Source organism: Camelus bactrianus, chromosome 18, assembly GCF_048773025.1.
Source record: "Camelus bactrianus isolate YW-2024 breed Bactrian camel chromosome 18, ASM4877302v1, whole genome shotgun sequence".
NCBI lineage: Eukaryota > Metazoa > Chordata > Mammalia > Artiodactyla > Camelidae > Camelus > Camelus bactrianus.
Genome location: NC_133556.1, coordinates 7,494,836 through 7,630,955, shown reverse-complemented (window position 1 = coordinate 7,630,955; position 136,120 = coordinate 7,494,836). Strand labels below are relative to the sequence as shown.

Sequence of the window (136,120 nt, the reverse complement as noted above, 5' to 3'; positions counted from 1 at the left end):
AAAGATGTGGAGAATTGGAACCCTTGTGCAGTGCAGGTGGGAATGTAATGGCCCAACCACTGTGGAAAACAGTTTGGTGGTCCCTCAAAATATTAAACATAGAATTACCATATGACCTAGCAATTCCACTCCTGGGTGTATTACCCAAGAGAACTGAAAACAGGTTCCCAAACGGATACTTGTATAGGAATGTTTATAGCAGCATTCTTCACAATACGCAAAAGGTGGAAACAGCCCAAGTGTCCATCAACAGACGAACAGATAAACATAATTTGGTAAGTCCATACAAAGGAATATTATTTCACCATAAAAAGGAATGAAGTACTGATACATGCTACAATGCAAATGAACCTTGAAACAATTATGTTAAGAGAGAGAAATCAGTCACAAATGGCTACCTATTGCCCGATTCCACGTATATACGACATGCCTAGAACAGGCAAATCTATGGAGACAGAAAGTAGATTAGTTGTTGCCAGGGGCTGGGGGCTGGGAAAAATGGGGTGTAACTACTAATGGGTATGAGGGTTTTTTGGTGAGGTGATGAATCTTTCTAGAATTAGTGGTGATGGTTGCATAACCCTGCAAATAACTAACAACCACTGAATTGTACATTTTAAAAGGATGAATTTTATGGTATGTGAATCATATCTCAATAAACCTGTTATTTAAGAAAAGACTATGAGCAAAAAGGTGGAAGCCAGAGGGCTTGCAAACTCGGAAGGAGGTGGTAGGAGAGAGGGTCTCAGCATTTGGGGTAGGTCATTAGGGCTAGAGTAGAGAAAATCAGTAAAAATTATGTGGCCATGTGTATGTGTGTGTAGTGGTGTGATGCTGGCGATGGGTGTGTATGTAAATATACAAGGGCTTTTTTAAAAACAGGGTATCTTATTCTCAATTTTCAGCTGTTTATTGAATGCTTGGTCCAAATCATCAGCCAAGTGTGCTACATGCAGAGCCTGGAATTGGTGGAATTTCGGGAGTGAAGGGCTTAGCTAGTGAACAGGGAAAAGGACAGTCACAAAGGAGACAAAGCAGATGGGAGACCCAGAAATCAGCAAAAGTCAAGAGTACAAAGCAGAATCTAAGCTCCCTAAGAATTCCTGAGTTTTTTTGTAGGGATCCTGTGTGTCTTACTTTAACAGGTCCTTTTAATTAAATCTTAAGAGGCAAGGTGCACTCAGCAAGTCCAAAGATGTGGGAGATATTTAAGAGGCTGACACCTGGGCCGCCTGCATCACTCATTTTCCAGTGGATTCTCATTGCCCTTAGAATAAAACTCCTCCCTGTGGCCTAGAAAGCCCTGAGTGGTCTGGCCCTTACCAGCTTTCCTGACTCATCTCTTAGCATGTTTCTCTTTGCTCCAATGACAATGCTCTTCTTGTTGGTCCTTCTGTAGGCCAGGCTAAATTCCCAGTGAAGGACCTGTAATGGTCCACCCCAAACCTTTTTTTGTGGCCAAAAGTTTCAGGGCTAGTTCCCCCTCGCTACTCAGGTCCAGCTCAAGTCTCACCTCCTCAGAGGCCTTCCCTGACCACCCAGTCCCTCCCATAACGCCCTGCTTCATGCTTTAAAAAAAATTTTTTTTCTTTTGTCGGGGAGGTAATTAGGTTTACATATTTATTTTTTTAGGGGAGGTACTGGGGATTGAACCCAGGATCATCTTACATGATAAGCATGCACTCTACCACTTAAGCTATACCCTCCCCTCTGCTTCGTGTTCTTCATAGCATTAATCACTAGCTCAAACTCTCTTGCATACTGATTTGTTCAATGGCTTATCATGAGTTCTTTCTGAAGGTAATCTCTGGGTCATGCAAACAGAAACTGGTCTAGATCTCTTCTTGCTCTGCAGCCCTGGAGTCCAGCACGGTGCTTGGACTAGCAAACAGGTGTCCCAGAAATATTTGCTGATGTCCTCCATTCACTGGACAAATATTATTTGAGCACCTGCTGTGTGTGAGGTTCTGTGTGCAAAGTTGGGCCCAAGAGACCCAGCCCCAGTCTTCAAAGGCCCCCTGGGCTGGTGGAGGACACAGCCAAGGCCAAGTCATGGTCTGCTGAGGTGCGAGGGTGAGTCCTGTCACTGGGGAAGTACAGGGTGTGATGGGGGCTCCTAATCCAGACTGTGGAGGGGAGGGGGTATCCGTGAAGGCCTTCTGGAGAAAATGAAAGCAGAGACATGAGGCTAAAAGAGTCGACTAAGGGGAAGGAGGGGAAAGGGTGACGTGTATTCCAGGCAGAGAACAGCATGTGCAGAGGCTTGGTGGGAAGAAAGCCCAGACATTAGAGGAATCGAAAGTGGTTCAGCCTGGCAAGATCCTAGCAGCAAATGGTAAAGGATGATGTTGAAAACACAAGCAGAGCCGGGCTGTGCAGGACCTTGCAAACTGAGCTAAGGAGTTGAGGAAAGCGCTGGGGAGGGGTTTGAGCAGGGGAGTGGCACCATCAGATCTGTCAGCAGTAGCTAGCTCACTGTTCTTGTGGTATGAGGACTGGGTTGGAGACAACTAGACAGTGAAGAGGCCATGAAAGAAATGTAAGAGAAGAAATGGTAAGAGAAACGAACAGATTCCAGCAGTGTTTGGGAGACAGAATTAGTTTTTGGGGGGTGGGGATTGTTGGATAACGCCCAGATTTCTAGCTTAAGCTGGTGGTTGGTAGTGGTACTTACTAAACAGGGAAACCCAGGTTTAGGGTAGGTGACAAAGTTCTGAGTGCAACAGGTTGAGTTTCAGGAAAGCACAGGGCACTCAAGTCAGCATTTGGATTATTCTGTTTCTCAAGGGCAAAAGCCCTGACTTACTTATCTGTGTGCTCCCAGTCTCATTAGGCCCTGGCCCACAGAACACCAAAGTGTGCAGAGAACCACAGAAAACAGCAAACAGAGCCAGCCTTGATAACTGACTGGAGGACAGGTTTCACGGAAACCCCACAGGGCAGAGAAAAATTTAGGAGCCTGAGTGTCTCACTCAGGATGGGCTAGGTTATGCTGCTCTGATAAACCAACCCCCATCTCCGTAGTTTACAACCGCAAAGATTTATTTCTCACTCACTCTACCTGTCCAACTTAAGTCAATGGAAGCTTTCTTCAGGGTGGTCCTGACTCAGGGATACAGGTTGATGGAGCCTCTACCAGCTGGAATGTCACTGGCCACCTTGAAAGAAGGGAACTTAGTGAACTGTGCTTGGATCCCTGAAGGCTTCTGCCTTGGGGGACATTTCCACTCACAGTTCATTGGCCTAAGAGTGTCAAAGTACCACACTTCACTTCAAGAGGACAGGGAAGTACAAATCTACCATGTGCCAGGGAGGCGAAGAACTGGACACGGTTGGTGCCCAGAATTAATGAGAATCAAGAATCTTAGCTTCTAGTGGGGGAGGGTATAACTCAGTGGTAGAGTGTATGCCCAGCATACATGAGGTCCTGGGTTCCATCTCCAGTACCTCCATTAAAATAAATAAATAAACCTAATTACCCCCCCAAAAAACCCCAACCCCCCCAAAAATAAAAAAGTAAAAACAATTTTTTAAATTAAAAATTAAAAAAAAAAAAGAATCTTAGCTTCTAGTCCTGGGTCTACTGTGCAATCTTGGGCAAGTCATTTGCCCTCTCTGAGCCTCAGTTGTCACTGTCTGTAAAAAGGGACACTAATACTTCCCTCAAATGTATGGTGGAGGGGCCATTCAGGCTAGGCAAAATCTGAGTGTGCCCTGTACTCACATCTAGGGGCTGCAGGCGGGCAGAGAGGGCATCCCTGTCCCTCTGCCTGACTCCCTGAATTCTTAAGCATTTTCATTCCTTTCACTCCTCAAGCCCTCATTCCTCCAATGACACAGTGGGTCACAGAGAGCTCCCTGACAAATGGAGACAAAACCAATACTGCCAAGAGCTGATGGAGTTTGGAGCTTAAGTGTCTGCCTCACTCTTGGCTGGCAGCCAGGACTCAGGTTTGGAGCCTCTGGGAGGCAGACTAATGCTCTCCTCTCCAAAAATGCCCATGTCCTAATCGCTGGAGCTTGTGAATATGCTACTTTACATGGCTAAAAAGATTTTGCAGATGTGGTTAAGGACCTTGAGATGGGGAGATTATCCTGGATTATCCAGGGGCCTAATAAAATCACAAGAGGTCTTAGAGGATGGAAGAGGGAGGCGAAAGAGTCAGAAAAGTAGATGAGATGATGGAAGCTGGGGTCAGAGTGATGCGATTGCTGGCTGGAAGGAGGTTATAAGCAGGCATGGAAGGCGGTAGACTCTAGAAGCTGGAAGAGGTAAGGAAATGGATACCCCCCGGATCCTCCAGAAATACCATCCTGCCAACACCTTGAATTTAGCCCAGGGCAACCCATTTCAGACTTGTGACCTCATGAACTGTGAGATAATAAATCTGTATTGTTTTAAGCCACTAAATTTGTGGTAATTTGTTATGAAAGTGATAGGGAACTCATATGGAGCCTGTGGGCTGGATGTGGAGGGCTGGGACTTGATATCAGACAGTTGCTACTGGCAAGTCACCCACCCTGGAGCTGAGAGAGGCTCTGGCAGGATGCCCCACTTCTCTCTGTCCATGGAGCTCCAGGTGAGGTGCCCTAAGAGCAGCCCCTGGGGAAGCCCCAGTGCGACTTTACTCTCCCTCATCACCCTTTCTGCCTCCTCTCTTCTCTTCTAGTGACTCTACCAACTTGCTACATGACCTTGAGCAGACCCCTTCCATTTGCAGACCTAGGTTTCTCTATACGAAAAAGGAAAGTGGGGATGGGCTAGGGGACCCTCTGGGGCCTTCCAGGCCTGATGCGGTGAGTCAGCATTTCCAGGATGTGATGGGCCTACTGAAAGCTCTCTGATGATGCTTGTGAACTGCCTTCCATCCCCAGGCAGGTTTCCTCCAGAGAGCCCTAACCAGATTCTTTCCTGCTACTATAAACAGTGCACTTATGCCCAAACACTGACCTCAGTTAAAAGACAGGGGGGACAATGTTTATTGACTTGGCACCTATGAACTGGTGGCTACAGGCCCCCAGGGTTCTTTGCATCTGCAAAGTGGAGGTTCTGTGGTGGGAGCAGCGTAAATCAGAGATGCTGGTTCCAGCTGCAGGGAGGGGCCACTGTCCCTGCTTTGGCCCCTCCAGTCCCCTTGTCCAGCCAAGCACCATCTGAGTCTAGGCCCCCTCGGAGCAGGCCAGGGCCACGACCCAGGTTCTTCTGCAGCCCCAGGGAGTCTAAGGTAAGAGCTGTAGGCCTCTCCTGCCTGCCCTCTTCTTGGGGATCTCAGATGGGTGGGGGGAAGGAAGATGCCCAATTTACAGAGAGCCCCTGAACCTCCTGGACCAAGGTCCAGGAAGGCTGGGTTAGGGGTGTTGTAACAGGAGTCCCACCAAAGAGGAAAGTTAGGAGTTATTCCCTTCCCACTATTTTCTGTTTTAGCTGAGCAGGAAATGGGAGCTTTCATTGAACTGGGCCCACAAAGAGGATGACATCCACTAAGTTGATGGAGTAGAGCCAGGCTCTTCCAGGCAGGACCACACCGTCTGAGTAGGCTCTCTCCCAGGTAAGGGGAGGGAAGGGCAGAGTGAACTGCAATTGTCACAAGAGGAGGACTTCCTGGAGGAGGAGGGACAGGCTCCAGTAGGCTCCCAGAAGAGTTGGTCTGCAGAGTGGGCTGGGTCAGGTCACGATGGTCGGCACAGGACACTGGCATCCTCACTGTGGTCACAGTTGTGGGCATCCCAGCGGATGTGAGAGCAGAGCAGCAGGGCACTCTCGTCCCCACGGCACTTGACATTGTCCAGGAGGATAGGCCCACTGCCTGGGCCAAAGTGGGCCTCACCAGGGGCTGCCAGGGCCTGACCACAGCCCAGCTGGCGACACAGGACACCAGCTGCCCGCAGGTCCCAAGCATCATCGCAAACAGTACCCCACCGCTGCCCTAGGAAGAGCTCTACACGGCCCTCGCATCGGTGGGCTCCGTTGGCCAGACGTAGGTGACCTGTGGGGAGACAAGGCCTGGGGCTGGAAGGGGCTGGCCCAGGACAGGCACTCACTCTCAAGCTAGGCCAGGGAAGGGTAGACAGAGGAGGCAAAGGGCGGTGGTTTGGGACACAGCACTGCCCTGGGAGCCACTGGATAAGGGCAGACAAATGAGATTAAAATAGGATGGGCATCAGTCTAGACTCAGTCTCAAGATCAGAAGAACATGGACAAGCCTTTGTGGGGTACTCTGTGCATGCTGGGAGCTTCACATCTGCTCTCTCCTTAGTCCTCTGTTCACAATCCCAATACCTCAGCCCCAGGGCTGCTCTCTGTAAACGGTGACTGTGTGCCCTTAAGGTCATCATCATCTTCCCTACCCCCTGGACTCCCCAGGCTAAAGCCTGAATTCTCCCATTGCTCTCCTCAGGTCAGGAGCCCCATCCCGTCATTTTGGTCCCAACTCTAGAAATCTCTAGATCGCTCTACCTTAAAACCCACCTCTCTCTTTCTGGACATCATACCTCTATTAATGAGGCCTGAGACCAGCACAAAAGGACAAAGGTTCCAGGATCTGGTGCATATCTGCTGTGTAACCCCAGGCTGTGCCCTCCCGTCAATCCTGGTCCTTCCTATCCTGATGCCTCCACCACACTCTTACAGGCTGTGGGTACCTACCGTCCCTGGGCCGAGGAGTGGGAACCCGCGTGGTCTCAGAACCATCCTTCTGGACTAGCTCATCTGGGCCTGCTCAGCAAGGACAAAGAAAGAGGTGGCTGTCACATTGGGGAACTCACACCTTGTGCCAGGTCACCTCTTATCCTCCAAGGAAAGCCTGATCTAGGGTCAGAGAGGACTTCACAGGTACCCACTCCTTGGAACAGAAATGAGGGTTGTGCTTGTTTCATCCTGGGGCCCAAAGCAGAACACTTTGTAGCCTAGCCCTTCCTGGTCAAGGCTACCAGGGCAGCAAACAAGGGTGAAGATACCAATTCCCATACCAATCAATGAAGAGACGCATTTTAAAATGTGTCACACCCTGCAAACACTCCTTTTCCACTGACTCCTCCCAAAGGTCCCACGCTTGCTGCCCGAAAGCTGATAAACTCTCTCTGCTAACTAGAGCTTCCCAGGTCCTTGATGTAGTAAAGCAAAAGCGCCCCGGCCACGCCCTTTACAGACTCCTACACTTAAACCCTGGCCTTCGGACTCTCACCTCGGGCCCCGCCCCTCACTGCCGCAGAGCGCGCGCCCTCCGCAGGCCCCGCCACACTCCCTTACTGCAGAGGGCACTCCCTTACTGCAGAGGGCGCTCCCTTCCCGGCCCCGCCCATGCCGCGCAGCCGCAGAGTGCGTCGGTGATCGAGCTCCGCCTCTCTCTGCGGAGTGTGCGTTCTCTTCGGCCGCCCTCACGCAGCAGAGCCGCAGAGTCCTCACGCGCGACCCCGCCCGCGCCGCGCTGCGTGCCTACGCACGGCCCCGCCCATTCCTCAGAGCCGGCCTGGTCCCGCCCGCGCCGCAGTTAGCGTCTGCGCGCTGCCCCGCCCGTCTCTCAGCTGTCCCTCTGCCCCGCTCCGGCCGCAGATCGCTTCTATTCAAGAGCCTGCCACGGCCTCACCTGAGCAGAGTGCGCCCGCATCCTCGTGGTGGCCACAGTTGTGCTGGCCCCATCCCAGGTGGAAGCAGTCGCTCAGGCGGGCCTCCGTGCCGGCGCAGCCTACGTTGTCCAGCAGCACCGGGCCGCGGCCGTAGCCAAAGTGGCCGAGGCCTGTGGCGCCCAGCGCCGGTCCGCAGCCTGCCTCGCGGCAGGCCACGCGCGCGTCCGCGAAGTCCCAGTCATCGTCGCACACGGTGCCCCAGCCCCCGGCGTACAGCACCTCCACGCGGCCGCGGCACGGGCCCGGGCCGCCGACCAGCCGCAGCCGCCCGCCTGCGGGGCGCACAGGCCCGCGGCCAGAGGGGCTGGGCTGGGGCTGCTGGCTCCGGGGCAGAGCCCCGGCCCCACCCTCTCCCACCCCTCAACGGAACTCGGGCACTGCCACTTACTTTTCTTCCCTGCGGCCCAGGCGGCTGTGGTGAACAGTGCTGGCTTCCTGGAAGGCAGGGCACCAACTCCTGTAGCTGCGGAGACAGGGCATCTAAAGCATTTAAAGAGGACAGGGAAGCCTTCTGGCCTGCAGCAGGGCACAGGGCGCCTACTGAGATGCCCCCACTGAATGTACCACACCTGCACCCCACACTCAGCCTCAGTCCTAGAGTCACCATGTTGTCTGATGTGGTGGGGGTCATCAGGAAACTTGAATGGAATGAACCGAATCCTGTTTCCAGGCATTAGGCTAATTTCAATCCAAATGATAGTTCCAGCCCTAATTCCAAATGTACTTATAACCTTCACTCAACTTTCTCCCAAGGCTTCTCAATTTCCAATCTCAGCACCAACCTGAATTTTATTTCAGTTTTGAAGAAATCTCTTACTGCCTCCTCCCACCCTGCTGAACTTTTCATTCAGAGCTCTGGATTTCATTCTTGCTCCATATGCTCATCTGTTCTCTCACCCACCTCTTTACCATCTGGCCAAAAACCCTGGCTTGCTATCCCAGGCCTCTTCCCCATGGATCCAGAACAGTCTTCCCAATTCCCAGCCCTGCCCACCTTGCCCCAACCCTTCCAGCCTGGAGGGCTGGGCTCCTTACCTTCTGGCTCTGTATGCCATGCCCAGTCCTCTCTTGTGGCTGAGGGTGTCAGTGCTGTGAGAGTCGGGTGGCCCAGGACTAGTGTAGGAGAGAAGGAAGCAGGGTCAGAGGCCAAGGTTTTGGTTCCTGGTCAACCTAGGGCTGCATAGAGGATGGAAGGGTCTCCTTCTTGGAGAAGACAACAGATTTTACTTCCAGAGCTGGGGGCTTAGCCCCAGCTCGGGTCCAAGGAGGTCTGCTCCACTTTACCAGTTCTCATAATTTATTTGTGCTGCCTAGGGGTACAATGGACAGTTTATACGGGGCTTTCACTGATGTGCTTTCATTTCTCTCTAATGTCCTCAGAAGCACAATGTGTGTCCAAGATGGGAAGACAAAGAAGGTCTTCTCACCAGGGAGGGCCATGCTGTGTGTGTCCTGAGGGGCTTGCAGAACAAAACTCATTATTCACATCTTACAGGTAATGTAAGACTAGAAAGGGCAATGAGCATGCCCAAGGCCACGCAGCAAGGTTAGCTGAGGCTTTAGCAGTGACCATTGGTAAGGCTCTGCCTCACTGGGCGTCAGCTTTCCCTTCTGTGAATTGAGGAGGATGATCCCTGGTTTGATGTGAGGCATAGGCAAGCACTTTATATCTGGTAGAGTGGAGTCCATTTGTGAAGTGCCATTATTGGCCCTATTATCCTCTTTGCTCAGAAAACCTCTCAAAGCGGGAGAGGGCCCAGGTGAGAGGAAATACTATTAAAAGATTAGCAGGATTACAGAGGGCTGTGTATTGCTGGGGACATACCTGGGTTACAATGAGCGAATTCTAGAGTATCTCTGGAGCGATTCTAGAGTACTATCACTTTACTCTGAAGTGTTCCATGAAGAGTATTTAGAAAGTGCTAGAAAATTCTGGAGGCATTTTTGCAGTACTGTTAGATAATTCCGGAGTTTTAGTGGGGTAATACTGCAGTATCACATAGCTTTGAATTCTGTCACAGAGACTACTAGGATTTTCTGAGGCACTTTTTTCTAGAGCAATACCGAGAAACTTAAACTAATTTGGGTACCTTTTTCGAGAGCTCGGGAAGGCAGTCAACAACCCGGTCCCCGCTGGGTCCTGGCCCCGCCCTCGGCCCCACCCCCGAAGCCCGCACCTGCGCAGAGCGCGCCGGCGTCCTCGTGGTGGCCGCAGTTGTGAACACCCCAGCCCAGGCTCAGGCAGGCTGCCAGACGGAGCTCGCCTCCCTCACAGTGCACGTTGTCCAGCAAGATGTGCCCCGTGCCGTAGCCGAAGAAAGCGTTGGTGGTGGCGGCCAGGGCCGCCCCGCAGCCCAGCTGGCGGCAGACCACCGTGGCGTCCGGGAGCCCCCAGTCATCATCGCACACAGTGCCCCACAGGCCACCGTGCAGGATCTCCACTCGGCCCTGACACGGACCCGCACCCCCGACCAGGCGCACGCTGCCCTCACCTAGTGACGAGAGTGGGGAGTTGGGGGGGGGGAGCAGGGAGCATGTCCCACAGGGCTTTGCTACCCAGCGCTTCCAAAAATGCACCCAACCCAACCCTTTTCCACAATGCCCCAGGTCCCCTGCATACCCACAGTGCTTGGTCCCCCAGGACCTAAAACCCAGGAGGAGCTGCTCACCCACTTACCCTAAAAGCACTGCCTCCTCACACTTTAGATTGGGGGTGCTTTGTGAGATCTGAGGACAGATCCCTATAACTGTCACTTCCTGCCTAAAAGCAACCCTCCCTGGCCTTATCCATGCTCTCCTAACCATCTGTGATGTGCTGCTTTTCTCGTTTACTAATACAGTGAAAGCCTTCTCACCTTTCCGGGTGCAGCACCAACAACTCTTCCTCCAGGAAACCCTCCCTGAGTTCTGTTGAACGGGACCCTCTTCCTCATCTCGACTTCCTTGCCTTTTTATCTGTCCATCTTTAAGGGAACTTTTCATTTTCTTGTTCCACATCATTATCAATATTCTATGTATATCTTACTCTCCCATTAGATTAAGCTCCAGCCCCCACCTCTCTTATTTTCTCCAACCTTATGCTATATTTATCATCCCACTGGAATGAATCCTCTTTCCCTATCCAGAAGTGAGCAGCCTGAGGGGGTGCAGGGGGCAGGGTGGGATGAAGGAATGACCAAACTCACCCGTCAGTAATCCCTCTCTTCCCGCTGCCTAGGGTAGGGTGTAGGAGATTCCTCCCTGGATCCCTCTCCTAAGGTGCAAGTGGTCCCCCACATTGGCCTTACTTACCTTTTCCATTCTGGAGAGTTGTAGGGGGTGCCCTGCTGGTTGAGACTTTCTTTGTTGGGGGCTGTGTGGGCAAGAATTCTGGGAAAGAAGCAGGGTGGAAGGGAGGAGGATATGGTTTTTTCTGATCTCCATCCTCACATGCAAAGTATATGAGGGGCAGAGTATAGACCCCTAAGGTACCTGCCTTCAGGGCCTCTGGCCACACAAAGGGTCAAAGCTGGGAACTCTTGGGTATGAGAGAAGGGGCCACCCTTCCTGAAAGCAGTAGCTTTAGAGGAGTTTGCTTTAGAGGATCCCTTTTAGTTCTTAAAGCAGCATCACATCACTTGAGAACTTGTTAGAGGTGCAAATTCTCAGGTTCTCCTCCTCTCCCACCCCTGACCTCCGCCGACCTGTAGAATCAGAAACTCTGGGAAGGGGCCACATTCTGTTTTACTGAGCTCTTCAGCAGATTTTCTTGAAAACCAGAACTACTGCTCTCTCTCACAGAGATCTGTTGCAGCGCTATATTGAGTGGGCCTTATGCTAGTGTTGACACCCAATCGTCTGGTTTTAAAAATGGGAAGGGGGCCCTGCTAGGACAGTCAAGACCCTCAATGGAACTAGTAATGCTGGTTTTCAGCAGAGGTCATGCAATTAGTGAGAGCACAGCAGGGGCCCAGTCTCCTGACAGCACCAGGCACTGCAGCCACTGGCTTGGTCTTCTTCATTGAAACAGTCTCACTGCTGGGCAGTCCCTTCATGTAACTAGCCTGCAGTCCTGCAGCCTGCCAGTCTGTCTGCCCTTCCAGATCACAGCCTGTTCTGCTCACCATCACACAGGACTGCCACGTCCTCATAGTGAAAGCAGTTGTGGACACCCCAGCCTCGGCTGCCACACTCGCTCAGTGCAGCCTCCTGCCCGCGGCACTCCACGTTGTCCAGCAGGATGGGGCCTCGGCCCTGGCCAAAGGCAAGGGGCCGCGGCACAGGCAATGCCAGGCCACAGCCCAGCTGACGACACACCACGTTGGCATCCACCACGTCCCAGTCATCGTCACAGACGCTGCCCCAGGAGCCGCCATGCAGGACCTCCAGGCGCCCCCGGCAGCGACTCGGGCCCCCCACCAGCCTCAGCTCTGTGGAGAGGATTGAGCTGGTACAAGGGGGATCACTGGGCCCAAGCTGTGGGATACCCACCTTGGGATCAGTCCCTCCTGGGCCTTATTTCTCCCTTTCTGTAAAATGGGGAGATTGGAGCAATCCCTTTGGGGGGCACCTACAGTCATAGAGGGCTGGTTAGTCATTATTCCATGAGGTCTTCTGTCTGAGCATCTGCGTACCAGGGGATGGAGGCAGGGGGTAGGAACAGAGGGGCAGGGGCACCTACCTGGAAAGGGCAGTGAGGTGGGCTGTAGGGCACTGGCTGGAACAGAGTGAGGAAGAGCATTGGCCCCTCAGCCCCCTCCCTTGGCTGCTGACCCTGGGACAAGCCTCCCCTCCTCCCCCATGGTCCTCCCCCTCATACCCCCTCCTCCTGACTAGCCTGCTTTTTCAAAGCCCCTGACTGCCTCAGTTGGCCTCCTTGCTTCATCCCTCACCCATTGGTCCGTGGGCCACCCCAGAGAGCTGTGCCTGAGACACAGATCAACCTATCTCACTCCACTGCTAAATTCGTCAGACTCCCCTTTTCCTGCAGGAGTCCCAGACCCTAAGCTTTGTCTACAAAGCCTACCAGGATCCTCTAGCCAGCCTCACCTTACTTCTTAATCTCCCATCAATCTGTCACCAAGTCTTTAACTCGGCAGTCTCCTCTACTAAGCCTGCCCATTACAGCCCTGCAGATCTAGCCCCCACCTATGGGAAGCCTTCCTGGAGCCCTCAGCTGGAAGTGCACTCTTTTTCCCTCTGAATCCTTGGGAACCACATACCCACCCCTTTCCAGGCCTTCTGCCCGGTGATGTGGCCATGCCCGTCTCATCTCAGTTTCCCCCATAGCCTGTTATTCCCCAGATGCTCAGGAGACCTGCCTTAGGTGCGTAAATTAACTTTGAGATTCATTACGATTTCCCTCCAAAGACTGACCGATATTAAGGCCTGCTACAGCTCTCATGTATGTACATCCCAGGCACCGCACTCATTGCTTTGTGTGGCCTAGCTCCCTTCATCATTAGGACAACTTGTGAGGTAGGTTGGATTTTGTGGAAGGAGAAAACTTCAGTTTTAGTGAGGGAAGGCCACACAGCAAATAAAGGGTGGAGCTGGGACTCCAACATATATAGCCACACTTTTCCTCACCACACAGTTCTGGCCTCAGAGGGAAACTGGCTTAGCATGAGAGATTGAAAACCCCTTAATAGCCCCTCATCTGTACACAGGGTATTAGTTCTGACATATTCACATACACTACCTCACAGAGCCCTTACAACCTCTGAGGCATGTACTTGTGAACCCATTTTACAGATAAAGAAACTGAGGTCCTGTTTCTTCTTTCCTATGTTAGGATAGTCCCTCAGTTGTTTGATTCCATCTGTTCCACCAGCTGGCTTTCTACCAGTTACTGGTGAGTCCACACCTTTTCCCTCCTTCTCTATTTCCAATTTCCTAACTGCCCATACTCTGTGTGTGTTTAGCCTTCACCTCTAGCACTGAGCCTTCCATTCTCCCAACTCAGACCCTTAGCCTTCATCAACCCTGGGCAAATATCAGAGCTGGAATAATGTTGGAAACCACCTCATTTACAAACCACCCCCTGCCATGATTTTACAGCTGGGAAAACAGAGCCAGAAAGGGGGAGGTTCAGGGAGGTGGGGAGAGCACTCACCCAGCGGCAAGAGGAGGAAGAAGGACAGGGCTGGGGGGAGAGGGGGAGGGGCAGTGCTCCTGTCTCTGGGCCTCCACCCCTGGCTCTTCTCATCAGGCTGGGGACCAATTTGCATCTCTGCTTCCTTGTGCATCCAGCCAGTGGATGGCCTTTCCAATGGTCCCATCAAGGGGTGGTGGAGAAGTCACAGCTGGAACATCTGGAATTAAAGTTTCCAAGTCACTTCTTCTAGCTGGAAGGGCCCAGGGAGACCTTCAGTCTGGGGGAAGTGACATTTCCACTTGGGTTCAGTATTCTGAGTGGAGGCAGAAGCTGGAGGATGAGAAGGACAGAAGCACAGACGGAAACTGCTCATTAGGAGTTAGGTCTGGCTGGAGCAAAGTGTATATGAAAGCATGTGATGGGAGATGAGGTTGGAGGGTTGTCTGATCCCAAACGGAGATAGGTCTGCACAGCTGTGCTGAAGGCTCAGAGATTTTCCTCTGGGGCAGCACTTCCCAAAGCAGGGTACTGTTGTCACTGGTGGTAACCCACATGATTTTAGGGGGAGATGGATGGACAATTACTGTTTTATTTTCGTTTACTTCTTTCTTTTACAGAAAAAAATTTCTATTTATGGCAAAGGATTCTGGCTTTCTATTTATTTGGAACAATGTAAAGTTTCTCTTTAAAGTTAAATTAAATCAGAAAAAAATGAGTCAATTGAAAAAAAAAATCAAGGAAATATGGTTCCCAGGAGTCCCAATATTGTAGGGCTGGGACCATAAATGCCATTTAGGATGCTCTGCCCTTTTGGGGTGGGAAGCCCTTGAAGATGATTTTTTTCAATTTCGGATTGAGGTATACAAATCCAAAAGTGCGTAAACTGTAAGTGTAGCGCTCAGTAAACAAATTTACACCGTGTAACCAGCATTCCAGTGTGTGGACAATGATTAGATGGTTGGGGGGAGATGGGGGCTGGTTTAGAAGATGGGTCTGTTTAGGATATACCAAGAGTGAGGTGCCTGGGGACATGGGTGCCCCTCTCAGCAGGAATGCTCCCCCTCCCCCCTGATCTTTCCCTGGCTTTGCCTCCATCCTGGCATACAAACAGTCTGGTTGGGAAGAGGATGAAAACCTATCTGGATGTGGACACAAGGTTTTCAATACTCCATTCACGGGGCCCAGTACAGCCCCCAGTGGAATAATCAGCTTTTGTCCTCATGGGGACAGCTGGGAGATGGGAGTTGAGAACTGTGAGGAGGGGGAGCCATGGTCCAGTCTTTGCTGAGGGGTCCATAATGACCTGGGCCTGCCCCTTTCTCCCAGGTCTTAGGGCCACCCACCTCTCAGGCTGCTGCTGGGACACTGGCCCCCCAGGTAGGGAAGCCTCTACTATGTGAGTATGAGGACACACAGCTTCTAGGGAACTTGGCTGGAAATCCTGAAGCTAACCCCCCATCCTCTGCCACTCTGTCCCAGGAGTGAGGGAAAAGGATCCCTGATCCTGACCCCCACTGACCTCAAGTCCCAGCTAGCCCCAGAACTCTCAGTGGGTCTCATGGGGCCTGCCTTACCTCCCTCCAGCTCAGAGCTTGGCCCCCAGGTCTGCTCCTGCCTACCACCGTGGGAAGCTTGGTCAAAATGAGGCTTAACCGTTCCCTGCCCTCATGGATTGTGGCCCCCTAAAGCTCCCATACTCCCTTCCCACCCTGTAGTAGTGCACCTTGTGCCCTGAACTGTCTCCTTACAGTGCAGGGCAGGCAGCATATACAGTGGTTACGAGCATCAGCTCCACCATTGACTAGCCTTGTGAGTTCACCTAGCTGAGCCTCATTGTCCTCATCCGTAAAACGGGGCTAGTAATACCATTACCTCTTGCAGCTGTTGCTAGGATACATGAACTCAAGTTTATAAAAGGTTCAGCCCATGCCTGGCCCACCAGAAGTGTGGTAGCTCTTACTATGATCACTGTTTCCCCATCGAGAGAGTGGACCCTGGAGAGCAGGGACCAGATCTTCTCCATCAGTAGCCCCTGGCACAGGGTGGGTACTAAGGAAATGTAGAATGACTGAATGGAGGTTAGGGCCGCAGAATGCTCAAACTGAAGCAGTCAGAAGGGGCCCGTGAGATCACCGAGGACAACTCCACATCTGACCTGTGGAAAACTCGCGTAACACACACTCACTCACACATGCCAGCAAAAGTGAAGAATTCATACCTGGGGTAATGTTCTAGGCTCCTTCTGTCCCTTCTTCTGTCATCAATCCAAGTTCAAATCACTTTTTCTGCCCCCAGAAGTTTAGGAGGGGGAAGGATCCCCAAGATGCAAAGCAACACAGACCTTTCTTCTTCTCTTTCCAAAGCTGGGAGATGAGCAGAGGCAAAGTCCCCGTCCATGGAGCTGGCTGGTGGCCCCAGCCTGTCCCCACCCGACCTTAGGGGCAGAGGGAAGCAAAGGGAGAGTGGAGGTGGCCTGCAAGGTCTGTAGCAACCCTTGAGAAGGGGCACCAGACAGAGGAGGCACTGGGGATGGGGGGCAGGCTTAGACTCTCAAGGCCACGCACCTCCTCCTCCTCCTTCCCTCCACCCCAGGGCTCAGGTTTCAGAAAAGCCTGGGTAGGTCTCCACCCCTTTGCAGGGCAGCCAAAAGCATCCTTGATCTCCTGCGACAGCCCTGATCCAACCCTTAGTTCTTTTGCCCGGAAGCCTCCTAACTATATTCTGACTCATGTCCCACTCGGGGGTTTGGAAACATGGTCGTGGGAGCCAGAGTGCGGGCAGTGGGCTTCCCACGTTGGCAGGGCCTCTGATTTTGCTACTGATTTTCACCTTACTGTGGTTCCTCTTGAGTGTTGGTACCTGTGGGACTTTGGGGCTTCTGCAGTTATAGGTGACAAGAAGTGGCAGGTGGCTTACTCTGTAGTTTATAGCTTCAGTCAAGTGCTGTGCAGGAATTTGTACCTTCTGGCCGGAACCACCAACCCTCAGAGCTGGAGGGGACCCTTGGAGCCCCTCTAGGGTGGTTTCCAAGCCTGGATGTGCATCCATATCACCCCTGGGGAACTTTAAAAATATACAGATTCCTGCCCCATTACTTCTGCCCCAGATATTACGATCCAGCAGCTGAGGGATGGAGTCCTCCCTAAGAGTGTATGTTTGAAAATCTACTGAGAATCAAACAAGTTTGGGGGCCAGGAGTCTAATCCAAGCTGCAGCTGGGAAAACTAAGGCCAAGAGAGGAAAATGGAGACACAGCCTATGTGCCCTTAAAGGACTTAGTTTCCTGAGTCTGGAGACTGATCTTGCTTCCCACTTTTCAAAGAAAATTCTCAGTGGGGTGGGTATAGTTCAGTTGTAGAGCACATGCTTAGCATGCACAAGGTCTTGGGTTCAATCCCCAGTGCCTCCAATAAAAATAAATGAACTCTTTTTTTTTTAAAAGAGAAAATTCTCTGGTGGGAGGTCTGCCATCACCTCGCTCCCAAACCTACACACCCTCACGTGTCTGCACCCATCCCTCCTTTCCTCCTGCTTCCTTCCTCCTTCCTGGGGCCTGAGGAACTGCTCCCCCGCAGTCCAGACCCCATCTCCTTCTGCCTTCTCAGGGACCTCCCTCTCTCCATCTGTGCATCTTCTCTCTTCCGCATTCAGCTGCTCTTTCCCAAACGGATGCTTCGTGTGGGGCTTCTAAGCAACCTCTGGTCTCTGTCATTTAAAGCAAACAACAGAAAATCCTTTCAACCTATGTCATTTGGGTCCGCAGGCTAGAAATGGCCGGGCCCTAATATCCCTACCGTGCTTCATCACCGGCTGAGGTTGCCCGGGAAGAGTGTGCTTTTGGCTCAAAGGCTGCAGTAGATCTGGAAGGTGCTACAAATGGAGGCTGTCGCTGACTGCATTCCTCATAGCTTATCAGCAAGTTCTCCGAGGGAGACCTGGGCAGAGCATCTGTGTGGCTGCCACTGGCCCCCACGCCTCTGTCCAGCTACTGCCTCACCCTCTCCTCCCCATCACAGCCAAACTTCCCCAAAGAGCTGTCTGCTCACCCACCTTCATCTCCTCTCAGCTAGCTCCAATCAGCCTTTGGTCCTTACCATGCCACAGAAGCAACCCTTCCTCAGGTCAACAGTGACTTCCATGTCAGGAGATTCAAGGGACAATTTTCATTCCTTCTTTTAGTTAGAATATGACCACTGAAACTGCAACAGAGAGAACCTGTATTCATCAGTTTTTGTTATGATAGCATGTATAACAAACAACCCCCAAATTGCAATGGCTTGCAACAAACATTTACTCTTCTCACATGATTCTGCACATTGACTGTGATGGCCTCTATTTCAGGCTGTGGGTTGGGTTCAGGTCTGCTCTGTGTGGCCTTCATTCCAGGACTCAGGCTAAAGGAGGAGTAGTTACCTGGGACACGCTCCTCATAGAGAAGAAGGCAGAACACCCAAAGACCAAGCAAGCGCATTTACAGCCTCTGCTGGGTCATGACATATCCCATCTGCTCATGTTTCATTGTCTACAGCAAGTCATATGGCCCAGCCTGTTATCTGTCAGTGAGGCAGGGAAAGTATGTCTCTCCCATAAATAGAGAGGAGAGAGTGCATATATGCTGAACAGTAGTATAACCTACCAGAAAACAAGAGGCTTAAACAATATCCAAATTTATTTTTCTCTTTCACCTTTAAGTGCTGGCAGGAGATCCAGAGCTTATGACTGTGAAGGACCCAGATTCCTTCTCTCTTTTGCTCTTCCACCCAGGGCTTCCTTCTCATGGTCCAAGATGGCTGCTCCATCCTCTGCTGTCATGCTTTTATTTCAGCCAGTGTATCAGTCAGCTTGGGCTACCATAACAAAATACCATGGACTGTGTGGCTCAAACAATAGAATTTTATTTTCTCACAGTTCTGGAGGCTGGAAAGTCCAAGATCAAGGCTGGCAAGGTTTGGTTCCTGGTGAGAACCCTCTTCTTGGCTTGCAGACAACTGCCTTCTCACTGTGTACTCACATGGGTCTGGGAGTGCTTTTTGGTATCTCTTCTTATAAGGACACAAATCCTAGCAGATCAGTCTCACTCCTATGACCTCATTTAATTTTTTTTTTTTAACAATTTCACATTTTGTAGGGGGAGGTAATTAGCTTTATTTACTTATTTTTAATGGAGGCACTGGGGATAGAATCCAGGACCTTGTGCATGCTAGGCACACACTCTTGACCTCATTTAATCTTAATTAACTCCTAAGGTCTTATTTCCATATATAGTCATATTGGGGGTCAGGGTTCCAACATAAATTTTGGAGGAATGCATTTGGTCCATAATAGCCAATAAAAAGAGAAAGGAAGGACACACAGGACACACAGAAGTCATGATCCTTCCCTTTAGAGGCACGAACACGTCCCTTCTGCTCTCTCATGGCCGGAACATCTTCTCATGGCCATAGCACAGCTAAGAATCTGATTACTGCATAATAAGGGAGAGAAAATGCCAGAGAACAATGTCAGTTTCTGCCATAGTCCTTGTGTCACTTGATATCTCAGAAGTGTTCGATACTCTATTATTTACAGTGCTCTTGGCTGCAAGTAACAGAAAATGCAAATCAAAATCTCTCAAACAGAGGAGTTTTTATCTCACTTAATAAGAAGTCCAGAGGTAAAGCCATTTCAGGATTGGTTAATTCAGTGGAGTGACATCATCAAGGACCCAGGTCTGCTCTGCCACCATCAGCAAGTTGGCTCCTCCTTTTGGCTAGTTTCCCTCATGACTCAAGATGGCAGACTCAATTCTGAGTATGTGATGCATATGACAATGTTCAGAGCCAAAAAAGAGGAAACATCCCCATCTTGTGTCCTATTTTAAAAGCTAAGAAGACTTTTCCCAGAAAACCCCCAAGAGAAATCCCCTCTAGTCTCACTGGCCAGATCTAGTAACTTGTCCATTACAAAGTATGATTGACAAGTGAAGGGGAGCCCTAGGCTCAGCCCTAGTATTTTCCTCCATCCATATTCTCTCTCTAGGAGACTTTGAACAAGCTCTGGGTATATAATTTGTTGGTTTTGAGTATAGTCACAGTGTTGTGCAACCATCACCATCATCTAATTCCAGAACATATTCATTACCCCAAAGAAACCTGTACCCATTAGCAGTCAGTCCCTATTCCCCCTCCCTCCTGCCGTTGGCAACCGCTAATCTACTTTCTGTCCCTATGGATTTGCCCATTCTGCACATTTCCTATAAATGGGAATGCAGCCTTTTGTGTCCTGCTCCTTTCACTTAGAATAGTTTTCAAAGTTCACCCATGTTGTAGCATGTATCTGTGCTTTATTCCTTTTTATGGCTCAGTAATATTCCCCACCCCCAGTACCTCCATTTAAAAAATAAACAAATAAACCTAATTACCTTGCCCACCAAAAAAAAATTTTAAAAAACAAAAAAACTAAGCATACACTTACCATACAACCCAGCAATTATATCCCTGGACATTTATTCCAGAGAAATGAAAACATGTCTGCACAAAAACCTATACAAGAATGTTCATAGCATGACTGTATCTCAATAAACAGAATTCATTATGGTAAAAAAAAGAATGTTCATAGCAGCTTTATTTGTAATAGCCTGTAACTGGAAATAATCAAAGCATACTATGTTAGGTAAATGGTTAAACAAATCATAGTAAAGCCACTCCATGGAAACTTTTCAACAATAAAAAGGGAACAAACTATTGATATCTGCAACAACTTGAATGGATTTCAATGGCATTATGCTGTGTGAAAAGAAGGTAATCACAAAAGGCCACACACTATATGATTCCATTTATATAATGTCCTTGAAATTACAAAATTATAGAGATGGAAGACAGATTAGTGATGCCCAGAGTTTAAGGGTTGTGGAGGGGAGTGGGGCAGGTGTGAAGGAATAGCACGAGAGAGATCTTTGTGATGATAAAATCATTCCGTATCTTGATTGCATGGTAATTACAGAAATCTACACATATGATAAAATGCTAGAACTCTACACACACATCGTACAAATGTCACATTCATGGTTTTGATATTGTACTACAGTTACATAAGATGTAATCACTGGAAGAACTCAGTGACAGGTATGCGGGACCTCCCTTTACATTTCTTAGCAACTTCCTTTGACTCTACAATTGGTATTTCCAGAAAACCCATTTTTTAAAAAGTCTCAGCTGACTTGCAGGAACAAAACAGCCTAATACTGTAAAGTCAAAGCAAAAAAATGTATGCACTTCTCAAAATCATCACCTTGAGGTGTGAAAATGGATTGACAAGTGGTTTTCTTGAGAAACTGCAGGTGCCCAGGGGTTGATTCACTGATTTACCTTCTCAAAGATCCTTTGGAAGCAGCGGGGCATGGCTTGATAGTAGGAAAGTCTGGTGTGCAGTGTGTGAGTGGCTTCCCACTGGGCCCCCACATTCTGGAATGTCTTTCCCAAGTGGAGCACCTCTTCCACTCCTCAGCCCCCTGGGAGGGTGATAATACTCAAAAACTTTGATGACTCCTTTTAGTCAGTTACGAAAAGACTTCCTCATGCACTTCTAACGGCTCTGCCTTTTCTATTCGCTGGAAATCGGTTGCACTAAGTCTAAGTGTCCACGTCACCATTCTTCCCTGGTGTGTTAATCCAGGCAAGGTGGCGGAAGCTGGACTCCACTGCAGCCTGTGGTCGGGAAATGTCTTCTCATTGCGAAATGTGGTGCACTGTGACCAAGTGCAGGTTTCCACAGGACACGCAAAAGTGAAATCAGAGGATAGAAGAGAAGTGCCCAATATTTTTCCCTAGAGTCACTGAAACTTCATTCTTTGATCTTTCTATAGACAACGGCAGGGAGCATGTTTGGTGATCAGTACTGAAGGAGAGTTTTGTACAATCAGGCCATTCTGTTTATCCAGCACTTTCTTTCAGAAGCAGCCTAAGGCCTAAGGGCTGCCAAGGCAGAAACATCCCAAGGGAAATGCGCTCTATGTTGGGCAACAAATGGCCCAGAGGAACCTCCTGGCAGCGGCTGTCATATTCTGAGAATCAGGCAGAACCTACAGGCCAGAAACTGCATTCTTTTTTTTTAACGCAATGTTTATATTTTATTCTTAAGTGGCAAATATATTTAACAGACCATTTACCATCTTAACTGGTTTTGAAGTGTGCAGCTCAGTAGTGTTGAGTATATTCACATTACTGTGACAGATCTCCAGAACTTCATCGCTTTTAACTAACTAGTCCCCATTAACTAACTCCCCGTTCCCCTTCCCCTATCCCCTGACACCCACCGTTTTACTTTTTTAGGGCCTGTAAATGTGACTACTCTAGGTACCTCATATGAGTAGAATCACACAGTATTTCTTTTTGTGAATGCCTTATTTCACTCAGCATAATGTTCTCAAGGTTCACCCATGTTGTAGCATGCGACAGAATTTCCCTTCTTCTTAAAGCTGAATTATTCCATTGCATGAACGGACCACATTTTATTCATCTGCTGAAGTCATCCTCAATTCTTTTTCTTGCATCCCAGTATCAGCATCCATCCATCAGCAAATCTTTTCAGCCTTCCCTCCAAAATATATCCAGAGCCCCACTTCTTATATCCTCATGCCACTCTAATAGAGCACTACTACATTGCTCAACTGGGGTGATTTCGCCCCTAGTGCGCCTGGGACAACTTCCAGGAACATTTTTGGTTGTCACAACCGGGTAGATGCTGCTAACCATCCTAAAAGGCACAGGACAGGCCTCCACAACAAAGAAATATTTGGCCTAAAATGTCAGTGGTGCTGGGGTTGGGTTGCAGGAGTAGCCTGGTTGGTCTCCCCGTTCCCATGCTTGCCCCTCTAGATGTATTCTCTGCATAGTGACTAGGGATCCTTTTGAAAGGTAAATCACATCCTGTTATTCTCTTGCTAGAATGCCTTCCCATTAGAATGAGCTGGAAAAGCCCTTAAGGCCCTTCAGGAATAGGTTCCTGGCTGCTTCTCTGAGCTCACCTCCAACCCCTCCCTCCCTCATTCATTCTGCTTCCATCACTCCAGCCTCCTGGTCATTCCTGGAACAAACCAAGCCTGCTCCTGCCTCAGGACCTTTGCACTTGCTCTTGGCCTGGAGATGTCTTTTCCCAGATGTTTGCACAACTCACTCTCCCGCCTCATTCAAGCCTCTGCTCAAATGTACCCACCCACTCCCACCCCCCCCCCCGCCCCGAGAACGTGCTGTCCTGACCGCCCTCTCCAAGTTCGCCATCCTCATCACTCTTCACAGTCTTGACTGGTCCAGTTTGAAAAGTCTGCTGTTCCTGTAACTCTAGTTCCACCCCCCTCACTGTGGAAGGTGAGCAAGGGGTCTAAACACAGTCAGTCAAATGCACACAGCCTCTTGGAAAGTGTTCAAATAGTCTTTTGCTTCTGGTTCAAGCAACATATTCTGTGCAGACTGACTCTGAGAAAGGCACACAGTGTGGAGACTTTGACTCGATGTCAGTGTGCACAAAGCGGCCATTCCCAGAGCTGGCAAAGAATGTGCCTCAATGGTGACCTAGAACATGGATTATAGTCCCCTTTACTGGGTTAGCGAGGACATCAGGGATAAGGAGTCTAAAGGCCAGGTGTCGGGGAGGCAGGCACGTCCGCAGAAGGTTGCTGGGAACCTGGGAGAAATGAGTTCAAGGGCAGCATCTGTAAAAAGTATAAACACGCATGCCTTTTGACCCACAAATCCACTTCTAAGAATTGAGCCTACAGAAATGTCAAGGCAGACACGGAAATAGAGATGTACAAGAAAGTTCCAGTTTGTAACCACTAAACAATTGCCACCATCTACATGTTTAGCACGAAGATGTTAGTTGGATAAATTGTGCTACATCTGTATTCTATTCATCCATCAAAAAGAATGAAGTGGTTTTCAGCATCAACAATACCCTCTACGTCTTATGAGAAAAAGCAGGTTGCATAACATAGAATATGATCCCCATTTTAAAAGTATTTTGAAAATAATCTCTTTCTTTTGGAATAATCTGAGATTTACAGAAAAATTGCCAAAATAGTACATGGAGTTCCTATAAATTCTTCACCTAGTTTTCCCCTAATGTTAACAAGAATCTTATACAACCACGATACATTTGTCAAAACTGAGAAATTAACATTGGTACATTAATATTCACCAAACTCCAGACTGTATTTGGATACTACCAGTTTTCCCACTAACGCCTTTTTTTCTGTTCCAGGATCCAATCCAGGATACCGCATTGCATTTAGTAAGTGTATTTTTAAGTGATTATATTTGCATAGAAAAATTGTCTGGAAGGATCTACAAACTGTTAACAATAGCTGGGGGTGGGAGGGAGTGCATTTCATTTTCTCTTTGGATAGTTTATCTTTTAAGGTAATTTTTAACACTCTGTGATTTAAAGCCAAAACATTGTACAAAATATCCATTTTTTCCTTAGCTGTAATCAAAGTCACCCACTCAGTCAAGTGGGCTGTAAATTTTGTGTACCATTTATTTGGGGGGGGGTAATTAGATTTATTTATTTATGTATTTATTTATTTTAATGGGGGTACTGGGGATTGAACACAGGACCTTGTGTATGCTAAGCATGTGCTCTACCACTGAGCTAGACCCTCTCCCTGTCAGTCCTCTTCTTGGGTTTTTTTGGTTTGTTTTTGTGTACCATTTGACATTTAATAATGAAATAGTGAAAAGTTGCCTGCATATCCAGAGCTGCTTGTCTTTTATTACCCCTTAATCTCTTTTCACCTCTCCCACTGCACAAAAAAAAAAATGTGCCAAATCTCAGCCCATCAGAATCCCTCCAGCTAAAGTCTGGCTACAGAATTAATGAAATAGCAATGGTGTCAGTAGTGCGTGTGTGTGTATGTCTGCCAAAGTCCAGCTGCCCCACAGTTTTGGCTGTTCTTATTCTTAATCACACACCAGCTATTTAGTCTTCCCAGGGTAACAGAGAGTCCTACTTTTAAAGCACCTACTGACTATCTACTGTGAATAGTTGGCGGAGACAGGCATATAAACCCTAACGCTTGTTTATATTGGAGTTATTTATCTGGGGATATCTACCCTTCCACCACCCGCCCACACAATTGGGTGGTATTAACATTTAAGTGTCAGAGAGACAGTAAGGTGTAGAGACAAAAAAGCAGGAACTGGAGTCCTATAGGTCTGGGATTGAATCCTGGCTGTGTGACCTTGGGGACCATTTCTCTGAGTGTTTTGCTCATCTATACAGTGGGACCAGTGACACTTCCCCAGATGGGTATAAGGGTGAGGGTTCTCAGCCTAGTCCCAGGGTATTGGGAGTAAATGAGGAATAGTAATTATTATTATTACTGCTATTTTTATCATTATTTATGAAACTGTCTCCCAAAGTCACCTTTCTTTTATGATTTGTACATTTTTTAGGGGGAGGGAGTAGGGATCATATTTAGCAAATACCCTTCAGCTCACTCGGTTCTGAGAGGTTGTAATTCCTTCTAAGAGTTTTAAAAGTTTGGTTCTTTCACATTCATCTCTTTAATCTCTCTAGAATTCATTTTTATGTAGGAAGCAGAAATCCAGTTTTTTTCCCACATGGGTGATCATTGTCACAGCTCCTCTGAGTGTCCATCTGCTCCCTGTGTCGTGTGTTGTGTTTCCACCTACGCAGGTGGCTGTTTCTGGGCTCTTTCGTCTATTCCACTGCATTTTTTTTTCTGGTTCTACCAGCACCCTGCTTTAGTTACTGCGGCTCTGTAATATGTCTTAGGATCCATTAGGGTGTGTCTCTCACATTGTTCTTTTTCTTCAAAAGTCTTGGTTTCCTTGGCCCTTAGCCTTCCATGTAAATTTTAGAATCATTTTGTAAGTTACACACACACGCACACACAACCTGTTGGGATTTTGATGGAACTTATATATTAATTTGGGGAGAATTGACATCTTTGAGATTGTATTTCCCATCTATGAATATGAAATCTCTATTTAGGTATTTTTTGAAGACTTTCAATAGTTTTATAGATTATTCCCCAAATATCTGATATACCTTTGTTGTATACCCAGGGACCTCATATTTTGTTTCAGCCATTGCTTTGGAAACTGGTTAACAGCCTTCTTCTGAAAATGGATCCCTTTGTCTTGTCTTTCACTTGAATCTGACCTAGAAAGGGTTTATTTTTAACTTTTTATTTTGAAATCCTGTTTATCTTTTACCCAGATATAGCAAATGTGGGGGAAGGGTGTAGCTCAAGTGGTAGAGCACATGATTAGCACCCAAGAGGTCCTGGGTTCAATCCCCAGTACCTCCTCCAAGCAGGAATCAATGAAGAAACCTAATTACCTCCCCCTCATAAAACAAACAATACCAGATACAGCAAATGTGAACATTTTGTTGCACATGCTCTCTCCTCTCTGTATGTAATATATGTTATATGCATAGAGATCACGGCAAAATGATGACCATGATAGTTTGTTAACATCTCCATCACATCATCAGCTAATTTTTAACATGCCCTAGTACTTCTTGCCTGAATTTGTTACAACTATGATGATTGCAAATGGCTATTTTCTGAATCTACTTTTCCTTCTATGATTATTAGTTGGCATCGTACTATAAGGAAGTTTCCCTTTTATGGGAAAAGTTTTCCCATTTGTGTGTATTTATGTATGTATTTATCATCAGCATGGACACATACGAATTCTTATTTTATTCAATGTTTAGTACCTATTGTCCTTGTTCGTTCTGATGCACAGCTGTCTCCAACTGTCCAGTGCCTCCCCCTACCCGATTAATTTGGCTCCTCTGTTCACATCCTCCTCATTTTGTGCGCATTTTTTGGCATAAGATATTCCAGATTCACCTTGTACCTTCCTGGCCCTAGCCCTGGAGTCAGCCATTTCTCCAAGGAGACCTGGTTCCTGCTTTTAGAGAGGAATGGTTTTTAGAAACCAGTTATCTGGGCTCTGAAGAATTTTAAGGGAAACGCTCTAGGCGGATGGCCCTGCTTTGGCGCATTCTGGCCACCAGGGGGCAGCACATCTCAGAAAAATGCAAAAGACCCAGAATCTGGGCTGGGTTGGGCTGGGTTGGGCTGGGCTGGGCTGGGGCTGCACGGGCCATGCTTCCTAGTGGTGTCGCTAGTCCTCTTCCTGGAAAAGGGGAACACAGTCCACCCACCACATGCTCACTACCACCCTGTGTGCATACAGAGACCCTCATCCAGCCTCCCCCATCAGTACATGCCTCACCAACCCTCTCACCAATTTCTTTATATATTGTTTTTCCCTGAAGCCCTCTAAAGGGGGTCAACTCGGAGGCGGAGAGGGATGATGTGAGGCTTTAGGGAGGCCCCAGTGGCTCATCCCCAGCCCACCCCACCCTACTCCCAGTACAATCCGTGAAAACGCTCTGGGTAACAGGTATGGAGGGGTCCCTTCCTCAACAGGGGACACAGTCTCTCTAGCTGGCTGTTCCTCAGGGGCCTCAGGCCACAGCTGGCTCCCTCCCTCAGCCTGGCCTGCTGGGCAGGAAACCCAGATGGGAGGTTTTCTGCCCTGGTAGACCACCCCCCACCGGCTTGGAACCTAAACTCTCACCTGCTTCTTTCTGCTGGCTTCCTCCACCCCCACCCCATCCCACCCTCATCTATGTTAATAGGGTCAAAGGAAGTTGTCGGACTAATCTCTCCCCTCACTTTATTTTCACACAAGTAAACTAGAGTATTAAAAAAACAAAACCAAGGGGGTAGGTACAGTTAAGTATTACAGTGCGTGCTTAGCATGCATGAAGTCCAGGGTTCAATCCCCAGTACCTCCACTAAAATAAATAAATAAACCTAATTACCTCCCCCAACCAAAACAAAACAAAACAAAACTAAGGGGGTATACTTAAGCAACTTCAACCTATGGTTCAATTACTTTAAAAGCAAGCATTTGCAAGAGATTGCATATTTCCGCCACTAGGAATTCAATGCCATACATTTCTTGTATTTTTTTTCTCCTCTTCAGAGGAGTTTCATCCAGGCCCGGGGCAGAGCAGGCTGTGAGGAAGCGCTGAACCCTAGCAGTCCTTCCCCACCTGCCCCGCCAGGACTGGTGCAGCAGCCTCCTGACACTAGTCTCCAGTCCTGCCCCTCCCCAGACCAGATCGGCCTTCCTCACCTTGCAGAGCAAAGCCCAGCATCTCAGCCCAGCACCTGTTCCACCCATCTCCCCAGCCCCCTAAACTGTCACTCTCACCCCCTGAGGATCTGGGGCTCCAGCAACTCCGAGTTCCTGAGTTTTCCCCTTAAGCCCACCCCGGGCCCTCTCCACACCTCTGTTCACACAGCTGCCTCTGCCTGAGCTGACCGTCCCTGCTGCCTCCCTCAAAGTTGGGCATAACATTCCCTGGTCTCCTAACGATGCCGCCTGTTCTCTCACTTGGAAGGAGCTCCCATCTCCGATCAAATTCACCTCCTCCTTCACTCCAGGCCTTTCTCTTGGTCTCCCCCAGTGACCTGGGATAGCTCTCAGGCTCCCTCACTGGGTGATGAGGGCAGAACCAGGAAAGGATGGACACCTGGGGGTGGAGGGAGGGAAGGCGTGAGAATTAATGGTCCACCAGGCTGCCAGCCCATGCTTCTCAAACCTTAATGTGAAGCCAGATCACTTGAGGAGATAGCAGAAAAACAAATCCTGAACCAGTCGGTCTGGGGTGGGGCTGAGTCTGCGTTTCTAACGAGCTCCCAGGTGATGCTGATGCTGCTGGACCCAGAGCCACTTTGAGCCACAAGGGCCTAGCCAACTGGATTGGCTGCGGGAAGGGAGGCCACCGGGAGCCCAGGTGTGAGTAGCCATCATCCGGGGTATAAGATGGCAGGGCTGGTGCCGCCCCGGAGTTACCAGTGGGAGTGGCTTCATCTGCATCATGGGGTCACACTCTGGGCTCCTCATCTGCTTTCTGCTCTGGGGAAGCACGGAGCTCTGCAACCCCCAGCCTGTCTGGCAGGATGAAGCCCAGCAGTTCGTGCCATCGATGCCGCCTTCCGTGATGGTGGAGTGTCTGGAGGCCCAGCTGGTGGTCACTGTCAACAAGGACCTTTTCGGCACCGGGAAGCTCATCAGGCCTGCAGACCTCACCCTGGGCCCTGACAGCTGTGAGCCGCTGGTCTCTGCGGACACAGATACTGCGGTCAGGTTTGAGGTCGGGCTGCATGAGTGTGGCAATGGCATGCAGGTGAGGCTTCTCCCCCCAGCCCCCCTGCAGCGCTAGCTCCAGGGGGATGACATGGGAGGAGGTGGTCAGTGGTGGTGGGGAGTGTGGATGTAGAGCCCGTGGGAGGTGGGCCGAGGGTGGGGCAGCTGAGGCCTGAAGCTGGGCCTTGGTGGTGGGGGGGGGGGGAGTTCATGCCTCTAGTTGCCGAAATTGGGTAGGTGGGGTGGAGTCCAGAGGTGGCGGTGCACTTTGGGCCAGGCCGGGCACCCCCATTCTGATTCCTGAGGATTTATGACCCCCGGAAGGAATCTAGGAGAGCTATAGCTGGTGTAGGGGGCGTGATACGATGCCCCGCGGGTAGCCCAGCCCTTGCTTGGGGCCCTAGACACATGTATGGAAGAGGTGAACTTTGGCACCTCAGAAAGCCCAGAAGTCGTCACAGAAAAAGAATTCTGGCATCCCTCGCTCATGTTTAATGGCTTTGAAGCCTTGAACTAAATGCGGTGAGGGAGGGGGCAAAGGGCACTGTGGTCACCTATGTTGAAACAGGCTCCGAGTGGGTCCCGTGGGGGGCAGTCTCAAGTTGGGGGTCCGTAGGACGCATGTGCAGGAAGAGAGCTGAGTAATTCAGGCCAGATCCCTTCCGAGTAGAGGGGGAGGGGGACAGATCCTCAGATGACTGGACGGGGCCTTCCAGCACTGCAGGGCGGACTGGGCACAGCTGGTACACTGTTCCCTGGACTGACTCCCTGCTGCCCCTCAGAGATCTGTCCTCCCCGCTGTCATGCCCACCCTCCACCCACCTCTCCCTGGACTCAGGTCTCAGCTTGGCTAGGGGCAAGTTCAGCTCCTGAAGTCCCCTTCTGGCACTGTGGTCTTAGTATGGTCCCCAGGGTCCCCCTTGAAGTCTCCTGCCCCTTGTTTTCTGGGGCGAGGGAAGGGCGGCAGAAGCTGCAGGAGTTATTTAAGGAATTATTCTAATTTAGTAATTCCCAATCTTTGGGCATTAGAATCACCTGGGGAGCATTTAAAACTCCTGAGTCCCATATCCCATATTAAATCCACACGGAAGTGGGGGCCAGACATCAGCATCTTTTAGAATCCCCAGGTGACTCTGACTGAGCACGGCTTGGAAACTCCTTTCCCCAGGGCAGTGTTCCCAGTCTCGCCTGATAAGAATCATGTGAGTGCTGGGAACGCCACCTGTGCTGTCCCTCAGGGCCCACGCTTGGTTTAGTGATGCTCTGCTGTCCTGAAATTCTTTCCTCTTGAATTGGGAGCCCCACATTTTCACTCTGCTCTGGGCCCCACAAATAGCAGCAGGTCCACGTGGGGCACTGGTTCATAGAAAGCTAGGACTCTCCTGTGAAGCGGGAGTGGTGAGGGCAGGCCCGGCAGCCGCCAGGGGCCCTTGGTGATGCAGACTGCCCCGGTAGCACCTCCTTGTGCTCTCCCTGCCTCAGGGAACCACTGAACCCGCTTCCACTTCTGAAATGGGCTTGAGAATAAGTCAGAAGTGGGAGGGTGAGTTAAGTGTTCACTGCTGTGGCAAAGAGTTAAAATTCTTGAAACTTTCTGGCTCCTTCCTGGGGACTTTCTTGGCTCCAAGCGTCCCCTGGGAAAGGAAACAGGGTGCATGTGTGTTGGTGGGGGTGGCAGCCTGAGAAGGAAGCACATACCCGATGTCTGGTCATCAGACGCTGCTTGGGGGTGACACAGAGCTGATCTAGACCCCCGGTGGTGGTGTCACCATGCTGGGGTGAAGAGAGGTGCAAAGGTGGTTCCTGTCCAGCTTCTCCTGGGGTCAGTGGCAGAGCGGGCTTTGAACCCAGGGCCTATGTTCTCTCCTCCACAAGTTACCGGCCCTCCCTGCCCCTTGCAAGGGTCGGGCACACCTGGGGCGGGTGGTGCCTGGTGGGATAAGGCCTCCCCTTTCCTTCAGGTGACCGAGGATGCCCTGGTGTACAGCACCTTTCTGCTCCACAACCCCCGCCCTGCGGAAAACCTGACCATCCTGAGGACTAACCACGCCGAGGTTCCCATCGAGTGCCGCTACCCCAGGTCCGTGTGGGACGGGCCTGTCGCTGCTCCGGTGCAGAGGTCCCTCGGCCAGCACATCAGCCTCCATCTAGAACCATGGCTGTGAGAAGGTGGAAGTGCTTGGGCTGTGGTCGCTGTCCCCAGTCCTGGTGGGCCTGTCCTCATGGCTGCAGCCGGTGCTGGGTGGCCCACAGGCTGGGATGCTTTTTCCTAGCCCAGATACCTGAGGTGTGGTTCTCTCAGTAGATGGGTCACTTGGGGGGCCTCTTCCATGAGACTCAGCGGGGCAGGCACCTGGAGACATCTGCCTGCCCCAAGGGCCCTCCTGTCCTGGTACAGCTTCAGTGTCTCAATGGCCTGAGCCTCCACAGTTAACCTGGATGAGGGCAGATCTGGGTCTAGAAACCAAACCAACCTGAGATGTATTTGTGATTGTGCTGCAGCTTGGATGTCTCATGGCTGGGAGGGGTGGGCCCTTCACAGATGTTTGAGTTTGGGAGGTTCAGGGGCATTGGGAGGTTCAGGAACAGGCTCAGGCTTCAGGTGATGTTCAGCCACCTGGCTGGGCCACCGCTGAGGACCCTGCAATGAGGTAGCGGCGAGATCCCCTCCAACGTGGGGCCAGGCCAGGGAGCCCCAGGCCGGGTGGGCAGCTGCCGTTCTCTCCCAGGCAGGGCAACGTGAGCAGCTGGGCCATCCTGCCCACCTGGGTGCCCTTCAGGACCACGGTGTTCTCAGAGGAGAAGCTGGTTTTCTCTCTGCGCCTGATGGAGGGTGAGAAAGGAGGGCGGGCTGGCAGGGCAGCTGGCCGGGAGAGCTCTGGCCATCCATCACCCCGACTGTGCCTTTCAGAGGACTGGAGCGCCGACAAGATGACACCCACCTTCCAGCTGGGAGACAGAGCCCACCTCCAGGCCCAAGTCCACACTGGCAGCCACGTGCCACTGCGACTGTTCGTGGACCACTGTGTGGCCACGCCGACGCCGGACTGGAACACCTCTCCTTCTCACACCGTCGTGGATTTTCACGGGTGAGGCTGGGCTACCTTTCTGGGGAACTCTTGTGACATGACCTGACCTGTCACCTGCCTCAATCTCTAACTCCATTTTTTTGTTTGTTCTCCTCAAAGTTGTCTCGTGGATGGTCTCACCGATGCCTCGTCTGCTTTCAAAGCACCCAGACCTGGGCCAGAGACACTCCAGTTCACGGTGGACGTGTTCCATTTTGCTGATGACTCCAGAAACACGGTAACGGCTTTTAATAGCCTGGAATAAGGTTGAACGACGGGGTCAGGCTGACCAGTCTCACTAGCTGGTGGTGTCACTCACCTGCTGTCTCCTTTAAGCAGCGATTTGGCAGATCTGCACCGTCCTAGTTAACTCTGAAAACTTACCAAGTAGATAAAGCCATGCGCTCTAGTGAGATCTTTGAGAGATTGGGAGAAAACCCGTGGAGGGTGGAGAGAGTCAGGGATTCTAGAAACAGAACAAACTAGGAGAACAGGGACTCAGGAGATCGAGCCCCAACAACCACAGCACCTGGCGACCAGGTCAATGACTTTGTCCTCACCAAGGTCAGCAGGGCCAGAACCCCGATGGGTGGAGTAAGAGTTAAGAGCAGATGTCGGCCTTCCTGGAGCTTTCTGGAAGGGCAAGGAAAGCAGGTATGACCTTTTCATACTAGGTAGCCTCTTGAACTTGAACTTGATCGTAGGCTAGACCAGTGACTTGTGGGAACCTGAGTGCATCAGCATCACCTGGAGGGCTCGTTGAAATTGACCGCTGGGCCCCACCCTCAGGGTTTGGTCCGGTAGGTTTGGAGGAGAGCCTAGAATCTGCATCCGCAACAAGTCTCTGGGTGCTGTGGATGTTTGAGAACTGCTCAGCTAGAAGCCCAACTTGACACTAAGTAAGGGAAGGGTGGGGAGCTAAGACATGGACTGTGTCTGATGGCTGGGGCAGGAAGCACGGGTAGGGCTGGCCTCCAGCCAGAAAGTGCTGGTTAATTCTTACAAAGAAACATCCGAGTAGCTTTGAAATAAATTTCTCGACATAGGAGTGGGGGGTTAGGGGAAGTTTGGAATAGCTGATCAGGCAGGATTAGTGATTAAAGGAGGGATTTTTCCAACTCTGGCTCTGAACTAACCCCCTGGAAAGGTCATCAAACTCCTGATACTTGTGTGTAGTCCCATATATTTTCACTTAATTGGGCTGGGACCTGGCATCAACTCTCCACTTTATTAAATCTTCAAACATGTGAAATGGGAAGAATTCTAGCACTAACAGCTATAAACAGCTCCATACCTACCACCGAGGTTCTACGAGTAGTATTGTACTACGTCTAGTCACTAGGCTGTCTTAGAAATGCATCAGAAGCCACTTAAGCTCCCTGGGGCTTCTAAGCAATTAAGTTTACAAACCACGAGCCAGAAGCTCACCAGCTAGGTGGCACTGAGGGGCGAGGAGCCGTGTGAAGGTGCAGACCGCGCTGATGCTACCTTATCCTGCCTTGCAGTTTGTTACAGAAGGTAGATAGGAGGGGCACAACTGAAGCTATGGGGAGGTGACCTGGAGCTTTCTGATGGCAGGTCCTGGGTTGAATGGGGCTGGAGACAAAGGACAGACTCAAAGTCCTGGTTTCCAAATCAGTGGCCTTGTGAGTCCTCGGGTAGAGGATCCTAGTTGGAGCAGGGGGTTGACTTGATTTCAGAGATGGTCCACTGGGGAGGAAGGAGGGTGAGGCTTCATGCAGGTGGTGGCCTTGACCCCGGGTGGAAACATGAGCTAGTATCTGCCTCTCCAAGGATTGGGGGTCCTTAAGACCAGGGGATGATCCTGATCGATGGAAAGAAGCCTGAGCTCTGGAAAGGCTCTCCCTCAACGTGGGCAGATGGCCTGGCCAACTGAGTCTGTTAGGACAGGGAGAAAGAAACCTTACCCTAATGCTAATGGGGAACCACTTTGGGCTCCCACTTTGCATCAGACATACGCACTGGGAAGAAGCTGAAGGTCAAAGCCATTCCCTTCCTGGGATAAAGACCCTAAAGGACCAGGAAGCCCTTCTGCAGTGGGGCAGATAGAAGGCTGGCAGCCAGAAGTGCCTCTTGGCTCGTTCAAGTTTCCGAAATGGTTTCCCTGTTGGTGCTGTTGGCCACTAGGTGGTGGCTGAGGCTTGCGGTTCTGCAGAAGGCTTCAGAAAAGGCGGTAAAACATCAGTGCCTTCTCAGGTTTGGCAGTGTTGACACCCTAGACTATGAAGGAGGGCCTATAGCTGTGGGTGCTTCTGCCAGGGGGACCCAGGCTGACCTGAGCTCTGGCTTTATCCAGATTCCACCTACTCCAGCTGGTCAGGTGGAATTTCAGTTCCTTTGGGCTGGATCCCTGTCCCTGAGGTTCTGACTTAATGGGCCTGGGGCATTGGACATGCTAAGTGATGGATAGGTTTGGAAAGAGCTTAGACCAACAAGGATGATGGGTTCCAAATGAGAATCCAGTTTGCTACTTGCTTTAAACTTGTGGGCAAGTTAACCTTTGAACCTCCATTGTCCCATCTGTAAAGTGAGGTTCTGTAACCTCAGGGGTTAAGGGTTCTATAAGAACTGGCTTACTAGTCACTGCTTGGCCTAGAACGCCACCTCGTAACAGCTGTTATTTCCAGATATATATCACCTGCCATCTGAAGGTCACTCCAGCTGACCGAGTCCCGGACCAACTGAACAAAGCCTGTTCCTTCAGCAAGTCCTCCAATAGGTGAGAAGACCAGCTTGGACATGACGGGGTAGAAAACCTAGCCGGCCACCCTCATGTTTATTCCTCGCCATGTGCGCCCCTCTGGCAAACTGCTTCCAGCTGGCCACACGGCTGTCTGATGCTCTGATCTTTCCCTCTCAGATGGTCCCCGGTAGAAGGCCCTGCTGATATCTGTCAATGCTGTAATGAAGGGCGCTGTGGCATTCCAGGCCGTTCCAGGAGGCTGTCCCGCCTGGAGGGACAGTCTGTTTCCCGCAGTCGCAGGCACGGTAGGTCTCAGGAGGGCCCCAGCCTCAGGATGCCCTTTCCTCCATCTAGGGTACCTGTTGTCACTTCCAACAGGTGACATTCTTCTCCCTTGTCCCCCATTTAAGGCTGCTTTACCCCTAGGGGGATACAGTCCCAGGACTAAGAGGCTCCAAGCCCTCACCCCCATGTTGGCCAAGGCCATTGTGCAGTCACCCTGGAGGTCTGATGCATCATCAGGGAGGGGGTGGGAGAGAAGAATGCAGTTGTCAGAACAAAACCTACTAGGTGAGCCCACTGAGCAGAGCACTCCTCACCTGATTCCTGGCTGGGGACGGACGTGACCCTTGGATGTCTTGTCGTTCAGTGACAGAAGAAGCAGATGTCACAGTGGGGCCACTGATTTTCCTGGGAAAGACGAGTGACTACGGCATGGGAGGGTCGACCTCCTCTCCCACCTCTGTGACGCTGGGTGTGGGCCTGGCCGCTGTGCTGTCCCTGACCTTGGCTACCATTGTCCTGGCTGTCACCAGGCGGCGTCGGGCCGCTTCCCACTCTGTGATATGCCCTGTGTCTGCTTCACAATAAAAGAAGAAAGTGACCTCTGGGGTGTGGCACAGTGATTAGACAGGGGTGAATCGGGAGAGGCTATGTTGGGGCAGGGGACAAACCATGAGTGTCATGGGTTCAAATGGTGAAATCTAAGTACTGTTAGGCCTTTAGTGAGTCTATACTGTGGAGAGGCCAGATTGGTCTGAAGGCAAGCCTGAATTTTCCTGGGTTGGGGCATCGTGTCCTTCCTCGGGCCAGGGCTGGGTTCCCCAGGGGCAGCTGTAATCCCATGTCTCCAAGGAGGCCAAGATGAGAAGGGTTGGGGGCTTAAGTGGGATGGGCCCTGCCAGCCCCACTTCTAGGCTGGCAAAGGATCCTGTGTCTCTGGGCCCTGGTGGTCTGATTCTGGGGATGGGGCAGGGGGAAAGGACTTCTGGTCCCCTTCTGTAATGGCAGCAAGCAGAAAGCCACATGTCTATGCACTAGAAGCCTAAAAGCCAGAAGCGATGGTCTAGGGCAGTGGTCTGGGCGGTGGTTACCTTGGACCTGAAGCTGCTATTGAGAGCCCTCTGAGGGAGGAGCGTGCCGTGGCCAAGCCACTAGCTGAGGTGGGTGCTTTAAGGCTTCCTGTCACTGAGGGGAGCTGCCTATGGCCCCCCCCACATAAGCTGCTGTGATTGCCACAGCCGCTGGGAGTGCCCAGCAAGGGAATGGTGCCTCCAAGGGAGGTGGCTACGCTCCCTCTGCTGAGGGCACTGTGGGCTGGCCGTGAGCTGGCTCCAATTTCACGGCTGTGTGACTCACTCTCACTGGGTGAGGATCACCTTCACTGGAATCTCAGCCTGGCTAGTTACCTGCCCAGAGCCTGAGGCTGGTGCCTGCTGGCCGGGTCTGTTACGTATAAACTGCTTGGGACCAAAGGGCACTTACACAAAACCTTGCTCTGGATGTGTTTGATTTCGGGGTCTCAGAAGTATAGGAAGGCCTAGGTCCTTGCCCCTCCAAGTGTAGTTTTGTGACCAGCATTGAGCATCACCTGGGGATTTGTAGGAAGGGCAGAGTTCGGGGCCCATCCCAGACCTAAGAATCTGCATCTTAACAAAACCCCCAGCTGATTCTGATGTGTGACATGCACTGGGCTAGAGGATTTGCATGAGGAAGGAGTCCTGCTCCTCCAGCAGGTGTGCTGTATGTAAGGGAGTAAAAGACTGGGGGTTGGAGGAGTGGGCTTCCCAGAGGTGATGCTCCTGGAGCAAATCCTCCAAGAACAAGCAGGTCCTAGCTGGGCAAAAGGGGGAAGGTGGGTGTGAAGGGAAGAGAGGATGGGGAGAGCCTGTGCCCTGGGGGAACGGAGGGCCTCAATGTCCAGTAAGGCAGGGGATGGAGAGGGCAGCCTTGTAGAGCTGATGGAAAAAAAGCCACTGGAGGGCTGAGTGCCATGGATGGACCATCCCTGTTGGAGATCAACAGAGTAGCAGAGGATGGCTAATGGCTTCCTGCCACTGCCAGCTTGGCAGGTCATTTCATCTGTAAGCTAGGACTGTCAGGAGGTTGAGTAAGAGCCTTTGATGGAATCCTGGGCCCTGCAGTGGGGCTCCCAGGCCAGATGGCCCGTCTCACATCCCACCCAGCTCTACCCCTGCCCGAGCCTGTTTCCTTCTGCTTAGAATCATCCCGTTCTCAACTTCACAGTATGGTGAGGATTCTATATGACACTTGGTATGCAGCGTGTGTTCGGAGCTGCTCTGTAAGTAAAGTCTACTCCCCGGACCCCCTGCGGGACCATCCCTGCTGCAAACACCCATCTGTGACTTGCCCTCATGTTCCTTGGTGTTGCAACATCTTGGGAACTCATCTCTCATTCAACTTCAGCTGTCCTCAGCAGAAAGAGGAAGTGGCCGGGTCTGGTGGGGGCAGGAAGTGTGCCAAGGATGTGAACTTGAGTGTCAGCACCCCCATTTCCAGGCGAGCCTCAACACAGCATGAGGTTGGCCCCGGGCTGGGCGGAGAGGCAGCCTCCAGCAGTAACGCAGAGGACCCTGACCTGCCTTCCTGCCTCAAGGTCGAGCTTCAGTGGCAAGGGAAGGGAAGGCGGTGGGCATTGAGGGTTGTCCATCTCCACTTGCTTGGGCCACCTCTTTCCCTGGTGTTTGGGGAAGCTTCCTATTATATCCTGTGAAACTCGGTGAATCAACACTTTGAGGGTTTAAAACTTCATCCGAAGTCACACAGCACATCCTGTGGGCTCCAAGTGCGCCCTGCTGGCCTTCCTGGGAAACCCCACACTCCACCCACATAGATCAGGCTGAAGCCCCAGCCCACGGGTGTTCCTCAATGATAAGTTTAAAAAAACAGTTTAATCTTAAAACTTTGCCTTCCTGGTAGTCAGGGGGAAAAGGGAGATGAGGTATCTTAAAGAACAATGAAGAAAAAAGTAAAACCATCATACAAACACAAAATAAAAAGGTATCAAAGATCTTGATTTAACTCATTCATTAAGGGAAACTGCAAGATGGAAACAACTGGTTCAAAGGAGAATCCAGAAAACAGATTTACAAAGGCAATCAGAAATGCAGACATGAATTTGCTGAGAGGCGAAAGTGGCTTCCACAGACAGAAATCAATTGCATCTCTTTGGAGAAGAATTACTTGTATTACTATTGGTTTTGTAAAATACCTTAGCCCAAGACAAGGAAAGGCACAGACTCATAAAATCAGATCCTCTAGAAAGGTGCGAGAGAACACCTAGTAATCCTTTTGCCCATTTTAAAGTCTTCCACCATTTTCCCTGACAGGTGTGAGATTTCTCAGGAATTTTTATCAATGGATTCTAAGCAGCTCTGGGGAGCTAACGGAAGTTTCCAGGGGGAGGCTGGATATTACCAGAAAGAGAACAGAGTGTCTCCCACGGGACCACCTGCCCCTCAATCTTCAGGCTAGGATGCCTGGCTTGTCCACACACCACAACCAATCCCTTCTCTTAAGCAACTCAGATCCCAGATGACTGTTAAAAACAAAATTCAAGTGAGTAAATGTAAAGATCTTACTGGCTTCATTCAATGACTCATGCATTGGGCAGCATCCCATCCAGCGAGGAGAAAGGACCTCCAAAGAACTGTACAAAGTGAAAGCATTTTATAAGCAGACAGGGGCAGGAAAAGGAAGTTTCTAGCAAAGAGTGAATTATTTCAGGCAAGGTTACCTTCCTATGGGGGATGGAAAGGGTCTATGGGGAGGATTACTTCACTAGCGGTGGCCCAGTAATTCCAGATTGACTGGTTATCTTTCTGGGGGAGGCTGAAACTGCAGTTAGATATTAAGTCTTGGTTGCTGACGTGGGGCTTAGCACAGATGACTCCATTCTGGGCCTATTGTCTAATTTTTTTTTAATACCAGGGTGCCAGAGCATTAATTTACAATAAGAACAGTAACTGAGGGGTAGGGGCTAGGGGTCAAGTGTGATTGCTTAGATTTAAAACAAATTTCTCCAACGAGTTAACTGGGAGTATACATCTGTTATTTCAGACTGGCACCAAGGGAATTAGTAAGAAGGATGAGGCAGTTCAAATCATGTTCCAAGGTCCCGGGACTTACATAAGACGATGCTTTCAGGGGAGACTGCTTCCCTCCTCATGGCTGTAAGGCCACCGTGTTTTTGCTGGCTGTGTAGGTCACACCTGGGTCCTGAGCGAGCCCCGTCGCCTAGAGATGCCAGGTGCTGGCTATTAATCAGAAATAATGAGCAAGGCAGCTGTGGCTTCTAATCAGATGAGCCCTCCAGAGTGTCAGATGGAGGCCAATTAGCTGAGGCACCAAGCAACAGAATTCTGCCTTTCCAAGCAAAACATCAGAAAGTGCTCGAGCCCCTCAGCAGCCACGCTGAGCTTCAGTGTCTTGCCTTTTCTCAGGTTTACACTGATCTTTCCTTGTTCCAGAGTGAGCTGGGGGCTGGTTCCAGGACTGAAACCCTTGGAAGCAGGAAACCTTAACACCTGGAGTGGAGTTGAAGGACTTTATTTTTTAATCTGAGTTCCTTTGGCCACCACCACTCCCCCTCCTCCCATGGCCAAAATCGACTTCTTTCTGGGGCCACATCATTCTTTCTCAGTTGCTTGGGAGCCCTCATAGGCCTGAGGGTGGCACAAATGCTGAACGTTGAGATCTCAAATAAAAAAAGGCCTCCCTTCTGAGCAGATGATTTAGGACAGAGCCTCCACCAGAAATATTTCAGCTCCCATAAGGCATACCTAACCTACCCTACTGTGTGTGTGTTGGGGGGTATTCTTATAATTTTCTAACAGAAAAAAATAGCATAAATACATAATACATAAAATTAAAATCCTCATCTCATCCCCTACCTTCTTGGAGCATCTTAGGTTTCCTCCCAGAAAATTTCTATGCCTACAAGCCTATGTGTCCATCAAAACACACACACATACACACACACATAAATAGGTGTCCTTTCTAGTCTAGCCTCTGCTCTGAAAGTTCCTTTTTTACTTAACAATATATCTTGGCCATCAGTTTCATCAGCACCTGTGGGTCTGCCTCATTTTTTTTTTAAATCTTGTTTGTTTGTTTTTGAGGGGAGATAATTAGGTTTATTTACCTACTTATTTTTTAATGGAGGTTCTAGGGATTGAACCCAGGACCTCAAGCATGCTAAGCATGGACTATACCCTCCCCCTCTTCCTCCTTCTTTCTACCTAGTGTTCCAGGACTACTTAACCAGCCCCCTTCTCCTGGGTTTGTTGTTTCTGATCCTTTGCTATGTGTATTGGCTTAAAGTTCATTCTGAAAGTGGCCAATCCTGTTTCCCTCATTTCGAGTTTCCTGAGGGACATCCTGTTGAGGCCTCAGAGCACAGCACATTCACTCCTTCCTGCCTAAAAATTAAAGTCCTTGTCTCCTATTCTCCTTCTTGCTGCTGCCCTAATTTGCCTCTTTTCATGACCTGAACACTTTATTTTTCCCCCAAATAAAAATAGTCTTTCTTTTCAGGTTATAAAAATGGAAACTATTCAGTTGAGGGACACACTCAAATGCTACAGGAAAAGTACAAAGAAAGTGACTATTACCTGCTCTTCCTGTCCCTCGAATGTCACCGTGTTGGCTAGTGTCCTTCCACATGGCCATGGGCATCCTTATGTAAGTGGCATCATTCCACACATGTGGGTTTATCCTCTGCCACCACCTCCCCCCTCCCCACAATATATACGGACTTAAAAAAAATGCACAACTTAAATGTTGAGAATTACGTTTTATTTGGCAGACTTTCTAAGGACTTCAAGCCCAGGAAACAGCCTCTCAGATAGCTCTAAGGGACTGTTCCGAAGAGGGACGGAAGGAGCCAGGATTTACAGGACTTTTTGCAACAAAGACCAGGTAGTCAGAACATCAGAAGATTAGTGTTCATTAAAGAAAACCAGATATGGCAAGTTAAGAAATTTAACGCTTTTCTTTGTAGGGGAAGATGCAAGAGTCTGGGCTCATTGAAATCATTCCTTTGATACGTACCTTAGCTATGTAGGGCCAGTATCCTGTGCTTCCCCTCGTGAGTCTCCTCAGGGGTACCATTGGGGGTGGTGGGCATCCTGTTTCCATCCTGAGATCTGTCAGGCTCACCATGGAGGTGGGGGGAGAGGCTGCAGTGTGATGGCTTGATGGCTGCAGCATCCTTTGTTTACTGATATGGCAAGCAACATTTTTCATTCACACACGGAACACAAAGACTATTCTTGGAAGAGCTGCCTATACTCCCAGGCTGCATTCCTAACCTTCATGACCACAGCTCCTACCTCTCAATGGAAACCACTGTGTGGTCACCAACGGCCTTCCTGTAGGTAAGTCAGAAGTTTGGGGCCTTTCTGGACATCAGACTGAAAAATGAGGGAGCCCCAGAGAGAGAGACAGGAGCCCTGGGTTTTGATATGTGCTCCCCTCCAGGCAACCAGCTGGTTGGGACTCTCAGAAGCATCTGTCACCACTGAGCACCCCCTTCATGGGACACTCCTCTTGGTTCTCTGCCATTGTGCTCATCTGCTGTCCTCCAGTCCAGCCTCCTCCCCCAAACACTTCAACCTTTCATCTAGTCTTCAAAAGTCAGCATTCCTCAGCCCTGGACCGCCCTTGTCGCCTCTTGGGCGGTCTTCCCAGGTGGTCTTGATTTCATCACCTATGACTCCAAAATCCCTGTCTCTAGCCCAGATGTCTCCAGATCCTCATATCTGGCTGTTCCTCTCCCTCCCCCTACTTCACACTCAGATTGTGAGGTTGACTGCCTGCCCTCACTTTTCCAGCATTCTCTGCCTTGTGGGAGGACACTCCCATGCACCCAGTCTTCCAGACTGTGTCCTACTTTCTGCTTCTGTGAACTGCTCTGCCTCAGCCTTCCCCCAACCCGGCTCCCATACTGGTCCTCGATCTTGGCCCCCCAGGCCTCCCCTAGAGTTCCAGCCCTCTGGGTTGAGAGGTCCCCCCCTCTAGTGCCGACCTTCTAGAACCTTCCCAGCCATCCTCTCACCATTGTTCTGTTTGAGTGTCTAGGTGTGTGTGCAGTGGGATTTTGGACAATAACTATCACTCTGGTGTTTCACTGAGGAAAAAGGAAACACTTAAGAAAGTATCTTTTGGGTGTTGAAAGGCTCCAGACCATTTCATCTGCACCCCCTCTTTCCCACGAGGCCAGATATATGGGGGTGCTCAAATCTGGCAGCAGACACTACCTTGATGTGAAGACCAGCTCTGCTGGTTGTCAAGTAGGTGACTTTGGATGCATTGCTTAAGCTCTGTGACTCAGTGTCCTCACCTTTAAAGTGGGGGTTATGATAGCATCCATCTCATTGAGAGGATTCAATGAGGTGACACATGTCAAGGGCTTGGCACCTACTAGGTGATTTAGAAATGCTGTAGATGATTATGGCTGAGAAAACTGACTCTGAGAGGGAAATGGAAGGGTTCTCATTCTCACCTGTAGCCACTGCAGTCATCTAGTATAAATAGCAGATAAAACAGTGCCCTTCACTTCTTGATGGAGGGCTGGCTCTGGGCTTAATTGGAAGACACTGACTTCGATGTCCCCCTCTCCCAGACTCAAACCCTGTGTCCTTTAAATCAGCTCCCGAGTGGTAAGGAGTCCCAGCCTCGGGTATCAGAAACTGGACCTGTTGCAGGTGCTTCTCCACTAGCTTTTGGTAGGTTATTTCCCCTCTCTGGCCCTCCTTCCTTCCGTATAAAATGAAGTGTTTGAATTGAATGTTGGGGGAGAGTTCTTCCCCCAACTCCAGCAGTCTGATTCTTCCTCAAATCCCTGAAAAGTATGAGTGACATAAGATTATGTAAAGATGCTCAACTAGAGGCCAAGATTCAGAGGACTCTGAACCCCCTAGACCCGTATGCAAAAGGTCTTTGTGTGTATACACATGTGTGAGCACATCTGAGCATTTTTCTGGGAAGAGCTTTTGTTAGCTTTGTAAAGGAGGTCTGTAATGCCAAGAGGTTAGTCACCAGCCTGGTTTAGGTCTCCTCAACTTTGACCTGGACTACAGCAACAGCGTCAGAACAGGTCTCCCTACTCCTTTCTCTATCCTCCACCCACCACACAGGGTATCCTTCTGAAGTGCAATGCTGACTCTCATCCCCCTGCTTAAATCCCTCCATTGACTCCAGGGGCCTAAATTCTTTGCAGGACACTTAGTGTCCATCGTAATCTCACCCAGCCATTTCCCTATACTTGTATCCTGTCACACCCTAACTCATTTTCTCTGTCCTCACCCCCTCTGCCTTGGCCACACAGAACATTTCCCCTGCTTCCTGAATGTGTCTGGCACTTTCACATCTCTCTTCCTTTGCAAAGGCTTCCCTCTATTCCATCTGGCAAACTCCTATCTGGGCCTCAAAATCTAATTCAGGTGTCATCTCCTTTGTGATGTCTCTCTGACGCCCCGCCCCCAACTAGGCACCCCTTTCTATGCTCTCACTACTTTATCACATTTACCCCACTATATTGTAATCGTGTGTGTTAAGTATCTGCCTCCTCAACTAGATACGAAGGTCTCGTGGGATACACACCCCTGAACAGGTGCATGTCGCGTTCGGCCCCGCCCCCTGCTGCCCCGCCGCAACTACATTTCCCAGAAGGCCTAGCGCCTTGGGCATGCGCACTGGAGCGCAAGGAAGCTGCGACGCTGAGTTTCACTCTGGCTGTCTCCTCAAGAGTCGGAGCCACAGTCGGAGCTGTGCCCAGGCGGAGCCGGCGGTGAAGCCTGAGCGCGGCAGTATCCTCCTCCTGCCCCCTCACCCCCCTCAGCCTCGGTGAGAGGGACAGGCAGGCCGCCTGCTCGCCACCAGGGCTGGGGTCCCGAGGGCGCGGCGGAGACCGAACGGAGCTGGGACCGGAAGGGGGCGGGCGTGGGCGTGAGGGAGGGCCGGGCCGGAGAAGGGCCCCGGGGTGAGGTCCGGGGGAGATTGCGAGGACAGGCGTCCGGGTAGAGGTCCCGGAGGCGGGAGTTGGGGGAATTGGGAGGCGCTGGGAGCTTAGGACCGGACCGGCTGGGAGGGTGAACGCCCGAGTGGGACCCGAAGGGCGAGCAGGGGGAGGGGCGCAGACCCTAGGAGTTTGGGTCCGTCAGGAGAGTGTACCTTTTCCCGCAGGATCTCGAGGAGGCGGTGGTGATACTGCCGTCAGGCTGCCTAGTTAGGGCGTGGGTTCTGCTGGGGTCTGCTTCCCGGTGGACGACTCACTGGAACCAGGGCTGTACTTTAGAAGAGTTTGCCCCCTAACTCTGCTTTCCTCGTCTCAAGTAGGGTCCAGGAAGTGCCTATTTCTGGGACCCTGGGTCACTTTTGAGAGGAGTGCATAATGTAGGCTGTGAAGATTTAGAAAACTTTCTCTGACAGTACCCTTTCTTAGCCAGCTACTGTTCTCCACATTGGTTCCTCTTCCCTAAGTGTCAGTAGCAATGGAAATGGTGTGTGCACAGGCGCTTGGACCCTTAAACTCAGAATATTTCTGCATGCCATCCTAGCTCCTCTAGAGTTGTAGAAGGTGGACTTTCTGAAAGCCAAAATCAGGTTTTACTTAAACCATTAGGGTAACTATAAGCCTGTTGTTCATTAGCTCTGTGATCTTGCCAAACTTACCCTCTCTGATATGTTGATTTCCTGGATGCCTGTACTGCAGACTGGCTTATGAATTCCTTTTAGGCCTTTCTGTGGAAGGGCTTAGGTTTTTTAGTTTCTTTCTTTTTTTTTTTTTTTAAGCCATCCCTTGATTATTGAGTGGGCAGAGGGAGACTACTGTACCTTCTGCTCTGCCCAGACTGTTGGAAAATAATCTGGTGGTTTCCAGTCCCCAGCCACAGGACACAGATCCAACATCTGTGCATTCATTTTCACTAACTGCTGTTTCTCAATTTAAAACCTGATCATCTTCCTTGTTGGCAAAGGTGCCTTGGAATTTGTGTCGCTGAGTCAGCAAGCCTTTCAGATTCGCCCGGTTTTTGTTGTTTGCGTTTTCTATCAAGATGGGAACTAAAACAAGTCATTCCTCCTAAAGATCTGGTATCTCCGTCAAGAAGGCACAGTTTGTGCCAGCTCTCCAGAGATAAAAGGTGAGAGCCACGGGGACTTTGTGTTACTGCCTTCCCAATCAGGTTTTCAGTGGAGAAAGTGAGGACTGGGGAGGGTGGAATTTGAGGTCCCCAAGATGAAGGTGAGTCCTGGGAGTTGATTGTTGATTGCCAACTGTCTCAGATAAATTCAGGTGGCTTCTTGCCGACGGCTTCTCCTGTTTAACCAGTCTTAGAGGATGCTTTCCGCTTTCAGACATGCTTTACGGGATGAAGGATACAAGTCACAATTTCTGCATTTGAACTGGAAATTTTTATTTCTTTGGTTACATGAACCTTTACTGGGTGCCTCCTTTATGTCAGGCCCCATGCTCAGTGCTGGGGGTACAGTGACGAGCAACAAAAGCTCTGTCTTATAGGAGCTCATTGTTTGATAGAAAAGATGGACAAACCATAGACAGTGATAAGGTGGTGTCAATGTGATACATGTTGAGGAGTGGATAATCATAGGGCAGTAACTCCCCCCATCTCTCACACACACACACACACACACACACACACACACACACACACACACACACGTCCAGGAGGGAAGGTCTGGAAGGCTTCCAGAAGATGATAGCTAAGGGGAGTTGTGAAGAGGAGTAGGACCCAGGAAGTAGGGGGCGAAGTCTGGCAGAGGAGTCAGCATATGCAAAATCATGAAGAGACCTGGCATGTCTGGGCCACTGTCAGTAGCTCAGTGTGGCTGGAGCAATAGCAGGTAGGTGTGGGGCAGAGAAGCCTGGAAAGGTAGGCAGAGGTCTGAGTCGGGGTCGGGGGGTGGTTTGTGGGCCAGGCCCAGGCTCCAGGGAACAGAAGGATTTTAGCAGAAGAATTCCATTAAGGGCATTTTAAGTGAGCATCCTGGCTAGAAATTGTGGAATGGATTAGATTGGCTTATTCTCTTTGAGACTGTTTCCTTATACCAGGGCAGCTTTTGGTAGGGGGTAGGTAGACCTGTGAGCTTGCCCTCAGGCTGCTCCTGGTCTTGTTGAAGAGCTAGATTGCCCCTCTAGAACTGTGGAGTACAGACAGAATGCTGTGGAAGTTGGTAAGAGGGGGCTTTCTTTCAAGTGGGCACATCAAGGCATCCTGGAGGTGCTGTTTAAATGGGGCCTTGAAAGTATGACTCCGTTAAGGATGGGTGGCCTAGTAGGTGGGATTCCAGGTAGACGCAGGCACGGTGTTGGGGAAACTGGTTGTATAGGGGGCAGCAGGTCATCACTTAAACTCCTTGGGAGGGGTTGTGGGGGGGTGTAGATGAAAGAGGGTGTTGAAGAGAAATGCACTGGCAGGTGCTGCTGATAGGGAGGGACCATATTGTGATGGGCTTCCAGCATCAACTCAAGGAATGGGAACATTATTTCTAGAGCTCTAGGGGAGGTAGAAGAGAGGATCAGAGCTGTACTTCAGGAAGCTTGGTCTTTGTGTGTGTGTGGGGGGTAGTAATTAGGTTTATTTATTTAATTATTATTATTTTTAATGGAGGTACTGGGGATTGAACCCAGGACCTGATGCGTGCTAAGCATGTGCTTTATCACTTGAGCTATACATACCCTCGAGGAAGCTCAGTCTTGCACTTGTCTCTGAGATGGGCTGGAAGGAGAGACAAGAGTTGGAGTAGCTGGGAGAACATGCTTATCAAGGTGAGAGGCAGAAAGGTCCCAGCCATATGCGAGCAGTGGGGGCTGAGAAGGTGAGGGGGAAGGAGAGAGCAACCGGGCAGCTGCCAGGCTGTGGGGGAGAAGGCTGGGGAGGAGCAGGAATCCCAGGGTTTTCTCCTGGCTGCCTAGGGCAGGCAGAGTGGAGCCAGGGAATCCAGGAGGAAAGGGGAGTTAGCCAGGCAGGTGAGCGTGGCTTCCTAGGAGGCCATCAGTTAAGGGGCCATGGGCGAGGGAGAAACTCGTGCCTGCATAAGTTGTGTGCCAGGGCATGTGCTCACACTCAGCATACAGAGATGAATTAAACAGTCACTTCTGTGTGTTTTCATTTTTACCTCCAGTAAACAGAGAACTAGATTAATACACACTGATCACTGTTCACATGTGGCTTGCTTTTTTTTATTCCCTAAGTTATTTTTAACAAATGTAAGTGAGCTCTTGCATTCTATCCATCCACAACAAAAGCCAGGATCTTGAAACAAAATACACATCCAGTCACTTGATCTTTCTTCCCATTCCCATTCTGAGATAACCATTACCCTCTTGCTTTCATTTTTATATAGTTTTATGGTACCTGTGTATGTCTAAGGAACGTAAAAAAATATCGCAATGATTTGTCCGTGTTATTGCATGTCATCTGGTTCATTTGTCTTGACTCTTGAATAATATTCCATGGCGTGAACACATCAGTTTATGCATCTAATCTTCCGTTGATGGGCACCTGATTGTTTCCAGGTTTTTACTGTCTTGAGTGTGCTGGTCTGAACACTTCTATATGTGTTTCCTGGTACACATATGCAAAACTTGGGTACAAACTGAGGTGGTACAAACTGAGGTGTTTTGCTGGATCGTGGAGTAAATACATGTTCAACTTTCATAGCTATTGCTAGACCTTTTCTGAAGTGGTTGTAAGAGTTTACACTCCACGGGCAGCAAGAGTGCGGGCCTTCCAATTGTTCCACAGTCTTGCCACCATGTGCTATAGGCAGACTTTTTAAATTTTTGCCAATGGAATGAGTAATAGGTATAAAATGGGATCTTTGGGGTCTTGATTTCTATGTCCCTGAGCCCTGATGTTGAACATCTTTTCATAAGCTTATTGGCATGTATGTTTGCTGTGAAATACTTGTACATGTCTTTTGCCAATTCTTCTGTGGATTTGTAGGAGTTCTTTATATATTCTTGCTTTTAATACTTCGTGCTTACTGTGAATATCTTTTTCAGCTTGTAACTTTCTCTCCTTTCTCGAAAGCATGTTTTGTTGAACAACCATTCTTAATTTTAATACAGTGAAATGTATTTTTTCATTTATAGTCAGCGTTCTGTATCTCGTTTGAGAAGTCTTTTCCTGACCATAATCCTTGCCTTTAAGGAGCCTGTACCCTAGTGGAGGGAACAAGTAGATGATCGCACTCAGATGTCACATGGATGTTGATGGTTAGAAATTGCCACGTCTCCCTGCCGAATATGAGTGGGTGTAGGAAAGATTTCACAGGGCAGGGAGTCTCAGGTTGGGAATTAAGAGATAAGTGAACTGGTGGGATGGATACTCTTGGAAGGGGGTGTGGGGCATGAAACAGCCTGGCCAGTTCTGGGCTCTCCCTGGAGTTGCTGATGGCAGGAGCACATGGCTTGAGGGGCTCAGGCAGAGCACCTGAAGAGAGATTTGGAGAATCTGCGTACATGGGATTACTGAAGCCATGGGAACAGAGAAGAGGGTCACTGGGGAGTATGGAAAAAGAGGAGAGGTAGGCCCAGGCCTGATTTCCTGAGGTAGAGAAAGGTGTGGCTCTGGGCAGCTCTTGGGGTTCCTTGGGGCTGGCCCTGACCACGTGCTGCCTGCTGTGCTGTTGGATGCAGTATTTCATCCTCAGGTGTGAGGCAGAGACTGACATGTCTGCAGAGGGCAGGGCATGTTGTAGGGGAGGCTAGCCAGAGACGTAAGCACTCTCCCACTTTTTGATAGAGAATGGGTTTGGAGAAGTGTTTCTCAATCATGGGAGCACAGTGATAGATGTTGGGGAGGCAGTAAGTAGGACAGGGGTCGGCAAACCATGGCTTATGGGCCAAATCTAGCCCACAGCCTGCTTTTGTTAGTAAAGTTTTATTGGAACACAACCACACAAGTTAGTTTACACGTGGCCTCTCGCTGTTCTCACACTACAGTGGCAGAGTTGTGTAGTTGGAACAGACACCCTATGTCTGCAAAGCGTAAAATGTGTACCTTCTGGCCCTTTACAGGAAAGTTTGCTGGCCCTGCCCTGGGAGTCATGGTAACTGTGGTAACCTTGAGAGTCGTACCAATCACCACAGAGGTTCAGATAGTTGTTGCTGGCTGGGTACTGAATCTGGGTCAAGCTTGCAGATGTTGCCAGCTTTTCTGGTTTTCATGAGACGCTGGAAATCTGTATTTTTTTTAAATGGTGGATATTCTGGTTTTTAAACATTGGTTCAATTTTTAAAAACTAACAACTGTATAAGCCAAGCAGACACATCTGGCAGGCCGATTTGTCCACTTCGGTTTATCCCTCTGCAAACTGATTTGGATTTACTTATACCTGTGGATTCTCTGGCAGATTGCTTATCTTTTGCCTCACTTTTCTCATCTATAAAATAGAGATGATGATACCCTCCCCCCAGGATTGTAAGGATTAAATGAGAACACTTATAGGATACTGAGCACAGTGCCTGGTACCTAGTAAGCTTTTGGTTAGTTGTCAGTGGTGTTTCGCTGCGAATTCATCTGCCACTGCTTCCATCATCACTCTTCTATTCTGGCCCCAGGATTGGCTGGGAACCAGGGCTCTTCCCTCTGACGACCTGTGGGTGGTCAGGTTGCTCCTAGTGAAGAAGGAGCTGCAGGTTCTTGGTGCTGGAGGAAGAGGTTGCCTACAGGGGTATTGTAGGTTGCCTGGGGTGCCCCTGGACGCCATGTGGCTTCCTGAGCCCCATTTGGAACATCTACTCTGACCTGCCGCTGGAGGGCCCAAAGCAGGCAGCAGCCAGGTGAGGAGTTGTCACCTCCCTTACAGCAGCCCCACGTGCAAGGAACAAATCATGCGATCATTCGTTAGTTCCTTCCATCTCTCAGAAACCTGGTAAGGTCCGGGTGACACTGGCCTGAGCCATCTCTTTTCCAGAGAAAAGCCCCATCTTGCAGTGTCCTCTGTTGTAATAGTTTGGGCACCTGGATGGTGTGTTTTATGCATTTGCTTGGAACTCAGGGATGGGGGAATGTGTCTCTTGACAAGGAGGTGCCATGGTACTTTGACAAGGCCTGTTAGTAAAACCCCACTGGGACAGGAGCAGCCATCTAAATTAATGATGGTAAGTAACGATGGTGGTAGTTTGGTTTATATTTATGATCTTTTGAAAGTGGAGGGTATTTTTGTTTGTTTCTTATAACAGAAGTAATACTTTCCCACTTCAGAAAATGTGAAAAGTTCAGATATATAAGGAAGTTGAACAAAAGGTCCCCTGTAGTTTTCTCCGCTCAAAGGCAGCCATCGTTAGTATTTTGGTGTGTTTCTACTGAGTTTTCTCTATGCTTCTCTTTTACTGAGTTAAAATAGTGCTGTGGGGGATATCTTTATGTTGGAGTTTTTCTGTAATCCCCTTAGATAGATTTCTTAATTCTTAGATCAAAGCAAGTGAACATTTTTAAACCTCTTGCTACATATTACCAAACTGTTTTCTGGAAAGGATTTATCCTTCCCAGCAGTATGAAATCTCAGTGCACTCTTGCCAGCGCTGAGTAATGAAATTAAGTTACTTTTACTGCTTTGATAGGTTAAAAAAAAAAGTACTCCATTGTTTTTAATTTATATTAAAAACAACACGTCTAGTAAAGTAGGCTATTTCTTTGATGTGTTTGTGTGCAGGATTTGACTTTCCCAGGTCTGTGGGAAGGCTTCCTGACAGCGCCCGGGTGGCCTGCTGCCCCGTAGCAAGTATTTGAAGGTCATTCTCTAGTTACAGGTTATGCTCACTGGGTCAGATGGTGGGGTGTGGGGTCGCAGGCCTGTGCTTCTTGGAAAGCACCTGAGAGAGAGGCAGCTTAGAAAACAAGGCTTGAAGTCATCTGGTCTCACTGGTCTCCAATCTGTGCTCCTCAGAACACCTCTGTTCTGCACAACAGCTTCCTGGGCCTCTCGGAAAGTCAGGATGGAGGCCACCTGTGTGGTGATATGTGTACCCACGTTTCTGTGTTTCATGTATCGATGGGTGGTGTATGGCCATGTTTGGAAAAGGGTTCTGTTGCTTATAAAAGGCTGGAAAACCCATCCAAGCACACGAGCAGTAGAACGCTAGGAAGGGGGTGTACTGTCCCAAGGTCACAGAGCATGTGGGAGACTCAGTGGAGCATGTGTGAATGAGCGAAGGGGAGGGGTGACAGGCTGTGTTCACCTCCACTCAGGACACAGGAGGGAGGACAGCCCCTGCGGTAGCGTGGGCCCAGGGTGAACTGCCAGGCTTAGGCTCAGGCTCGGCCGTGCAGCATCTTGGTGGGCTTTGGAGGGAGGAAATGGGTCCTCACGTGTTGGTGAACTGACAATTGCTCAGTCTGGATACCAGTTTAAAATCCATGCGTGGGGCCTTCTTCCCAGAGGCCGCAACTCTAGTGGCCCCATTTGTGTGGTTCCCCAACCCGGAGGCCCACAGTTCGGCAGGACGAGTTTCACTCGGGTTTCTGTGCCAGCTCGGATCTTGTTCTGAAGCTTTTCTCAATCCCTTGGGAATCAAAAGACTCCGGCACATGGCAGTGTTTTCCTTTGTGTGAAACGCCTCTCTGGTAGAGCAGCAGTGTGCCTCTGTGCCTTGGAGCTGCAGGGCTGTGCACAGGGCTTTGTGGCTAAATCTGATGACAGAATGCAAGGGAAAGCAGGATGGTTTTTCTAGTAGTCAAAGTTGTTGATCTATGTTGTTAAAATAACTTTGATCTGATCATGAAAAGCATTATGACCATTGTAAAACATTTGCTCGAACAGAAGGGGGTAAAGAACAAATATCATAGAATTCCATCACTCCTATTATCACATCAGAGTTGTTCCTTCCAGCCTTTTAAAAATTAATTTACATAAGATGGAAAGAACGTGGTCTTCATGGTATCCCCCAGGCCAGCCACCTGACCTTGGGTAAAGTCTTAATTTCTTTTCGTCTCAGTTCCCTCATCTGTAAAATGGGGATAATCTCTACCTTCAAGGGCAGTTGAGAGAACTGGGTGACAGGAGCACCAAGCAGAGTGCATGCCACATAGTAGGTGCTCAGTAAATAGCACATCCGCCCACTGAGAGCATAGTGTGTGCAGTTACATAGCCTGCATTTTTAATTTGTATTATCCTAAGTATGAAAGCCTTTAAAAAAACACTTTTTTAAGAATCGTATTCCACTATTAGGATGTGCCATAATTTATTTAAGAATTTCTTTATTCTGTGAAGGGGGAGAGTATAGCTCAGTGGTATAGCGCATGCTTAACATTCACAAGGTCCTGGGTTCAATCCCCAGTACTTCCTCTAAAAATAAATAAATAAACCGAATTACCTCCTTCCCTCACCGCCCCCCCCCAAATAAATACATGTATAAGTTTAAAAAAAAACTTAAAAAAATTCCTTTATTCCATTATTGTCAGGTGTTTAGCTTGCCTCCAGATTGAGGCTTTTTTCCATGGCCAATTAGAATAATAATGATTTTCATAATTAGGAACACCCTAAATAGCCCCATCATTAGGAGCCGAAACAAATTAGGTTTTTGAACTGCAGCCTGGGGAAGGCGGAGGCTGTAGCAGAGATTGGGCGCTTTGGTGTGGCCACTGTGTGCCCGTAATTGCTGTGTTCGAGGGGAACAGCAGAGGGCATTCTGGGCGTTGCCTCAAACGTGCCTCGGGCCCCTGGAGAGGAAGGTCCTCCTCTCTTTTGTCCTGTGTGTTTCAGACCCCCTGGGATATTGGACATTTGAAGAGCTGCAGCCCCAGCTTTGGGTCAGCCGCAGCTCTGCCCTCAGGGAGTTCCTGTTCCAGGGGTGGGGGCACAGGTGGGAAACAGTGAAACCAATAAATGCAGTCATGTTTGGGTAAGTGGAATATGCAGTGAGGATGCGCAGGAGGGTGGAGTCATCACTTTCTGATGAGGGTGTGGGTCAGAGGATCAGGAGAAGAGGGTGCTGTAGCTGAGTCTGGAAAGATGGACATGTTTGCAGGGTGCTTAGGTAGAGAGAGGACGTGAGTTTGGACATCTGCACTAGCAGGATCAATGCTGGGAGGTGGGATAGAGCTCTGAATGTTCTGGCACTTTCTAGAATTTGATGTGGCTAGACAGAAGGTAGAGGCCTTGGTGTTAGTGGGGACAATGGCCAGTCATGGAGGGGCCCTGTGCCATGTTTTTTTCATCTGTGGGTCTGCAGTACCTTGCCAGGGCCTGGACCCCAGGCTGTGCCTGTAGTCTGGAGGCTGAGTGCTTTCATGGGAAGCTTTAGCTGAAGTTCTTAACTGTATTTCTTAGGTTGTTTGGCAATGTTCTCCAGGTCGGTTCATCTGGGGATGTGTGGACATGCTGGAACATACCATGTGTACTGATACATGGGAGGCCCCTGCTGCCTGAGAGATGAGTGATGCCTGCCAGGAGGTGCCAGGGGAAAGTCCGGGCTCAGAAGTAATTGGCCCCAAAACCAGTCCTGTGATTTGTACCTGGCTGTGGTTACAGAGACGTCTAATTGCAGGCACTGAGCTAATGAGCCAGCCAGCCATCTTGAGGGCATCCCAGGTCTAATCCTCTAGGGCGGGATATGTGCTTTTGTTGAAACAGTTGGCAGCTCAGGGGCAGCCCTGGCCCCGCAGGTGTGCTCGGAGTTATTGCAGGCCTGACTCATCACCTGTGTTCTCATGCTGTGTAGCTCAGTGCCGCCCTAGGCTGCCATTCCTCACCCAGACTTGAGGGGTAGGGAAACAGGGAAAGGCAAGATTTGCTGGTATCTGCTGTGTGCCTGCTGCTGTGCTGGGTGCTTTATGCACAGCTATCTGTCTTAATCTCTTAGAAAAGCACTTAGAATAGTTGTTGAAATGTCCATTTCCAAGTGAAATCAAGCTTGGCGGGCTTAGGTACCTTCTTCAGGATGGCGCAGTGAGTAGAGTAGAAGGAGTAAGTGGCGTGTGGACCCCAGAACCTGTGCCTGTCCCTTTACACGTGCCCCTCTGGCTCTCCCTCCCTTGTGGAGCGGGTGGTCTCTGGCCTCTCATGAAAACCCTGATGTAGTGCAATCTCAGGGACAGCAGCGAAAGCCCGAGGTCCCAGCCTCATGAGTGGCCATGTAAGCAAGTCACTGCAACACCAGGGCCTCAGTTTCCTCATCTGCAAAACGGGGACAAAATTCCATGTTTGTACTTAAGGGGGATTGTGTGGGAATCAGAGCAGATGATGTCACTGGGAACCCTGTTGGCGCCAGGGCCCTGTGTGGACGTGCTGTAACAGCTGAGGGTGCTCTCGGCTTGAGAGGCAGTCTCCTCCTTCCCGCCCCCTTCCCCTTCCCCCTCCCTAAGCTGCAGTGGGGTGGGGGCTGTAAGTGGAGCCCAAGGCAGAGCTCAGGCTGAGCTTTCCTCTCTAAGAAAATGGGCATTAGAGCGGTTAATCTGGGTTGTCTGTGTGCTGCCACTTAGCAGTATGCATGTGACCTTCAGTAAGACTTTGACTTCTTTGAGCCTTGGATTCCTGTACAGAAAGTGGGAGAAATACCACCTTGCCAGTCTGTTTGACTTAAAATTACACGAGTCTGTTTGGTGTTTGTCACTCAGTGTTGGTCCTTTGCCTCTCCGGTTCTAGGAGCTGGTGCTCCCAGGACCACCACAGTGTGGTGCATTCACAGACCACCTTTCTTCTTGGGACAGCTGCAGGCACACAGAATCATCGCCTGCTTCCATTCAGCCATGCTTTGAGCTAGTCCGTGTATAACACATGCTGCATTACCAGGCCTGTGCTGGGGCTGGCGATACGGCTGTGGACAAGGCCGCCTCGCTGGGTGTCTGCCATCTGAGGTGGACAGGAGGACCTGGACCATCATACTCATTTGAGTGTATGGCCGCCAGAGTTCTGGCCAGTACCATAGAGGAGAAGTTCATGTGACCGGTGGCCCAGGAAAGCCTCTGTGAATGATGCAGCTGGGCGGGAATGACTGGGAGAAGAACGTCTTAGGAGATGGGTGTAAACTCTCTGAACCTGATTGCTGATCAGCAAGGCCCAGGCACAGAAACTGGGATGCAGACTGGCCAGAGAGGGCGGGCTTCTGCATCCATGGGATTTTAACATTTATCTAGGGTGTCCTCTGTGGTTAATGGTGCCTCCTGGGGCAGCCTGGAGCCCCAGATGGAACTAGGACCTGGGTTTGTGTCCCAGCTCTGCTGTTGACCCCCTGGCTGTCCTTGAGCCTTGGTCCTTTCTGAGACACCATTTTTTTCCCCATCTTTGGCATAGCAGGTGTTAATATGTCTCACAAACAAACCTACTTTGGAAACGGTGGAGTCTTCACACAGGTGTCAGGGGTCATCATGGCCTCAGTCCATGAAGGATTTGGGGTGACTCATGAAAATACAGACAGTATGAAAGGATACACTTAGCAGCTGGGCCAGAGGGAAATTATTGGTAAAAGTACAGAAGCAGGACTGATGCTTAGCACCCGGAATTCACCCGCTGTGTCTTCCTGAACTTCTGTAGAGGTAGGGAAGCCGCTTGATTGCCTCTGATTCTTTCTGGCTGGCTGAGCAAAGAGACAGGATCAGGTACTAGGTTCACGGTATGCCTCTACAGTAAGTCCAAGTGCCTTCCTTGGGCCAGGCACCATGCTGGGTGTTGGGGTCACACAATTGACTTAAGGTATTAGGAAAAAAGTGACTCTGGAAAAGCATGATTTTTTTTTTCCCTGCACTGAGGCTGACTCTGGCAGGGCCACCATGTGCGTCAATAACCACTTGTCTGTCTTGTTTACAGGTCTCCTGGACGCTCTGGGCAATGAACCTGAGACCCCAGCCCAGAGTGGTCTGAATCAGCTGGGGAAGGCAGAGGGCATCCTGGGGAAGATGGCCATGGCCCCAAGCCCATCCCTGGCTCAGGTGTACACCAGCCCTGTGGCAGTGGCCGTGTGGGAATGGCAGGATGGGCTGGGCACCTGGCATCCCTACAGTGCCACCGTCTGCAGCTACATCGAGCAGCAGTTTATCCAGCAGAAAGGCCAGCGCTTTGGGCTGGGGAGCCTGGCCCACAGCATCCCCTTAGGTCAAGCTGACCCCTCGCTGGCTCCTTACATCATCGACCTCCCCAGTTGGACACAGTTCCGTCAGGACACTGGTAATAAGACACTTACTGCCTCCAGTATATGTCCAAGTGCCTGCCTTCGGCCAGGTGCTGTGCTACGTGTTGGGTCACAGAATTGACTCTCAGCTTCGTCCTTATCCTGAAACACACATGGTCAGGACAAAGGTGCTGTGAGTGATAGCAGGTACCACACAGTGTGAGAGCTACCTCTTAGTGGTAGAGGTTGGGAACACGGTGCAGAGGCACTTTCCCACAGTCCCAGCCCCTTTCCCAAATCAGAAATGCCTGCAGATTCACACCCTGCTAGTTCAGAGGGCCTGGTGATGAATTCTGGCTTCACTGTGTGATAGCTTTGTCACCTGGGTGTGTTACCTCACTCTCCTGTGCACCCAGGTTTCTTCTGTGTGTGTGTTTTGATATTACTGAGCATAGGGCCGCCACCTTCTTCCCAAAGTTGTGCCCTGTCTATCCCTGTAATCCAGTGGTTCTCACCTGGGGGTGATTGGGACATTGGACAATGTCGGGAGACATTTTTGATTGTCACGACTGTGGGGCGGGGTACCGCTGGCGTCTAGTGGGTAGAGGCTAGGGATGCTCCTGAACATCCTACAACATGCAGGGCTGGCCCCAAAACAAAGAACTGTTGGCCCAGATTGTCACCAGTATCCAGCCTGAAAAACTTTGCTCTAATCCCTGTAGTGGCCTCCTCGGTCATGTGAGAACTAAGGGTTTTAGGCAGCGGATGCAGATCAAAGCCCCTGCCCTCATGATGTTTGCAGTCACGGTGAAAGGCAGTGAACAAGATGAATAACACATGAACTGTATGTTAGACAGCAGCAAGTGTTTATCAGGGAGTGGATGTATAAAGTGTAGGGAGAGGTTGATTTGAAGCTTGAGTTCTGGTGGCCTGGTCACCAGGAAGGGCTGGGGACAGACCTGAAGGAAGGGCAGGAGGGAGGGGCAGGTTGTGCAGGGCTTTTCCGTCCCTCGAAGGGACTTTGGCTTTTCTTCTGAAAGGAGGAGCCCTGGGAGGATTTGGACAGAGGAGTGATGTAATCCGATTTGGGGTTAAGAGTATCCCTCTGGCTGCCATGGTCGGAGGCAAGGGCTGAGGTCGGGAGACCAGGTAGAAGGTAATTGCAGTCGTCACCTTTTGGCAAGTGCTGTTGGAGGCATGGCCCAAATTGATTTTTCTTTTCTCTCTTTGATCGTCAGGTTTGGCTTATTAAGAATAAATATAAGCTAACCACAGGTGTTTCCTAATAGTTGCTACCTGAGAAGTCAGGGAATGGTACATCCGTGTGAGAGAATTGTGTAACAGTTAATAATGGATTTTACAAAGTTTCAGAGACATAAATACTTATAGCGTAATACGTGAAAGTAGCAGGAAAGTATTCAGTGTGATTGTCAGCTATACCCAAACGTACGTGCCTAGAAGCCTAAGTGGGGTGAAATATATTGCAGTAGAACTTGTGTGCCTTCCTTTTGGTGGTTGGATTACAGATGATTTAATTCTCATCAGACATTTTTGTTTTCAGTTTATTTTTTAACATTTTTTATTGAATTATAATTGACTTCCAATGCCATAATAGTTTCTGGTATACAGCATAGTGATTCAGTTATATATATATATGCATATGTGTATTCTTTTTTCATGTTCTGTCTCATTATAGGCTATTACAAGATATTGAATGTAGTTCCCTGTGCTATGCAGTAGGATCTTGTTATGTATCTATTGTATATAAAGTATTTGTATCTGCTAATCCTTACTGGTTTGTTATCTGCTAATTTATCAGCTAATTTATCCTCCCCCACTTTCCCCTTGGTAACTGTAAGTTTGTTTTCTATGTCTGTGAATCTCTTTCTGTTTTGTAAGTAACTTCATTTGTATCCTTTTTTTAGATTCCACATACACTTAATATCATATGATACTTGTCTTCCTCTTTGTGACTGACTTCACTTAGTATAATAATCTTCAGGTCCTTCCATGTTGCTGCAAGTGGCATTATTTCATTCTTTTTTAATGGCTGAGTAGTATTCCCTTTGTGTTTGTGTGTGTGTGTGTGTGTATGTGTATATGTATGTATGTGTGTATGTACACACATACACACATATATCATGTCTTCTTTATCCAATCATCTGTTGATGGACATTTAGGTTGCTTCCATGTCTTGGCTGTTGTAAGTAGTGCTGCTGTGAACATTGGGGTGCATGTATCTTTTCAAATTAGAGTTTTCTCTGGATATATGCCCAAGAGTGGGATTCCTGGATCATATGGCAACTCTATTTTTAGTTTTTTAAGGCATCTCCATACTGTTTTCCATTGTGGCTGCACCAAATTACATTCTTGCCAACAGTGTAGGAGGGTTCCCTTTTCTCCACACCCTCTCCAGCATTTATTGTTTGTGGACTCTTTAATGATAGCTATTCTGACCCGTGTGAGGTGATACCTCATTGTAGTTTTGACTTGCATTTCTCTGATAGTTAGTGACATTCCATCTTTTTATATGCCTGTTGGCCATCTGTATGTCTTCTTGGAGAAATGTCTATTTAGGTCTTCTGCCCATTTTTGATGGGGTCATTTGATTTTTTTTGTTGCTGAGTTGTATGAGCTGTTTGTATATTCTAGAAACTAATCCCTTGTCAGTCTCATCATTCGCAGATATTTTCTCCCCATCTGTAGGTTGTCTTTTCGTTTTGTTTATGGTTTCCTTTATTGTGCAAAAGCTTATAAATTTGATTAGGGCCCATTTGTTTATTTTTGCTTTTATTTCTGTTGCCTGGGGAGACTGACCTAGGAAAACATAAAGCTACGATTTATGTCAGAGAATGTTTTGCCTGTGTTCTCTTCTAGATTTATAGTGTCCTGTTTTCAGTTTCTTAAGTCAGGCTACATAGGTTTCATCATTAGGAATATTTTGAGAAGCCTCATGGAGTCTAAGCTACAGCTGTTCTTTGACCTAAGCTTCTAGCATCCCTTACTCCTGCTGAGAAGCGCTGGTCCCCCTCTGCCCCTTGATCCCTTTGTTTCCTTAGAGAGAGCTCTCTACCCTTTACCCCAAATTTGGAAAGAATAATCAATGCCAGCCTTTAGGTCAAACAACAGCATGACTCATCTATCCACTGTGGTCATACTGTTTTATTTTGGGTGTAGGAAATAAGAATTTTAAAACTCCACTTGGTTTGGGTGGGGGGGGCTAGAAGATTAACCATTTACGTGCAATACTCCTTTTAAAACAGGCACCATGCGGGCTGTGCGGAGGCACCTGTTTCCCCAGCATTCAGCCCCGGGCCATGGCATCATCTGGGAGTGGCTGAGTGACGATGGCTCCTGGACGGCATATGAAGCCAGCGTCTGTGACTATCTGGAGCAGCAGGTGGCCAGGGGCAACCAGCTCGTGGACTTGGCTCCCCTGGGGTACAACTACACCGTCAACTATGCCACCCACACACAGACCAACAAGACTTCCAGCTTCTGCCGGAGCGTGCGGCGCCAGGCAGGGCCCCCTTACCCGGTGACCACCGTCATTGCTCCGCCAGGCCACACAGGAGTCGCCTGCTCTTGCCATCAGTGCCTCAATAGTGGTGGAACTGGCCCAGTATCAGGCCGCTACCGCCACTCCATGACCAACCTCCCTGCGTACCCTGTCCCCCAGCCCCCCCACAGGACCGCCATTGTTTTTGGGGCTCACCAGGCCTTTGCTCCGTACAGCAAACCCTCACTCTCCGGGGCCAGGTCTGCGCCCAGGCTGAACACCACCAACCCCTGGGGTGGGGCCCCGCCCTCCCTGGGGAACCAGCCCCTCTACCGCTCCAGCCTCTCCCACTTGGGACCACAGCACCAGCCCCCAGGATCGTCCAGTGCCGGTGGAGCCAGGTATCTTGTGTCAGGGACGGTCGTTTTGTCCACCCTGGTCATCAGGCTTGAGTTTCTGCTCCTGTTTACCTGGGAAGACTCACCCAGTTGCCTGCAGACCCAGCACCTGCCTCCTTGGCTGTCCGAGGAGTTGGGGCATGTGGATCTGAGATCTTTCTGGGAATTGAGAGCACATCGCTTGGGCCTTCTCTGTGGACTTTCACAGAGACGTAAGCAGGCTGGGCTCGGTGCCAACCAGGCCCACCCAGTACTCTGTGAGGCCCCTTCCAGAATGTGGGTCTGTCTGTTTTAGAAAAAAACATGTCATGCCTGCCAGCCCAGAAGGGTTATCAGCAGGACTTGAGCTGCTTTTACGAATAGGTCAGCTTTGCCTAGCCTTCTGGGGCTTAAGTTCTTATGAATTAACTGAAGCTAGTTTCTAGATGGTTCTAGAGCTGGGATTCTGGACTTGAGCCAGGCAACTTCCTGGGCTTTGTTGCTTTCTTCTGAGACAGGGCTATTGGTCTCCCCTGATATTTGTTTCTCTGGGGTCTCCCCTCCCCAGCCTCAGGGCCCGAGAGGCTACTGATGTGGGCTCCGCTGGTACCATCCAGGTAGGTTACAGAAGGGGAGGTGGCTGGGCTGGATGGCATTACCTTCGCTGCTGGGTTGTGCGTGTTGCTGCCTGCCCTGCTTGCCCTGTGTTGTAAACTGGGAGAAAACCAGGCCAGCCGGCTCTGTTAGTTGAAACAGCCTCAGAGGGGCCTGCCTCCCAACATGGGTGTTCACCTTGACCTCCTCCAGTTTTTCAGGAGCTGGGAGGGGCGTTGTTCAATTGCATGGGCCGATCCCTGCTTTGTAAAACAGTCTTCCATGTCTAATTTGTAGGGTGGCCCTCTGCAGTTAACCCTTCTGTAGTGGCTGTTGTAGACCCAGAGGGGGGCTTCATAAACCCCTGACCTCTTAACCCAGTGAAGCTGGGAGGATTGAAAACACTTGGCACCTTAGTCTCCCCAGCGGCTGTGGTATAGTTCTTGAGGCCAAGTGAGTGTCAACAGCATTAGGTGAAAGTTACCGTGTGTGTGTAGGAGAAGGCAGTGGGGTGGGCAGCACCACAGACTGGGGAAACCTGAGACCAGGCAGTATTTACTGGTAGCTGCTGGGAAGGACATAGGAGTGAGTGAAATCAGAATTTGTGATGTGGTGTTTTTTTGGGAACCTACGTAGTTTCAAATCACTTCTTGCTCAATCTGGGTAAAACCTTGGCTGACTGATCTGCCTTGTGCCCCGGGAGGCTTTCTGAGTAGACAGTAACCCATCAAGAAGATGCGTGATTTGTCACTGAGCTGCTGGGTTTAAGTAAATTTCCTGGTAGCTGAAGTTTATCCCTTCAAGCACCAAAACTTGTTTTAATGATGTTGGATGGAAAACTCTCCAAAACATGTCATGCACCCTCTTGTTTCTTTAATTGAAAGCGTGCCGGCTGGTTTAGCATTTTGATGACTTGGGGTGGTGATTATGACCAGCCCTCAATTGCAGCTTTGCCTGTGCCCTGAACCGGCCTGGAAGAAAGGCTCCGGGTTTGCTTTCATCTGCTCTGTTCTTGCTGCTGCTGTTCTCCCACCTCTGAAAGCACCCTGCTCCCTCCTGCTGTCGGCTAGGCTCTCTAGACTTGTGTGACTGGTGTCTTGGCTTCCAGTGGGGCCTTGCTCTTCACTCTCTGTAGTCCCTCGTCTTGGCTCTGTTCCCTTTCTGCATCTCTCTTTTCTCCCTCTTAAGATTACTGAGTTGGGCGGGTCACTGTCCTAAATTTCCTTTTGCCCTGATCTGGCTGTGACAGTTCTCAGCTTTTGGTGAGGGCCCTGCCCCTCTCCTGGAGCCACCTGGCTCCTCTGAGACCTGGGAAACAGTGGACATTTGGATTGGGCTGCAGATTGAGCCTCGTACCCACCCTGGGGGACTTTGGGAATTACTCCATTTTATAGAGAGAGAAAGTGAAGCTCAGAAAGGGGACTCAGTGCACTCCAAGGCACACAGCTTTGAGTGGAGCTGGCGCTGGAACTGGGGTCCCCAGGCTTCACGTCTTATACTCCTTTTCCCTCACATCCTCAGAGGTTCCCCAGCTGGTGGTGGCCTGTGGGAAGCTGGCAAGAGGCTTTGTATGCCCCACTCTCCAGCCTCCTAGCTCTGCCCCCTGCTTGGGACTGTCAAATCCTGTCAGTGTAGAAGACTCGGAGTTTTCATGTCTTGTGTTCTCAGCTCCATTTGGAAGCTCCTGGAGATGGTTCCAGACGGGGAAGGCAGGGAGGGCCTAGTAGGTAGACCCAGGAACTGGAGAGGCAGGAGGGACACCTGAGGCAGACTGAAGGGAATTCTCAGAAGGGCACTTCATGGGCAAGTGGTGCCCCACATGGGGGAACGTTCTGCCAGTCTGAGCCCTGAGAGGATGGGGGAGGGGGATCGGTGACCTCTGAGGTTCTGTTCACCTCTGAGGGTCCTCATCTTGGGAACCACTGGATCCTTTTACTGCTTTGTTCTTTCTGATCACAGCAGAGAAATGTATGGGGGAGGAGCTGGGGAAAGTCACAGGGGAAGCGTCAACATCATGAGACCCCTGAGCAGATAGAACTTGGTCATGGTTCCTGGTCCCAACACGAGGGTAAGCTGCCTGTTGGAAGCCTTACTGCCCGTCTGCTTTCTGCTCTAGTTCTTGGTGGTGGAACCTGAAACTAAGCCTTCTCCCTCAGATATGTGCCTCTCCAGAGGGAAGGAAGGCCTTGCTTCCTGGATCCCCGCTGGGCCAGTGATGCCCAGCCCGCTGAATAGTACAGTGGTGCTGTGGAGCCACGCTTCAGCTTTCCAGGTTGCTGGCTGAGGGCTCAGCTCAGTGTTCCCTGTAGGGTTGGCTTGGAAGATAAACCTGAGATTCAGAGAAACAGGATCAGGAAGAGGGTGGAGTGTGGCTCCAAATTAAACAGTTTAGTGGGGCCAAAACCTTAGCTCACGTATCCTGCACACCCAGCCCTTAATTGTATTACCCGAGCAGCCAGCTGCAGTTCCGCTATTCTCTTAGGGCTGAAAGCGGGTGCGGACGGCGGGACACTGCAGTTTGATGAGTGGGGCTGTACAGGTCATTCTGTTTGGAGAGAGCAATCCAGAAACGAAAACCAGAACCAACTAGTGTAACATTTTCTGATTTGAATCAGAACCACCAGCTCCCTGTGGTGTCCACCAGCGGAATCTTTGACCTGTGGCTGGTGGTACAGAAGGATCTGGGGCAGCTTCCAGAAGCATTTGCTATGACTGTATGGTGGCTGGTCTGCTGGCAGCTGTAAGGCCAACACAGCAGGCTGGAGCCATCGTTGTTTGCTGAGCACCTTCCCAGTTCTTGGCTCTGGGCTGGGCCCAGTGGGACAGAGATGACCGACCCAGGCCCTGTCCTCGGGGAGCTCCAGTGTAGGGACTGTATGGAAGGGCTTCCTAACCTCTCCTGTTTTACCATCTTGAATAGAGGCAGGGCCAGACTGTAGGACACAGTAACTGGGATGGGGAGGAGGTAGCAGGCCTCCTAGGCCATCTACACCAACTGTTCTCCAGTCCGGGGCTCCCCACAAACCATAATGGCATGGATTTATTACCATTTCAAAATGGTAAAGCCAAGTGAGAGACTTGAACATAGTCACTGTGGGAAGCAAGACCTTCATTTAAATAAAACAAACAAAAAAACCTCTATTTTGAATTTATTTTGAATTTACAGAAAAGTTAGAAAAATAGAACAGAGAGTTTCTGTATCTCCCTTACTTGATCTCTCTGGTTAACATCTTCCATAACTATAGTGCAGTTGTCAGAACCAGAGAATCACCACTGGTGCAGGACTGTTAGCAAAAGACTGTTTTTTTGATTTTCAGCAGTTTTTGCACTATTCTCATTATGGCCCAGGATCCCACTCGGCATCCAGCTGTCATTTCTCCTCCTCCTCCTCCTCTTCCTGTGGGTAGAACAGTTCCTCAATCTTTCATCTTCCATAACCTTGACACTTTTGAAGAGTTACTTTGTTGAGCATCCCTTAATTTGGGGTCATCAGATGTTTTCTCATGATTGGACCGAGGTTATGTCATTTTGGCAGGAACCACAAAAAAAGGTGTTATTTTCTTCTCAGAGCATCTTTTCCCAGGGTTTCTGTTGTGGGTTGGTCATATTACTGGTGGTATTGGTCTTGATCACTTGGAGTGGTTTCTGTTAGATTGCTCCTCTGCAGGCACAGTAGAGCTCTCATTTTGATGAAGCTGGCAAGCTCAAAATTCTTTTAAGATTGTCTTCAGAGTCTCTGCATGTCCAGGAAAACATTTTTTGACAGCTAAAGCTTCATTCTCGCGACCTTGTAAAAAGATGAGGCTCATCCCCAGCAGTGTCTGTCCATGTCACTGTCCCATCCCTGCCTGCCATCCTTGCCCTCCCCGGTGCCGGACTTGGACTTTTGACTTTTGTCACTTGACATTCACAGAAGTGATGGCGGTCATGGCTCTGGGCTTAATATCTTAAGTATTCCGGTTGTCTAGGTTAGTGTGGGTCTGAGAGTGGTGAAAATTAGATCTCTTTGCTGCTTCCAGATACTCTTTATTAGGATCTTTCAAAAAAGAAAAACGGAAGTCCTCACTCACTCAGAGGCGGCTGTGGGAAGTGAAACCACCAAGAGGCCTCGGCAGCACCAGTGTGTCCCTCACTCGGTGTTTCTCTGGCTCTTGTTTCTGCTAAGTCAGCTCCTCACAGTAAGCTTTGCTCCTTCTTCTCCCCCAGTGCCTCCCTCCCCAGCGGTCCAGCAAGCAGCCCCGGGAGCATCCCTGCCACGGTACCCGTGCAGATGCCGAAACCCAGCAGGGTCCAGCAAGCCCTCGCAGGTAGGCAGGCTGCCTCCCTGGTCTGGAACAGACTGTGTCCAGCAGGGGCGCGACTTGGGGGCAGGGTGGGGGGGTAGAATGCGTGGTTAGGGGAGGAGATTGTGGGGCAGGGATCGTGTTACCCTCTGTGTTCTCGTGAAAACCCAAAGGGGCTCCTTGGAGGGGCAGTGCCTCTTTTCAGTGATGGTGAGCCTGGGTGCCCCCTCATTTGTTATGGTGGTGGGGGTCAGGCCTGATGACGGTGGGTGCCCTGGTATGGACTTTCCCCATCTTTCACATTTTCACATCACTTTGAATTATGGTTCAAGAGTCACTTTTCTGTCCGGAAATGCTTTAGGCTTTTCCCTAAAGGGGCCCCCTGGAGAACTCATAGAACTTTTTTGGCTGGAGTTACATTTTGATTAAGTGACTTTTGTTCCTCACTAGATCTTTTGTTAACCATACACCTTTGAACTGTTTTTAAAATTCCTTTTGTGCTGTTAGGGAGCCACTGAGGGTTATTTTTTAACTTAAGGGAAATGTAAAATATTACAGGAAGGTAGACCAAGGAGTGTGGTGAACCTCCACCATTTAAAGGTTGGGGCGGGGCAATGAGCTAACTGGTCCGTATTGGGTGTGGTGCTCACTGTGGTAGCACAGGGTGGATTGGAGGGGACCAGGCCTGGAGACAGGGAGACCCAGGTGGAGCTGAACTTCATGCCCCAGGTGAGCTGGCCACTGACTAGGGCTGTGGCCTTGGGATGGAGGTAAGAGCTTCTGACTTGGCGGTTGGATGGGTTGTGAGGGAAGTAGAGTGAGGCCTGGTGTGCGGCTCCTGATAGAGATAAATCATCGAGATAAATCATCCTTGTTAATGAGGAGGGACTGGGGCTTTGCCTGTGTGTTAACTCATTTCATCCCAATAACAACTCTGGAGTAGGAACTTCTATTCTTATTTTACATTTGAGGAAACTGAGGCTCAGAGAGCTCTAGGAGCTTCCCAAGGCCAGCCAGCCAGCCCTTGATGGAGCTGGGATTCAGCCCCCAGCACTGTTGCTGTGACGCTGTGCTGCGGCCTGAGTCTGGTGGGAGCGTTGGGAGGGATGGGGGCGATGGCTGGGGTTGTAGACAGACAGCTGTCCCGGAGGCAGAGGGAGTTTGGATATGCAGCCTGGAAGAGCAGTGTAGGGTGGAATGGGGCAGCCTCTGCCCCGCAATGGGAGCTTGCAGAGACCGGGTGGGATGCTGGGAGGAAGAGCCTTTGAAGGCATTGGAAGGACCAGTTAGGTGGTAGAAGATGGGAGAGTGGGGCCAGGACAGCCCCAGGAGGGGAGGCCCTGCCCAGCAAGCCCTCTGGAACCTGCTTCAGCTGCTAAGCCATCAGCCCTCTGCTGGACCAGAGGGAACAGTGAGCAGAGTTGTGACTAGAAAGTTTCTGCCTAGTTTAGGTCTTCTTGTGGCATCAGATGCCATAGGTGATTCAGACCTGTGTGTTGTGTGTGTGTGTGTATGCGTGCGCATGTGTGGTTCTGGTCTTGGTGGGAAAAGGTTGTGGGTGAGCAGGCCCAGTCTGCACGTGCCCAGCTCCGTTCAGCTCTAGGATGAGGCTGGGGACCTCTCCAGGCCATGTCCCAGCTTGTCACCCCTGCCACTATGGCTCTCAGAGCAGTCCTAGAGGCAGGCAGGTATTTGAACTTACACTCACTCATCAGGGAAACAGACCCCAAAAGTTCAGGAACTTGGTCCCAGCAAGGGAAGAGTAGATGGGCGGGTGCCCAGACACCACCTCCCCTGAACTCGTGCCTCTGGTTTGTACCTATTGGTGGGGCTGCTGTGTAGGGCGCCAGGGAACCTGAGATTCCGGGCCCGTTCCCCAAGAAGCAGAGTCCGGAGAGGCCTCTCAGCCAGGCTGCAATCATGGATTCGATCATGGATTTGGAGTACGCTCGCCACAGTGAGGGGAGCACCTGGGTACGGGGTTTTGCAGGGAGGTTCACATCTGTGGCATCATGCCATGGAAGGTCTGTGTGCCCTCTGTGTGGGCAGAGGAGCCACCTCCCATCAGGCCAGGAGTGCCTCAGGGGACAGTTTCTCTGGCTGCAGTCTAGCCCAGGTCTCCTCCTTTAGGGGATAGGGTAGAGTGGGCCCCTGAGGCTGGGGCTGGTTCCCATCCTGTGAGGGACGGGGAGTGTCTGCCATTTACTTTGCTGGGACCTGCCCAAGACCAGTCAGCCAGGGAGGGGTGGTGCTGACCTTGAACCTAGCTTGGTGAGGCCAGAGCTGGAGGAGGATAGTCTTGGAGCTGAGCCCTGGTCACTAGATACAAGACCAACGCTGGGCATCAGAAGGGAGGCGTGCACACATCTGACTCTGTCCGGGGACTGCTGGGGGCTCTGGCAGACCAAGACGAGTGCAGGAGAAGCCACTGCTGTAGGAGCTGTTCCGGTTATTTGGGGATATTAGGCATTTGAGGGGGGGGGCTGTCCCTGAGCCCTTGCAGTTGGGGAAGATGTGATGGCCCATCTCAGTGCCCCCTCTCCAATCCTGTCCACTGGATGCCGCTTTTGTGGAGTGTTGGTCCGGTGTGGGGTGATTCTTACACTTTCTCACAAGTAGGCAGACCCGCAGGGCTGGGGCTGTTTCTCTGCGGGCATCTAAGTTGAGACTTCTGTGTCTGTAGCTTGAATTGTGGGGAGTGGTTCCTACCCTGAAAAGGATAGGAGTATTGTTCATGCCAGCCTCTTGCGGGCTGACCTGGTGGCCTCAGGGTGTCTGCTCCCCAGCGGACGGGGACTGGGCGTCTCCTATGCCTGGGTCCTGCCCCGCGTGCTTGGTGTGGGGAGGACAGTCAGTCAAAAACAGATACGCAAGGACTTTTCTGGTGGTGGGAACGGTCAGCAGAGTGAGAGAGACAGTTGAAGGGGAACGTGGCTATTTCAGGGAATGGCTACCTGCCCACCTGCTCGAGGAGAGGGCTGGTTGGAGGGAGGGAGCTGGTGGCTGTTGGGGAGAGAGGTCACGGTCAGTACACAGCTCCAGGGGTCAACTAAGGAATTGTTCCCTTTCTTTATCTGCCCCCTGTGCCCGCTTGCCATTTGGTTCCTGTTGACATTTAGTTCCCAAGGGAACCCACATTTGAGCCCAGGAACACTCTTGGGACACTGCTGGCCTTGCATTACCTGATGAGCTGGTGCCCCAGGTCTGGCCTCGGTCTTCTAGTGTGCACTTTGGTGTCTCCTGTGGTACGACCACCGCAACGCACCTTGTGCTGCCCAGGCTGCTGACCTCTGCTTCTGTCCCCGGCTGGGCACATTTGCCCCATTGAGAGCCTTTGTTCCTCTGGTGGAAGCCACAGTGGGGCCCAAATGGGTTCCGAGGCCAGCCTTCCCCTCTCCACGCCAGCTCGCCTCTGGAGCTGGCAGCATGTCCATCTGGCCTGTCCGCTGAGTCCAGACCCCATGCCAGATTCTGAGCACCCAGAAAGCCCCCCCTCAGAGAGGGGCCTGAGGAGAAGCCTGGAGCTCCCTTCCCAGGGAAGGAGGTGCTTTGGAGCCAGACTGGGGATAGGGAGGATTGGGTGGGGAGTGCTGTGGGCAGCAGGGTGGGCTGAGGGTGTGGCAGGAACGAGGTCTCCATCAGGAGAACATGGTGTGTTCCAGGTCTTTAGGGAGTGTGGGCCAGAGTCCGGCTAGGGTGCCTGTGGAGCACCAGGCTGAGGAGTGAGGCGCCCCCTGCAGGCCTAGGGAAGGAGTGACAGGGCTGGATAGTCCATTCGGCGAGGCTGCCTGCTGCAGCTCCCGCCCCGCCCCCCCCCCCCCCCCCCCGCCATGGCTGCCCTCCGTGCTCCCACCCAGGGCAGAGGGGCTGTTTGAGCCTCGGCTGTGGGCACCAGAGAAGGAAGCCATGGCCTGGGACCTCAGCTGCTCCTGAGGAGTGGTCACGGGCCCTGGGGATGCCTTGGTCAGGGAGCAGGCGCAGGGATAGCATTCCTGCTTGCCCATCCCAGCGATGGCGCTGAAAGCACCTAGACAGGCCGGAAGGGGCGTGGAAAACAGGCATCGCCCCATTGGGAGCAAGGTGACCAGGAGCCAAGGGGGTACAGCCATGGCCGCTCAGAGGGAGGATTGGGAGCTCCAGCGTTTCCGTATCTTGGCTGCGCCCTTCTGGGTCGCCCCTTCTGCTCTCCTTCCTGCGCCTGGCACAGAGAGATGCCCACTCGGAACCCCTCAGGAGGCTTCCTGGGGTGGCATTCCACCCTCTTCTCTCCTGAAGCAGCGGCCTTGTGCTCTGCATGCCCTGGGCACGGGCTGCTTGGTGGCTTGTACAGACACCTGAGGAACTTGGGGCCGGCGCTCCCAAGGGCCGGGCATTTTCCAGTTCCTGATCTGGAGCTTAGTTCTGCCGGCCCAGGTTGGCCCTGGCAGCCTCAAGCGGCCAGATTCCCCAGGGAGATCGTCAGGTCCCAATGGCCGTCGGCAGTCCCCCCTGGACGCAGCCCGGTGGGGTGTTTGGAGGTCACGTGCCGAATGACTCCTTCTAACGTTTCTCCCCTCTCTGCATGTCTGATCTCGCACCCCGTGTAGGCATGACGAGTATTCTGATGTCAGCCATTGGACTCCCCGTGTGTCTTAGCCGCGCACCCCAGCCCGCCAGCCCTCCCGCCTCCTGTCTGGCCTCTAAAAGTCACAGCTCAGTTAAGAGATTGAGGAAAATGTCCATGAAAGGTAGTTTCTGCTCACAAATACCCTCTGGCCTCTGCTAAGCCTCCTCCGAGTCTTCCTCCTCTGACTCTCCTGCACTGATCGCTCTTCTCTGACGCCCATGGCCCTTCACCTGCCAGAGGAGAGGCTCGGTGGCCCTTCTTCCGGCCCTGCAGCGGAGGTGCCCCCAGGAATCTGCTTCCCACTGAGACCCAGAGTACAGTTCCTGTCTTCGCGGCACAGTTGGAGTGTGAGGGGCCTGTTCTTGAGGACTCAGCAACTCTGTAAACACAGATTCAGGGCGAGGCCTGGCTCAGGATGGGGGACATCTCTGTCCCTTCCACTGGGGCCAGTTGTGTGTCTTAGGAAGGGCTAACCTGTGTGGGGCGACTTCAGAGGAGTCTGCCCTGCCCGTCACACGGCTGGGAAGAAGGGGTTTTAGAAACTTCGGAAGGTCCTGTGAGTTCTAACAAGACTCACTTGGAGGGACCTGTGGGTAGTCAGTTCTCAATCTATCATTTCTAAAACTGATGGTGGCTTTGCCTCCATAATTGGGCCGGAGAAGCATGATCACCCAGGTGACCTTCAGGATGGTGTGGTGAGAGGGAACATGGCTCTGGCTCAGCCAGTCCTGGGTTTCTGCCTCAGCTCCTGCGCTTACCAGCTGTGCAATCTCACACAAGTGTCTCCATTCAGGAGCCGAGTGCCTCCTACTCTTGGCAGATTGGTTGTGGGAGGAATGGGAAGTAAATACACACAGGAAGCCTGGCGCATAGTGACAGTGGTTGCTCAGATCTTGCTCAGATCTTGCTCAGATCGTGTTCACTGCCTGTCTAACCCCGACCCCACATGGTAGGGGGATGGCCCAGGGGGAGGTGGGGCTTAACCTGCCTAGCCCCCACACCACCTTTAGCAGTCGATCCTGACCCCCACTTCATACTCTGCCTTGGAGGTGGAGCAGAGTCTGTGGGCAGGTAGGCCAGCAGCTTCCTGAGGCACTCGGGTTTGCCCCAGGGAAACACGGGCTCTCGGCAGACCCTCTAGCCTTCCTGGGCTCAGATGTCCCTTTCATCAGGTTGACGTAGCCTGGCTGGCCCCCTTGGAGAAACAAGGCTCTTCAGTTCTGACAGGCTGCCTAGGCGAGGACAGAGGAGAAGAAGGGGATGCCAAGCCGGGCCTCGCCAGAGGGATTTCGGGGTTCAGCTGGAGACTCGCCTGTTGCCACCAGGCTTTTCTAGAAAGCTTCTCCCCTCAATCTGAGTAGAGTCCCAGCTACTGGGATGGCCACCCGGTGCCAGTGGTCCTGGTGTTTTGGTCTGGCTTTCTTCTCAGTGACCAGGGAGTCAGGGTCTTAGAAGTCTGTGTGTATGGATGTGTGTGTGTGCATGTGTGTGTGTATGGGGGGTGTGGTCCTCCTTTGCCTGTAGCTGCCTTTCAGGTCAGAGCAGCGTGTGCCTTTACAGCCGTCACAGCTTTGGTTGGATTAGGTCTCCACTTTAGATGAGGGAACTGAGACTCAGAGGTGACTTGACTTGGTCCCAGCCTGAAAGCCAGAATCCAACCTGGTACCACCTGGTCCCAGCCTCTCCGCTCCCCTCATAACTGTCACCTGGCCTTGTCTGGTCTAGAGTGGGCTCAGCTGTTAAGCCCTCAGGCTTGGAAGTCTTTGCAGCCACAGGCTGATGGCCATGAGCTCGGGCTCACACCAGAGCCCCTCTGGTCTGAGAAGCCAGGACCCAGAGCTCCCCTCAACCTTGAGGCAGGATGAGGAGCCCTGCCAGGGCTGCTTTCCCAGGCTGCACCAGCCTCCCTGGCCCCTCCTCTCTACTCCTGCACTCAGGGCTTTGCTGCCACTCTGATTCTGCTGCTGCCTCTGCCTGGAACACCCCGGCTGTACCAATTCTGTCTATGTGGGGGAGTCTCTTGTCCTTGGGGTGGGCCTTTTTGGCGCAGGGTGCAGTGTTTATGTAGGTGCAGGGCCTTCCCTCCCAGCTTCACGCATAGGTGCTCACAGAGGAGCGGAGGCTTCGAGAGCAGAGAGCTGTGGGCAGCTTAGGAACTGAGGAGGCTTATCACTGACAACCCACAGTCCAAGGACAGGCCTGAGAAGACTTTTCGGCTTGCGGTGGCCAGGGCAGTGTGGCCGTCACCTGCATTCGGCACGCACACAGATGCCCTCGTGGGGCAGGGACGCACTACATGCTAGACTTAGAAAATCTCTCTCTCTTTCAAAATTTTTATTCATTTATTTTTTTCTCTTTTTTTTAACCATTTTTAAAAAATTGAAGTATAGGTGATTTATAATATTACATTAGTTTCAGGTATAGAAAACTTACTTCTCTTACCGAGACACTCTTACAAGAATGATGCAAGCTGAGTAAAATAACACGGCCAGGTCATGTTCCAGAGTATTTGTTTTAGAAGCTGCAGTTTGGCTCTCCTGCATGTCCTCCGAAGCCTGGGTTCAGTTTCCTGAGCAAAGGTGCACAGGGCTGTGGCCGAGGGCCAGTCCGTGGCTCCTGAGGGCTGTGACCAGCTGCTGTCTCTGCCCCTCTTCCACCTCCTCCAGGGCTCTTGGGGCCAGGTCCCCAGTGAGTGGCCTGGGAAGGGCTTGGCCAGCAGAGCTCTGGAGTGTTCTGAGCCTGGTTCAATCTCTTCTCTCCTGCACGCTAACCTTCCCCTCTGAACCCCTAACATTCTTCCTGGCAGCTTGGGCCGCTCCCTTGTCCTTCCTCTCTCGTTTCAGCATCTCCAGTTCCTTCTCCTCGGGACACCACTTATGTTCTTCTCTTTCCTAGGAGGGCCTCCAAAGCCAGAGCCGGAGCCAGAGCTGGTGATAAAAAAGTATACTGAAGAGCTAAAGACAGCCCCAGATGAGGTACGTATCAGGGGAGCCATGCTGCTTTTGATTTTGTTTAGAAACAAGGGGTAGCCCCAGATGAGGACACCAGCCTGTCTTCTGCCAGAAGGATGCTTCCTGTGGAGTGTCCAGAGAGTGGTCCTGCCCCCCTGGCTGTTGGGAAGGCCAGCCAGGGTTCCTATGATTAACCTGGCCCTCCCACCCCACGTACGGCTTCATCAGGACCCGGACTTCTCTCTGCTGAACCTCGTTTGGGGCCAACAGTGCCACTTCTCACCAATTTGAATGGAGAGTTCTGGGGAATCTGGAGGGGTGGGTTCAAGGTTGGTTGTGCCAGGACTCTCTTGCCTCTTTCTCCTGCAAGTCAAGTACGTGGCAAGTACCTGGATGTTTGGACAGAAACCTGAAAGTCATCCTCACATCATCCCCTCCCTGTAGCCCACCATGTACTCCCCCTTCATAGTGGTCTTTCTGACTCTCTCTGCTCTTGTGCTCATCCGGCCCAGCGGGGCTCCTTCACCTCCAGCCGCCTCCCCTCCAAGCTGCCATCAATATTGCAGACACGTGGCCGTGTTGATTTAGTGCCCCCTGCTCACAGTCCCTCAGCCGGGCCTCTGCTGTGTAAGACAAAGTCCCAACCCGGAGCGTGGCCGTCAGAACCTCCCAGGACCTGGCCCTTTCCCCCTCGTCTCACCTCCCCTACTCTGGTCACCCCCTGTCCTGCAGGGGCCACCGCTCCTCCCAAACAAAATGCTGGTTCATGCTTCGGAATGTTCTCTTCTGTCTACCAGGAATACCGGTTCCTGTGCTCGTGCATCTGACAGGTTCCCTTTTTCCTCAAAGCCCAGTTTTGAGGGCCTCTCCTGTCCTTTGGCTGGCTGTCCTGCTGCCCTCTTGGCCTGTGCTTCAGTTACTACACTGGCCCTCACACTCAGTGCTGCCTGGGGTCACCTCTGCTACGGCGAGCCCTCTGACGGCACAGGTCCCCCGGCTCAGCTGTGTTCCCGGCCGCTGGAACAAACAGCTGTCAGGTTGACTTTGACTATAATCCAGCATTTCAGCTTGTCAAGGGTCTTGTCCTACTCGACTTGCCCCTCGGGACGCAGGGGCTGTGGTGAGCGTGCCCTGTTGGGTCTTTCTCCAGGACTGCATCATCTGTATGGAGAAGCTGTCTGTGGCATCCGGGTACAGTGACGTGACCGACAGCAAGACCATCGGGCCCATGTCTGTGGGCCGCCTTGCCAAGTGCAGCCACGCCTTCCACCTGCTCTGCCTGCTGGCCATGTACTGCACTGGGAACAAGGTACCTGTGGCGCCCCCTCAGGGTTTGGAGTCACTTGCCCACAGCCTATCCTGGTCATGCTGCCCCTGAGTAGGTGTCTGGGCTGCCCTGTGAAGGGCCTCAGGCACTCTTAGAGGCAGCCTCAGGATGTCTGCAGCCCTGGCCCCGTAACAGGATGATGGTGGGTGGCAGGTGTTGCCTTTCCTGTGCTGTAGTTCATCCGGAGTGGACAGAGGTTGAGAGGACAGAGGGAACTGAGGCACGTGGTAGACCTTCCGCCCAGCTTGGCCTCTCTCCACAGCATCCGTCACGTGCCAGTCAGGGGCCCAGTGTTCACAGTCCATCAGTCATAGGCTTTCTGTTCGATTTTAAGCATGACTCAACTATGCATACTTTTGCTCATAAACCTAATTTTCCTACCTGATGCCAGTCTCCGAGTACTTGCCCCTTTAATGAAGATGGCATAATGGGTTTCTGGGGTAAAACTTATCTTTCCAAGGAAGCTGTTGGAATCGAGTTTCTGTGCAAGGAGGCTGCCTGGGGAGTCAGACAATGTGCCCAGGACCTGCTGTGTGACCAGGGGCCAAACCCATTCCCCTGCGGGCCTTTTTCCTGTCTAGACAGTGGGGTGGCTGGGGCTGGGTGCAATACAGGGCCCACGGCTCAGTCCGCGGTGTTCTACCTTGTCCCAGGATGGAAGCTTGCAGTGTCCTTCCTGCAAAACCATCTACGGGGAGAAAACTGGGACCCAGCCCCGGGGGAAGATGGAGGTGTTCACGTTCCAGGTGTCCCTCCCCGGTCACGAGGACTGCGGGACGATACTCATAGTCTACAACATCCCCCACGGCATTCAGGTAAGGGTCCCCCGCACAGGAGGAGCCTCCTCAGATCTTTCTGGAATCAGTTCCTCTCTGGTGTTCTTCTGTCACATCCCCTTCCAGTAGTCTGCCCCCAGGGCACTGTGAGGCTGCCCGAACTGCCAGGTTCCAGGTTGCCAGGAACCAGGAGGCACTAGTGCTGGGGGCTGGAGCAGACTTTTAGGGTTGGGGAAGCAAAGAGATAGCCCTAGCCCTTTCTTGAACCAGGGAGGGCTTCCTGGAGGCAGAGGCATCTTAGCTGGACTTGTACTGGATGGAAGGCCAACTAGCATATAAGCCAGAGGAAGACGTGTGGAGGAGCTGGCTGGCTGGGGAGCCTGAGAGCAGGAACCTTCCCAGGGGGGCAGAGCACGGCGCGGGGAGGTGCCAGCAGTGAGGACTGCCTGCTCTTGAGTCAGATCTAGGCTCACTGGCCAGACCTGCTTCGGGTATGCAGGGCCAGGTCTGGATGTCAGGAACAAGACAGGAACCCAGGCTGCAGGCCCCAGGGTCCCAGTGGAGACCCAGATGGGAGCCCTGGCCCTTTAGGTTTCTGCCTTGGACTAGAGGGACCTCAGAGCTTGGATGGGTTAGGAAGATACAGGGCAGTGGGGGCCAGCAGTCTGACGTGATGGCCCTCTGTTTTGTTTAATTATGTGCTTTTCTTTGGTTTCCCTCCAGTTCTTTGTGGCTCAAAGTGAAATTTAGAAACATTCCACACAGCATTAGAGCCACAGAGTGGGAGGGGGAATTCGGAGTTGTACATGGTGTGTGGCCGAGGGCAGGAGCAAGGGCCGTGCGCTGTTCCAGCCCCCACCCTCTGCCCAGCCTGCTGTCACTGTCTCAGGGGTCCCGCTCCACCCACTTCTGGAATGAGGAGTGGAGGGGCTGTGTGGCCAGGTGAGGGTGTCAAAAAGGTGGGCCCTGCCACCCAGTCCAGACAGCCTAGTGCCCAGACGATCGCCAGCGAAGTAGGAGCTTCCGTCCCAGCCTTTAACGGGGTCCCAGTCTCATGCGCAGTGGAGAAAATTAACAGGAGTGTCTGGTACCAAGCAGAGTAGCTTGGATTCAGGGAGGGTGGTCGTGGATGGGGGGCCATGTTCCTGGTGCGTCTTTAGAGCCGGGCTGAGACAAGAGTTGATTTGGTCACTTGTGTGCAGAAATAGCCCCCCAGGAAGGCGAAGGGGTGAGGCCAGGCTTCTGTGTCTTGAGTACCTGTGCATCTGTGTTCCTCCTGCAGGGCCCCGAACACCCCAACCCTGGAAAGCCGTTCACTGCCAGAGGGTTTCCCCGCCAGTGCTACCTTCCGGACAATGCCCAGGGCCGCAAGGTGAAGGCCCGGCCCCCGGCCCTCTGCGTCTGGGCCCGGCTGCCTGTGTGCGGTGGGTGGCTGGCGGGGGTGCCCAGCCTGGTGACCACATCAACTCTGCTCCTGCTCACATTCTCACTGCGACAGGAGGAGGGGGACCAGGCTCAGGGCCCGACTGGGGTGTGGCTGTCCCTTCCCAGGGACCTGGGTGGGTGAGGTGTCCCGGGTGCCAGGGGTAAAGGGAGAGACCACCAGGCTCCACAGGTGCTCCTGTGGGAGGACAGGCATGTGCCTGCAGCCTCGTGCGACGGGATAGGAAGGGACTGGGGCCGCCTTACCCTGGGTGACCTGGGTAGTCTCTGGAGCCACCTCTGCACTGAGACCTGAGTTGGGACTTCCCAGCTCCAAGCAGTCTGGGGAAGAGCCTTCCAGGCAGACAGAACAGCCAGCGTGGTGGCTTTGGGGCGGAAACAGCTCCGAGGGTGTGAAGAGGCTGCAGGAGGTGAGGGGTGGGAAGGCGTCTGCCCTCCAGCCTGCGCAGCAGCTGCACTTTGTCTGAGCGCTCGTTCACGGCCCTCCCCTTCCCCTCGGCCCGCCCCGGGCAGGTCCTGGAGCTGCTGAAGGTGGCCTGGAAGAGGCGGCTTATCTTCACCGTGGGGACGTCCAGCACCACAGGCGAGACGGACACAGTGGTGTGGAACGAGATTCACCACAAGACCGAGATGGACCGCAATGTGACTGGCCACGGCTACCCCGACCCCAACTACCTGCAGAACGTGCTGGCCGAGCTGGCCGCCCAGGGGGTGACCGAGGACTGCCTGGAGCAGCAGTGACCCGCGGCCTGGCTGGTCCTATCTCCACCCACCATGCGGAGCTGCCCCTGGGATGGGCAGGTGGGAAGGTGCCTTTCCTCAGAGGCTGGAATGTTTGTAGGGGGCACAGGTGGGCTCCACCTGGAGTCGGGGCTTCTGCCTGCCTGTCCCCCTCCCCTCCCCTCCCGGCCCAGGTTTGCGTGAGAACAGCCGAGGCTGGGAGTTGTGCTTGTGGGGCTCAGGATGCAGCTACCTCAGTGCTTGGACCGCTCCGTCCATCGTGGGCTGCGTTGGGCCCTCAGTGCCGGGGGCCTGGCAGGGGGTGAGGAGAGACTGCCACACCCCCAGCCAGGGGCAGGCCTGGGTCTAGGTCAGCTTCTCATACCTCAGATGTTCTGTTTGCAATAAATGCCCTATAGCCAAAGTCTGCAGGCCCTGGCGGGTTTGTCAGTGGAGGGGCTGCATGTGTGTGAGTGAGTGAGTGTGAGAGACAAATCTGATGTGTGAAGGCCAGCACATGTGTCCTGCTGCAACAGAGCAGGGAGGGACCTCACAGGCTGCCCATCCAACCCCCATTTCCTAAATGAAGAACCGAGGCTCCGGTGAGGCCTGGTAGTCTGTGTCGCTGACCTTAACTGCTCCCTGTGCCCTGCGCCAGTTCTCCTTGCCACCTGCAGTCCAGCTGCTCTGCTGGGTCCCACCCTCCCATGTAGCCCATCTCGTTTACTTTTCCAGGGTTCTGGCTTACTAAGCACTATCGGGCAAGTGCTGCTGTCTCCATTTTACAGGTGAGGAAACAGGTTGGAGAGTACAGTGACTTAGTGGTAGAGCCAGGGCTGGGATCCAGGCCAAATTGGTCTCATGCCATCCTCAAAGTTCTAATTCTTCCCCACCTTCTTAGAAGGAGGATCCAATATTCCAAGGCCTGCTGTCTGCCTGGAGGGAGTGGTTGTGGCCTGGGGCTGAAGAGATACTCAGGGTTGAGCAATGGATGCGGGGGAGAGGGGTTTGCCTTCATAAACCCTTTTCTCCATAGGAAAAATAAATAAATTATATTTTACAATGTGTTGCTACAAAGTATACTAGAGCATTTTCCTCTAGAATTTCCTCTTCTTTCTTTTTCCTTCTGATTTTAAAAGAAATTAAGGCATTTTTGTGGGCACCATGCCCACTTGCCTCATGGAGAAGCTGGTCTGGGGAGGACCGGAATGCACTGAAAGAGAAGCTAGACCCCAACCCTGTTTGGCTCCGTAGGGAGACTCACTTCACTGGCTCACAGGACACAGGAGCTGAGTGGACACCTGAGTCCCCCCCGCCCCCAGCTTCCGCCATGACAGCACAGAGTCAGAATGGGAAAAAGTGTTTGCAAATGCTATATACCTGGTAGGGGTCGGATATCTAGAATATATCAAGAACTCGTACAACCCAACGAGAAACAACAAATCCCAAATTTTTAAAAAGTGGATCAAGGACTTGAATAGACATTTCTCTGTGAAAGATATGCAGATGGCTGACAAGCATATGAAAAATGCTCACCGTCATTAGGGAAATGCATATCAAAACCACAAGGTGATACCACTTCATACCCATTAGGGTGGTTATAAAAAAAAAAGGAAGTAAATATTGGTGAGAATGTGGAGAAATTGGAACCCTCGTCCACTGCCAGTGGGAATGTAAAATGCAGCCACTCTGGAAAACAGTTGGGCAGTGCCTCAAAAAGTAGTTACCATGTGAGTCAGCAAATAAACTCCTAGATAAATATCCAAGAATTGAAAACACAAAAATGTGTATATGAATGTTCATGGTAACATTCATAATAGCCAAAAAGTGGGAACAACCTAAATATCCATCATCTGAATGGATATACAAACTATGATCTGTTTATACAATGGAATGCTATTCAGCCAGAAAAAATGAAGTATTAACACATACAATGTAGATGAGCCTTGAAAACGTTATGCCAAGTGAAAGAAACCAGACAGAAAAGGACACATACTGTGTGATTCCATTTATATGAATGTCCAGAAGAGGCAAATCCATAGAGACAGAAAGTACAGTAGTGGTTGCTAGAGGGAGGGGGAGTGGGGAGTTACTGTTTTAATGGGTACAGTTCCTTTGGGAGTGATGAAAAGGTTCTGGGATCAGTGATTTATGACCAGTGAAATTTAAGAGGAAGTCTACAGAGGCTTCTAGGAAAGCTCATGTTTTTCTGATAAAAGAGACAGATTGGGTAACACCTCCTTGCCCATCCCTTCTTCCTACCTTGATTGAGAACTTTACACCTGGAGCCACAGCAGCCATCTTGATAAAAAGACAAAAAGGCCAAGAGAATCTCAGAGACATTGACCCTACTTGACTAAGCCCATGCTAGCAGCCATTCTCCTCCAGAATTCTTATAAAAAAAAATAAAACCTTCCTTGTTTAAGAAAAACCCACTGAACTGTACATTAATGGTATGTGTAAGTATTATATCTTAATAAAAATACTGTGAGAACTCATATGAGAGTAATGTAGGTAGGGGACCTGTCAGCTGTCAAGGGCTCTACAATCCTTTATCTGACTCCATGTTATTCCTTTGGATAAAAGAACTGAGGAGTGAGGGAGGATGTGGCCTTGCAGAGGGAAGGCAGGGCCAGGGGGCTGTGATGGGGCTGGAGCCTGACAAATTGGAGCCACCCTCTTCCCTCCCTGGGTAGGAACAACAGAAGGCCAGAGGGAGGCTCCTGGCACCTGGGGTGCAGGAATCTCTGGCATGTGGCCCTGAGCCCATGTTTCCAGAGATCACCTTCCCCCTAGGGCTGGGAGGCTGGGTGGGGTGCAAATTCAGACATGGGACTCAGGGGTGACCTGGCCGGCATCTGAGAGTTCAGGGGCCTCTCTTCTCTCAGCTCTGGTGGTGGAACGGACACTGGCCTGCCCCACACCAGAGCCCTGCCCATCTCCCTCCTAGTGGTGGGCTGGGCTGGGTGGGGAGGGTACACTTACATTTTCAGGTCTTTCAAGCCCTTGGCCAGTTGGGCAGCCTGACTAACCAGCTCCTCCAGGCCCAGGGTGTTGGGGGAAGGGGTGTGGCCAGAGGCGGCCAGACCAGCCCCAGGCTGTAGATGTGGATGTGGAAGAAGGCCCTGTGCTCAGCAGGCCGGAGGCTGTCATGGGCCTCCCCTGGCTGCTGCTGTTCGTGGTGCTGGTCTGGGTCCAGCCCTGCCGGGGTCTGGGTGAGTGAGGGTCCCGGGATGGGTGCGCCTGGCCAGGCCCCAAGGGCTGGGGCACCTGCTGGAGTGATTGGACTTGGGAGCCCACCCCCTCTAACTGGGAGAGGCAGCCCCAGGGGCAGCAGGTCCTGGACCCTCACACCTGTCTCCACGGCCACAGAGCTCATCCCCTACACGCCGCAGATAACAGCCTGGGACCTGGAAGGGAAGGTCACGGCCACCACGTTCTCCCTGGAGCAGCCGCGCTGTGTCCTGGACGGGCACGCCAGTGCTGCCAACACCGTCTGGCTGGTGGTGGCCTTCAGCAACGGTGTGTCCTGGTGCAGGTCTGGGGCCCAGGGTGGAGCTGGGGAGAGCTGCGGGGTCCTGGGAGCCCCTCACAATGGAGTATGGTTTGGGAGTTTAGGCTTTATCCTAAAGGGGCTCTGAGAGGTGACAAAGTCTGATTTGGGTCTGGAGGGGCACTCTGGGCCCTGAGGCATGGAGGGGCAGGGCTGGAGGCCTTGGACCCAGCCAGGGGCTACAGTGAGGAAGGTCCGGTCTTCACCTATCTTCCAGCCCCATCTGTCTGACTCTCCCTCCTGCAGCCTCCAGGGACTTCCAGAACCCACAGACACTGGCTGAGATCCCAGCCTCCCCAAGGCTGCTGACCGATGGTCACTATATGACACTGCCCCTGACCCTGGACCAGCTGCCCTGTGAGGACCCAGTGGGTGGCAGCAGGAGAGCCCCTGTGCTTAGGGTGGGCAATGACACCAGCTGCCTTGCTGACTTTCACCAGCCGCCCTACTGCAACGCCCCCCTCCCCAGCCCCGGACCTTACAGGTGGGTCACCGGACCTGGACACTGGAAGGGGGCTGTGCTGGGAGAGGAGGGGTTTCAGGGACCAGGGTTCCCCCTAGGCCTCTGTCCTGGTCCTGCCCCTTCCTGTCTGCTGGTTGAGCAAGCCCCTCTCCTTCACAAGCCTTGGTTTCTTCCTCTGTTGGGTAGGAGCAGCTAGGGCTCAGGCAGAATGAGGCCTCTCCAGGAGGCCCACAAGGAGGGGGTGGGCATCACAGAACTGGTGGGGGTGGGGGTGGGGTGAGGTGGGGTCCACAGACACCAGAGCAGGGGCGAAGCTGCAGTCATAGCCCCACGCACAGGTAGATCTGGCAGGAAACTAAGCCTGGGGCTGAGTTCTGGGCCAGTCAGTGGGTTTCAGGCAGGGAAGCAGGAGAGAAGACTGCCATCCACTTTTACAGGTGGAGAAGCAGGCATTCAGAACCAAGTGGCTTGTCCAGGTCAGGGGTGGAGCTGGGGTGAGAAAGCAGGTGTCCAGATGAGGGCTGCCCTGCCCGGGACAAAGCCAGGGATGTCCTCAGGGAGACCAAGTCTGTGGCTGGAGAACCCAAACCGGCAGGCGGTGCCGGGAATGTGGGAGGAGGTGTAGCCTCCATCCCCCGCCTCCCTCTACCCTCTCACCCAGCCCGGCCAGGTCCACCCTCCCCGTGGCCACTCCCTGGCTCCAGTTACACCTCCTGCCTCACCCCCAGCAGCCACCAGGGCCGGCTCCCCTCAGTGCCAGCCTGCGTAGGTCCCTCGCTGCTCAGAAACCTTCCAGAGCACCCACCTGAGCTCCACATGGCCCTCCGAGCTCAGCCTGCCCTGTCCCATGATCCTGGGTTATGTGTGCACGCTGACCACACCCCTCCCTCCCTGGCCTTTGTCTGGGGTGCCCACCCCTACAGGGGGCCCTCCATAGCCTCATGGACTCCACAGAGCCAGCAGTTCTCCTCTGGGAAGCCAGGGGCCCCCAGCCCCATGCACCCTGCTGACCCACCCTGTACATGACATTTAGTTACCAGGCACCCCCTCAACTAGAAAGAGTGTCTGGAGAGCACTGGTTCAGATAGTCTGGGGCTGCTGGTAGAGGGCACTGTGGCCGGAGAGGTCTCAGAGGGTTCTTAGAGCAGGGCCAGGCCATGGCTGGGCCTGATGTGTCCGCCCCCATACACAGAAAGGCCACAACCTGGCCCCCAGGAGCTGCCTGGGGCCTGGCTGAGGTGGTGCCCTGCCCAGGGTAGTTAAGGCTCTGAGTCTCACTCCTCCTCCTCTCCCCAGGGTGAAGTTCCTCCTGCTGGACCCCAGGGGCTCACCCCAGGCCGAGACAAGGTGGTCCGACCCCATCGCTCTCCACCAAGGTAGTGCTGGGGGAGGGGCGCTCTGGGTCCAGTCTGCCCCCGTGGACTGGTTGCTCTCTGCACCATGGTAGTGCCTAGCTGGCCCCTCCTCCTGCTGCCATGGGACTGGGGGCCCGGAGGCAGGGTCCATGTCCAGCACTCCCACCCCTTAAAAAGAACCTTGTGCTGGAGGGTGAGGCCCTAGGTCAGCCCCATCGGCAGAGACACCAGCTCTGTCCACCTCGAAATGTTTGCCAACCCTCAGGTGCCCAGCCCAGTCATGGACAGAAACAGTCTTTCCCTCCTTCAGGGAGCCAACCCCATGCCCAACACTGCCGGGTAGAGGAGAAGGATCAGGGCAAGAAGGAGGCCGGAGGCGGTCAGGACCTTGGGTCCTGGGAGGCCTCCCTCAGCAGGGCCCTAAGAGGCCGGTGATTCACTAGGCCAAGGAAACTGCATGTCAAAGGCCAGAGTGTTCCATGTGGGGGGCGCCTGGGAGACAGGCTGCGGAGACCAGGGGTGGTGGTGATGGTGATGGGTCTTGTCATGTGAAGGCCTTGAATGCCAGGCTCCAGGTAGAAGGACAGCCACATGTCAGTCCTGAGCTCTGGGCAGGGCAGTGGGTGGGCGCATTGGTGGGAACAGCCCAGCAAGTGAGGCCAGGGCAGAGGCTGGAGCAATGGGTGGTCCAGGCTGGCAGAGCACAGATGCCCAGCTGAGAGGGACAGTTGGGTGAGTTAAAGAGGCTGGCTGGGGATGGGAGGCAGTCAACCTTAGGTGTGAGCACGGTGGGGAGGTGACTGCCCTGGGATCCAGGGGCAGTCTCTGAGAGCCACTTCGTGTGCAGGGAAGTCCCCAGGCTCCATTGATACTTGGCCAGGGCGGCGAAACGGTGACATGATCGTCATAACCTCCATCCTCTCTTCTCTGGCCGGCCTCCTGCTCCTGGCCTTCCTGGCCGCCTCCACCACGCGCTTGTGAGTGGTGACACCCACAAGGGCCCCCCTCCCACCCAGAGCCCCTTCCCTCTCACTGGCCCCAGCACCTGGAAACCCCCCATGAGCCCTGTGGTTTTAAGTTGGGAGGTGCTCCTTCCAGGGATGTGCAGGGAATTTCTACCCTAAGAATCTCTCACCTGGGAGGCCAGGGAGGTGATCCAGCAGCTCCTCTGATGACAGGATCAGAGAAGGGGCCACCTGGCTCTATTCAGACCCTTCTCCTCCTGGGCCTTGTTTTCTCTCCCATGAGCCCTCTGTCATTTCAGTGAACTGACACCCAGGTAGTCAGGGTGGCCACCTGGAGGAGGCAGGTCTCCAGCTGGCTCTACAAGGGAAGAAAGGGAGATCAGAGGCTGCAGGAGGAGGACTCTGGGAGTGGGGAAGGCGATGCTCAGCAGCCTGCTTCACCGGGCAGGGACCCAGCACCTCTTCCTCTCCCTGTCCAGCTCCAGCCTGTGGTGGCCGGAGGAGGCCCCGGAGCAGCTGCGCATCGGCTCCTTCATGGGGAAGCGCTACATGACCCACCACATCCCACCCAGCGAGGCTGCCACCCTGCCCGTGGGCTGTGAGCCTGGTCTGGAACCCCTGCCCAGCCTCAGCCCCTAGCCTGGCCCATGTGGCTGGGGCTGGGGCAGTGGGGACATGGCGGGGACCAGCACACAGTGCAGGTCCGCAGCCCCTGCAACCCATGCTCCCTCTCCCATCCTGCTTCCCCACCCTGCCTGAAACCCAACGACTAACAGCCCTGCCTTTGGCTTTCCCATTTCCCGCTTCTCCAGCCAATGAGGTTGTATTTAAGGGAGGGCTGTGGTCAGGCTGGGCATCCAGCCCCCTCCTCCACTCCTGTCTGCCTCGTACGAGTGAATGAGTGATTGCGAGGAGGTGATGTGGAGAGACACGTGGAGAGACCCCCAGCTGGAGGCCTGCAGGGGGCCTTGCTCTGCCCTGTGCAGGGGGCTGGGCTGGGCCCATCATGGTCTCCCTCTGTCCCTCTGCCCCACCCACCACTCACTCTCACTCCACAAACGTTTATTGAGCACCTGCTGCATGCCACGCACGGTGTTAGACTGGGGCCCTCAGGGTCCTGATCTTAGGGAGCTGGCTCACTGCTCTGCGCCTCCTGTGACCACGTATCCTGATGTGAGCTGTTACTGTTGGGGGGCTATCACTCCCTCAGACTGTCAGATACCTTCGGGCTCTCACTCCTCAGACGATCACTCCAGTGGGCTCTTGGGGGTCCACGATCACCCAGGAGGACAGGCTTCAGACTCTCCCGCGTCCATCCATCCGCCCGCAAGGCCGGTGGTTTCCATTATGGCCACAAGAGGGCGCCAGTGCACCGCAGCCGCAGGGTCCCGCGCGTGCGCACTCCTATGCGCGGCAGCACGTCCCGCGGGATGTTCAGGAGCCGCAGCCGCTCAGCTGGACTTCAGGACTCCAGGTTTCACCTCGACCTAGCCAGAGAGGTGAGCAGTCACGCTCTCGCTTAAGGATTTATGGTGTGTCGTCCAATCCGCACAGCTGCCACCGTTGTCTAGATGGAAAAACAGGCACAGTGACCTGCCCGTCGCGCTCTGTCCACTGTCACCCCACCCCGTGTCCCCCCGGCCGCTCCCGGGCCCTCTAGTCTGACTGCGGCTTCCAGCGTGCAGGCGCCCCCGGAGAAGGGCAGCTGGCGGCGGTGGCCAGCGTGGGGTCCCTGCTCTCTGGAGATGAATAAATACGGTCTGGTTCCTCCATCCCAGTGGTGTTCAGCGCTGGTTCTGGGAGAGGAGCATTTACATGCGAAACCCAGCCTGGCCTGTCCAGCCTGCCCCTGACATCAGACCCGGGGCTGCCCTGAGCTTGTCCCCTAGATTGCTAGCCTTAACTGTACGTTTAGGGTGCCCCCGTCTCCGGATGGCCTCAGGGAAGCCCACCCCTGTGTTGCTGGGCCAGGAAGCCCCCCACTAACGCAGGTGGACTTAGCAGTGCTTCCTCCCAGGCAGACACTTCAGAGGGGTCTGCTTTCAAAAGCCATGCACCTCTGGTCCCTGGTGGTCTTTCTCCCATCCTGCCTGCACCTCAGCCAGCCACAAGACCCCCTCCAGGTGTAGACAGAGCAGATTCAGATGCACTCAGGAGCTCAGGCCGTGGTGTCCTGGGTGACACCTGGCCATGGGAACCAGCCTTTGGGCAGCCACTTTTGAAAATCTTCTAGTGTAGAGCCCAGGTCCTCTTGGATTCTTAAAACTGGAGGAGGGTTAAACGCTGGCTGCCCCCGGCAGCCCTCCCATGACGACCTGCCCAGACCTGGCTCCGACACCAGACAGGAGAGCCCTCAAGGCCCAGGATGTGGTGGGGTGGTAGAGGGGTCCACTGGCATTCCCTGAGTGAAAAGATGAATGAACCTGCCCAACGCTGAAGGATCAGCAGGGAGCAGGAATTGCCCCAGGCTCTGGGGTGTCCCTGTGGTCATTTTGTGGCTTGTTCTTAGTACCGGAATCTGTGCCAATCCCAGGACCTGTGATGTCCTGTGTATGCCCAGGGCTGCCCCTCACTTCTGAACAGCATCTTGGAGCCCTCTGAGGAGCTACCCTCACCCCATCAGGGCCACCTGGGGCTTGACTGTGGTGACAGGCTCTGAACAGACACTGCAACATGGTGTTTGAAGACTGGACAAGGGAGCCCAAGGGAGACAAGTGATTCCATCTGAGGGTCAAGGCGACTTCCTAGGGGTGAGGTGACTCTAGAGGCATGTGTAAATTAGTCAAGTAGAAAGGAAAGAAGGAAGGAGGAAGAGAGGGTGCAACTCAGGGAGATCAGGTGTAAATAGTCTTGCCCTGCATGGCGAGGATAGTGCCTGGGAGCCCTGGCAGCAGGGACTGGGGGCTGGGAGTCCAGTGAGAGGGAGGCTGGCCTGGACTTCCAGGCAGGTGGAATCAGCCCTGAACCAGGGCAGATGAAGCAGGTTGGAGAGGAAGAGGTGGATTCTAGAAATATTCAGGCGGTGGCTGGAGGAATCAGGGAATTCTTAGATGTGGGAGATAAGCCAGAAGGCGAGGTCCTGCCCAGGTTTCTGATGTGAGGATGGGTTTGAATGCAAAGTGGGGCCCTCGATTTTCTGAAAGTGGCGATCAGAAAGCAGATCTTCAGAAAAGGGAGTTCTGGGGACATCATCTTAGCAGCTCGGTGAGTCCATGAGAGCACTAACAAATTGTTAATATTTTACAAAGATGGAAGCCAATGCTGGTCAGCGGGAGGCGACCCTGTGAGCCTGCCTAGCTGCAGATGTTCTGCTCCAGGGCTGTGCTGGCAAGCATGCCCAGGCTGCACAGAAGCCACACAGAGAAGGGGCGGGGGGACCAGTCATCGCCCAGCACAGGCACCGTCACGCTGGGCCCCAGGGAGCCATGCCCGGGCCTTCTGCCTCAGAGTCACGCTCGAGAGGGTCATCAGCCAGACCTCAGCCCTGCAAGGGCCAGCTCGTGACAGCCTTGAGCAAAGTGCACAGCGAGAACTACATTGTGGCAAATTTCATTCAATGATGTTTTAAATTTTCTCCAGGACCATATCTGGGGAAGTGCCTCCAAAGCCATTGGCCTGTAACATCATGGCTCAGTGGTTAAAAACAAGTTCATTGTTGAAAAGAAAAAAACAGCAGTGATCATGGGTGTGATGACTAGCCTGTGACTCATCAAGCCAGAAGTCAAAGGAATCAGGAGGGCAGCAGGTGGGAACCAGGCAGCCGGGCAACACCCTCCCTCCCTCTCACCCTCCGGGTTCACTCTGTTCCTCTGATCCATCTCACTCCATCATCTCTGCAACCCCCAGGCCAGCCACCCTGGTTTCTTGCTAGTGTCTCAGCAGCCCCTTTGCTGGTCTCCCCACACCAGCGTTCCTGATCCCCACCCTGCTTCTCCCAGCATCGATTATACACCTAATGGTGTCACACCCTTGCTCGCAACTCTCAGAGACTTTCTTCTGCAAGAAAAGGGTCCAGATTCACCATCTTAGTTGTGAGGCCCCATGATCCATCCCTTGCTCCCTGTATTCATGCTACATGCGCCCTCCCTTAGCCCCTCCTGCCACAGGGCCTTTGCACTTGCTTTCCCTTCAATGTAGAACATTCCTCCACGTCACTCCTCTTCCCCTAGACCAGTCCTCAGCTCCACTTTCACTGCTTCAAGGAAGCCCTTCCTGATCCCTCAGCTCTCCTAGAGCCATGTTCTTTTCCTTCTCAGCACATTTTCTTTCTGTTTCGTAATTAGATATTTGAAACAATGAGCTTTCGCTTCACCTCCATTAAACTGTGAACTCCAGGAAGGCAGGGACTACATCTGGTTTGCCCACCAGGGTGCGCTAGAGCTAGCACAGAGCCCGGCCCCCAGTAGGTGCTTAATTAATATTCATTGACTGAATGCTTTTTAAACAGCAAATACATCTTCACACTGGCCAGAATGGGCTAGCCAGGGCGCCTGCTTCTTTGCCTGGTGTGGGTGCACGACGGGTGGGCATCTTGGCTGCACAGGAGCCTGGCAAGTCCCACCCTCTGGCTGCCACAGTGGGAGGTGCAGACTCGGGCCCCCACCGTAGGTGGGGTTCCTGGATGGGGGGAGGGGGCCAAGTCTATGGCAGGAAGAGACACCCTTTTGTGCTTCTCACAAAGACATCACATGGCAAGTGCTGGCAGGGGGAACACAGCAGTAGGAGAGTGATGTCCCTGACATGAGACAGGTGTTGCAGGAGCTGGGCAGTCAGAATGGCAACCATCTGTCACCCCCAGGAAGGTGGCCGGTCCTCAGCTCTGAGGGAGCACCAAGAGCTCATGCTTGGTGTTAAGCTCACAGAAATGAAAGAATTTCATTACATGCTGGGAGTTCTTCAGAGCCTTGCTGGGGCTGTGACTATCTGCCTTCTAGAAAGGGCCCCAGGACCAGTGCCACAGCCTTTGGGACTGTTCACTGCTGCCACCTCAGAGCCCCCCATCCTCCCAGGATGGCGACTCAAGAACCCCCGGCAGAATTCGGCCCCTCCTACTGTCCCTAGGAGGAAGCTGGAGGGCAGAGAGGGCACATCCATCTCCTGGCCAGCCCAGCCCACTGCCTCCCAGCCTGGAGCCCCTCCTGTCCCCACCCACAGCAGTCAGGGGAACCTGTGGCGGAGGGTAGGGCCAGCACCACCTTCTCGGGAGGGGCTGGCATGAAACAGGAGCAGAGAGACAGGCCACACCTCCCTGCTCATTCTGCAGCCCGGCCACCCCACCCAGTCCCTTGGTGGTGGGTGGGGGAGGGGAGGAGCGGTTTGGGGGTGGGGGAGGGAGGGAGGGGGCAGTTGCTGGGCACCTACTCCTGGGCAGGACAGCAGACCTAAGGACCCAGCCCAGAGACCCTACACACCATGCAGAGGGCTCAGATCCAGTCCCTGTCCTTAGAGACTGTCCCACTCACTGAGGGGAGAAGGGGTGGCACACAGACTGTTACAGACTGAACTGTGTTCCTCAAAATTCTTATGTTGAAGCCCTACCTAACCCCCAGTGCCGCAGATGTGGCTGTATTGGGAGTTAGGGTCTTTAAAGAAGCAATTAAGATAAGAGGTGATTAGGCAAGTACTTCAGGGTGAGCTGTAATCCAGTCGGACTGGTGTCCTTACAGGAAAAGATTAGGATACAGAGACACCAGGGATGCGGCAGAGGAAAGACCAAGCGAAGAGGGAGCGTGAGGGCGGGTGTCTGCGCCGAGGAGAGAGGCCTCCGAAGAAGTCAGCCCTGCTGATGTGGTCTTGGTGGGAACATAAACGTCTGTTGTTTAAGTAGCCTGGTCCGTGTCATTTGGCTCAGACGGCTGCGGCTGCGGTGGACTAACCCCCCACCGTCACGGCGTGGTGTGGGTGTCCTGGTGCTGAGAAGCAGTGGGGGTGGCGCGCGCAGGGCAGGGGTCAGTGATGAGTGCGAGGGGCACAGCAGGAACAGCGTGTGCAGAGGCGTGGAGGCAGGAAGAGCCTGGCTCACACTGGCCCCTCGAGCCAGCTTTCTGGGTCGCCTTCTCCCCACCCTGCTGAGAAGCCAGAGACCACTGTAGCCGCGTCCTGGCCCTCCCCTTTTGACCACCCCTGCCACTGGTCCCAGCCTGGACAACCCCTGACTCCTAGGGGCAGGAGCCCAGGGTTTCCCCCTTATGCTTCATTTGCTGAGTGAGTCCTGCCAGGCAGCCCTGCTCACCTTCCCTGGCCTCGGTCGGTCTCCCCCTGTAAGATGAGTGACGATTTCTAAGCTCCCTGACCAGGACACACTCTAGTCCCCTCCTCCCCGAAACTCCACTCCCTGTGGGTGACGCAGGCTGGAGTTACCACAGGAAAGAATGTGTTGCCCTTGACAACCATTCTTCTCCCTGACTTCTCCCCATAAGGGACAGAGAGGAATGTCCCATTAATCATCCTGGCCTCTCCCTCCCTATCTCCAGCTCCTCTTTCTCTGCTCCCCAGTGGCGATGGCCCCCTGGGTTTTGTGGAGGATGGTGCAAAGCATCCTCCATTAGGGATTCATGAAAGCTCCTGGCTCAGATTTGCCCTCCGATCCCTGTCCTTTTGGAGCCCTGACTCCAGGGGGCCAGGGCAGTGGGCCAGCCTCCAGGGCAGGGATAGGATGGGGCTGAGACATGAGGTCCTCTACCAGGCAGAGCTGGGACACAGACAAAACCCAGCACAGAAAGTACAGCATAAGGAAGAGGACCTGTGATGGGGCAACAAGGCAGCTGTGGGATCCTAGAGGAGGCATCTGGCCCGGCCTAGGGGAAGTGGGGGCACCAGGGGGACCTCCTGGAGGAGGTGGGTTCTGTGCTGAAGTCTTCATCAAGGATGGAAGGGAGGGAGGTAGAGAATCAGGCATTATAGTGGGTTTGTTGAGGGGCCCAGCTGGCTGGGATGAGGTGGGTGTGGGGCTAGAGGGCCGAGAGGGAGTCAAAGCCAAAATCTGGACAGTGATATGCATGGCCCCACACCATATGTGCTGCCCCTTGGCCTCGAGGACCTAACCTACCCCTTTTCTCTCTCCTTAGTTAATCCCCCAGCTACATTGGTCCCAGCAAACCCACCACTGCCACGATGCTCCCTCCTCAGGGTCTACGTGGGTTGTTCCAAGGAGAGGCCCTGGTATTTCCACCCACCCCTGTATGGACACTGCCCTCCCATCAGGGGCATCCCCTCCCCTGCCCTGGAGCCTGGGCTGTCCCGGGCTTTGCTCTGGCCGCAGGGTGCAGCTGCAGTGATGCTGTCTGACTGTCAGGCCCAGCCCTTGAGAGTGCTGCCAACTTCCATTTTTGTCATCTTGGGATTCTCACTGCCAGTAGAGAAGCTTAGGCTGGACCACTGAACAGTGAGCAGCCTCATGGAGAGAGAAAAAGGGTAGAGGGAGAGGATGAGAGGAGGCAGAGGTTCAGATAGCTCTCAGCAGCTCCAGCCACCCCAGACACATGAGTGACGCCAAGCTCCAGCTGGAGGCAGCCCTATGACTCCAGGTGACACAGAAGAACCGGCAGCAGAGCCCAGCCCAGCTACAGGATTACAAGAGATGATAAAGTGGCTATTGTTTTCAGCCTCAAAGATTTGAGGTGTTGTTCTTACAGAGCAATAGGCAACTGTCCTGGGCCTCTGCACCTGCTGACCCCTCTGCCAATAGCACACCTTCTCCGGGGTCCCAAGGTTCTCCCTCTCCTGGGTCATCAGGCTCCGTTCATGTGTCACCTTGTCAGGGTTCTGCCATCTCCCTGCCTAAAATAGCCTCCATCTCCCACAACTCTCACCTCCCAGCTTTGGTTGCTCAAAGCCTGTCTCACCACCAGAAACTTCTTGATACCTGAATATGTTTATTTGCTCTCTGTCCCTCCCAACCAGGATGTCAGCTGGATTTTTGTTCCCTGGGGTACCCCAGAGCCTGGCACAGAGCAGGGGCTCTGTGACGGCCTGTTGGAGGAATGGATAGGTAAAGTGGCCCCCATTTCCCCAGCCCCTGCTTCTCCTGAGCTTCTGCCCGCAGCCTGTGCCCACAGTGGTCCCGGCACACAGCAGAGCCTCGATAAACAGTGTGTTAGTTGCATCAAATGTAACCACTCACAAGGCTTCAGTGTTCTGACCCCCAGCCACCTGGTGTCCAGAGCAGGAAGGAACTGGCCCCAGACTTGGGATCAGGGCTGAGCCAGGGTGGCTGCCTGTTGGCCCGAATTTAGTAGGCATTCTCCTACTAAAAGAGCTTTGTGGTTATGATCCTGGGTGGAGGATGCTTTAACTAGACGGGGGAGGTGGTGAGCTGCCTGTCATGAGGGATGCCCGACAGACTTGGAAGGGGCTGGACCACTGCGCAGTAGAAGGATTCAGGGCCAGGGTGCGGTAAGCGAACTGTGGGGTCTTTTACCCTTGATGTTAGCACAGATGGGTGTCTGTTAGGGTCTGCTGAGTGGCCCCAAGGCCAAGCAGGTGGTGGGGGGAAGGGACTGGGTCACCTGCACTTTCCCTGTCTGCCCAAAGCCCCAGGCTGCAGATCTGGGGCCTCTCTCTGCTGGGGACGGTGGGGAAGAGCCTGGCTACCTTTGGAGGGTCCCAGAGCTCTCTGTGTGCTCCTCCTCAGGACCGGGTATGATGGTTGCCATGGAGCTGGGACCTTGTTTGGTGACATCAGCTGGGTGGGCCTTTGGGAGCATTTGGCTGGCTGCCCAGTGTGAGGGGGCAGGTGGGAGACCCACCCTGTCTCATGAGTCACCCCAAGGGCACACGGCAAGGTAGGTCCTGGGGAATAGTATTCTCCAGGGCTTTGCATGTCCCATCCACCCCACAGCCCTCCCGGCCCCTCTTGGCATCCTAGTCCCACGCCCTTCACACTGAGACGCGCTGGGGCTGGGGATGTCTGGATCAGGAAGAGGGGACACAGCAGAGAAGCTGGCCTCTGCCCAGAAGCCACGACATTCTAGTGGTCAGCTTGATGCTGTGGAACAAGATGGCACCCACGGGCCACCTGGCCAGATACACAGAGCAGGGAGGTGTCCAAATTAGCAGTCAGAATAATTATTGAGCACAAGGAGACAGTGGGAAATCTAAATAGACCCAATCCCTGCCCTCAGGCAGTTACAGTTTAACGGGGAAAAGTGGCATTCATCAGGTGATGGTCTAGCCAGTCGGCGACTGGTGAATGTGAGGGATCAACTACACTGCGGCAGTGTAAAACCTAGTGGAAAGTTACAGTGACGAAAATGGTCTGACGCTGATGCTTGAATAGACAGAGTGATCCAAGGAATAAATCAGAAAGTCCAGAACTTGACGAACTGGACCTGAACAAACCCACGTGCACACACACGGAGCAGGCTTGAGTGTCTCCATGACCCTTGAGGGTAAGATGCGTCAGAGTTCTTGTCTAAATCAGAGCGACCCTGGTTCCTGGGGTCCACTCCCTTAGGCCGTGGGGCCATTTTGGTCTCTTTGTGTGGCTTCTCTCCCCTCCGGAGCTTGTGCCACAGCCCCAGCGCTGGCCCACGGCTTGGAAAATGGCGGGGGAAGGGAGATGGGGTCTCTGGCCTTGGGTCTGCCCCAGTCCCCCTTGTCGCTGCCGTCATTTCTGCCACACAAGGGCGCTGCTGGGAGCTGCTACTCTGGTGACTGTCCAGTTGTCCCCAAGTGGGAGCAGGCCCCTGTCCAGATCTGTGGGAGGAAGCCTCCCCCAGCCTGGCTGGGTCTTGGCTTGTCTCCTGCCTACCTCCCCTGTTGTCACTGGCAGCAGCCCCGGGGTGAATGGGGACTCCTCAAGCCCCAAGGGTCTGGGAAGGAGCCCTCATATGTGGGCCTGGGTGGGACAAACAGAGCCAGCTGGTGCCCCGAGTGGGCTGTGGATGTGGACACCCCTGGGACATGTGGGAACTTGTCCCAGATCAAGTGGAGAGGAGACACTGAGGATTGCGTGCATCAGTGGCGTGTGATTAAAAAAAGCATCTCAGATCAATAGGGAAAGACTGATTTTTCTGTATTTTAGGCTTTTTTCAGTATTTTGGAGGTTTTTGGAGACTTCATCACATAGGCATGATTGATTAAACCATTGGCCATTGATCATTAATTCAACCTCTGGCCCCTCTCGCCTCCCCCCTGGGGGTGGAGGGGCTGTGGCTGAAGGTGCTAACCCTCTGATCACGTGGCTGGTTCCCCTGGCAACCAGCCCCCATCCTGTGGTTATCTAGAGGCATTCCAAAAATCACCACAGTGACATAAACTCAGGTGTGGTTGAAAAGGGCTCGTTATAAAAAAACGAAAACACTCATTTCACCTGTATCACTCTGGAGCTATTTCAGGAAACAAAAGATGCTCCTTTAGGAGCTGTGTGCTGGGTACCACAGAGACCGTATACATATCCCAGCACCACAGGTAACTGATACACTGAGGAGAGCAGACGCCTTGGTGGGGAGGCCAGGAGAGGGACAGAGATGGGCATGACAAATAAAAGGCTCCCGGGACCCACACCCGGACTCGCTTTGACCTCATCTGCCTTCCCTGAGTTCTTCTACTCTGGTTTTGGCCCCAGGTTCACCTGGGGCTGAGTCAGTCATTGGTGAAATGCAGTAGTGTTCAACCTGGAAAAGTCTGGAACTATCTGCTAGCACATCCGAGTAAAGCGCTGGTCTCAAAAAACCTACGAGGTAATTACACAGTGTTGAAAGGAATGTTTTCCTTTTTTGACATTTACTGCAATAAACAATTGTCACAGTTTAAGTATATTTGGAAAGAAAGTGCAGGTGGGCTGGCAATCAAATAGATTATGTCTTTGATTATATAGAGATATAAATCAAATGCATTACAATAACTAAAGAATAATTTTAATTAATTGTTTTTTAAATATTTTTAAGTGTTCCCTGAAGGAGTCTGAATTTTAGGAGGGTGGCTCTGGTCAGGTGTGGAGCTGGGCTGAGGCGGGCTGGTGCTTGGGGCAGGGAGCCCCCGTGAGAGGCTGCCGCTCCAGCCCAGGTGAGGGCTGGTCAGTGCCTGCTCTGCCCACCTGCCCTGGGCCCCATCCGGGAACCTTCTCTTTCAAGGAGGGGTTGCCCTGCCCCGGCAGCAGCCAGAGATGGAGGAAGGAGAGAGGACAGGTCACTTGGATGAGGGTAGGAGAGAGGGCGATGTCAGGGAGCCCCTTCCCGGGGCCAGGCTGCAGGGAGACAGCAGGGAGTGCCCCTGGGCTTGCTGCTGCGGGTGCTCCTCCAATCCCAGGTCTGCCCTGGCTGGCTGGTGACCTTGGACAAACCCCCTTCCAAGCCCCCTTCTCTCTATGCCTCATCCGGGAAATGAGGGTAAGTAACTCTCCCTGCCTTCTGTGGAGGGGGTGGTTGTAGGGAGCCCTGGTTTCCAGGTTGGGGGACTGTTTGGACAAGGAGATTCCACGAGGTGTGGCAGAACTGTCACTGGGGTTGCCTGGACCCAGGGGCTGCCTCCTCCTTCTGCGGCCCCTCCCTGGCCAGGCCCTCCTCCAGTGGGGGTGGGGTGTCACTGCTTGTCTGGCAGCAGCAGCTAATTGTTCTCTTTAGACCCCTCCCTGGTGATGCCCAATCCTTGGGGCCAGCAGATTCAGCCCCTAAACCTGTCCAACCAGTTGTTTGGAAGAAGGGGGCACTGGGAGGGGTGGAGTTGCCAGAAACAGCCTCCCCCAGCCCAGCACAGACAACCGAGCCTCTGGGGCTCTGGACGCTGCAGACAGACCCTCGGACAGACAAACGGTCGGACCCCTGGCTTGGCCATGGGGCTCAGTGGGGGACAGTCTCTGCTGCTGATGCCACTGTGGCTGCTGCTGTCCTGCCTCCAGCTGGGGACCAGCCTGGGTGAGTGAGGGGCAGGGCAGGGGTGCCCACCGTGCTTCAGGCGGAGGAGACACTCCTCCTCCCCCAGCTGCCTTCCGAGTCCTGAGTCTGGGAGCTCCATCTCCAGTGGGTCAGGGAAAACAGCCCACCAGAAGAGGTCCCAAGACAGACACCTGTCCCCCAACCCCATGATGGGGGAGGAGCAAACCCTAAACCTCTTTTAGGGTTCTCATCCCCACGTGCCCTGAGCCCAGTTCTCACCAAATGGCTCCCCTCCTTCCAGTCTCCGAGAAGAGGTCTAAAGAAGCCTTCAAGGATAATGTTTACCCTAAAAAGAAGCTCTCCAAGGCAGGCTGCAGGCATGGTTCACTTTGGGGCTCTTAGACGGGAGGGACTTAGAGAGACAGTCCCCAACCCCATCCCCCTATCTCTGCTGCTCCACGCCTTTCCCCTCAGTAAGTGAACATTAAGTGCCTGCTGTATGCAGTGTGCACAGGGCCTCAGTATGGGAACTGGGAGCTCTGAGAAAGGAGGGCACTAGCCCTGAACCTTCGGAGTTGAGCTGAATTAAATGGAAATGAATCATATTGAACTTAACAGAACTGAAAGAAGAAGGTTCCGGAGACTTCCATAAAGCCCACTCCATCTTTCTCTCCAGTATCTGAGTGTCATGGGGCTCTGTCAAGTGTCCGCCTAGAGTTTGGGTTTGGGCTTAGGCTCCCCCAAATCTTAGTCTCACCCCAGTGCCTTCCTCCAAGAGAACTGTGCCTGCAGCTGGGGAAGGTGCCTCCTGTGCTTCCATCTCTCCTCCTTTCCTAGGTCCTGCCCATCACTGAGGCCCCGGTGACTCAGTGGGGCAAGGCCTCCCCCTGACCTTCCACAGTGCCCACCCCTACTAGGCGCCCAAGGCAGGGGCCAGAGGCTGGACTCAGGCTCCCCACCCACGCCCCACAGGCAGGAGCCCTCCTGATTAGTGCCTGACCAGAGGCCCCAGGAAAAGCCCTGTCTCCGCCCTCAGACTGGAGCTCCCGGGACAAGTCTGTGTCTCCCTCCTCAGACTGGGGCCTCCAGGACCACAACTCTCCTTCAGACTGGCCTCTGGGGGCTTGGTTGTCCTGTTGAGCCTCCTTCCTCTGCCCCCACCCTCCCCAGAGCGCATCGGCTATGTGCCCCAGCTCTCCAGCGCCACCCTGGCAGGGAGACTCACCCAGTCCACCCTCACACTGGAGCAGCCGCGGGGCCAGTTCAGTCACCTCAACATCTCCGACTTTGATGCCATCTGGCTGGTGGTGGCCCACAGCAAAGGTGGGTGATGCTGGGGCAGGCCTTGCTTTCTCCCTCTGTGAAGTGGGCAGGCGGGCCCGAGAGGGGTGGCAGATGTGGGGGCAGAGGGGGTAGGTGTCATCGGGGATGTAGCCACAGGCTGTCTGGCCTGGTGGGATGAGGTGGAGCGCGGCCCCCACCTCTGACCCACGGTGCCACCCTCAGCCTCCCAGAACTTCACTGCCCCACAGAGGGTAGAGGACACCCCGGTCCCTGCCAGCTTCTCCCAGAGGGGCTACTACCTCACGCTGATGGCCAACCGGGCACTCTACCCGGGCGACCGGCCCGGCAAGCAGCTCCGGGTCCTCCGTGTCGGCAATGATACCCGCTGCTCCCCCAGGACAAGGGGCTGCAACCACCCCCTGCCAGGCCCCGGCCCCTACCGGTGAGCGGCTCTGCCAGGGCCCTGCTGGGGTGGGCGTGCTCCTGCCTGTGTCCAGACCTGAGCCTGGGGAAGCTCCAAGCTGGGAGCCTGGGGTCCTGGCTCCAGTTCTGCCCATGGGAGGAGGGGTCAGGGGCCGGGGCCAGGGAGGCTGTGGTGAAATCTCCTGTCATCTTGAGCAGAGGGACCCCCAACTTGAGCCTTTGCCCCTATGGGCCATGTGGACCATGCAGACAGAGTCTCCCCATCCAGGCAGAGTGGGCCCCAGGGAGAGCCTGGCCCCAGCCATGTCTTCTCTCATTCAGGGCTTGATTCTCCGATGTTCTGTGCTGGGAGATCCAGTCCACTCCACACACATTTCCCAAGTGAGGATACTGAGGGTCCCAGAAAGGGCAAGGGAGGCACTCAAGGCCACACAGCTGGGAAGTGTCACAACTGGGATGGGAGCCCCTTCCTGTGGCTCTAACACTGTGCTTTTAGCTCTAGGCCGCTCCCCGAGGCCCTGGGAGTCAGGGGGACAGACTGACAGGTACCAGGGCTGGAGGGTTTCAGGTCCCAGGGACCCTTACCCCCAATACTGGGTCTCCTGGTCAGAATGAAGTTCCTGGTGATGAGTGACAGGGGACCCGTGGCTGAGACAGAGTGGTCCAGTGAGACCCGACTGCAGCAAGGTATGGAGCCAGGTGCACGGGTCAAACACTAGGGCTGGGGGCTCAGGGGCCTGGGGGCTCCTGAGGACTGGCGGTGGGCTGGGAGGAATGGGCCAGTCCCCAGCCAGGCAGAGCCACCACTGCCATCCTGCTGTCTGCAGGTGCCCCTCCCCCAGTCTGCTCCCTACCCAACCCACCGCTACTGTGAGAGAGAGTTGGTCTGGAAGCTGTTCCAGGTCCCCCTTCCTCAGGTCAGATCACTTTTCTCCCTTCCCGCCCCACATGCCTGTGCGGCCCCCTCACGCCCCTCAGCTGAGGCACTCCAGGCTGTCCCGGGGCCCCAGAGTGCAGGCACTGTGGTCATCATTGCCATCCTATCGGTCCTGCTGGCAGTCCTCCTCACCGCCCTCCTCACCCTGCTCATCTACACCTGGTAAGTGGACAGGGTCGAGACTGCCTGGGAGGGCTGGAGTCCCTGACTGAGGCATCTCTGTCCCTCCTCCCCTGCTCAGCTCAGCACTCCCCCCCCCCAGCTCCCCCTTGCTAGTCCCGCTGGAAGAGTTTTCCCTGAAAGTCAAACAGGGCTAACAATTGTTGATCAAGTGATCCCCAAGGTTCCAGAACCTCTATGTGTATGTGTGAGTGTGTGCGTGCATGTGTGCACATGCGCGCATTAACCCCTCCTTCCTTTGTCCCTCTGACACCTGTTGGGGCGAGGGACACACTTTCTGAGTGGGCACCATCTGCTCCCTGGTGGCAAGAGCTGGTATTGCAAGTTGGGGTGCAGGGCAGACAAGCCATGTGGGAGACACCCAGGTGGAGCTGAATTGCTTTTAGTCCAAGAGCTGAGTTTTGCCTCAAGACTTCACTCAGAGCTTGGATGCTGGGGCCTGGTAGGGAAAGGGTGTCCACAAGGCTTCCTAGAGGAAAGGGAGCATCTGGTCCTTGGGGAGGATTTGGGGAGAAGGGGGAGGGAAACAGATGGGGAGAGTCTGGAGGCAGAAGGTTGCGGACAGGTTGGGGCCTTGATTCCCAGTTGAGGAAATGGGCTGGATCCAGAAGGCCAGAGGCAGCCAGTGGCTGGTTTTGATCAGGGGAAACAGGCAGCGATGTGTAGCGGCATCCCAGGGTGTGCAGAGTGGAGGAGGAGTGTGGGGGCTGGGTGGTGACAGAGGGCAGGGAGGCAGAGCTGGATTTGTGAGGTTTAGGGGGATAGCGCTCCAGGCTCTAGGTAACAGCCATGGGATTTCAATCAGGCCTGTTGGTCTTTCTGTCCCTCTCCCCTACCCCCGCCGCCAAGCTACGACACCTGCGGGAGCACGCCCATCTCAGGCTCAGGGGAGCCGGTGTGCGTGAGAAGATATGACACCCACCACGTGTGCAGCCCTCCAGCCACGGGGGGCTCCTGAGGGGCTCCAGGGGGCCCCCATCTGCCACTCAGCTTCACCCTGCAGAGCCTGGTCTGGGGGCCTGCCCTGCTGCTTCAGAGCCCTGGGAATGTTTCCAAAAGAAGGTTGAGGGGAGGGTGTCCTCAGCCCACAGCTTGGGCCTGTCCCTGATGGAAATAAACGTCTGCAGCACCCCCCATATGGCTGGGTCAGTGCACACCTGGGCAGTCTCCCTGCGTCCCTGTCCCCAGCTCCTGTGCGGGTTCTCAGGAGGATACAGCACCAGGGAGGAGCCCAGGGCCCCAGGCCAGCAGAGCCATTGGGGGCAGGGCAGGCCTCTCTTCTGGCCTCAGTGTCCCTAGCTGTAAAGTAAGTGTGACTGCACTGACCCCCCAGGGCCCGGTGAGGCTAAACCAAGGAGATGACTGTGCTCACTGCTACCCCTCCCCCCAGCCTCCTCTTTGTGGCCTCTCTCTCCAGCTGGCCTCGCCTCCTGGCTGGAGGACTTAGAGCTAAGCTTCACTCCCACCCCCGTGCTCATTCTGGGGATGTGGTGCTTGGTGGTGGGGCTCAGCCCAGAGCTGACTCTGGCCTCAAACCTAACACAGGGCACTGAGCACTTGACATCATCCTCCCAACTCTGGGCCACCTACCCCCAACCCCGGACCAGAGATGACCCAGGCCAAGGTTTTACCTTCAAGTCATCCACCGCTGTGGGATGAGGAGAGAAACATTCCAGGATGGATAGAGTGCAGATGTTCGGGAGCCAGAGGAGGCTTCCTGGGCAGGGGTGGCCTTGGAGAAGGGGCTGCACTGTGCCGGGTAGACACCGGAAGGAGACCCAGGCGTGAGCAACAGTGTGTGCAAAGGCCTGGACGCCACCCCACCAGGGACTGCTGGGGTGCAGGTTGGCAGCAGCTGGAGGGTGGGGTGAGGGACAGTGGGGAGGCCAGGAGATGCCCCTTGCTCCATGGGGGCCTCACCCTCTGGGGCAGGGAGCAGGGATGGAGGGCGCTGGCTGGGTGCCCAGGTGCCTGTGTCTGAGAGGTATGACTGGCCCTAATGAGTTTATTAAGTTGGTGCAGACACATCCAGCTCCTGCTGTGGAGGAAATGCTCACATGACCAGAGGGGAGCCAGGCTGGGAGGGGCCGGTAGGGGAGGGGGCACACAGCCTTCCAGCCTCTGCCGAGCTAAGCCTCAGCCTCTCCATCGCCTTTTCAGAGCAGCCATGAGCCCCAACCCTGGGGCTGGGTGGCTCTGGACAGATCACTTACCCTCTCTGGGCCTCAGTCGGCCCCTTATGTAAAAGCGAGGGTTGAACTGTGTAACTCTAAGGCCTTGTACTCCATCAACACCCTGTATGGGTCGAGCCCTGGCAGGAAACAGATGGCATACTGTCTATCAGGGCACTTGAGAGCATTTACAAAGGTGTGGGCAGCATATTAAGGGAACCAACCAGAGAAGGTGACCCAGGGCACTAATGGGGCCATAAACACTCCTGTACCCGAAGGGCTAGTGGTGTTTCCAGAGCCAGTGAGCAGGAGCCAATGCAAGGGTCTGCCCGGCAGGAGGAGGGGCTGCAGGTGGAGGGATCTGGGGGTTCCTTCTCTGGCATTCTGATCATGTGCTGGGGCCTCTGCTGACAACTAACCAGGAGCGGGGGGGCAGGGCATCTGGCTGGTGTGGCCCACGTGCCAGCCTCCTGGGCCCAGAGCAGGACAGAGAAGAGCCAAGAATAAAGTTCAAGGGTCCTATGATCTGTTTTTTATTCATAGAACTTCTGACACCAAATGTGGGGCTTTTCCTCCCACCAACCAATTCTCCAACTCTCTGGACACCAGCTGGGTGTTCTACAGTTGGAGTCAATTCTGACACTAACTCCCTGGAGGTGAAGGGCTCAATCCCACAAGATGGTCCCCACCTCAGATGCCAGCATCAAGTACAGGGTGCCCAGGGTACCCACATTTCCTTCTGTTTAACTTGGTTACAAATCAGTGATTCCCATGACCCCTTCCTCAGATTTGATAATTTGCTAGAACAGCACACAGAACTCAGAAAAACAGCTGACTTATTACTGGATTATTATAAAGGATACGACTCAGGGAGGACAAAACAGAAGAGACGCACAGGGCAAGGGATGGGGGCTGTCCCCCTCCCCCTAGGCTCCCACTGGAACCTCAGCCATGCCTGGGCTCACTTTCCTGGGCTCTTCTGGGGCCTGGGAGGCCAGGGCTGGCAGCAGCGGAAGGCCTGGGCCAGGGTGGCTGGTCCCATAGAGATGCTGACCATGATCCCTGTGGAGCAGAGATGGGGCCTCAGCTCCAGAGCCGTGTAGGGAGACCTGCTCTCAGGGAAAGCCACGTGGGGCAGCGTCACCAAGCTGTCCTGGCATGAACTGACATCCAGTGGGCCACGTGTCACCTGATATCAGCTTGATAAATGGACAAATGGATCAGGGAAGAGGACTTGCTGCGTCCCGCCACCTCTTCTGCCCGGTTTCCCTGGCGTGCGCTCTCTCTCTGTCCCCTCTCTTAGGTTTCTCTGCCTCTCACTCTCTTTTGTCTCTATTTTTAACTCTGACCAGCCCTGGGAACTCTCCCACTTCCTGCGGGGAAGCTGTCTGAGCTGGCCCGGAGACAGCATGACCGTTTCCCCATAAACACGAGATAGAATCAGAAAGCTGGCTTCTGTTCCAGGTTTGGGCTCAGTGGGGAGAAAGGGCAAAAATGGAGCAGAAATGAGGGGGAGAAAGACTGCATGTGTCAGGGATGGGGGATGTTCACAGCCCATCACCCCAGCTGTTGGCACAGAGGGAGTCACCCTGGGCCCTGCTCCCATGCCATTTGCAGCCTCCATGCTCCCCATCTCAATGCCCTGCCTCCTCTCCAGACACCCAGTTGTCCCCTGCAGCAGGTGGCCCCCAGGGGCTATTCTGCCCCATCTTCCCCACAAGTGTGTATTTGCACCCCCTGTTTAGCATGGGTCCAGGGCTCTCCTGGGAAGGCTGGCTCACACAAAAGGGCCTGAAGACCAGGCATTGCCAGAAGCCAGGCAGGCAGGAGGGGCTGTGAGGCCCAGGAGAGGGTGGATCAGCTGGTCTGGAGTCTGCTGGGTACGCCGCTTCCGGGTCTGAACTCCCTGGGGGATATTCCCACCTGGGGCACAAGGATGCAAGATGTTACCTGAGAGAGGGGTCTCTCCAGGGTCTCAGCCACCCCTTTGGAGGCCCCTCCCAGAAGGAGAGTCCACATGGAGGGATTGGCCTCTTCGGCCACCCAGGACCCACTGGTTAGCCCCAGGCCAAGATGTCAGCGGCTCCCCCGGTGCCCCTGGGGACTGGCAGGGATGCTGGGTGTTGCAGGGGCCATGTTGCTTGCTGGGTGGGTTTGAGCTGCCCAGAGTCAGGCCTGAGGTTCTGGGGACATCCTGATGGCCCGAGGGCTCACAAATGCTGTTCCTTTTGTCCTGCTGCTGTTCCCATCTCCTGCGTCATCACCTGGAGCTCAAATCCTCCTGTTCCTTCAAGTGCAGCTCAAATGCTGCCTTCTCCTTGTGGCTGCCTGTGACTTCCTTCCACTGTCCCCTCTGAGTCTCAAGGACTCCAAGAATATCTCTTGGCTGCCCACAAACCCTGGTGGGATGAAAGGACTGAGAGAGACAGATGGGGAGCAGCGGACACAGGGATGGGGAGGCGCAGACACCCCTCAGCAGCCCCCCTCCCAGTCACTCCAGCCCAGCCCAATGAAGGCCACAAACAGAAGGCACAGTGCTTCAGAGGAGGGGCTGCCCCTTGTCCAGGACTTACTGAGCGCCGAGAACTAGCCTGAACAATTCACATGCATGAACTCCGAAATCCTCGGGGCAATCCCATGATTAGCCTCATTTGTCAGATGAAGAAACGGGGACATGGCAAGTGCCACCAGGGTAGAAAACACAGAGGATGGGAACCCAGCTAGGGGTGGGGCAGGGAGGGTCTCAGAACCCTGCCAGAGGGGAGTCGGGGTTGGGGGGGGGGCTGCCAGGCCTTCAGTGGGAGGCAGGGGTGCCCAGCGCCCTGACCCCTGCCTCTGATCTGAGTAGCAGCCGAGGTGGTCCCCTGCCCTTCCCCCACTCCCACCCCCAGCTTCCTCAGTGGGAGGATGAGGCCGGGCGTTTCCACTTCTTTCTGGAAGGTTCAGGAGATTAATGAGAACAAAGCACGAAACACCACTCAGGGGGATGAACTTCTGGGAAGTGAGGAACTGGGTCTGGGCAGAAAGCCAAGGGCAGAGTGGTCACCTGACAGAACCTGATCACCTGCTGCCCCAGGGCCACGGCTTGGCCCCTCTGCTCAGCCATCAGACCCCTGCGGAATCTTCGAGAATGTCAAAGACCAGAGGCCCTCTCTGCCTTGACAAGGCAGGAGACCCCTTCTCTTCCCATCACGGACCTACTCCAGCCTGGGCTGTTTGAGAGGTGAACTCTCAGGGCCTGGGGAGGGTGGCCGACGTGGCCTTGGTTGTCCCCAGCTGGCCTGCCTAGAGTCTAAAGCTCCATTAGCTGGGGTGAAGGCCTCAAGCAGAACAGAAGTAGAGATGCTAGGAGGGACAGTGGGGGTCCAGCCGGGGCAGCTAGGGAGGGGGACCCCAGTGAACTGAGGGCCAGGGGTCCCCAGTGCCCATGTAATAGGGAAGAACTTTTGTATTCTATTAAAGTTAGTCACTAGAGGGATGTTGCCTATGAGCTTAAATTACACATAACGGCCCATCTCTGGGAACCCTGCCTCCCAGGTAACGAGTGTTAAGCTAAAATACCTTTATTTAGCTCACGGGAAACAGCCTGACCAGGCCCACCTGTGAACGGCTTAACACCTCCACTCCGAGTCTGGCTGGAAGCAGGACTTTGCCCCCTTCCCTTTTAGTATAAAAGAAGCCTGGATTCTTACTTGGGGAAGAAGGTTCTGTGGACACCAGTTCACTATCTTCTCGGTCTGCTGGCTTTTCCGAATAAGGTCGTGATTCCTTGCCCCAAATCGTCTCTCAATTTATTGGCCTGTCCTGCGGGGAGCAGTGTGATCTTGGGCATGCTAACACCCACAGTGCACCAGGAGCCGGGAAAGCGGAGAAAGCGGAGGGGAGCCCTCTGAGCAGGTGTGAAGGGTGTGCTGGAGCTCTCTGCGCAGGAGTCAGGCTGAGAAAAAGGATCCGCCTCCACCTCCTGTCCCCCGCACCCCCGCACCCCCGCACCCCCGCGACTCCAAGGCTCCCAGTTCCTGGCAGCCCAGCCAAGGTCCTCTCCGGAGCTGGAGCAGGAAGGCAGTGGCGCCAGAAGCCATGACAGGTTTATGTTCTGGCTGCGGCTGCGCTGGCCCCATGCCAAGTCCCCTGTCTTGCCCATGGTCATCCTTCTCCCTTTGTAACTGGGGGAGGTGAGGCCAGGGTGTCCTGGGAATCACACGGTCCCCCCACAGCCCTGGGCTATCTCTGCTCAGAGGGTGCCCTGAGAGCTTTGCCTGGCCCCTTTGCCCCCAGCTCCCAGCTCCATTCCTACTCTTTCAAGTCCAGCCTGGTGCCACCTCTTCCAGAAAGCCCACTCAGACGATCTCCACCATCCATGGGAAGGGGTTACCCTTGGTTGCTCCAAGAAGCTGGGACAGAGATCTGGACCCAAGACTCTAGACTCCCAGCCTTCAGCTTTCAACACCCAGGACTCCTGGTTTTTCACTTGCCTTGGCTCAGTTTCCCACTTTGAGAAGGGGCAATTTTCACCCACAGGGACTGGGGCCGAAAGAATTAAGTGACTGCTGCTCTGGGGAGGCCTCAGAGAAAGGGGATCTTTGAGCTTCCTCCTGGCAGCCCTGCTTGGCCACTGTTGGGACCCCCATGTGCACAGGGCACCTCAGGGACACCAGTCAGCAGCCGTGTGCCTGCCTCTGCCCACCTCGGCTTCTGCCTGAGACCACTCTCGGCCACTTTGGGATGCCCCAAGGGACCTGTAACCTCTTCCCCCAACCCCCCCACCCCGCACAAGGGATCCCTGGGGAGAACGGGGTGGGAGGCAACATTCCCCTTTGCTTTGCCCCCACCTCAACTGGGGTCTAGAACATTCCCTCTCTGCATTTCCTCTGACTTCCTGTCTTTCTCTCTGCTTCTGTTTTTCTCCACCTATTTCTCTCTGTCTTTCTCTCTGAGCAGAGTCTTTTTCTCTCCCAAGGGGGTTGGGGGCCATGCTAGGAGTGGGCGACTTTGTCAAAGTGACCTTGCCTCCTTGGCTATAAAGCAGACACAACACCAGCCCTTCATGCCAGAGTTGTGGGGAGGATCCAGGGTGATGAAGCACGGCCCACACATAGTAGGGCAGCTTCCCTGTCCATGCAAAGGCAAAGATGGGAAGATTCCCTGACTCCTCTGAGGGCTAATGAGAGTATGTTCCCAAAGTTCCCAGCACTGAAAGATGCCTCCTGAGTTCTGCTGACATCAGTAGGCTCCATGTATAGCCACTCTTTGGGGTGCCCCACCATTGCCCTACTTTACAGATAAGCCATGTGAGGCCCAGAGAGGCTGAGTTACTTGCCCACAGTCACACAGCAGGTACTATTATAGTTGTGGAGCCAGGATTTGAAGTCAGGGGTCTGGCTCCAAGGCCCACACTCTACTGTGGGCCTCATTTTAAAATTGTATTTAATGCTGTCTATCTAGATGGAGGTGGGTGTTGAGATTGGTGGGGAAGGGGGAAGCTGGGAACAGAACCCCACTGGCCTGTGAATGCCTCTCAGCCTGCCCGCTCCAGGGCTCTCACAGCTGGCCAGTCCAGACTTCTTGGCACACTGCTGTCACTCGGCCTGGAGCCTGCCAGGGTTCCCTGTGGCCCTGGGCTCAGTCCAGAGCTCTGCGCCCAGCATCTATGGGTCCAGGGCTGGGCCCCTCTGACCTCTGTGCTGGGGCTGCCCTCGCCACCCTCAGCACCTCCGCCAACTCCCTCTCCGTGGCCCGCTCCCTCCTCAGACCTACTAACTTACAGCAATGCCTTTGATGCCCTATCCTCCCAGGGTCCTGGCCCCTCCCAGAAGTCCCCTCCTTGACACTGGCTGTCTGAGGGAGGAGGATGGAAGTGCAGCCCCAGAAGGCCTTTCCTCCAGGCAGGGACAGCTTTTCCCCGGGGGCCCTTGGGCATGGGGCCTCCAGCTCATTAAAATCCTTGAGGTCCGGGAAGGGATGGAGCACTGGCTCCAAAATCTTAAAACCACAACATTTTTAAAAATAATAAATGTTTACTTAAATTTCTTCTAAATGCAACATTATGTCAACTTCATCCATTGTTAAATTTAGGATTTTAAGACTTGTTACTGCGCATGGAAACAATTTGGAGGTCACATTTTCTCACTTTGGAAGAATCCCCAAGATTCCTGAGAATGCGCGACGTTTGTGGAGAAATCAAGAGCAGCGGTAAATCAAATGAGTTACTCGAACCTAAAGCGCTTCAAAAGCTAAGTTATAAGCTGCTTTTCAAATATTTTTACAGCCAAAGAAATGCATATAAAGTTGGGGTATATTTGCATTTTTTAAATTGTGGTAAAAAAATAAAAACATGTAACATAAAACATATCGCCTTAACCAATTTCTAGGTGTACAGGGCAGGAGCTTAAGGACGTCACGGTCACGCTGTTGTGCAACAAGTCTTCAGAAGTTTATCATCTTGCAAAACTGAAACTCTGTCCACATTAAACAACAGCTCCCCATTCTCCCTCCCTCAGGCTAGAACCCTGGCAACTGCTATTCCATTTTCTATTTCTGAGTCTGCACTAGACATCGCATGCAAGTGGAATCATACAGCATTTGTCATTTTATGACTGGCTTATTTCACTTAGTACAATGTCCTCCAGGTTAATCCACGTTATAGCAAGTGTCAGAATTTCCTTCTTTTTAAAGCCTGAATAATATTCCTATATATACACCACCTTATCTTTATCCATTTATCCATCAGTGAACACTTCGATTGCTGCCACCTCTTGGCGATTGTGGAAAAAGGCTGCAATTTACATGGGTGTGCAAATATCTCTGCAAAACCCTGTTTTAAATTCTTTGGGGTATATACCCAGAAATGGGATTGCTGGATCCTATGATAATCCTTTTTAATCGTTTGAGGAACCTGGTATGAGTGCATTTTTTTTCATTTATTTTCTGGTTTTACTGGGATATGATGAACATATAACATTGTTCTAGGTTAAGGATTTGATATCGGTATATAATGTGAATGGACCACAATAAGTTTAGTTAACATCCATCACATATAGTTACAGGGTTTTCTCCTGTGATGAGAACTTTTAAGAGCTACTCTCTTGGCAACTTTCAGATATAAAACACAATATTAACTAGAGTCCTCATGCAGTCCATGACATCCCCAGGACTTACTTATCTTATAACTGGAAGTGTGTACCTTTGGACCACCTTCACCCCTTTCCCTCACCTCCCACCCACTACTAGGTGCATTGTTAAATGTTTATTGGGGTGTGGAGCAGAGCCTTGGCTGATGTAGGTACAAAAATAGCCCTGAGTGATGGGCAAGGCATGCAGTGTGCAAGCTCAGCAGGGTCAGAAGTGAAATTGTGTTTTCCTACCATTCAGTGTCATCTTGATCGAACCCCCACTTCTCATCTCAGCCAATTTGGATCTGACTCTCTCCCTGGGGTAGCGCCCAGGGGGCTCACCTCTGTCATAGGCTGTTTTCCCATCCCTGGCAGAGGCTGGAGGGGTAGCCGGTCCTCCCAGCCCTTCCAAGTCTCCTCAGATGCTCAAGACTGCAACTCAAAACATTTTTTTAGTCAACATTACTCACTTGCCATGAATTTCACAGACATGCTTTGAAACTCAAGAGCTGCCTCCTGTCCTGTGCTAGGAGAGCTACGACTCCTGCGAATCTTAGGCACTTTTGCTGGTGTGGGTCAAGATATTAACACTGACATTTTTCTGACCCCTTGGGTATAAAGACGGATGCAATCCAAGCTGAATTCATTATTACATATCCATTCCTATTATATTCATATTTTTCCTTCTAGTTCTAAAAGGAATTAAAACATTTTTGTGGGTCCCTAAAAATATGGAGGCAGGGATTCTCTATCCAACTGACCACATGAGTTAGGGGCACAGGAAGTTCAGAACCATATGCTAACACTTCAAAGTGTCAATCCATTGAATTTCTAGCACCCAAGTCCACCCATGTCACTCTTTTGCTCCAAACCCTTCCCAGGAAAATGTCTGAGCTCCCCGTGCCCCCACCCCCTGCAATCAAGGCCCTTCATCAGCTGGTTCCTATCTACTCTTCCGGTCTCAGGCACCATAAGCCTCTTACACCTCCCTCTTGGATGTTTCCAGAACACCCCAGCCTTCATCATGCTGCACACCTTTGCTCAGGCTGCTCCCTCCACCGGGAGTATTCTCTTCCCACCTGGACCACATCGCGCACACCTGTGCATCCTTTGAGATCCAGTTCAAATGTCACTTCCTCTTTGAATATCCCAAGCTCCCTCCCTCCTCTGTATTTCTCATTCATTTCTCCACTGTAGCACTTCCCCACCCTTTTATGTCCATCTCTTCCCTGTGAACCCCTTGAGGGCAGCTGGTTTTCCCAAGGATCCTCAGGGCCCAGCGCAGGTCACTGAATGCTGAATACGTAAGCAGATGACCAAGTGAATAAATGAATGAGGGAAATAGTAAATGAGAGCAGTGGTCTGCTCAGGAAAGGCATCCGCTCTGTAGCCCCCCACCGATGGAGTGTCTGGACTGGTGGTGGAGCCAGGCTGAGCTCCTCTCCGAGCCCCACCCTCTGACTCACCCGCCTCCCTAGAGACTGGTTTCTGGGAATGTGCTGGAAGCTTGGCTCGCCTCCCTGGCTGAAACCTTTGCGTGGACCCTGTTCTGCCCCAGGAGTCCCCATGCTCACAGGCTGTGCACCGAGGTCACAGGGGCAGGGCAATGCAGAGGGAAGGGCCTCACCTGTCAGCGGGGATGTGGGTGAGGGTGGGCAGCAGCCAGAGACCACAGAGCCTCCTCCCTGCCTCCTGAGGTGGAGTGCACTGCAGCATGCCGGGAGCCTCGGGAACCTCAGGGAAAAGGGGTGACGGCACCACGAACCAAGTGAGAAACTCTGGGTGCCCGGAGTCCAGGTGGCATCTAGGGGTGCTAAAGGGACATCATCTGGGTGCAGCGTGGAGACGTTCAAGACCCTGCAGGGACTACTGTCACCCTTTGGGATGCCCAGCACCTGAACCACCTTCCTCCGTCCTTCCTCCTCCTGCACCCCATCTTTGCAGGTAGGCCCCTCCTGGCACAGATGTTGACTGTGCTGTCACCGGCTTTCCCAGCATCATGGTGATGCGGGAGATGCAGGAGTACAGCACCCGGTGTCCAGGGTCAGCATGAGAGGAGGGGCCTGGCCAGGGCCAGCCGCGAGGGTGTCTGCACCAAGCCACTTCCGGCATGCGATCTCAGTGAGTGCCGAAGCACCACTGTTCCTGGCTGGGTATGGCCTTTAGGCCTAGTTCTCTGGCTTTCCCCAAGAATCTGTTACACCCTCAATAGCCTCTTATGAACCCCTTTCTGTTTAAATTAGTCAGAGCTGGTTTCTGTTGTTTGGAACTAGAAACCAAGGAAGTGTCGCCCCCAAAAGCAGAGAGGATTGTGGATGGCATCATTAAAGACCTAGTGCCCAGAAGGGGGGTCTGATCTATTTGTGCCTGCTCTGAGTTGCACAGTAGGGAGGCCCAGCTCCACTCTGGAAGCTATACTCCAGAAGGATGTGTGACAAAGTGGAGGCTCTCTAGGGGACAATAACCAGGTCAGTGTGGGGTCTAGAATTCATAGTGCAGGAGGGGATCCTGGCTTGGAGCTGAGCAGGCTGAAGCCTCTGGGGGTGGGGGTCCAGGTCTTGCTCCCATCTAGAATAGTTTGAGGATGGACAGAGCTGCCTCTAGAGGCAGTAAGCTCCCCAGCACTGGAGGTAAGCAAGGACTGAATCCTGCAACCGGATAAAAGAAGCCCACCTTGGGCTTCCCTGGCTTGGCTTTAGGGTGTGTCTCCAGGCTAGGTAAAGAGCAACAAGCAAACACTAGACTTGGCACCACCTATCAACCTCAGTAACAGTAACAGGCCTCAGTAACAACCCACAGTGGAGGGGAGTGAGCCCCTAATCTACCAAGTAAGGCTTCTTCATACTCCCCAGGTGGCCTGGCCCAAACCCAGGGATGGGGGGTGGGAGGGGAACATGCCTGAAGGATGACGAGGCAGAGGGGGCAAATCTCAGTAACCGAGGATAACTGATATAGACTCTGATAAGCCACCTGAAAAAATAGCCCTAAGTACCCTAAGAAACCATTATTTTCCCACTGATCACTTAGCCAAAGATTACAGGTTAATAATGAGCATGTTGGCGAGGACTCCGGGGAGCTGGTACCTTCCTGTATGTTGGTGGCTGTGAACAGTGGAACCACCACTGTAGCAGGAAATTTGGCAAATCCTATGGAAAAGTCCCACATGCACACGTCTTCTGGCCCAGGGATTCCATTTCCAGGAATTTATCCTCGGCTACATTTGCTCACGTGCAAAATGACACGTGAGCCATGCTGTTGTTTGGTGAAAGCAAATGATGGCACAGACCTGCCCATCGACTAACAGGGGACATCAAAGAGATGATGGGTGGTACATCCACACAACAGAAAACTGGGTAAGTGACAAAGAGAACAAGGATGCTTTGTGTGTACAGATGCGCACGGCACTCCGAGATTAAATAAGTGAAACTCTTAAATGTAACCACTAAGCTACAATTTGTGTATAAAAGAAAAAAAATATATGTCTACTGATGCACTGTAGGCAGAGACTGTTTAGAAGGGTGCACAAGGAATCAAAAACAGTGGATGCCTCAGGGGAGGGAATCTGTGTGGCTGGGAAAAAAGAGACTGACTTTTCACTGAAAACTTCAATATTTTTTGAATTTGGTGTGCATGTAGTGTATTAATAACAACATAGGAAGTGAAAACAGAATGTGACAGAAAGCAGAACCTGTGCTAGGCACCCACACACACACAGAGTGCATCCTTTGGCAGGTGTCACTGCTCCTCTTTGCAGGTGTTGAAATGGAACCAGCTCAGAGATGTTCAGGAAACCACCTAGCATCACTCAGCAAGGGAGTGGTGGTGCTAGGGCTGGGACCCAAGTCTGCAGTCACGCTTCAGGCAATACCCTCTGGCAGAGCCTGCTGCCCAGGGCCAGTTGCCGCTGTGCCAACCCCAGGACTGTGAACTCTATGTCTGGGAAATGGGACAAGTCTCGAAACTCAGCTCTGGACACAGAGTCTGGGAGAAGGATCCTGCCCCAGTGGAGAGGCCAGCGATCAGGGAGTTCTGGGGAGGCCAAGGCTAACCCGGCCCGGGGCCAGCTGTGTGACCTCCAGCAAGTAATTCTCCCTCTGTGAACCTAAGCGCCTCATCCAGGTTCCCATTCCAAGGATGTAAAAGGCTTAGTAAATGAGGTGACAACTGAGAAAGCTCCTCCTCCCAAGAAGGTTCTCAAAAATAATCCAAGTCTTTCAGACTGGCCCCCACACCTCTGGATCCCCAAACGTCTGAGCTGCCCTGCCTCACCTTCTGGGTCTGTGTGACTCTAACACAAACACTCCTGCTGTTTGCTAAATTCATCCGATTGTCCGTCACTTCAACTTACACCTTTGTAGGCCCTCCTACGCGTCAGCCTAGGGTGGCCAGGGCTGCCTCCTCGCACGACCCCTCCCGCGCATCCCCGCACTTGCCAACACCTCTGAGGGCCTTGGTATAGGCACTCGGACCATGCCCGTCGCCCACACCCAGCCGTGGCTCAGGTTACTCGGCGCCTTGCTTCTCCACTAGCCTCGAGGGCAGCCCCCTTGCCCCTCAGCTCTAGCCTGCGCCCCCCGCCCACTCTGCGCAGGCCCCTCCCCACCCCTTCCACAGGCACCCAATGAGCGCCGCTTCCTGGACTTGCCCCGCCCACCAAGGGGAGTCCCAGCCGCCGATTGGCCCGCCCGGGAGCAGTGTCCCCCGCACGTGGGGCGGGGGCGGGGGTGAATGAAGTGGAAGCGATTCCTCCGCCCCCACGCTTACCTACCCAGCCCTGCGCTGCGCGTTCCCCGCGGAGCCCAGTCCAGCGCCGGCCCGTCCACCAGCCGCTGCACTGAACCCTGGTGTCCGGCTCCCCCTGGCCAGGACCCCGCGTCGCGGACCCGCGATGGCCAAGCGCAGCTCGCTGTCCATCCGCATCGTGGAAGGGAAGAACCTGCCAGCCAAGGACATGTGAGCGCGATGGGGGTGGGAACCTCAACTTTCTGAGGAGGGGCCCTGCCCATTATGCCTGACCTTTCTGGGGTCCGCACGACCTGCCCACAAGTAGAGTCACGGCGAGGGTGTGGCAGCAGTGGGAGCAATGGGGACAGTGAGATTTGCTGCGAGCACCAGATAGGGGTTGACAGGGAAGGGCCTGGGACTGGGGAGGAGGCGGGGACTGTAAGGGGCCTTAGTGAACCCGCAGGGAGAGAACGGCAGCTCTAGAGGGGAATGGGCTTTGATAGGACAGGAGCTGGGGGCGGGGGAGGGGAGACATCAAAGGGGAGATGTCTCCGTGCACTGTTGGGGGGGTATGGTTTCAGGGGGGTGGGGTGCCCTCCAGAAAGGAGGGCTCTTCCTCAGTAGTTCTGAAACCCTTAGTAGCTGAGAATGTGCACGTGAAATGCCCTGGGGCCCAGGGGCTGTCCCGGGGCTTCCGTGCTGTGCATTTGGGAAGGGAGGGCAGGGAGGGCAATCATGAAGAGTGAGTGGTCAGGAAGCCAGGGCCGGTGCAGGATGGGATGTCTGGGTATAGCTGCTGTTGTGCCCTCCGCTTTACCTGAGTCATTGCCTTTAATCCTTACAACCACCCAGCAAGGTCATTCTCACCATTCCATTTTACAGATGTGGAAACCGAGGCTCAGAGATGAGAAATGCTGGCTCCAAGTGGCAGAGCAAGGTCCTGAGTCTAGGGCTCCTAACAAACACTGATATCTAGGACTTTCCCTGGTGCCTGGCCAGATTTGAGAAAGTTTCTAGAGACCACTGCCCACCCTTCTCAGTAGGTGCCAGAGCTGAGCTACTAGATCCCATCGCTGACTCCCTCGTATGCAGCTTTAGGCAGCTCCCTGTCCCCGAAGCCTCAGTTTCCCCTGCTGTAAACTGGAGGTCGAAATCCCTCTCGGATAAGAGCTGTGGAAAGTACAAAGCTTGAGGGATGCTGGCTGCCTGGAGGAGGGGGCAGGGGCAGGGAAGCCCAGAGGCAGCCTAGGGTCCAAAGTCTGCTAGACTGCAGCCTCCCCACCCCTGGGGCTCCTCAGCAGGCTTTCAGATGCAGAGAGGTGGCGGACTGGGGAGTAGGGTGCAGGAGAAGGGGGCAAGGGCATCTTCCTCACATGCACAGTGGCCCCTGTGAGTTTCCCAGCATGCTCAGTGCTGTGAGCAGTTCCAGTTCAAGGCCCCCTGGGCCTGACGAGGCCAGGCTCAGCAGTTACCATGGCAATGGGTGAGGGAGGGTGCTGAGTGGGCTGTCTCAAGGTGGGTTTCGCTGTGTGGGAGGAGTTCTGGTGGGAGCTGGGAATGTGGTCTCCGGTGGAAAGTCAGATGAGCTCTGAAAAGGGTCTCAGCCTCCAGTCCCAGCCTCTAAGCAACCCCCATGCTGGCACGGGTATCTAGGTCAGCTTGGCCTCTTCTGGCTGGTGGCAGCTGGGAGGAGCAGCCCCTCCGTCTGTCGCCTCCCTCCCCATCCCCGCAGCGTTGGCCCTGGTGCCTGACTCTAGGCTCTCACAGTGAAACTGTGGACTCTGCCTACCTGGTAGCCATGGTGCCAGGTTCCCTGCCCAGCCCTGCCTCTGCACAGCCAGGGGCCTCAGCCCAGTGCCTCCATCCCCAGGGGGAAGGGCCACCAAGTTCTGTTGGTTCTGCCTACAGAATCTCTTTCCTTGCCCTGCCCTCCTGCCTACTCACCTCCCCGCACCTCCTTTCCTCTGTGTTCCTAATAGTGGCTGATGTATGCAACTCTGACCTGTCAACCCTCTCTTAAATCCAGCTGTGAACCCGCCCTACTCCACCCCTCAATTTGGGCCTTCACAGCCCTGCTTTTGCATGTATTTGGGTCTTGTGCCTTCAAGCACTTCCCTTTAAAAGCACTGGAAAACTCCTATTCATCCTTCAGGACCTCTTTCAAACTTCTCTCCAGGGCTTTCCCTGGTGCCCTTGGGCAGTGTTCCTTGATCCTGTTCTGTGACCTCCAGCACTTTGGGTCAGCTGGAGTTAGGAGGAAGCCCTTGGTAGCAATTGCTTCTTCCTGGGCTGCCTGTGCCTCGTGACTGCACAGGAACCGTGATTCATTCCTCCTGGCATTCTGGGTGCCCTGAGGGACACCTGGTCCATAGTAGGGGAGATTAATAGGTGCTGAGGACCTTTGCATTTAATCTTATTAGTCCTAGAAGGTTTGTAGATGCTCAGTTTGTGGATGGGGAAACAGGCTCAGCACGTGGTAGTCCTTTGGCAAGGCCGCACGCAGGCAGATAGAGAAGTCAGCCCACTCTGCTGCTGACAGACAAAGCATCCCAGCTGGACCCAGGCTGCAAGCTTGCCATGGGGCTCAGTGGGGACTGAGCCTCGAAAATGTCATGCAGAGCATCTGGCTCAGGCGTGGCAGGAGTTTGGAGAGCACAGGAGGCCCTCCCTGAGTGCCGGAGGCAGAGGTGGTGGTGAGCCTGCCCTACTGTGCCTCATCAGCCCCCAGCCTGTCTCCTGAGTGGCATCCCTTCCAGCTGGGGCTTGTTTACTTCTGAGGACGGGGAGCTCACCTTCATCCATGGTGGCCCATATTGACTGAGACAGTTCTGAGGCAGGACCGTCATGATGCAGCGACCACTTGCCTCCCTGCCACTTCTGCTCATGGCTTTTTAGTCCCCTTAAGGGCACAGCACACAGCTGGGCTCCCTCCTACCAACAGCTCCTAGAGCCCCCCTGTTTCTGTCCTGCTCCCTCCCACTCATGGTCTCCCAACCTTGGGTACCTGAGTCAGCCAGACAGGCGGGGAGTCTCATGGTGACTGATGACCCACTGGCTCCCACGCCCAGTGGCCCTGGGGACAGGCCCGGGGCTATTTCAGGATTTGTCCTGATCCTTCCCCTTCCACAGCCTGGAAACTGCCAAGGCCCTAAATATAGAGGCCCTGCAAGGAGCCAGGCTAGGCCAGCCGCGGCAGTGAGTGGCTTGGGGAAGGAGAAGTGGGAGAGGGGACCAACCCAAGGGTCTCATCAGGGCAGAGAACACTGGGCAGGGCACAAGTCCCAGCCCCTGACCAGGGACTGTGGTTGGGCCCAGGTCCTTAAATCCAGCCTCAGCCCACTCTTGACACTGTCCCCTCCCCACTCTAATGCAGCCACCGAGCTCATAACTGCCCAGGCACCACCAGGTCTGTCTCTGCCCGCAGGCCTTTGCCCACCCTAGTGACCCTGCCTGCAACAGGAGCCCCAAACCTTCATTTCTTATTAGAGATTCATTCATTGATCTGAGCTGTGGCAGTGCTGAGCTTACAAGGAAAAACAAGAGATTCCTTGCCCTGGGGAATCCCCTGGGGAGGCCTCAGGTGAGGAGGCAGGAGGAGGGCAGAGGAGGCATTGTGGGTTGGGGGGCAGCCTACACAGGTCTCAGCCTGTTCTGAACTCTCCCTCCTTCCTCCACATTCCTTGTTCAAATACACGTGCAGCTCCTGGGCCCTGCCACCCAGCCCAGCTCCTGTGGTGCCCCAGGGCTTGATTCCTTGAGGCCCAGAGTCCCCTGGCTTTGGGGTGGTGGGATGCAAGCTGGGGTGGCCTGAGTGGCTCTCTGGAGGACAGGGCTCTGGAGGACAGTGATGGGGGAAAGGGATACAGGCAGAAGAGCAAGGAGTCCAGGGAGGTGCTAACGTTTACTCATCACCTCCCATGGGCTGGCTCTCTCATCACGTCAGGGACCCGGGGAGCTACCCCGGGAGCTGGCATTATCGGTCCCATCGTAGCAGGGTGGGGACCGCATCTTGGGGGACATTTTCCGTTGTTTGTGTCCAGTGGCTTCCTCTGCCGGAGGATCCCCTTTTGAGAAGGGAAGCTGCGCTTGGAATTCCCCAACCTCCAGCATGCAAACACACTTCCTTTTTATCGACGCCAGGCCTGAAGGGCACTTCTGGAGATGTCCTCACCCCCACATCTTGCCCAGTAGTGGCCCTGGGCCTGGCCAGGACTGCCCTCGGCCCCAGAAATCCTCCAGCAACAGAGACAGGAGAAGCCAAGCAGTCCGGGTTGCCTTCCCCACCCCCCACTCTCCCAGGTGGCTGGGAACTTGAGGTCCACTGTTAGATTCATTCGTTCATTCATTCATTCACTCACTCATGCATCAGACACTCAGGAGATCCCTATCTTGTGCAAGCCCTGTCAACACAGAAGTGGTCCCCGCCCTCGGCGCTCATGGTCAGACGGGGAGGCAGCTGACGGTACCTCACTAGCCGTGCTGGGATGGAGGGCCAGGCAGTGGGGTGGCCGGGGAGATCCCTGCCTCTGAGCTAGGGGAGAGCACTTACGGAGGGGGCTGAGGAGGGATCTTGGAAAGAGTGGGAGGGCGGTCCAGGCAGGAGGAGCAGCAGGAACCAAGGCTCAGAGGAGAGGCTGAGGGCTGACTTGGGTGTTGAGGGTAGAGGTATCCCTAGCTGGTGTGAGGCTTTTATGACTGTAGTTTCTGGCCTCCCTGGGACGGGGCGGGGGTGGGACGGGGTGGGAGCAGGCAGAAAGGAGAAGCGTCCTTAGCTAAGCTGGAGAAGCGGTGAGCAGTGGGGCAGGGGATCCTTGGTGCCCCATCCCAGACCAAGGGTGGAGGCCCATGTTTCGACCTGAGGAGTATTTGGGCCCCAGTCTAGGACCCGGTGCCTCAGCCCTGACTGTCTTTTTCCTGGGGTCACTGGGAGCCCCTGGCAGAGGGAGGAGGGGTGCCCACAGCTGGCCGCCCCGTCAGTCCCTCCCTGCCCCTCCCTCCTCAGCACCGGCAGCAGCGACCCCTACTGCATCGTGAAGGTGGACAACGAGCCCATCATCAGGTACCGCCCCTGCCCGGCCCAGCTGCCAGCCCCTCCTCCCGGCCCATTCCAGCTCACACACCTGTGCGGGGGGGTGGGGGGGTGTGTGTGAAATCTGTGCGGAAATTGCGAGGACTTGGAGCATCTGATCCCCTGGGACCCCATCAGGCCCTGACAACCTGCTAGAAGGTATGAAAGACTAACTAGTCTTGCTAATTACTGACCTTAAGGCCCATCAAGGCATTATCTACTTGGGCTGGGCACTCAGCCAAGGGCCTCTCACCAACTCTGTTCCTCTTTACAACCTTTACAGGCCACAAAAGGGACAGATGACGATGATTAGTAACAACAGCTGTCACTTAGGGAGCACGTCTCTGCCAGGCCCTGTGCTAAACCTTTTCCAGCCCGTTTAATACTTACAGTGAGCTCCGTACACTCATCAAATCCCATTTACAGATGAGGAAACTGAGGCTCAGGGAGACTAAGTAACTTGCTCAGAAGGGCCACTCCTCCTGGGTGTCCCTTTCTCTATGGACTCCACAATCCTGGGCAGGATCTTTGCTGTCTGGGCCCTCTCTCACCCAGGCCTTTCCCTCAGAGTTCTTGGCCAGAGCCTCTCTGCTTTTCTGCCCCCCCTGAGTGCCCACTGCTGACCATGAACCGAGGCTGCCAGACTCACAGTTCTTCCCACCTGCTTTAAGGCCCAAGCCTTTTTCCAGATTCTGTCCTAAGCACGGATACCACAGGGGGAGAGTTGCCAGATGTTTCCAATTGTCTCAATGACAGACAGGGAAACCAGGCCCCAGAGTTCAAGGACCTGTCTGAGAAGTGGTCGGGTGAAGGTGATCCCCTGAGCCTTCATCCGGGTCCTTGTGGATTTTGGCTCCTCACAATCCACATACCCTGCTGAGCCCCATGAGTTGACGGCTCTGCCCTGGGGGGTTGGCCAGAGCTAGGTGCGGCTCTGCCCAGACAAGACCTCTGCGGGTCAGGCCCTGGACCTTGGCTCCCAGGCCCCCCAGGAGGACTGTCCAGCTCCAGAGTCAACTTGGCCATCCCCCTGCCTCCACCCTCAGCGAGTCTGTTCAGCGTCAGGAGCTGAGGGGAGGCTGGGAGGCTGAGTGATCCTGGCTCTGCTGCTGTCCTGCTGTGTGACCTGAGGCCAGCCACTGCCAACTCTGGTCTGTTTCCTCAGATGGAAACTGGCCTGATTGATGCAGCCTGTGCCCCACCCGGGGCAGAGAGGACAGTCAGGAGGAATGATTGGTGGTGGACGGTGGTATCTGGGGCAAGGAGAATCATCACAGAGCAGAGCAGTTGTTCCCGGGAATGGAGGGGGAGGTGAGGAAGGGTGACCTCATAGCATGTAGCCTTCCTTGTTCCAACCTGGGGCCTGCGGGTGGCCCCGGGCAGGTGCTGAGTGTCCCCTCCTGTAGGACAGCCACAGTGTGGAAGACCCTGTGCCCCTTCTGGGGCGAGGAGTACCAGGTGCATCTCCCGCCCACCTTCCATTCTGTGGCCTTCTACGTCATGGACGAGGATGCCCTCAGGTGGGTGGGCCCCCACCCTTTAGCTGGGGCCCGGACCCTGCCATCTGTCCCTCTCTGGCCCATTTCACTGCTGGAACTGCTGGTCACTTTGCATCCTTTTTACAGCCTGGAAGGAGGGGAGCCTGGGAGGGTCTGGAAGGTGCAGAGTTTGGATGTGTGGTGTGTGTGTGTGTGTGTGTTTATTCACTGTGCCCCCACCATGTCATGCATGTGCATGTGCACTGGGCTGCATGTGCCCGGGGATATGAGCTAGGAAATGGACTCCTGGAGGGAAGAGCTTGGCATGTGTGTGGGCACATGGGTCAGTCTGTGTGCAGGAACGTGTCCAAGGCCCAGATTCCAGAATCCAGGTCTACAGAAGGGACAAGGGTCCTATCCCATATGACTGGAGTGTTAGCTTCTCTGCTCTCCACAGGGGCCCCCCTGAACAGGGCGGGTGGGGGTCCTGGGCTCCACACAGAGCCCTGCCCAGCTCCAGCTCCTTCTCTACCCTCCAGCCGGGACGACGTGATCGGGAAGGTCTGCCTCACCAGGGACACCCTGGCCACTCACCCTAAGGGTAAGATCCCCAGGAGGGAGTCTGCTCCTGCTTCTCCCACCCCGGCCCCCACACTGTCTGCCCACCCCCACTCAGAGACCTTTCCTCTGGGCTCCTTCAGGCCCCCATGCTCAGGAAAAGCCATTTCTGCCCACCCCGGAAGGACCTGGGCCCTCTCCATCTCCGGCACCCCGGCCTCTGTGCCCCATTCTACCCCCGGGTGGGGACTGCATACCCCAGGGGTAAAGGGGGCTTCTAGGGATGGGGTCTGAGGCCTCTGCAGCAGAAGAAGGGGCCTCTTTATGCTCTGTTGCTGAGGTATAGGGACCCTTTCTCCCAAGCTGGCTGGCTCTGTAGCCCCTGGGGTCCCCTCAGTGTGAGTCCCAGTGTCCTAAGCCTGAGAGGTCAGCCTTGAGCCAGGCAAGGCTGGCAAGCCCCTTGGATGACTCTGGGGACACTGACACAGTTTGGAAGGGTCAGCCCCACTCCAGCCTCGCTCTGTGACCTGGGGCAGGTGCTGCCTCCTCTAGGCTGAGTCCTCATCTGCCAGAGCAGACCAGGAGCTCTTAGGTGCTGCAGGCTCTGCAGGCCTGGGCCCCTTTGAGTCTCAAGGGGCGTCCCCAGCACACACCTGCTCCTGTCTGTGAGTCTGGGGCAAGCCTGGGGGAGGGCTGGGGACTTCGCTGACTTCCGGAGCCTCTTGGCCTCTGCCAAGCCAGTGGCCTCTCCTGCCCGTGGGCCAACCAGCCCCTCAGGATCCAGTGGCCCCAGTGATGCCATTTCCTTGTCACTTCCCTGTTTGGGCTGAGGCCCTCCCCTCAGCAGCCCTGGATGAGAGCCACTCTCCCCTTGTTTTAAGATGGGAGAACTGATGCAGGGAGGGCGGTCCCAGGATGGGTCAGGGTCAAGGCCACCAAATGCAGCGTGGCACAGTAGTGAGGATACAGGGGTCCCTGGACTTGGACTTGAATCCAGACTCTTTTAACTGCTGTTGTTCAGCTTCTGAACCTCAGTTTCCCCATCCGTCCCTGGAGACAGCAGCCGCTGCCTCAGAGGAGCTTGAGCAGATTCCAAGGGGACTGCGGAGGGGCCCGTGGTGCCTGGCAGGGCTGAGGGTGAAGAGCCAGGCCTCTGGCTGAGCCACAGTCCCTCAGGTTTCAGTGGATGGGCCCGCCTGATGGAGGTCGACCCTGACGAGGAGGTGCAGGGCGAGATCCACCTGCGGCTGGAGGTGGTGCCGGGGACCCGGGCCTGCCGCCTGCGCTGCTCTGTGCTGGAGGCCAGGTGAGCTGTGGGGGCTGCGGAGCTGGGCAGTGGGCCCCACTGTGGATGCGGGGCCTCCGCTCCCCGACTCCCCCTCCTGGCCCTGTGCTTTCTCCCAGGAAAGGGGGCTCTAAGGGGGGATTGGGGAAGCTTCTCTGCCCTGAAGATTGTTTCCCAAACAACCCCACTCGGGAAGGGATGACGTTCTAATGGTGGAACTTCAGGCGTCACAGAGCAGTGGGGGTAACGGGTGAGGGGGACCCTGAACTCTGCCCATACAGCCCCGGTGCCAAGGCTGGGCGTCCCCCTGGTTTAACTTTAATATGAACTTGGCCTGACATGTGAGGGGGAAGTCCTCAGTGGGATGGGGGGAGGTGAAAGGAGTTGCTGAAAATCTCCAGGTGGGAGTGTGGGGTTCTCCCCAGGAGGGACAGTGACTTGGATGGGAAGATGGGCCTGTCACCTGGGACAGGGACCCCCCTCCATCCCGACCAGGGTATTTTTAGCTGCAGGCTCCACTCCCGCCTGGGCCTGAGTGTGAGTCACACACACTCCAGAAGAAGCTTCCTTTCTGGCTCCAGCCCACCTCCACCGGGGCCTTGGCTGCCTCTGGGGCGGGAGTCCGGGGCGGCCCCCAGCCTCCACCTGCCACCCGTGGAGGGACACGCTGCCAGCCAGCCACCTGTGCAGGAGTGTCCCCCTGGCAAGCTGGCTGGCCTCTCTGGGAGGAAGCTCTCCCTCCTGAGAACGAGGCCCGTGGCTTTATTTTCTGTCCCAGGGCTGGATATAGAAGAGGCCCAGCCAGACAGAAAAGAGCTGGACTTGGGCAGAGTCAAGGTCATGCTCCCTAGGCTCTGTCATCCTCACACGCCATCCAGTCCCTTCTCACCCATTTCCTCCTTCCTCAGCGTCACCTGGCACCAGGCTCTCTGTGACCCAAGCATACACAGGCTCACACACGCACTCACACTGCCCAGGCTGTCGGGGACACAACGGCTGGGCCAGCCTGGGCGGGTGAGGGCAGCGGTCGGTCAGATGTCTCTTTGGGTGTGAGAGGACTCGTGCCCCACTCTCCTCAGCTCAGACCCCCATAAGGAGCTGCCTTTGTGGCAGAGGCCGAGAGAACATTTTCTCCTCGTCTCTCTGGGCAGAGTGTCAGCGCCAAGCTCAGGAATTCTATTAGGCAGTTCTGAGGAGGAAAGAAAAGCAGGCGTGAGAGGCTTAAGATGTAAAAGATGGCAAAGAGCAGAAAATCACATTTACAGGGAATGAAGAGGGGTGGGCTTCGTGGTTCTTCCACAAAGGGTTCTAAGCCTGGGACGCATGAGCAGGCTTGGGCTTTGTAAAGGCCCATCTGTGGAGAGAGGGTAGCGTGACGGGCCGGGCTGCTCTCCAAGCCACCCCCCCCAAGTAGGGGGAGGTTGTGGGGACAGGCCTGCTAGAAGCCCATTATTTCACTTAAAGGGATTATCTTCTCCATTTTACTGATGAGGACACTGAGGCTCAGAGGGGTGGCCCTTGCCCTCGGCACAGAGGGCGGTGGCGGGCGGGGCACCCCTGGCCCGGGCTGTCTCACAACTGCATTTGCCTCGCCTCACCCATCCGCCAGAGGAGGCACTGCAGCTGGTCTGCAGCTGCGGAGTCAGGAGCTTTTGAGGATCCTTAGCCTGGTGTGGGGGCCACATGGGGGCCTGCCGGATACATGCAGTGGGAATCAGGGTCCAGAAAAGGGTGAGGCACTCTTGTCACCCAGCTTGGCAGCACCAGGAGGTGCTCAGGCCTTTCCAGCCTGGTGTGGTTACCCCACAGCAGTGGGGTGATAGCTGGGGGAGGCTTGGTGACAAGTGGATGCTCTGCTCCCGCCCAGGGACCTAGCCCCCAAGGACCGGAATGGTGCCTCTGACCCCTTTGTCCGCGTGCGCTACAATGGCCGGATGCAGGAGACCTCGGTGAGGAGGCCGGTGGGCTGGGAGGGGGCAGGGGTTTCTTTCACCATCACCTGGGTGGTCAGGTGGGGACTGCATTCTTACAGAGGAGGCTCAGAAAAGTGGGGTGACCTCTCCGAGGGTGCACAGTGGGTCCCAGCCCTTTTGGTGCCAATTCCTGTGGCCTCAGCCACCTGTCACTCCTGGCTGGGCTGGGCCAAGACAGCTCTCCTGGGGTTAATCTGCAAAGTCCACACTGCTTTTCTCACCTCTGGGAAACAGCCAGGGTGGTGGGCTCAGCCCTGGCGGGGAGAGCATTGAGACCTGGGTCCTCAGTGCAACCTGCTACCTTTCTGCTGTGTGGCCTTGAACAAGTGCCTTACTAGCTCTGGGCCTCAGATGCCTCACTTGAGAAGTGAGTAGGGATTTGGACAGGAAGTTCTTACGTCTGCTATTTTGGGGCCTTTGCCTGGACCAAGGAGAGGAAGCTGCATCAGGGCCCCTGGGGGGCACCCAAGGGAGGTGTTTTGGTGGCTCTACCCCATGGAGTCAGCCCTACCCCCATTCACCCCTTTCTGGGCAGATCGTGAAAAAGTCATGCTACCCACGCTGGAACGAGACGTTTGAATTTGAGCTGGAGGAGGGGGCAGCGGAGGCGCTGTGCGTGGAGGCCTGGGACTGGGATCTTGTCAGCCGCAACGACTTCCTGGGCAAAGTGAGCACCTGCCCCTTCAGGCTACACCTGCTGGCCTCCATTCCAGCCGTCCTGTCCCGCTAGCTGCCCTGCAGAGGGGCACCCAGGAGACCTGGGACTTCCCAGAGTCAGCTACTGGTGCCCAGGGACCCTCAGAAGGCACCTCCCTTCTCAAAAGAAGAGTCACTGGCAAGGAAGAGATGTAAGGATCCCAGCCCCAGGGTGCCCCCCCACCCCTCTGCCCTGCCCCCAGGTGGTGTTCAACGTCCAGAGACTGTGGGCGGCCCAGCAGGAGGAGGGCTGGTTCCGGTTGCAGCCCGACCAGTCCAAGAGGCGGCGGGAAGAGTGAGTACCTGGGGCTGGGCTGGCAGGCCAGCGGGGGTCTCTGCGCCCCCGGGAGGCTGAAAGTTGACTCCCCAGGCAGGCAGGGGTGCTGATTAGGGGTGGGTGATGCAGCCCTAGGCTTCTTTTAACCCTTGCCCACCAGGCCAGCATCCTTCTCCATCTGGTAGAATCCCGCCTCTTCCGCCTTCTCATGGTCCTGGACTCAGCCCTGTCCTTGGAGCTCCAGGGCAGAACAGGTCTCTGTTTTCTACCTTCTGGTAGATTCTAGAACCAGCCTTCAGACCCTTTCCCTTTGAGGGTTTCTCTGCAGACCTCAGACCAGAGTTTAAGCCCCCAGAGCTCCGAGTCAGTGTCCCTGAGCCATAGCTCTGACTCATCCCCAGATTTTCCAGGAACAGGGTTACCAGATAAAATGCAGGATGCTTGGTAACACTGAGTTTCAGGTCAACCCTGGGTAATTTTTTAATATATGTCCATGCAACATTTGAGACAAACATGTTAAAAATACTCAGCTTAACTGGGTGTCTTGTATTTTTAGTTTGGTAAATCTGGCAGCCCTGTCAAGGGAGCCCTCCGGCCACCTTGTCCACTACTTAACCTGAAAGTGGAGGATCGGCCAGGACCCCACCTCAGATGGGGGCTCTGGCTCTCTGTAGAAGGCCCCAGACGCCCCCCCATCCCCACCCTCAACAGGGCAGGGTCAGGGCGCACGGCTGTGTCCAGCTCCAGGCATCTCCATGAACCAGCCATGGGTGGCCTTGATAGCCGCTACTGCAGGTGAGGCCGTGGGTCACTCAGTGAGCTGAGCTGTGCTGCGGGGCGGGAGCCTTGGAGACTGGTACGCGTTGGTCAGCGCCCTCCCCAGGAGGGGTCAGCACGGAGGAGCTTGGAAGTTAGGTCCAATGTAGGAAGTGGCTTCTGGTGTTAGAACCTCCGATTCCCCTGGCAGGATGTTAGGAGGCTTGGGAATTTGCTTCCAGTGTAAAAATACACACGCAGGAGCTGCTCTCTGGGAGTTGACAGAATCAAGGCTCAGGAGCCCACCATGTCCACATGGGTGAATGCTGGAGCCCCGGGGTCTAGAAGTGGCGTGGAGCCAGGCCTTGGAGACAGATGGAGTTCCCTGCCTGTGGAGGCGGGAAGGACCTTTCGAACAGAACAGCTTGGGCAGTGCAGGGAACCAAGGTGGAGGGCACGAGCAGAGAGACTGAGAGGCGGACCCCAAGCTGGGGAGACGGAGGCAGTGTGGGAGGGGGCGTGGCCCCAGTGGCCTCAGTCCCTGGTGGAGAGGTCACAGGCCACCCATTCTAGGGGCAACCTGGGCTCCTTGCAACTGGAGGTGCGGCTGCGGGATGAGACGGTGCTGCCCTCCGGCTGCTACCAGCCCCTTGTGCAGCTACTGTGCCGAGAGGTGAAGCTGGGCACCCAGGTGAGGGTCCTCCCCACCCCCTGGGGAAGGTGGGAGGGCCCAGGGACAGTAGACAGGGTCACCCTGTCCTCAGCCCGCTCTGAAGAGCAAAGCTCTTGAGTTGTCAGGTCGGTAAGGAACCAGCCAGTGTCTAGGGCCCCTCCATCCCTTGGGAAAGTCCCCCCCTCCCCCATGGTGGACCTTCTGCAGTCCTCAGAGTGAAGGGTTTGGGTTCCCCTGTGCATCCTGCAGCCCTGCCTCTCCTTGCTGCCTCCTGCAGGGCCCAGGGCAGCTGATCCCACTCATCGAGGAGACCACAAGCACCGAGTGCCGCCAGGACGTGGCCACCACCCTGCTCAAGCTCTTCCTAGGGCAGGGACTGGCCAAAGACTTTCTGGACCTGCTCTTTCAGCTGGAGCTGGGTCGCACCAGTGAGGCCTGGGAGGGAGTGGCCTGTCTGAGGGTGTGTTGGGTAGGGGAGCCAGGAGCCAAGGACTCCAGGGATGCTGGGAGGGGAAAAATCCGGAAGTCCTCCTGTAGGAGGTTGATGGGTCCGATTAGAAGGGAGAAGGGTCAGATTAGGAGGCAAAGAGAAGAAAAGGCAGAGGTGGAGCTCTGGGTTGGGAGGTGGTGAGGAGGCTCTTTCCTGGGAGGCCAGTGTAGAGCCCCCAGCCCCAAGGTCCTCTGTTCTCCTCCCCCAAGCCTTGTCCCTCTCCCAACCCCCTACCCACTGGAACCTCTGCTTGTAGATGAGGCCAACACCCTGTTCCGGAGCAATTCTCTGGCCTCCAAGTCCATGGAGTCTTTTCTGAAGGTGATGTTGCATGATATATTGTCTTTGTTTTATAGATGAGGAGACTGAGGTTCAGAGAGGCCAAGAGACAGAGTGGCAACTTAAACCTGAATCTTCTGTCTCCTGTCCAGGGCCCTTTTAAACCTAAGAATTTCATTCAGTCAATTATTTATTCTTTTATTCACGTAGCGGCAGTTTATTGAGCCGCCCTCTCCTTGTCCCTGGCTCTATTCCGAGTGGATACAGCAGTCAGGTGGTGCAAGGGGTGGCTGGGAGGCCAGCTGCGGTGAGGTGGCCAGCAGCTGGAGGTGCGAGAGGGACCAATGCTGCTCGCGGTGGCCCCCAGGTGGCTGGGATGCGGTATCTTCATGGCGTCCTGGGCCCCATCATTGACAAGGTGTTTGAGGAGAAGAAGTACGTGGAGCTGGACCCCAGCAAAGTGGAGGTCAAGGATGTAGGGTGAGGCCACTGGTGATCCCTGAAGGCGTGGTGGGTGGGGGAGGTTAGGCTCTTTCTGCAAGTCTGTGATTATGGCTCTTTTTACCTGGGGATACCTTTCGTCTGCTCTGCCCACTTGTGCTTTGTCTCTGTGTCCTTGCCTCGGCTGACGCCTGTGTCTCCGGGAGCCGTGTCGTGGATGCAAGCGCTGACCTCGACCTTTCTGCGGGTTCTTTCCCGCCCCACTCAGGTGCTCCGGGCTGCACCGCCCTCAGACCGAGGCTGAGGTGCTGGAGCAGAGCGCACAGACGCTGCGTTCCCACCTGGGGGCGCTGCTGAGCGCGCTCACTCGGTCGGTTCGCGCATGCCCCGCCGTGGTCCGCGCCACCTTCCGCCAGCTCTTCCGGCGCGTGCGTGAGCGCTTCCCCAGCGCCCAGGACGAGGTGCGCCCTCTGCTGGTGGGGCTGGGCGGAGGGGAGAAAGTGATGGGGAAAGAGGGAGCTGTGGGGCCCCAGGGCATGGTGGGAGGGGGCGATGGACGGTTAGAAGCCGAGGGCCAGAAGAGAGGCAAGGTCATGGGGGGAGGGAAACAGGGTTCAACGCCCAAGGTGGGGGCGGGGGGCTGTGAGAGCCCAGGCCCCAGGGAGTCTGGCCCCCAACTCTCCCACACCCTTCCAGAACTTGCCCTTCATCGCCGTCACCAGCTTCCTGTGCCTGCGCTTCATCTCTCCTGCCATCATGGCGCCCAAGCTCTTCCACCTACGGGAGCGGCACGCGGACGCCCGCACCAGCCGCACCCTGCTCCTGCTGGCCAAGGTCCGGGACTGTGGACGCCGGCGGGAGATGCCCCGCTGGGTGCTGAACAAGGGTCCCTACCTGGACTGCGTTGTGTTCCCCACCGGCTCCAGGAAAGCCTCGTGGCTGGCCACGGGTACTCTCACGTGGCACTGCACTTCGATTTACAAAGCTTTCTTGGGCCAGGGTACCCAGTGGAGCAGAATCTGATATTGAATCTGTAGTGGAAAGTCAATAGGTGGGCCAAAGTAGTCTCAATTATAAGTCCCCAAAAGGCCTCAAAGTGATCCATTCACTCCTGATCCCCAGTGTGCTGCCCCTGCCTCCATTTCTACAGGGGTAGTAGCACAGACTAGGAGGGGGTTTGGGGTGGGTGGGCTGCATTGGTCAGGCCTCTGACCCAGCAGAACCTGGCTCTTCCTGCTGTCACACCCCCAGGCGGTCCAGAACGTGGGCAACATGGACACGCCGGCTTCCAGGGCCAAGGAGGCGTGGATGGAACCACTGCAACCCACAGTGCGCCAGGGCGTGGCCCAGCTAAAGGACTTCATCACCAAACTGGTGGACATCCAGGAGAAAGAGGGTGAGTGCTTTCCGGTGCGGCCCTGCCCCCAGCTACCCCATCCCATGGCCCCGCCCACCTGAGTGCCTCTGCAGCTTCGCCATAGCCTGCTGTTGACTTTGCTCCGCCCCTGGCCCCGCCCTCGCCCCAGGCTCACTTGTCCCCCTCCCTCCCTGGCCGGCAGAGCTGGACCTGCAGCGGACCCTGAGCTTGCAGGCACCACTGGTGAAGGAGGGGCCGCTTTTCATCCACAGGATCAAGGGCAAAGGCCCCCTCATGTCCTCCTCCTTCAAGAAGCTCTACTTCTCCCTCACCACGGAGGCCCTCAGCTTTGCCAAGACACCTAGCTCCAAGGTGGGTAAGGAAGGAGGAGGGCAGGTCTGGTTCCGAGGGGTTTTAACACCCTAGAGGCACCTGTCCATTTCTTGGAGCCCATCCCAGAGTCCACCAGGGTCAGAGAGGAAAGCCAGGCAGGTGCACGCTTCTGGTGTCAGCCACAAGGTCACTTAAGACCAATGAGAAAGAAGCCCCACTGCCTGGCATACCTTGGGGTGGGCAGTGGCCGCAGTGTCCAGCCCTGGCGTCTTGGTCAGGTGATAGGTGAGGTGGGGTTCTGAGGGGTGCTTCTAGGAGATCAAGGAAGCAGAGAGGGGCTGAGAGGAGTCCTGGGTTACAGCCCTGTATACCTAGGGGAAGTGGGTCAACCTCTCTGAGCCTTGGTGGCTTGGCCTGTAAATTGGGGATAATGGTCCCTACTTACCGGGTTGTTGAGAATTAGATGAGATGATCTGTCTAAAGAGTCCAGAGCTAGGGCCTGGCGCAGAGCACATCTCAACCAATGTTTTGTGAAGACACTATGTCCCCTGGGCTGGCCTCTTATAAGCACTTTCCTCCCCAAAAGGGCTGAGCACATACTTCCTGGATAGACCTGTTGGCCCCTAGCTGGGCCAACCTGACCTCCAGTCCCCAGGGATGCTCAACCAGCCCTGTGCAGCTTGAGGTGGGGGCAGAGCGGGTGAAGGGGCTCCCAGAGGTAACCCTTCAGCCCAGGCCTCCCACTGTGCATTTTCTTTCACTTCAAGCAACTGCCCAGCCCTTAGGTCACCTCGGCAAAGCCTGGCTACCTGGGCCCTCCCTCACGCTGCTCTGGGCCCCTTTCCATTCCTTGGCATTGAGCTCTGCCCTCCTGTGGGCACATCCGTGTATCCCCCTGTGCACCGCTCATCTCCTTTCTGCCTCCTCTCCAGCCGACACACCCCTGCACAGGCAGCACTTCCTCTGCGATGTCCTGTCTGTCCTTTGGGAAGCCCACCGGGAGGAGGCTCAGTCATGTGTCCCCAGGGTCCCTCTCCAGGTTTCCCCAGTCCTCATAAAAGGTGGTACTGTCTCCTCTGCTTACCTATAAGGCCAGCAGGGGTGGTGGGTGTTATCCTGAGGGCCAGAGGGCCCAGTCATTCCGATGGTGAGAGGCCCTGGTGAGTTCTGACGGGAGAGGGTTCAAGAGACAGGGGGAACAGGGGCCGGGCGCTGGCGACATAGATTCAGCTGTAACACATTTTGGAGCCAGAGTTTCTCTCTGTTGCATTGTATCTTGTCAAATTCGATGATAGCAGGGGTGGGGCAGGGGCGGGGAGTTGGGGTATGACCTTGAGAGTCTGGAACATCACACTGAGTTGGGAAATTAGCTGCAGAGGCACAGGGCCTGGTCCACGCCAGGTGGTGCTTTCCAGCCCCAGGGAATACTGTATTTCCAGACACTATACCAGAGCTCAGACCTCCCAGGACTGCTCAGAGCCCCCGAGGGGTCAGGCACTTGGCCACCCTCTGTCTGCGCTCTGTCCTGCCTGAGGTCACTCAGAGCAGGCTCCTGGGAGCATAGGCACTCTGGATCTCCCCCACAACCCCTGATGCTGCCAAAGGAGAGACTGAGGCCCAGAGACAGGAAGTGGAGCAATCCTGGCTGTGCCCTGAACCTCCCTTCCCCTCTCCGCCCCAGAAAAGCACCCTCATCAAGCTGGCCAACATCCGGGCAGCAGAAAAGGTGGAGGAGAAGAGCTTCAGCAGCTCGCATGTCATGCAGGTCATCTACACAGACGATGTGGGCCGGCCCCAGACCGCCTACCTGCAGTGCAAGGTGTGGGCCGTGTGGAGGTGGCCCCTGGGAACGGGGGAGCTGTGGGAAGGCACCAGGGCAGGCTGGGTTGAGGATTCAGCGAGTCTCCCACCCCCTTGTTGGCCACATCCAGGACAGCAGGGGTGTGGGATCTGATGTGAGCACAGCATATGTGTCTCCTGGGGTCTGGGTGCCTGGGAGGCCATGCCCAGGTCTGTGGGTGGCCCTGCCTAGGCACGCACGCATAGGCCTGGGTGGAGCCAGTGTCTGGACAGGTGTGTCCCTGTGGTTTGTACATGGTTGTTGGAAACTGTATTTCCAAGTGTCTGACTTGGTGTCTGTGTGTTTCTGTGTGTATCCATATATAACAAGCATGCATTTATGCAAGTGTGTGGCTCTGGCACATGCTCTCATGTCCCTTCCCATCTGTTCATGTATTAACCCAGTCACTCATTCATTCGTTCATCTAAAAAGTATTTATTGAGCACCTGGTGGGTTCCAGGCAGCAGCAGACAAAGAGTCCTTGTCCTCATGGAGCCTCCATCCCAGGGAAGAAGATGGACCCATAAATAAATATGTAAAATATCAAATGGGAGCCAGCGAAGACTGAGAGAGAAGGGACAGAGTGGGGTGCAGCAGGGAGGGGTGCTCTGGGAGGGTCTCTGGTAGGTGACATTTGAGCAGGGACACAGGGAGGGAGCATCTGGGGGATGATATATGGAGCAGGTAGAAAGGCTGAAGTTGGAGGGGGCTTGCTGTGTTCCCACGGGTGACTGTCCTGGGCAGAGGGGTAGGAGGTCACAGACCCATCCCATGGGCCCCACCTCTAGGGACTCCTTGTTGGGTCAGAGTCTAGAGCCACAGGAAAGAAATGGTGACAGCAGAGTCACCACATATAGTTGGCAGGTTGTGGCAGGTGTGGGGGCCAGTGGCTGCTAAAATCCAGCCCATGCTCTGCTCAGCAAGTCATGTGCCCAGGTGTGGGCTGCATTCATCTGGAGGAAGTGCAGCCTTTCCTACTGCGCCTGAAGCTACCAAGCGGGCTAGCAGGGAGGGCTTCCCGGTGGGGGTGACCTCCAATCAGCGCCCTGCCCGCCATGTACCCTGCAGTGTGTGAACGAGCTGAACCAGTGGCTGTCTGCATTGCGGAAGGTGAGCATCAACAACACCGGCCTGCTGCGCTCCTACCACCCTGGTGTCTTCCGAGGGGACAAGTGGAGCTGCTGCCACCAGAGGGACAAGACAGGTGGGATGGAGGCCTGGGCCCCATAGCACTGCCTCTGCCCCAACAGGCCACAGGCCCCTGGCTCAGACATGGGGCCCTGGAGCCCCACCTTGCTGGCCAGGCCTGGGAACCACCTGTGCACCTGTGGGAATGAACCTGAGCCTGGCCGGGCCCCGCAGGTGCTCTGGGCAGAAAGGGTTCCATGGCCCTGTTGTGTGTGGGCACGTGGGAGCCTCAGAGGCCCTCAGGGAGGCCTGAAAACGAGTTAGAATATCCTATGTGATTTAGTTCAGTACTTCTCAAAGTCCTTTGACGGGGAACCCCTTTCCGGCCCAGTGGATGAGCTTCTTGTACAACCAGTGTTCTGAGGGACACGCTTTAGGCGCTCCTTCCCAGGAGCGCGGAAGAGGCCCCGAGTTGGCACACGCTCACGCTGGCAGACCGGTACTGGAGCTGTGAGCTGGGGGGACCCTGGGCCTTTGGCACTAGAGGGATGGCAGAGGGGACCTTCTACTAGAACGTCTAGCGATAATGGAGATGGCGTGTGTCTATCCAGGACTGCGCATGTGCTGTCCATGAACACGTGGCTGTTGAGCACTTGTGATGTGGCTGGTGCAGCCGAGAAACTGAGCTTTACGTTTATTTTAATTTCAATATAAATGGCCTCGTGTGGCTAGTGGCTACTCTCTCAGACAGCACAGTTCTAGAATGTTCAAGATCCTCCGTTATCCCCACCTGCTTTACAAAGCTCTTGCTCCCTCATCAAGGAGACTAACCCTTGGCACCCCCAGGCCTCCAGGCCAGGCCTCGACCCCCGGGGCCTGCACAGTAGAGGCCCTCGGAGGCTGTCCCGCCTACTCTAGCCCAGCCCTGGACTTGAGTTTGAGCAGTGGCACCTAGTGAGAAGGGTGTCCCTGGCTGGTTGGCTTGACCAGCAGCCTCTGGCTGTAACCTTGTGGTAATAACCCTCACCACTAGTGAAGTGGGGCTAATCTGGAGAGATGAGGGGCTGCCCCTCCCGGAAGTGGGGGTACCATGGGCAGGCCGTGGGCCAGACTCTCTCTCTAGGCTGTGTTCCAGGAAGTTGGATGTGAGCTCTCACAGTGCCTGCCCACAGCTCTGCCCTCTCTCTGCCCCCAGATCTGGGCTGCGACAAGACCCGGTCCCGGGTGACCCTGCAGGAGTGGAATGACCCTCTCGACCACGATCTGGAGGCCCAGCTGATCTACCGGCACCTGCTGGGCGTGGAGGCCACACTGCGGTGAGGAGGCCCGTGCATGGGCAACGCGTCTCACACAGGAGCGCCTCGGTGACCCTGGCAGAGCCAGAGCTGGGATTCGGGCTCAGGGCTCCTCTGCGGTGGCTAGTCTCTTCCCTCCTACTCAGGGCCTGCGCCTTTCTGCCTCTGGCAGCCGCACCTGGGGACACCTGGATCTCTGCAGCACGAGGCTGGTTCACATCAGGATGAAAGTCCTGAGGGCTGAGGAAGCCCAGGGTCCGGCCGTGGCTGCTTCCTGCCGCAGGCTGACCCAGGCCCCTCAGCTGCTCAGCCTTCCCGTGGTGCCCTGGGAGCACCAGGATTGCCCTCAGCCAGCTCCCTCAAGTCAGTGGTTCTCAGCCCTGGCTCCAGCTTAGAAAACACAGGATGCTTTTAAAAAAACACTTTAAAAAACAGGATGCCTGGGCCCTACCCCACTGACTCAGAATCTCTGGGGTGGGGTTCAGCGTGGGGATATTTTAAAGCAGCTTATCAGATGAAGACCACCCACTCCCCTGTGAGTGGCAGTCACCAGAGGCCCCAGGGTCACTCTGTAGGCACCTCCTTTCTGATGGTGTGGCCCTGTCACTGGCTCCCTCTCCATCCCTACTCTGGCCCCCTGTTTAGAGACTGTCCTCCAGAGGACAAAGTCACCACCCTGTCTGCTCCGTTCCTGAGGCCCACGCTTCCAGAGACTTCACCCATCAGGACCCTTACTTGCTTGGCCACACCCTAGAACTTGCCCTTCCTTGTCTCCTCCTTCTCATTTTCCAGGCTCCATTTTAATTTCACTTTCCATATAAACTCATGTAATTTCCACAACCACTGAAACACGTGAGTGGTCTCATCATCTCCCATTTAAGCCAGGAAGCGGCAGAGCCAAGATTCAAGCGACGCCACCTCAGGTTCAGGTGGGACCATTGCCCGTGGTCCTAACCAGCACGGCCTGCCCTGAGAGCCTGCCCACCTCCAGAGCCGCTGGGCCAGGCCCCCTGGCATTCCAGCCCCACAGCCCAGCGCCACCAGACCGTCTGCTCCACTGAGACCTCCAGCCACCGACCCAACCTCCTGTCCCCAGCCGCTTGCTGTATTTCCTGTGGCTGCTGTGACAAGTTCCATACATTTGGTGGCTTAGACAACACAGATTTATTCTTTTACAGTAAATGCTGAATAAGCAGATGAGCAGAGGGGTCAGGGACCAGATCAAACCCATGGGGCCTTGACAGCATCTGAGGAGGAGGAGCCTGTTAGACCTTAGCAGAGGGACACATCTCTCCCCAAATAGATCAGGGAGACAAAGGGCTGAGCCAGTAGAATTCCTAAATAAGGAACTACAAGTGCGGGGTCCGCATGGCTGCCCACCCTCCCTCCGTGGACAGAGGACTGTACCTGAGGGGCCCAGGGACCTTTGGTGAACCCCGGTTAGAAACCGTGCTTGAAATGTCTCTCTCCTATTCCCACAAGAGCGACGCTCATTCCTTGGCCAGTTAACACTAAGGGATTTTCAGGCCCCAGGTGACTCTCTTTCCAAGGGCCCTTTGAAGCTGGAGTGACACGGTTCAAGCTTGGTTTCCAGAGTGCCTTCTGTTGACCTAGCTTTGTGTGTGTGTATGGGGATGCAGGTTGGGGGGCAGGGACCAGAGGAGGAGGCTGGAAGAGGAGAAGCAGGTGACCAGGGGCTGAGACCTGGGCCCATGTTTCTTCCCATAGATTGAGAGAGTCAGCCCCCTGCCCCCAGGAGCCCCCCAGCTCAGGAGGCCCACCCTGGGTCACCCAGCCTTCTGGGCAAGGACACCAGGAGCCCTCACACCCCATCCTCCCCAACAGGGAGAAGCACCAACAGCTGCGTGCAGGCCCAAAGACAGGCGCTGTGCCAACAGGCCCTGGAGAAGGTAGGTCCCCCCCTCTCCCCAGCCCCTTCAGGGATGCCGTGGGTGAGGCTCCCCTTCCAGGGGCCCTCGGGACAGGCTCTGTCTGCTCTGCCTTCATCCTACGTCTGCCTCCAGCCCTTGGGGACCCACTGGCCCAGCTGCTCCAGGTGCTGCAGGACCTCCGGGAGGCCCACAGAGCCAGCCTGGCCGGCTCCCCGCGCTCGGAGCCCAGCCGCCTCCTGGAGCTGCAGACGTGAGGCTGCCCCACATTCCCTCACCAAGCCCTTGCCAGGTGCTGGGAGACCCCTGAGCACTCCCAGCTTTTCACCTCAGTCCCTCTCGTTGGGGTGCAGGGCCTGGGTCTCTCCTGGGCTGGGGGAGCTGGGAGAGCCAGGGGCCTAGGGGCCCAGAAGTCTGGAGCTGATGTGGCCTCGGCCCGCTGCTGCCCATCTACCATCTCTAGGGGACTTAGGGAGCTCCAGCTCCTCCGTGAGGCCCGGCTGTTCCCCGCCATCCCCGCAGCCATTGCCGTCAGTAACCCAGACTCCCCAGGGACCCTCCTCTCCTGCCCAGGGCAGACCTAGCCAGAAACCCCCCTTAGTGTGGTTCACACCCAGACAGACTGATGCTCCTTGGACCCAGAGAGGCAGAAGGGAACAGAGGGCCCAGGAGAGCAGGCCTTGACCTCGGCACCCCTGTTGCTCCTGGCCACCATCCCGCCTGCTGCCCTCGCGGCCTTGGCTACGCCCCCGGGAGAGTGTCACGGTGCTCTGTTGCCAACAATAAACCTGCTATGACCGCGGAGGCTCTGGGGTCTCGTGATGGGGGTCTGTCGGCTGCCTAAGAGTAGGGGGTAGCCAAGGACTGGGGCCGCTGGCATAGCCTCTGTGCAACCCTATTGCCCATTCTCTGCCTACCCCCACCCCGGGGGCCCCATTCCTCCCCTACATGCTGTCCCCACCACACCCCTGGGTCCCACTGGTCCATCCCCCACAGGCTTCAGAGACTGACGTGTCTCACTAGCTGGCTCCTCCTTGCAGCCCCCAAACAGACCCTTCCTCCAAGAGTCCTGAAGACTGCACAGTGGGGGCAGTTGAGAACCACAAACCATGTGGCCTAGCCCTGGCAGTGTCCCTTACACCAACCCCCTTGTCCCCCTTGTCCCCCTTGTCCGAAGTAAGGCTTCCTCTGGTCATCACCTCCCTGCCCCCATCCCGGTCCATCCCTAGGTATGCAGCAACCTTCACCATAATTAACAAGACAGGAGAAACAGGGTATTCTAGCACATTCTTAAAACTCAGCCAAGCTCAGAGCCTCGCCTGTGAATCCCATACCTGTGACAGTCACCAAGGGCTCAGGTCATGGGCAGGACCCCTGACCCAGCTGACTAGCCAGGCTCTGGGGCAGTGCCCTCTGGGCAGGCCACATGCTGGGTTTTTTGAGGGATGGCATAGAAAGGCAAAGGGGGATGAAGGTACAAGGGGCTGCCCCCTCCCCTTTACTCAATGACTTTTGGGGCCATATCGACCTTTCCTCCTGGCAACAGCTGTGGGAGGGGTGGTAACCCCTCCACAAACAGCCCACCCACCTGGCCCCTTGGATGTTCGTCACCTCTTGGTCATGATGCTACCTTCCTATGGGCCTCGTGAGCCTCTTCGCAGAGCTAGGCATCTCCCCTTTCTTCCTGGCCCAGAGCTCAGGTCCAGGGGTGTCTGAGCCTGCCCCCCACCATCACCAACACTGCTTCTCTGGGTACTTTCTTAGGGCCTCACACAGATCCTCATGCCTGTTAGATCTTCTTGGGTTTCCAGGACCTCATGGTCAGAATTATGGACTCCAGGATGTACTGAGCCCTAAGGCAGGGAGTGAAGGGGAAAGAGAGGTGTGCACTTATCAGGGCTGCAGCAAGTAGATCCTTGGACTTTAACCACCCTCTCCTCCAGGGGATCCTGGTGTGGGCATGGCCATCGCAGCCAGAAGGGGAGTGACAATGGCTCTTTATTTTTTTTTTAATTTTGAGGGGGAGGTAATTAGGGTTATGTATTTGTTTTAATGGAGGTACGGGGGATTGAACACAAAACCTCATGCATACTGAGCACGCGCTCTACCACTGAGCTACCCTCCCCACCCCTCTGAAGGGGAGTGAAAATGAATAAATGCCTGGCGCTGCCCCCGCCTCTCCCATCAATATCACATCCCTAGGTTCTCTCAGGTTCTGAGCAGAGCTACCTACAGCTTAGGATGCCACTCTTCGGAAGTCATCTGCAAAAAGAAGATGGACAGAGGAGACTCCTGCCTGCCCTCATCACAGGCAGGTACTGGAGGTCACCCCTCCACCTGCCCAGAGATTCTACACCACCACTGCCCCAGGATCACCAGGCCTGTTACTCACCTGGGGCCTGGGGTAGGTCCCCCAGATGTCTTAAGGGTCTGATTAGACCTTCAGGCCTGCAGCCCAGGGGGCTTGCATTCAGCACAGGACAGGCACCCTGGGGAGCCCTGAGTGGACCCAGCTCACAAAGCATGTGCATGTTTCATCCTCCGGGCTGATCCCATAGGAAGTCTGTGCAAATTCCCACCAACCTCCTCGAGAAATTCCTGTCAAAGTATAATTTTCAAATGCGTTTTAAAAATTACTCATATAAACAGAACAAACATGTATCCAAGATTTATTACACTTCAAGGAGGAAACAGTTTGGCAGAGCCGGTTCG

The 136,120-nt window shown here is 54.0% G+C and overlaps 6 protein-coding genes across 25 annotated transcripts; 5 read left to right on the top strand and 1 right to left on the bottom strand.

The window, feature by feature from the left end:
• Positions 1–4,956: 4,956 nt before the first annotated feature.
• SSC4D (scavenger receptor cysteine rich family member with 4 domains) lies at positions 4,957–16,218 on the bottom strand. The gene is made up of 11 exons (XM_074345898.1): positions 15,921–16,218; positions 13,721–13,919; positions 12,287–12,322; positions 11,730–12,035; positions 10,918–10,995; positions 9,804–10,118; positions 8,662–8,739; positions 8,015–8,089; positions 7,587–7,898; positions 6,647–6,715; positions 4,957–5,987 (listed from the first exon to the last, which is right to left on the bottom strand). The coding sequence occupies exons 2-11, from the start codon at positions 13,884–13,886 to the stop codon at positions 5,671–5,673; spliced, it is 1,752 nt and encodes a 583-aa protein (XP_074201999.1). The 5' UTR covers positions 13,887–13,919; positions 15,921–16,218; the 3' UTR covers positions 4,957–5,670.
• Positions 16,219–28,344: 12,126 nt separating this feature from the next.
• On the top strand, positions 28,345–35,536 carry ZP3 (zona pellucida glycoprotein 3). 3 transcript variants are annotated; one of them, XM_045515091.2, is made up of 9 exons: positions 28,345–28,530; positions 28,694–28,921; positions 30,843–31,042; positions 31,611–31,714; positions 31,793–31,970; positions 32,070–32,187; positions 34,598–34,689; positions 34,831–34,958; positions 35,303–35,536. In XM_045515091.2, exons 2-9 carry the CDS (start codon positions 28,721–28,723, stop codon positions 35,521–35,523), a joined length of 1,242 nt encoding a protein of 413 aa, XP_045371047.1. In that variant the 5' UTR covers positions 28,345–28,530; positions 28,694–28,720; the 3' UTR covers positions 35,524–35,536. The 3 variants fall into 3 exon arrangements, with proteins under 3 accessions (XP_045371047.1, XP_045371046.1, XP_010951047.1); XM_045515090.2 differs by lacking the exon at positions 28,345–28,530 and having other exon boundaries at positions 28,552–28,921; XM_010952745.3 differs by lacking the exon at positions 28,345–28,530 and having other exon boundaries at positions 28,554–28,921; positions 30,843–30,961.
• An 8,108-nt stretch (positions 35,537–43,644) lies between these two features.
• DTX2 (deltex E3 ubiquitin ligase 2) lies at positions 43,645–77,032 on the top strand. 8 transcript variants are annotated; one of them, XM_045515080.2, is made up of 11 exons: positions 43,653–43,800; positions 44,934–45,098; positions 55,732–56,088; positions 59,296–59,932; positions 64,709–64,809; positions 69,372–69,512; positions 72,287–72,366; positions 73,493–73,651; positions 74,323–74,484; positions 75,728–75,869; positions 76,402–77,032. In XM_045515080.2, exons 3-11 carry the CDS (start codon positions 55,821–55,823, stop codon positions 76,932–76,934), a joined length of 2,223 nt encoding a protein of 740 aa, XP_045371036.1. In that variant the 5' UTR covers positions 43,653–43,800; positions 44,934–45,098; positions 55,732–55,820; the 3' UTR covers positions 76,935–77,032. The 8 variants fall into 8 exon arrangements, with proteins under 8 accessions (XP_045371041.1, XP_045371036.1, XP_045371043.1 ...); XM_045515087.2 differs by having other exon boundaries at positions 75,728–75,817; positions 76,402–76,773; XM_045515084.2 differs by having other exon boundaries at positions 43,664–43,744.
• Positions 77,033–77,183: 151 nt separating this feature from the next.
• On the top strand, positions 77,184–88,206 carry UPK3B (uroplakin 3B). Of its 2 annotated transcripts, XR_006724141.2 has the most exons (7): positions 77,184–79,823; positions 79,981–80,130; positions 80,408–80,645; positions 81,921–82,000; positions 82,827–82,956; positions 83,424–83,645; positions 84,188–88,206. XR_006724141.2 is itself a non-coding variant. In XM_010952743.3 (6 exons), the coding sequence occupies exons 1-6, from the start codon at positions 79,760–79,762 to the stop codon at positions 83,581–83,583; spliced, it is 822 nt and encodes a 273-aa protein (XP_010951045.1). In that variant the 5' UTR covers positions 77,184–79,759; the 3' UTR covers positions 83,584–88,206. The 2 variants fall into 2 exon arrangements, 1 of the variants encoding a protein (XP_010951045.1); XM_010952743.3 differs by having other exon boundaries at positions 83,424–88,206.
• A 5,223-nt stretch (positions 88,207–93,429) lies between these two features.
• Positions 93,430–98,738, top strand: LOC105067258 (uroplakin-3b-like protein 1). 2 transcript variants are annotated; one of them, XM_010952736.3, is made up of 6 exons: positions 93,439–94,799; positions 95,931–96,083; positions 96,267–96,486; positions 97,078–97,154; positions 97,446–97,566; positions 98,434–98,738. In XM_010952736.3, the coding sequence occupies exons 1-6, from the start codon at positions 94,523–94,525 to the stop codon at positions 98,540–98,542; spliced, it is 957 nt and encodes a 318-aa protein (XP_010951038.2). In that variant the 5' UTR covers positions 93,439–94,522; the 3' UTR covers positions 98,543–98,738. The 2 variants fall into 2 exon arrangements, with proteins under 2 accessions (XP_074201977.1, XP_010951038.2); XM_074345876.1 differs by lacking the exons at positions 97,446–97,566; positions 98,434–98,738 and adding an exon at positions 97,295–97,356 and having other exon boundaries at positions 93,430–94,799.
• A 12,836-nt stretch (positions 98,739–111,574) lies between these two features.
• RASA4B (RAS p21 protein activator 4B) lies at positions 111,575–134,210 on the top strand. Of its 9 annotated transcripts, none has more exons than XM_010952737.3 (22): positions 111,575–111,820; positions 116,595–116,651; positions 117,826–117,971; positions 118,067–118,180; positions 118,678–118,739; positions 119,873–120,002; positions 121,849–121,930; positions 122,490–122,621; positions 122,854–122,945; positions 124,257–124,374; positions 124,634–124,784; positions 125,103–125,167; positions 125,493–125,605; positions 125,835–126,027; positions 126,263–126,400; positions 126,818–126,962; positions 127,126–127,295; positions 128,938–129,075; positions 130,165–130,300; positions 131,420–131,540; positions 133,365–133,429; positions 133,544–134,210. In XM_010952737.3, exons 1-22 carry the CDS (start codon positions 111,596–111,598, stop codon positions 133,663–133,665), a joined length of 2,715 nt encoding a protein of 904 aa, XP_010951039.2. In that variant the 5' UTR covers positions 111,575–111,595; the 3' UTR covers positions 133,666–134,210. The 9 variants fall into 9 exon arrangements, with proteins under 9 accessions (XP_010951039.2, XP_045371032.2, XP_074201972.1 ...); XM_045515076.2 differs by having other exon boundaries at positions 126,263–126,515; positions 127,196–127,295; XM_074345872.1 differs by lacking the exon at positions 111,575–111,820 and adding an exon at positions 114,987–115,172 and having other exon boundaries at positions 126,263–126,515; positions 127,196–127,295.
• The last annotated feature ends 1,910 nt before the right edge of the window (positions 134,211–136,120 follow it).

What these genes read in the sequence shown, in the direction of transcription:
- SSC4D (XM_074345898.1), bottom strand. Translation starts at nt 13,886, where the DNA reads ATGGGACCATTGGAAAGGCCATCCACTGGCTGGATGCACAAGGAAGCA. An exon ending in AACTCTCCAGAATGGAAAAG is followed by an intron (nt 10,119 to 10,917) that starts GTAAGTAAGGCC and finishes TCTCGTCACTAG; the next exon opens with GTGAGGGCAGCGTGCGCCTG. An exon ending in CGCCGGCGCGCTCTGCGCAG is followed by an intron (nt 8,740 to 9,803) that starts GTGCGGGCTTCG and finishes CTCCTACACTAG; the next exon opens with TCCTGGGCCACCCGACTCTC.
- ZP3 (XM_045515090.2), top strand. Translation starts at nt 28,613, where the DNA reads ATGGGGTCACACTCTGGGCTCCTCATCTGCTTTCTGCTCTGGGGAAGC. An exon ending in TTCAGCAAGTCCTCCAATAG is followed by an intron (nt 34,690 to 34,830) that starts GTGAGAAGACCA and finishes TTTCCCTCTCAG; the next exon opens with ATGGTCCCCGGTAGAAGGCC. An exon ending in TTCCCGCAGTCGCAGGCACG is followed by an intron (nt 34,959 to 35,302) that starts GTAGGTCTCAGG and finishes CTTGTCGTTCAG; the next exon opens with TGACAGAAGAAGCAGATGTC.
- DTX2 (XM_045515085.2), top strand. Translation starts at nt 55,821, where the DNA reads ATGGCCATGGCCCCAAGCCCATCCCTGGCTCAGGTGTACACCAGCCCT. An exon ending in GGTCCAGCAAGCCCTCGCAG is followed by an intron (nt 64,810 to 69,371) that starts GTAGGCAGGCTG and finishes CACCCCGTGTAG; the next exon opens with GCATGACGAGTATTCTGATG. An exon ending in TGTACTGCACTGGGAACAAG is followed by an intron (nt 73,652 to 74,322) that starts GTACCTGTGGCG and finishes ACCTTGTCCCAG; the next exon opens with GATGGAAGCTTGCAGTGTCC.
- UPK3B (XM_010952743.3), top strand. Translation starts at nt 79,760, where the DNA reads ATGGGCCTCCCCTGGCTGCTGCTGTTCGTGGTGCTGGTCTGGGTCCAG. An exon ending in CCCCATCGCTCTCCACCAAG is followed by an intron (nt 82,001 to 82,826) that starts GTAGTGCTGGGG and finishes CTTCGTGTGCAG; the next exon opens with GGAAGTCCCCAGGCTCCATT. An exon ending in GCCGCCTCCACCACGCGCTT is followed by an intron (nt 82,957 to 83,423) that starts GTGAGTGGTGAC and finishes CTCCCTGTCCAG; the next exon opens with CTCCAGCCTGTGGTGGCCGG.
- LOC105067258 (XM_010952736.3), top strand. Translation starts at nt 94,523, where the DNA reads ATGCCCAATCCTTGGGGCCAGCAGATTCAGCCCCTAAACCTGTCCAAC. An exon ending in CCAGGCCCCGGCCCCTACCG is followed by an intron (nt 96,487 to 97,077) that starts GTGAGCGGCTCT and finishes TCTCCTGGTCAG; the next exon opens with AATGAAGTTCCTGGTGATGA. An exon ending in TGAGACCCGACTGCAGCAAG is followed by an intron (nt 97,155 to 97,445) that starts GTATGGAGCCAG and finishes CACGCCCCTCAG; the next exon opens with CTGAGGCACTCCAGGCTGTC.
- RASA4B (XM_045515076.2), top strand. Translation starts at nt 111,596, where the DNA reads ATGAAGTGGAAGCGATTCCTCCGCCCCCACGCTTACCTACCCAGCCCT. An exon ending in TCCCCAGCGCCCAGGACGAG is followed by an intron (nt 126,028 to 126,262) that starts GTGCGCCCTCTG and finishes ACACCCTTCCAG; the next exon opens with AACTTGCCCTTCATCGCCGT. An exon ending in CCAAGACACCTAGCTCCAAG is followed by an intron (nt 127,296 to 128,937) that starts GTGGGTAAGGAA and finishes TCTCCGCCCCAG; the next exon opens with AAAAGCACCCTCATCAAGCT.